Source organism: Pinus tabuliformis, chromosome 7 (genome assembly GCF_031772625.1).
Source record: "Pinus tabuliformis cultivar Carrire ecotype Pingquan chromosome 7, CPIR1, whole genome shotgun sequence".
Lineage (NCBI taxonomy): Eukaryota > Viridiplantae > Streptophyta > Pinopsida > Pinales > Pinaceae > Pinus > Pinus tabuliformis.
In genome coordinates, this window is record NC_142293.1 from 1205992289 (window position 1) to 1206136467 (window position 144179).

Here is a 144179-nt window from a genome sequence, read left to right on the forward strand (position 1 = left end):
GGGTATTTAACAGATGTGTAAATCTAAAACTAGCTGAGAATTTTAAATAATAGTGTCAATTTTAATTTTTAAGTGTTTAGGTATGAAAAAAGTATAGCTAAACTTTAAAAAATTTGGAGTTGTCTTTAGTGCAACTTTTTGGACTTTCAGGCGGAATCTAGCTGAAAAAATTGAGGTGAAATCTTGATTTGTATTATTTAAACTGGTTCTTTTATTGTATATATGGATTCAGCACCATTAAAAAACCCTAGGGCTCTTGAATTGTGCAGTAGTTACCCATCAACCTACTATAAAGATAAATTCCTAGGGTTTCTTAATTAGATTTTCCAGCCTATAGAACTAGAGGGTTAGGAAGCTGGTCTCAAGGAGCTCAAGGCATACATCCACAAAGTTATAGAAACTTTTGGGTTAGGAAGCTGAACTAAGGGAGCTTAAGACAAATCCACAGAGGTATAGAAATTCTTGCATGTTTTCTATTTTGGTATTTTACAGATGTGTAAATCTAAAACTAGCTGAGAATTCTAAATAATAGTGTCATTTTTAATTTTTACATGTTTAGGTTTGAACAAAGTATAGCTAAACTTAAAAATTTTGGAGTTGTCCTTAGTGGACTTTTTGGACTTTCCTTCGAAATTTAGGAGAAAAAATTGAGGTGAAATCTTCATTTGTGTTATTTAAACTGGTTTTTTTATTGCACATATGGATTCATCACCATGAAAAACCCCTAGGGCACTTGGATTGTGCAGTAGTTACCCATCAACATTGTGCTTTTTGCCCCACGGGAAAAGCTTCCAAAAAGTGAAGACAAATCCACAGAGGTATAGAAATTCTTGCATGTTTTCTATTTTGGTATTTTACAGATGTGTAAATCTAAAACTAGCTGAGAATTCTAAATAATAGTGTCAATTTTAATTTTTACATGTTTAGGTTTAAACAAAGTATAGCTAAACTTAAAAAAACTTGGAGTTGTCTTTAGTGCCACTTTTTGGACTTTCCAGCTAAATCGAGCACAAAAAATTGAGGTGAAATCTTGATTTGTGTTATTTAAACTAGTTTTTTTATTGTATATATGGATTCAGCACCATGAAAAACCCCTAGGGCACTTGGATTGTGCAGTAGTTACCCATCAACCTTGTGCTTTTTGCCCCACCAGAAAAGCTTCCAAAAAGTAGCACTAAAGATGACTCGAAATTTATCTTATCAAACAGTAATACATTATTGAGTAATATTTTCATATTATTTGAATTAATTTCTTTGTTTCAGAATGGTTAATACATATTTGATTTTTTTGTTTTATTCATTGAGGCTTAAACCTCAAATCTCTAGGGACCAAAATCCTTCCTATCAAGGCGATCTCGCATGTTGGTTTCTTTGTTTTCTTTGTTGTATAATTTATTACAACTACTTTAGTTTTTTTTAGAAAGTGAAATTTTAGATTATATTATGCCTTGCCTCTAGAGTTTTGGTGTTTGAAGTCACAAAGCTCAAGACATAAATCCACACAGTTATAAAAATTCTTGTATGTTTCCAAAAAAACATCTTGCAAGGTTTTCAATTTTAGTAGTTTGTAGATGTGTAAATCTAAATTAGTTGAGAATTAAATGATGGTACGAATTTGAATTTTTGTGTGTTTAGTTTTGAAAATATATATAACTAAATATAAAGTATATCTTATCAAATAGTTGTAGTCATAAGGAATTAGAGTAGTAGAGGGATACATTATTGAGTGGTATTTCAATATTGTTTGAATTAATTTATTTGTTGTAGTGTTTTATTATCCTTGACAAAATGAAATTTTGAGTTAGATTATGCCTTGCTTAAATTTATACATTGATTATTGCCATTTTTACTGGGATTTTTTTAGTTAAATAGTTTTATTTATGTTAATAATTAATTAAAGCGAATCTTTAGAAAAGCAATTAAAAGTCAATGAAGAAAAAAATGTGGAATTTTGGATTATATTATGCCATGCTAAGATTTATGCATTGTTTAAATTATTGCTATTTTTATTAGGATTTTTTTTTAATTAAATAGTTTCATTGATCTCAGATTGGATGCTTCTATGATTTCAACAAAACTCTTCCTAGCGTCGAACCCTATTGAGGTTCATCATCAGGACAAAAACAGAGAGTGAGATCAACAGATCAAATACTTATAGTAGAGATGCAAATACTTATACTAGAGATGCAACCGTAAAATCCTAGATCAAAACTTATAGTAGAGATGCAACCATAAAATCCTAGATCAAATACTTATAGTAGAGATGCAACGGTAAAATCCTAATAGTCACTATTATATTAGAGATGCAATAGTAAAATCCTAATAGTCACTAAGATAAATAGTCTAAAAAATAATTAATCCAAGCAAAATAAATAAATATGAAATTGTATATTCATTGTTAATTTGGTCTCATACCTAAAATGTTTACTCTATTACATCCACATTACAAAGTGGCTATGTATGCAAGTTATAATGATATAGAGTGATTTATTTATAATTTAGTATAGAGTGATTTCTTTAATTTTTGAATTATTTTTGTTTTATATATATATAGCTAATAACCAAGAAATTAAAGCTCAAGTCACTAAGATGAAGAGATAAATCCATAAAGATACAGAACTTCCAATTTCCAAATTTGGTATATTGTAAATGAGTAAATCTAAACTTAGCTGAGAACTCTAAATCATATTATGGTCTGATGTCTATGTTAAAGTTTGAAAAAAAAATTATCTTATCAAATATTTATAGCTATATGCTATTAGGATACCATGAGCATACATTATTAAGTACTATTTCCATTTTGTTTAGATTGATTGATTTATTATAATTTTTTTATAACAATAAAAAAATTAGATTATATTATAATTTGTTTAGATTTATATATTGGATAAATTATTGTTATATTTTCTAGATTTGTTTATCAAATAACTCTATTGGTGTTAATAATAACCTAAACGGAACATTTGAAATTCAAATTATGCATTTATTGTTACTTTAGTTTTGTAACCAAACATGTTTGAAACTCATATTTGAGAGCTCGATTCCATAATTATATGAATTCCAAACTAATAAAGCAATGCGTTTGAGTAAAAGGGTTTTTGGGTGAAGTGTAAAACACCTAGAATATGCATAAACTCGTGGACTTTGATAAATTATTTAGTTAAAGCATTTGGTGGGTCTAAGGAATTATTCATGTTTTTTTGTGGCGTAAAGTGATTCGTATATACCCATGTTTCTAAACTTGGAAGGAGTTAAGAATTTAGTTGGAAGGAGTTAAGAATTTAGTTGAAGAAATATTTGTTTTGTGGAGATATTTGTGCACACGAGAATGAAAAGAACTTAGGATCCACTCACCCAATTATAGGTTGTCCTATGAATTCAAAATTTCTCTAAATTACACTTCATAATAATTTGATTTGAAATCCAACCCTTGATACTTTGTCATATTTTCAATGAAATGCATTTAAGAGTCTAGAGTATACCATTTCTCCATAACATTGGTAGAGTTCTCCACTTATGCTGAAAATTAGTACATATTGACATCAAATTATATGTGTGATGAAATCATACTACCATGTGGCAAGGTCTTATGGGTTTGTGCACAAGGGCTTTTTTTGTTAGTGCTCTTGTTACTTTTTACATGTAAACCTTTATCTTTTCCTTTGGATTTCACTAGGTCTTAAAGTTATTTAATTTGGGGTCATTTTGGTAGAATAATTTGCACAAAATATAAAACAAAATGAACCCCATCTATTTAAGATCCTCAACTAAAAGAGACTTCAAAAAATTTTAAACTCAAGGTGAGTCTATACAATTATTTATGTGATTTATATATGGCCTAGATTTGAAGATCCAAAAAAGTTCTCAAACTCAATCAAGTAAAGGTCAAGTCCATGGGAAAAGTTCTATGCCATAAAATTCAAACATACATGGTAACTTATTGGGGTATATTGCACTCATGAGTTCATCAATACCTCACTTAGGCCATTATTTGGCCCTTTTCCACACATCATTAGAGGCACATATGACCACTTTTCATTCACTACAATAACTTCCCAACCATTTGGGATCATATATTTTTAGTAATTCTATTTTTAGCAAGGAGTCAAACCTAGGATGAAATTTGGTAGTGATTGGGCACTGATTGGGAAAGACATGACTTTTTCCTCTCCATTATTGTAAATTTCCTTGTCCCTAAGGTCGAATATGAATCCCCTCTCTTGTTTATGGAGATAACATACCTAACCACCTTATCCACTCACCTACCTACCTTATATGTTGACTTTCAATCTTATTTTTGGAGTTTGCATGGGTAATTATGGCATGTGAGGGTTATTACATTAGTTATAACTAGTTTTTAACTGCACTTACTTTTAGTTAACCCTATCATCAAATATTTTTCTAATTTAGGGTCTCCCACTCTATTTTTAACATATTAACTATTATAAGAATGATAACTAGTTAATTAAGTGCATGCATAAGGGAACACCGACCCTGTTAGAATTGCTTTTCTCTCTTGGAGAGGTTATTTATTATATCATGTTCAACAACAATACTAGATCAAAGTTTCATGAATAATTTGAAATGTCTATTTAGTTAGTTGATTTTCTCAACACTTTTATTCTCTTTTCTCTCTTGTTTTGTAGTACAAGTATAACATATTTTCTCACTTAGATCATGTGCTTGTGCTTAAAATCCAATGAACTCAATGTCAATTTTGTAAAATATGTTGTGTTATTTATATAAAATGGAGTTCCTATATGGCCTAGATTTGAAGATCCAAAAATTATTCTCAAATTTAATTAAGTAAAAGTTAGTTCATGGGAAAAGTTCTTTGCACAAAATGAAAACATTCAAGGTACCCCCGATTTCAAGGATCTTAAAGGCTATATAAATATGATTTAAGGCTCTATTGTGTCCATAAATATGTTTGACACATGAGACTTGATGACTAAATAAAATGCATTCAAGTATCTTTTCAACCTATATTTATTGTTAGTTTTTTTGAAACTTAGAACCTAAACATTGAATATCTAAAGCAAAGTAATTGAAACTAAAAAATTATCTTAGATTCAATGTTATGTTGAGTTTCTTAACTTGCATGCACAATGGAAAAACTTGCATGCTACACATCATTTTGTCGCATTGGGCAAATGACCATCGGTTTGGATCTTTCGCTACCCATAAATGTGTTCCAAAGAATCCCCTTGCAAGGCTAGAACCCAAACTATCCCAAAGAGAATGAAATTCCTGGATCCCATGGTTCAAAACCTTATTTTTGGTTTCCTGCGTAGTTCACTAGTCAATTTCTGCACATACACAGAAAAGTCCATTAGAAACTGTGCATAAGTGCGTACTATCTTACAATGTGGCTTGTGCACTATCTTTCCCAACTAACAAGCTTTGAATGGATGCCTATTCAACCCTGATCCCTCCCATCATGGAGCTACTCCCTCTCTTTGTGGAACCCTTATCCCACCATTAATGGATCTCATCCCTTCGGAAATGGATCCCAAACTTCCCCTCCTTGGCATATAAAGCTAACACAAGCCTGAGGATTGAGAAGGATTGTTGGAAGTAGGCTTATGCTGCATAAATAAGGTTGGAAGGCTATTCATTCAAGGAGAGGGTTGGAGATTGTGGGAAGGGACTTGCAACATCAAGGCTTCAAGGTTGTAAGTCTATTCTCCATTTTATTAATATAAAAGCAATTGTTCTTTCTCAATTATGTCTTTGTTGATACAATTTGTAGGATTCCTTGATCACCTACATAGATTATGATTGCATATTGATCAATTTTGATATATGAATGAGTTAATTAGTTCAATTATCTCTTATGCTATATACTAGATGCTTTGATCTTGTGTATGTTTCTGTCTATGCGGATCTCCTCCAAGACATCATGGAGAAGTTGTGGGAAGCGATGGAAAGATCTCTAAAGCATCGAGGAGAAGTGGATGGTCGAAATCTCAAAGGGGACTTCATCGGGCTTTTCAATTAAATATTAAGTGACCTCTATCGTAGAGTTTGTTTTAGTCAAACGTAGTCTAAGGAAAGGTAACATTTCCTTGTTTTTTGTTACTAGAATTCTATGAGGTCTAAGGAGATCACTCTTGTCTGTAAGAGGGATAAGTCCACATAACAATTAAGTGCACGCACAAGGGAATCCCATCCCTGTTAGAATTTATTTTCTCTCTTGGATAGGTTATTTATTATATCATGTTCAACAAGAATACTAGATCAAAGTTTCATGAATAATTTGAATTGTCCCTTTAGTTATTTGATTTTCTCAACAATTTTATTCTCTTTTCTCTCTTGTTTTGTAGTAGCAAGTATAATATATTTTCTCACTTAGATCATGTTCTTGTCCTTAAAATCCAATGACCTCAAGGTCACTTTTTTAAAATATGTTGTGTTATTTATATAACATGGAGTGCCTATATGGCCTATATTTGAAGATTCAAAAATGCTTCTCAAATTTAATTAAGTAAACGTTAGTCCATGTGAGAAGTTCTTTGCCACAAAATACAAACATCCAAGGTACCCCCCATTTCAAGGATCTTAAAGGTTATATAAATATGATTTAAGGCCCTGTTGTGTCCATAGTTGAGAGTTGTGCAAGCTTGGACATATGTTTGAGAAATGAGACTTGATGACTAAATAAAATGCATTCAAAGATCTTTTCAACTGATATTTATTGTTAGTTTTCTTGAAACATAGAACCTAAACACTAAATATCTAAAGCAAAGTAATTGAAACTGAAAAATTATCTTAAATTCAATGTTATGTTGAGTTTCCTAACTTGCATGCACAACGGAAAAATTGAAGACAAACACACCATAAAAAATAATACACCAAAATTTTTCCCAAGAAACCCCAACTCCCAAGGAAAACATGCAAACCTGTGTTCTTATTATGCTTCAACGATTTACAATATTCATAAAATGATTACAAAGAGGAGGGACTACTTCCCTTCATTTTGTATATCTCTTAACACAAGTTGATTTGTGCTTTGCTCCCTCTTGACCTCATTATTTTCACATTGTATAGAAATCATACAAGTTTGTACGGTCTAAGTACAAACCCTCTGCAAAGTTGAAATCGGCTTAGCTGAAGGATGAATATTGGTTGGAAGATACTAATGTGATTTGACCTGTCTTTCTTTCCCTAGATGAACTCAACTAAAAACCCTAGACATTGAATTGAACACCCTTTTTCTACTAAGTTGAACACAAAGTAGTCTAGTGCATAACGATCCAAGTTTGCACTCATTTTTCTCCTTTGAAGTTGACTTAGGCCCACCATCTCCATGACTGGTTGAGATTAGATCTCAATGTATGGTTGAGATCACTTCAATTTTTTACTACAGGAAAATTAAAATTTTCTTAAGTCAAAATAATGAGATAAAGTGTAAACTACGTCTTTGGCCCACCTATGGGTCCCCCTAATAAATTTACTACACCTGTAAATTTAGCTAAAACCATCCTCCTCTAAATCCATTCAACACCCCCTCTTCAAGAGGAGGGTGTTATGTACTACACCCAGTTTATCTTTGAAGTAGACAAATCTTCCCCTTGCCAATGTCTTGGTTAGAATATCTATTGTTTGCTCCTCTGTATCCACGTACTGGACTCTAACTTTACCCCTCTGAACACAATCTTTGATATGGTGGTATTTGATCTCGATGTGCTTGGAGCTATCATGAAACACTATATTTTTAGAGAGCTTAATGAAACTCTAATTTTCATAATGTATGAATGTGGGCTCCAACTTCTGACTGAACTACCCAACAATTAATTCTTCAACCATATGGCCTCAGAAGCTACTAGGATGGAAGCCATGTACTCGGCCTTAACTGAGCTCAGTGCCACTGTTCTTTGCTTCCTTCTGAACTAGGCAACAATTGTTGACCCAACATTGAAAGTACAACCTGAAGTGCTCTTCCTGAATACTGAACCCCCTGCACAATCTGCATCTGTGAAGCCCTAAAGGATCACACCACCAACCTGCCTGTATAAACACCCACAATTGTTTGTGCCCTTGAGATACTTCAACACATGCTTGGTAGCAACCCAATCCACTCTGGTTGGCTCAACCATGAACTGGGTCAACTGGTTAATTGTGAAGCAAATGTCAAGTCGTGTGTTCACCAGATATGTCAATGACCCAATAAGATACCTATAAAGAGTGGAATCAACACGCTCTACTCTGGTAGCATCTACCTTCCTCCAGTTTGTGACTAAAGGCATGGTCATGGGTCTAATCCTACATGTGGAACCTCTTGAGTATCTCCTACATGTACTTACCCTGTCCCAATAAAATCTCCCCATCACCATGCCATACCTCCAGCCCAAGGAAATAGTGCATCAACCCTGAGTCCTTCATATTAAACTCCCTTGTAAGATCCTTCTTATAATACTAGATAAGACTATCTACTCATGTCAGTATCAAGTCATCCACGTACAACACTAGAATGAGTATAGTAGACAAGTTAGGATCTGCCTCACTCTTAGTGAAGCCCAATCCTAGAAGGTAGTTGTCTATTAGCGTATACCATTCCCTCAGTGCCTGTTTGAGCCAGTAAAGAGCTATCTTCAACCTGCAAACATGCATGTATCTGTTGAAGGTCTCAAACCCCTCAAGTTGCTCAACATATATCTCTTCCTCAACAAATTTGTTAAGGAAGTAGTCTTCACATCCATTTGGTGGATCTCCCACCCCATCTGCACTGCAATCAGCAATATGGCCCCAATGGACAAGTATTGGGTCACAGGTGCAAATGACTCATCACAGTCTATCTGCTCGACTCAAGAGAACCCTTTGGCCACAAATCTATCTTTGCACTTCTTCACACTCCCATCAACCCCGTGCTTGATATTGCACACCCAATCTGAACCAACCATTGATTTTTTAACCAGTCTTAACACTATCTTGTATACATCATTCATCATGAAGAAGGAATATTCCTCCACCATGGCATGTCACCATACATACTGAGAGGTTGCCTCCTTGTAACAAGAAGGCTCTAAGTAAGTTTATCAACTCAATCATTAATGTCATGTACCACATATATCTTTGTGGTTGTTTACTTTGTCTGAATGTGTATTTGGGGGATGCAACTCTCTCCTAAGCCTCCCTGATCAACTGATCTTCCCACTTGGCTTGTCCTCTCCTTATGCAGGAGTCACTGGCTGAGTGGGCTCCTCTCGCTCTATTCTCTCTTCCTATTCCTACATTGTATTTTCATCTTTTTGTTGCTTAGTCTACTCAATTGATGAAGTCTAAGGAGTTTATTAATCCTCCTTCTTAGGAGCCTACTTCTCCTCCTCCTGTGCTACACCCTACACATGCTCCAATGCCTTCCTTAGAGCCCTTTCCTCCTCAAAATTCATATCACACCTGATCACTATCTTTCTGAGTGTTGGGACATACACCCTATACACCTTATACATCTCATTATAGCCTATGAAAATTCCCTTCTCTGTTGTGGGATCTAGCTTCCAATCACGCCTGATCACTATATTTCTGAGTTCTAGGGAATACACCCTATACACCTTAGACGCCTTGTTGTAGCCTATGAAAAATACATTCTCTATTGTGGTCTCTAGCTTCTTTTGGTTAGCAGAAGGCACATGGCAGTAAACTAGACTGCCAAAAATTTGGAAGTGAGACACATTGGGCTTCTTGGCTGTGAAAACCTCCTTTCGTGTGACTCTTCCTAGCACCTTGTGTGGGCTCTTATTTGCAAAAATATTGTGGTGTTGTATGCCTCTACCCAAAGAAAGATTGGCAGCCCCTGGTTATGCAATATGGCCTTAGCCACTCCAACAATTCTCTGGTTCTTGAACTCAACCATTCCATTCTATTGAGGATTATAAGGCTTGGTGAGCTCTGTCTTAATGCCTTCCTTGGCACACAATTCCTTGAAGGTGTTGGAGATGTACTCCCCACCATTGTCTAACCTCAACACCTTGATATTCTTACTGATCTAGTTCTCCACCAAGGATTTGAACTCCACGAACTTCAAGAGGACTTCATCTTTCTTCATCATGAAGAAGATCCAAGTCTTTCTCGAGTGGTCATCAATGAAGGTGACATAATATTTGTAACCCATAAGGGATGGAGATGAAAATGGTCCACAAACATCCAAATGAACAAGCTCCAAGATGCTCTTGGCCTTGTTGTCTCTATTAGGGAAGGATGACTTGGCATACTTGTTAATTGTGTAACCCTTTCTCACGTCATGTTGGTCTACACTACACTGTGTAAGCCCTGTGGAAATCTCTTTGAGAATACTCAGTGCACCATATTATAAGTGATCCATACGCCTATGCCAAATATCCCCAAGGTCATGGCTCTTCTCACTAACTCCTCTGTTGCTCAAGGTTAGGAATGTCTCTAACTGAAACCTATAGAGGTTCTTCACCCTAACTCCAATATATTTAGTTGCTTCGAAGTTGAAATGCTTGATAAAGGAATTTCCTTTGCTGAAAATAACCTCATAACCCTTGTTCTCCAAGGTTGAGACTGGAACAAGGTTTTTCTCCAATCCAGAGACATAGAGGACATCTTTGAGGTAGAGAGGATTCCCAAACTCCCTTTTCAAAATTGATAGTACCCATGCCCTTGTCTAGGTATGTGCCACCATCTCCTAACTTTATGTGAAACTACATGTCCTTTTTGGTCAACTGGCTGAAATACCCCTTGTTCCCAGTTATGTGACAAGATGCTCCAATGTCAACATGCCACACATTGCTAGCCACTAAGCTTTCCATGTAAGTTGAGTGAGAACTCCCTATCAAAGTGGGAAGTGAACTCCTCCACCTCTGATGATGCTATCACTTGGTCCTTTTTTGACACTTGGTAGAGTAGTGCCCAAACTAATGGCAATAGAAGCACTTTATCTTGTTGAGATATTTCTTCTTCTTCTTGCCTCTGGATCTAGACTCGGACCCTCATGTGGCTTTCTTTCCCTTGACCTTGCCCCCTTTTCCAACTAGGCAAAAAATATCTTTTTCCTTAGTCTTTACGTGAGACCCAACTTTGGCCTACATCTATATATCCTCTTGGACATAGCCACTCCACAACCTCTCCCATCCTAGCAGGTTTTCTCTACCACTAATAGAATTAGTAAGGTTTTCCCATGACTTGGGAAAACCGAAAAATACAAAAGTAACAAGGCATTTTTCTGAGACTATCTCCCCATCTTCAACTAGCTCATCCCTCACTTGGGTGAACTTGGTGAGATATAAGACCACAGAATTAGAGTTTTCCATCCTCATGTTTTAGATTTTGTCTCTGAGTACCAACTTCCTGGTCTCACTCAAACCTTGGTACAACCCTATGATGGTTTTCCACATAGCCTTAGTTGTCTTCTTGTTGGATAGGTGAGGTATGATGTCATCCTTGACTCCTTCAAGGATAATTCTTCTGGCCTTTCCATCTTTCTTTTTGTTTTGATCCAGTTGCCAAGAGTTTGTTGGTTAGGCTAATGGAATGTCCACAAAATCCAAAACTCCTTTCTCCTCCAACACTACACCAATCCTCTCCCTTTAAGGACAAAATTTTGTCGCCCCGTCAAGGCGGTCCTCAAATATCAACCCCAAATATTCCATACTGCAGTTTGATCTGCTTATAAACCCTAGGTCACACTACTAGAAACCCCAGCACAACCCCTTTAACCTGCTCCTGAGATCATAACAATGATGTTGGTCTTCAATTAGAGGCAACGCTTGGATACCATGTTAGTTTTCTTGAAACCTAGAACCTAAACACTGAATATCTAAAGAAAAGTAACTAAAACTGAAACTTTAACTTAAATTCAATGGTATGTTGATTTTCCTAACTTGCACGCATAGTGGAAAAACTGAAGACAAACATACCATAAAAGATAATACACCAAAAATTTAACTAGGAAACCCCAACTCTAGGGAAAACTTGCAAACTTGTGTTTCCTTATTATGCTTCAACGATTTACAATATTCAGAAAATGATCACAAATAAGAGGGAAGACTTCCCTTCACTCTGTAGATCTCTCAACATAAGCTGATATGCACTATGCTCCCTCTCGGCCTCATTATCTGTGCACTGTATGGAAATTGTACAAGTTTGTATGACATGAGTGTGACCCCTTTGCATAGCTAAAATCAACCTGACTGAAGAAGAACATTGGTTGGAATATTATGAGGTTGTACGAGCTCTCTCTCTTGCCCTAAACTGAAAACCCTGGGCGCTGAACTTAACGCCATTTTTCTATTGAGCTAAACACACAAGTTTTCTAGTGCATAATGAGCCAAGTCTGTGCCCTTTTTTCTCCTTTGAAATCGACCTGGGCCCACCATCTCCATGAATGGTTGAGATTAGATCTCAATGGATGGTTGAGATCACTTCAATTTTTTACTATAAGAAAATTAATTTTTTCCTAACTCGAAATAATGAGATAAAGTGTAAACTGCACCTTTGGCCCCACCTATGGGCCCCCTTTGCTAAATTTATTGCACCTTTAAATTTAGTTGAACTCTTCTTCCTCTAAATCCATTCAAAATTTATAACACATAAACCTATATGGAATGAGACTACAAGAATTTTTTTGAAAACTACAACCTATCATAGAACTCCATGTTCCATCCATATCAAAACTAAATGTGCATGAGTCAATGCAATTGAGCACCTTATGTGATAATCAATTGTTCCATATGAATTCATAAAATATAGTTTTGAATATGGTTGCCATGTTTTGGCCTTAAATTGTCATGAATCATGGATTTTGATCACTTTCAGATCATTGAAAAAGTTATTGTGAATTTATAGTATCTTTTAGGTTTGTGAAAAAAAAACTTATGAGTCCAAGAAAACTTGAGCTCTAAAATCTACCCCAAGTTAATGAACCTTGGGAAAATATCAAACATGATTAACCCAATTTTGCTTCCATAGGAAAACTTGTTCTAGGGAAGGAAACATGAAGTCCAAATATTTCTCAAGCTCGTGGAACCAAGGGCTTTCATTAATTACACACAATTGATGCTTCAAGTATGGCCTTGATACTTGGACAAGTTTTGAAAGAAAAACATTCAACTACCCAAGATATGCTAGTCCATATGACACATTTAAAGGCATCCATGTGTCATGGTGACTCACTTATTAATGTCATCTTGACTCATGGAATTATCCAAATGGTTAGGACCTGTCTTCACTATCATTAATGATGTCATCATGAATGACTTGGGGGAAAGCTCAAACTTTGTGTTTCTTGAACAACATAGGATTCTAAATGGACCCAACCTTTATTACTTTATAGCACAATGATGTCCACTTCCCTAGGAAAATACAACTCCTTATGTTTCATAATGTGAGGATCCTCTCAAAGACTCAACACATACTTTAATGAAGTTTAGTAATTTTTTAGGTCCAAGCCTTTATTAGCCCTTATGCGTAGAAATCAAGCTTCAAATCATTTAAGCACTATTTGATAATCCACTGGTTCCACACTTGGAACATATTAAGAGTTCTTTGAGTTTTATTTTACTTGCACACGACTCTCTCTAGAACAAACATATTATTTTGATTATTCTATATCTTTTTAAGAGCCAAAGGTCAAGATAGTTCATAGCTTCGTGTACATAAGTTTCTTAATAGACCTAACAACTAGATTCATCCATGGATGCTCTTATAATGTATACCAATCATATGGCTCCATGTGTGAATATATCCATGCCATGCCATTTGTAATGAGAACACCAATGCCTAAAAATAATCTTTCTCTCGAGTTTCCAATGAAATTAAATATACACAAGGTGGAATGGCATAGCGTACTTGTTTGGAAAATCAATGCAAATGAAGGAAATAAAATTTCATAAAGGTGATAGAAAATGATTAGGAAATAATGTTTGGAAATAAACACCCTCCCTCTATTTTTGTTGATCATTGTATTATTGCAAAATACAACGGATTACCTCCAAATCTTCTGTGAAGCCTTGAAATCCAACATTCAGTGAGCCAAAACCCAATATTACAAGCAAATCCAGTGAGAAATCTAGGTTTGGCTATCTACTCAAGGTTGGTCTTGGCTGCAACCTACCCAAGTTTTTAAATTTTTGGAATTCCCTTATCTTTTAAAGCCTCTCCTGAAAGAGCGCTGCGAACGATTTTCAAAAGGATTGATATGAAAATTGATAATTGGATTACAAATCTTGTGACCTTGGATTCCAAATTCTAATTCTACATTAAAATGTTGGTTACTACACATGTATGCTAATACTCTAGTTGAGTCCTATTTGTTAATGCTTCATAAAGGCTAGAAAAAGTTATTGATCCTTTTCATTGGGTCAATTCTAATGGGATGGGGATTTCCATTGAGTTAACTAAAATCAATAATTTCTACTGAGAGAACAGAAAGGGATGTGAATCATTCACAAAAATTGCATGCACCCAAACCTAGGCACTTTGCACAAAGTGGATCATCCAAGCAATTAATGGAAAAGAAACATGGAATGTACTGCTTATAAATCACATAACCTCTATATCCCCTTAGGGTGAAGATGCCTAGAAAGACCTATATCTTCAAACTATAATCACTATCCTAGAACATGTAGAGATTATTGAAATTTTTGTTGCAAAGGGTATTTAGAAAGCATGGGAGTGTTTCTTAAGATTAAGCCCACATTTTAAAGGATCTCTTGCTTATAACATGACTCTCCTTCAATGAACATTTCATTTGGTAGTCACCTATTATGCTAGATAAAGGAAAAGCCCTAGTAGAAACCAGATGGTTCTCTTCCAAGCCTCTGCTTTGGAAGGAAAACAATTTTGATGCTCAGGATTTGGAGTGGAAGGTTTGGTCCCTGACTCTATTTAAAAACATAATTTCCTTCATTCTGGAATGGGTCAAAATCCTTATCACAAATAATCTGTTCATCAAACTTAGTTTGCTAGCTTCAATATATTGGTGAAGGGACTGGAGATGGAATTATGTAAAGGTCTCAAGCAATATGTGCTAGCTGATGCATATCGATAATTGTGAGTATAAATCCTCTCTTGGATGCCAATATTCACAAATCCCCTTCCTTTTTTCTCTTATTTGTTTGGTAGAATTTATAGATTCCCTTTTCCCTTTTTGTTGGCTTCAAAATTTTCTATAATAATATTATAGAATTATCTCTTTTTTTCATTTAGCTTGTTTCAATTAGTTTGTAGAATCTTTGGTGTAACCATTAATTTTTAATTACTAGATAGATAATATAAGATATTATTTGGCAGTTTTATTTTAGACTAACATTGTTGGTTGATATTTTATTTATTTTCCTTGAATAATATTTTTTTAATAACCAAGTGAAGTTTCTACCTCTCTCATCATTCATTCAATCTTGAATATTGAATCGAATGAGGTTTGTAACATCAAAAGAAAGAAGATACAATGCAATTATACATAAAAATATTTATAAAAAAATTGTGGAGATTTCAATCAAAACAAAAAATCTTGGCTCTATAAGCTCAAATCTATTTGCAAGCTCCTTATTTGGAGCCAACAAAGGCATTCTTCACTTGGACATTGGCCCCTTGCAACCTAGCTCCAAGCTAACATTTCCAGCACTTGAGATGACATAGCTAATGTGCCTATTGTGTGTAAAGAAGGAAACCGTAAAGCATTTGTCTTAATTTTGTGACTCTATCATATTAGCTCAAGAATGGATTTCTAAGTTCTACGGTCAACTTCTCCCTTCCCAATATCCTTGAAAATGATTTTTTTAGAAGGTGAAATTCCTTAGTTTGTTGAATTCAATGGAATATAGCAAATGATTAGAATGTAAACTCTCTTCTTCATTTGGAAAAGGAAGGAATGAATGTTTGTTTAAAGGAATTAAACATGGTAAAATATTTACCTAACACGATGGCTTTGTGATACGTGCAATGTCCATTTTCATATTATAGTGAAGGTTCAAAACCTGCGTCAATTGATCAAGTTTTGGGGTGGTGCACCATACACAGATCATAGAGAACCCTATGCTAACTCCCCTACCCACTTGGTTAAATCTTATAGGTATAAAGCCCGGCCTTGACACTGTGTTGGTTGTTATATTTGTGAGCCACAAAGGAGACACCATACTTGGTCTCCTCAAACGAGAAGTTCCCACAAGTAGCCTTGGCCATTTTTGAGGTTAAGAAGCCTTTTGAATCTAAACAGGTAACAATGGGTGGGAACCCATCATCACTGATCCTAAGTTGACTATTGACGGATGGGGGCCAATCCCCAAAGACAAAGATGACAATTCACCCAATATGGACATGATCCCTACTATTACAAGACATTGTGTAGGCTAGTTGATCCTAATAACTTAATTATGTGGTATTCAGACTTAATTTGATGTATTCGTTATTTAATATGTATGAAAAAACTGTTTATGTTTCCAAATAAAATCAACACATTATTTAAAAGAATTAAACCTCTATGAGAAGGATACCAATAATTCTTCTCAATTATCCAACAATAAACACAACCGAAGAAAAAAAATTCATCGATGGGCTGCACACAAACCTTATACATTATTCAATTAATAGAAGAGCAATGTAGCACATAATGAAACCATACATGCCCACATTCGGCAGTTATCAACAAGTCCTCTGAGTCATTTCTACTGGTCTTTGAGACAACAATAATATTCTCTGGATTACAATCCAATATGCAACATTCATCATTCACCAAGCCAATGTTATCGACGATCTTTGCTCTCTTTCCGGCCAAATGAAGAAAGTCAGGAAGTTTCTTTATAATTTCCACCTCACAATCATCATGAACAACGACAACAAAATCCCTGGAAGAATCTAAAGGCTTGTTTAGGGACTTCCCAGATTCAGATTTTGTTGCCTCTTGACAACAACAACAAAATCCCTGGAAGAATCTAAAGGCTTGTTTAGGGACTTCCCATATTCATATTTTGTTGCCTCTTGTCCTCCCTCCTCCTCTAAACTGATTTCAAGAAAAATGGTCCCTGAACTCATCCCTTATTCGGTGCCTTAGCTCCGGTGTTGTTAAAATGAGGTATCAAGAATTAGCTTTACTATCTGAATTATTTAGTAGAGCCTACCCAAAACCTAGCTACAAGCTTTCGAGTGCTCAAAATTAAGGTAAAACTACACATAACATGTGAATAATATGGTCCCAAACATCCATAACAAGAAGTCCTTCTAGCTTCTAAACCATGAATTACAGTAGGCCTGTAGAAAATATTATTGTTTAAGGGTGCATACAATGTATGCTTCATAATGGATCAACTGGGTCCCCTATTGATATATGATATTTGGAGATGCAGTTTTACAATGCAAACTTGATAGCACTTGAGGGCACACCTTACATACAAATAAACATGGGTATGGCACTGCATGGAAGATCAATGGGTTAAAGAGTGTGAGCACTAACATCAAATCCAACTAGCATCGACTTCAATTTCCTACGAATCTTCAACTCAATTGGAACCCAAATTCAAAACCACCCAACACCCAAATGGATTTTCTCATTCTTGAACTGAATTCCTTCCTTCTTTACATTAATCCTTCTTGAAACTCTCGTATGGTTTCAAGATTGAGATTAAAAATGGGATGAATTCTCATGTCTCGCAATTCTTCATTTACAAACCCAATGAACATCCTCTGAACCTTCAATTCAATTGGAACCCAAATTCAAACCCAACAAGCATCCTATGAACCTTCAATTCTATTGGAACCCAAATTCAAAACCACCCAAACGGATTTTCTCATTCTTGATTTCCTTTTTTTTCTAACTGTAATCCTTTTTGAAATACGATTTGGTTTGAGGATTGATATTAGAAATGAGATGAATTTTTCAAGTTTTGAATTTCATAGTTTTTCAAGCTTTCTTGGCTGACCACTTCTAGGCATTTAATTAACAGACAATTACTTTGTATTTTGCATGGTAGGAGAGTTGAGTCTATCAAGCCTCGACCAATGTTTTTTCAAAAATAGATGCCCAAAGTTATGCCTTTGTGACTATGAGCATAGCCTTACTTTGTATTTTGCATGAGAGGTAGGAGAGTTGAGTCTATCAAGCCTCGGCCAATGGTTTTTCAAAAATCGATGCCCAGAGCTACACCTTTGTGACCATGACCACAGCCTTTCAAGAACATGCTCTGCACCTTTTTGAAATGGGTTGGTCAACGATGACTTAATCAGATGTTTGGGTGTGTCAGGGATTCCATCACCTTAGTAATGCCACGTGGAGTTTTCACCCTTCATTTTCCCATATATAATTTTTTCTAACTCTTCGCATAACCTATGTATATATGTTATGAGTCAATATGGGATATCTACTCAAGAAGATATTTGCCACCAGTAAGTTATCTTTGGGGTGTGTGGGTTCCATGACCTTAATAATGCCACGTGGAATTTTCACCTTTTATTTTCCCATAGGGAATTTTTCATTTTTTTTTTAACTATTCCTAGCATAACATATGAGTCTTGTTGTTTTTCATGGAATGTTCCTATGAGTCAATATGGGATATCCCCTAAAGAAGATATGTGCCACAATTCTAAAGTTTTTTTTTATCACAATGTTGTACTTTCACGCTCATCACATGAAGTGATGATTTTTCTTTGGATATGTTCTTATTGGGTATCTGGTGTTTCTGGACAAATGTTTTCAGCAAAAGTATATAAACTCACTTAAACTTGGTTCCAGTTTAGTTATATATATAAAATTTCCATTTTAAATTTAAATTTCACTTATAATTTATATTGCATTTTAGCCTATTAAATAACTATTTATAAATAAAAATATTAATACTTATTTTTTTAGTTAATATTATATTTTAGTATATAGCTTTAATCATAGTAACACTATTTATGGAGGTCTCTATTGTGGATATGTAGATAGGGTGGAGCAAAAGCCTCCAAAAAAAATAGCATTACTAATATTACAATGGAGTTGATGAGAATTAGTCTTGAACTGAGCAATAAGAATTTTCATAAACGTACATACTTAATTTTACTTTGGATTTAATTTTATGATCTTTTAGAAAGAAACACATGACATAATAATATTTTTAAAATTAACTTTATTATGCAAAGTGACTTACTTTTTCCTTGATTCCTCAATAGTTTAGTCAATACATGATATTTTTATACCAATCTTACATATATCTTAAGTAATTTTGATTAGAGTTAAAAAAATCCAAGGAACTTCTTATCTACCATTTAATATCTATTTAATTTGAGTGATGACAAAGTATTTAGTTGGCATAAGTGAAAGGTATATAATGGAGCAACCTTTAACTTGCGTCATCCAGATTTTTTGTCATGAACTTGTATACTTATGTTCAAGGAGAATGAACTTTCAGCCAAGAAAACACAGTTTTATAACATTTGTTTTATTGAATATCACCATCTTAAATTTAAAAATAGTAAACACACTAGTTATTCTAAAGTATGATTTTCCTTAATAATAAATCAACATTAAAAATTTACTAAATATAATAATTAATATAATTTATAAAATATTATTATTATTTTTTATATCTTTAATAAAATATTTATTAAAAATATAAAATGAAAATTTATATTATTAAATGTTATTATTATTTATTTTTATTAAGATATAAATTTAAGTTCAGAAATATTTACTATTGTTAATTGTTTTATCTATTGCTTCATATTTAGAGTTATGGACTACTTTTATTGACCACTTCATATTTAGAGTTATGGACTATTTTTGAGTGGATTCATGAAATGTAATAATGGTTGACATACAATTTTTTTTATTTTTTTATTTTTCACTTCTGGTTCACGGATACCATGGTCAGTGGTCCGCTACGTCCGCTACGTCCAGGATCGAAAGTCTCTAGGGTGGACCCCACCTGAAGGGGGTCACACCCCTCGGCCATCACAGACCTAACCCCAAGAGCTTTCGGGTTTCGACCCGGTGACCTCCCATTGCGAGGCCCCGGCTTGACCCATTGAGCTAACCCTTGGGGCTTAACAACAGGCCAGTGTACTCAATGAGCTTTGAACTATGGTCTCCAGGCTTAGCCCAAGTAGACTTACCGTCAAACCACACATCACTGTCAATGGTTGACATACAATTATTAATATATTCCCTGGATTTAAGAAATGTAATAATGGTTGAAATGTAGTTATTTGAATACTTGGAACTAAATATAAATTTTAAGTAATTTTGCAGAAATATCTCTCTCATTTATTTGGAAGCAAGCAAAATTTTTAAGTGAACTTAAATACTCTGATGACGACATCTGTTAAAATACACCAGCCGTTACCACAGGTACCAAATAACAAGATGTCCCATGAAGAATAGTCATGTCATGTAATTAGTGTGAAAGTAATAGAATTGTGGTACATATTTTCCTTTGTTGGGATGTATCCATTGATAGCAATGTTTATCAAACACATCTAGACGAATTGGAAATGTAATTGCTCGTGCCGTAAGCTGAGAACTCCCCGTGGCATTGTTAAGGATTTTGACGGAATCTCTGACATACCCCAAGATAAAAACATCTGATTAGGCCATCGCTGACCACCCTATTTCAAACGAACGTGCCCAACCGCGTAGCTCTATGCTTCGATTTCTAAAAAGCATTGACCGACGATTGACAGTGTCTCATGCAAAACACAACGTAACCGTGAGGATTAATTGCGTGGTAGAGATCAGCCTGGAAGGCTTGGAAAGGAAGAAATGGGATACATGAAAATTCATCTCATTTTTAATCTCAATACTGAAACCAAATCACACTTCAAGGAGGATTAAAGTAAAGAAAGAAGGAATTCAATTCAGAGGAAGAGGGAGGACCAGATGCAACAGACTCTGAATCTGGGAAGTCCCTAAACATGCCTTTAGATTCTTCCAAGACTTCTACTGCCGCTGTTCACAATGATTGCGAGGTGGCAATTATAGAGACACCTCCTGACTTTCTTCAGCCGACCAGAAAGAGAGCAAAGACTGCCGGCTCGGTGAATGATGAATGCTGCATCTTGGATTGTAATCCAGACGAGATTGTTGCTGTGTCAGAGACCACTGGCAATGACTCAGAGGACTTGTCGATAACTGCCGAACGCGGGCATGTATGGTTTCATTCTTGTGCTCCATTGCTCTACTGTTAATTGAAGAATGTATAAGGTTTGTGTGTAGCCTATCCATACATAAAATGAGTTAATATAAAATGTATATTGTTGCTTTATTTGTTCATGTTTGTAGCATGCCAAATGGCTGACATTTCAAATTGTTGCGTTTGTGCCACTGTACCGTGCAGATTTTGGAAACATTTTGACCATTTCAGGTTTTTTCCCCTGTATTTAATGAAGAAAATGCTTCCTTCCACGATTGATCATTTCAAGTTTTGCCCCTCTTTTATCAATGGAATGCTTCTTTTAACTATTACATTGATCAAAATTTGCATACAGTTTATAGAAAAAAGATGGACTGCAACAAACAGCCTCTATGAGCTAATAACACAGCCAGTTAATAAGATTTAAGAGCATAACCGAAATCGTCAGACATGCAAAATAATGAGTATATCAAAAATAAGTTTGAGTACCACAGAAGTAAGATAAGAACCAACTGGCCTGCACGATGTCACGCGGCAGCAGGGATCAAGCCTGGGCCTGTATTGACCCCCATCCGTCAATAGTCTACTTAGGAACAATGATGATGGGCTCCCACTCATTGTTGCCCTGTTTGGGTTCAGAAGGTTTCTTAACCTCAGAGATGGCCAAGGGTAGTTGTGGAAACTTGCTTTTCTGAGGGGCAGGCAGTGAGGCCAACTATGGTGCCTCTCTTGTGGCTCACAGACAGAATGACCAGCAGAGTGTCAGGGTTGGCCTTCAGACCCGTGAGACTGAATTGAGTGAGCAGGGGAGTTACCACAAGGTTCTCTGTAAATGGTTCAAGGTGCAATGCTCAAAAACTTGAGCAATTGGCGCAGGTTCTGAACCTTTGCTGTAATCTGCAAATGGAGATTTGCACATATCACTTAGCCGTCATATTAGGTGAAGTCTTTACTATGCCGGATTCTTTTAAAACAAAAAATCCTTTTCCAATGAAGAAGAAAATTTCTCTTCTGATCATCCGCTACTTTGCATTGAAGTCAACAACCCAAGGAATTTCACCTCCTAAAAGGTTGGTTTTTGAGGATATGGGAAGAGAGAAGCTGACTGTAGAACTTAGAAAACTATGCTTTGGCTGATATGACAAAATCACAAAACTAGAACAAATTCTCTATAGTTTCCTTCTTGACACACAATGGGCATCTTAGCTAGGCTACCTCAAAGTGTTGAGTGCTGGCTTGGAGCTAGGTTGCCAAGGGCCAACGGCCAAGTGAACAATGCCTTTTTTGGCTCCAGAAAAGGCTTCCAAATAGATCTGAGCCTACAGAGCTAAGTTTACTATTTTGATTTAAGTCTCCATAACTTTTGATAGAGATTTTCAGGCATAGCTGCATTATATCTTGTTTCAATTGATGCGTCAAACTTTTTGGCTCCAGAAAAGGCTTCCAAATAGATCTGAGCCTGCAGAGCTCAGTTTGCTATTTTGATTTTAGTCTCCATAATTTTTTATAGAGATTTTCAGGAATAGCTGCTTTATATTTTGTTTCAATTGATGTTTCGAACGTCACTTGGGTTGATCTTCAGGATTGTATGTACTATGAATGATAAGAAAGATAGCAACGTGGCTTGCTTATACATACAAACTATTCAAGAAAAGAAAATCTATAAAATAATTTTAACAAACAAATACGAGAAAAAGGAAGGAGATTTATTAATATTGGCATCCAAGAGAGCCGGTGTACTCACCACCATCTATATGCATCAATTGGCATGTATTGCTTGAAGGCCTTAGCATAATTCCTTCTCAAGTCCCTTCACCAAGCTATCAAAGCTGGTAACCTGAGCTTGATGAACAAATTATTCGTGATAAGGGTTTTGACCCATTCCAAAATTAAGAAAATTCTTCTTTTAAATCTGGTTAGGGCTGAAGCCTTCCACTCCCATGCTTGAGCATCAAAATGGTTCGTGACTGTTTTGATGCCTCACCAAAACAGATGCTTGGCTGAGAGCCAGTGGTTTCTACTAGAGCTTTGCCTTTATAAGCAGGACATGTGACCACCAAATGGAGTGTTATTGGAGGAGAGTCATGTTTTGAGGATGCGACCTTTACAATAGGGCTTAGTCTTGAGAACGTCTCATGCGTTCTAATACTCTTTGCAACAAACATCCCTGTAATCTCTACATTGGCTAGAGTGTTGACAAGAGTTTGAAGATTTATATTTTTCCAGGTATTTTTACTCCAAGGGGATCTAGAGGCTATTTGGTTTTTGAGCAGTACATTCCATGCTTCTTTTCCATCAATTACTTGGATGATCCATTTTGCACAAATTACCTAGGCCTGAGTGCATGCGCATTGTGTGAATGATTCCCTTTCCTCCCCATTTTCTCCGTAGACAACGCAGGTTCCAATTAACTCAATGGCAGCCTTTGTCCAATTGGAATTAGCCCGATGAAAAGTCATGAGAGTTTTTCTAACCAGCCGATCAATCTACAACTATCTAGATAATGGCAATGATCAGACAACTTCCACAACTACAAGGGCTCATCGAACAATGCAAATACATATAATATAGATTTCACACTATCCGGAACAAAGCCAACTCTCTTCATATACATATTTTCTCTTTAATCTATCACAAAAACGAACTGTAGTAAGCAACAACGAATTCAATACAAATAGTGTGCATTTTGATGCACCCACACTATCATATTATATTATATATGATCATGAGAAGTGGTAATTGACAAAACCCAATAGGAGTATTATCATGCATGTGTAACAACTAGGATTTTGGCGTAGATCTGGAATTTAATATCCAAGTTCATTGGTGTATAATACATTTATCAATTTTCTTATCAATCCTTTGAATAGTTGTATCATAGAGCTCTTTGTGTAAGTCTTGAAATGCTAAGGGAATCCCCCAAAATTAAAAAACTCTGCCAGGTTGCAGCCAAGACCAAACTTGAGTAGACAACCAGGCATGGATTTCTCACTGGTTTTGCCTATAATGTTGGGTTTTGGCCTGTTACCACAAAATTTAGTAGCCTAGTGCAAAGCAGGTCACTGGGCACTCCAAGTTAAGGGAAACATTGCGATCAACCACCACTGTCACCTTAATTGTGTTCCCTTGCTGTTCTATGGATGGATTTATCCCAAGGAGGCTCCCCCAACAGGTCTTAGAGATTAAGTAACCTAAGGACACCTAGCTAAATATCCTCTAAGGAATCTATTAATTAATTATTAGACACCAAGAAATATGTTCAATAAGGCAGGTCTCTGGGTTAAATGAGGTAGTGAGTTCAAAGAACCTATGGCTAAGTCTAGAGGGCTTAGATAAATCCTGAAGATGCTCAAATATATTCCAAACACATGGTACCTTAATTAAGTGATTGTTATTATATATTAGGGTTTAAAATAAAGTCAATTTACAACATATGAAATTCAGAACAATAATAAAAATAGCCCACAAGCGATGATAAACACTATACTATTAAAAGGAAAACAAGGAAAAGGTCAAAGCAACTTTTCAATGGCTGAAAATGCACAAAACAGCTATGAAACCTTAGAAGTCAGATCTATAATTATTGCTGAAAAATGCATAAAAATGATATTTTCCTTATTCAATTTAAGAGATGCAAGACCTAACCCTAGGACTATAACATTTAAGGTATTTTATGCTATTTAATATAGATTTTGCTATAATCTAACCCTAGTTTAGCAGAAAAAAATAAGAAAAAGGTAAAAATATTAAAAGATTGACACACAAAGGCTAGTGCCTTATCAATCTTGGGTATATGGATTCAAGAAAGGGCAAGGTCAAAGGTGGAAGACCTTGGTTGGAGTGAGCAAGAGGAGGAAGCCTCTCAGTCAAACCCTAGCGATTTTCAATTAATCGGAGATTTAAGGTCAAGGAATGCTATTTTATATTTTCTTGATGGATACTCGGTGACAAATCTTGCAAATTAGGGTTTCTATGAAGTTTCTCAAAGTGGTCAACAACTTAGTTGTTGTGTCCTAAAGTGTCATTAAGAGCGGTTGGACATCCTTTTTAAGGTGTTGGAGAATTCTCAATCGGTCCCTCAAGGAATAAAAAATGTACCTAGGAGAAGACATCTAAAACATATCCTAAAAAATCAAGTGAGATCATCATCATAGGTAAAGAAACCATAAAAGTATCACAATGTACCATATTTAATGCAAAAGGCACAAGAGTACTTCACATAGGCATCATCTTCAAATGTCTTCCTAGCTTAGGGTTTGTAAACAAATCACCATGCTTAGGTATGGGAGGGTTATCTAGAGGTCCTATTAGGTGCTTCCAACCTCAAGGGGATGAACAATTCCTAGAATGACCCATTAATCAGTAGGTGTAAGTGAACAACTGTATGGTGGGGGTTTTACTTCATAGAAGCTGCCACCATCTTTGTACTAGTTATGTAATACTATAATTCTTGAGCATTATAATGTGAAGAGGGAGAAATCTTGGAACTTGAGTTACCCCTATCCTCGACCTACCACATGCCATTATGTGCCTTTTTCCTTAATGATTTTCTTTTTCCTACATAACTTGGACTACAAGCTTTTTATTTATGCATCATTGCCCTTAAAGATGAAGTGGTTTATTGCTCATTAGGTTTGGGATATCGATGTTCCTTTTATTTTAATTTCCTCATGCATTACCCAAGAACTGGGTGAGGCCTAATGATGGGGGTAGTGCTTACACTAGGATTTTGTCCATGCACTTCATATTATCCTAGCCAACATTTTTCATTTTATCATCTTGGATCATGCTTTTTCCTTTCTTTATGCTACATCAACCTCTTAAGGCAAAAATTTTGGGCCCCTACTCATGAATGTGGAAGTCAGGGAAACAATTTTGGTAATAGATAACAATCAAACTGAAGATTGAGAAATAAGACTAGGGGAAGATGGAAAGTAATAAGTATGGCTTACCATGGCACACAACACCAATTGGTGCCCCTCTTAGACAATGGTCTAGGAATAGGGAAACATCCATCAAGAAGGTGCAAGGCCAATCTAGGGGTGTCATGTGGTCTTTGGGGTATGTCATCTTTCTTTGTAACATCCTATCTTCATTGAGCAATGTTTCAGGCTCTAGAGGGCGAGGAGGTTGTCATCATCAATGTTGAATCAATCCCAAGGTCAAGGCTCTTCTCAAAGTGGTCAACATCTTAGTTGTAGTGTCCTAAAGAGTCATTAAGTGTGGTTGGACATCCTCTTTAAGGTGTTGGAGAATTCTTAATTGGTCCCTCAAGGAATAACAATTGTACCTAGGAGAAGACATCTAAAACATATTTTCAAATCAAGTGAGATCATCATCATAGATAAAGAAACCATAAAAGTATCACAATGTACCATATTTAATGCAAAAGGCACAAGAGTACTTCACATAGGCATCATCTTCAAATGTCTTCCTAGCTTAGGGTTTGTAAACAAGTCACCATGCTTAGGTATGTGAGGGTTATCTAGAGGTCCTATTAGGTGCTTCCAACCTCAAGGGGAGGAACAATTCCTAGGATGACCCATTAATCAGTAGGTGTAATTGAACAATGGTATGGTGGGGGTTTTACTTCATAGAAGATGCCACCATCTATGTACTAGTTATATACTATCATTCTTGAGCATTATAATGTGAAGAGGGAGCAATCGTGGAACCTGAGTTACCCCTTTCCTTGACCCACCACACTGCATTGTGTGCCTTTTTCCTTAATGATTTTCTTTTTACTACATAGCTTGGAGTACAAGATTTTATTTATGCATCATTTCCCCTTAAAGATGAAGTGGTTTATTGCTCATTAGGTTTGGGATATCAATGTTGCTTTTATTTTAATTTGCTCATGCATTACCCAAGAACTGGGTGAGGCCTAATGAGGGGAGTAGAGCTTACACTAGGCTTTTATCCATGCACTTCATATTATCCTAGCCAATATTTTGCATTTTATCATTATGGATGTAATGATCCTAAATAGGAAATACAAATGATAACAACAAATACTCTACGCAACAAAATACAAAAACGAAATGTTCAACAGACACCCATATAAAAACTATAAATGGAGAACTTTTGAGCCATTATATTAATTTTATGCAAGACGAATATAATAGATGATGGAACGGTGCACTTGGGCTTGTCTCAATGGACAAGAAGGACCAAACCCAGGTAGGAAAAGGGCTGAGCTAAAGGCTGCCCACTCTGCACTACGCCGCCCAGAAAATTGTTGCTCTACTGAAGTTCGAATGGCTAGAATGGGTACTAAAACCACCCAGGAAATTATATCATTTTAACCCCAAACTCCTTGGCCAAAACCCAGAAGGAATTTTAGCTGGTTTTGCCTTTGGTTTTCCGACCCCCTTGGAGCCTCACCCCAACTATGGTTGCCAAATTCAACCTGCTGGAAACTGACTGCAAATCCACTTGCAAACTCCTCCAAAATGCTGGGTTTACCCTTGCTATCCAACTCCTAACTCCCCGAATGAACTCTTGGCCCGACCCAGCTGCTCTCCAAGCACCACGAAATTCTGCTGTGTGGCCTCTGTGCTGTCTCTCAGCCCAAAAATGCGAATTGCTGGAATGTTGGCTCAGCTGGCTGAAAGCTCTAGTGAAAATGCTTGTCCAACACTGCTACCTCAGCTCCCTCACCTCTTGGCAAGCTGTGTGATCCTTGCTGGTCTCAAACTCCCTCTACGTGATTCCTGGCTGCCCAGAAATACACACTCCCTTCCTCTGCGTTGTTGTTGATGTGTGTCACTACCCCGAAACTCCTGAAAACTCTTGTAGAACAGCCTCCCTAGGGCGGGCACGGATGGTCCCTCGAAGTAGAGGTTGAATCTCCCGCATGAGAGACTTGTGGCTAAACAATCGGTAGACTCGCTAAACAACAAAGTGAACAAATGTGTGTTTGTTTGCAAATGTCAAAGATGAAAACAAAATGAGAGTTGATCTCTCTTTATAACTCCTTGGGCCCCCTTAGCCTCATGTGGGCCCCTCCATCCACCCATTCGATTTTCCCTCCAAGCATATCGAATGGCTAATTCGAACTCCTATGTGGGTGGCCCCCACATTCCACTGGAAGCTAAATAAAGTCGATTTGGCCCCTAAGTCCCTAAGTTGAAAGTGTGGGGCCCTCTTCCTTAGTCAAAAATGTGCAAAATTGTGTGGCAATGCCCTATTACTAATGCGTTTGAGAAGGGACACGACAGTCCTACCCTCCCAAATGTTGCTTGCCCTCAAGCAACCTTAAAACTGGGTGCTCCAAAATATGCTCACCCTCCCAGGTGGCATCCTCATCTAGCAAGTTCTTCCAATGCACCAAAAGTTGCTTGTCCTCAAGAAATGCCTGAACAAACACCCTCTCTGATTGTGGACCTCCACTATCATTGCAAACTTCACCAAGGTCCCAAATGTGCCATTGGATCGTCCCTGATTATTGTACTATCCTATAGTGAAGGAGTCCCTCGATACCAGGATCCCAAGCCAACCTGATCAACATGAAGCCCCCCTTGCTCCACTCACTATCCTTCCAAATATGGGCATTAGAACCCCTGTGTCTATCACCAATAAGTAGAGCATCCTGACGATGTAAAACTCTGCCAAAATCCTCATGAAGCTGCTCTACCGAATAGTCCACCCCATGCACTCTGATTGCAGGCCCTTGAAGATACAACTCAATCGCTATGCGAATGGAGCCTCTCTTGTAAGAGCTCCTCCTGGAATCCTCTTGCTGGCCATCATGCCATGTTGATGAAGTCTCCCACTCCCTTAGTGAATCACTGAAACTCGATAGAGAATCTTGATGACCCTCCCCTATAGAAACCAGCTCACCCCTATGGGTATATGAACTACTAAGTACTATGATGCTAAGGTACCATGCCCAACGCAGCAAGAAATTGTCCTGCTGACCTCGCGACACCCTTGTCATCAATAGCTGTCTAACATACTCGTACTAGAGTCTCCTCTCAGATAGGTCTCAGCCACAATCTATGTGATGATGGAGGTTAGGCCCAACCTGCCAAAGCAACCCAATAGTGTCAATGCCTATCCCTCCATGGCTGGCCCCAATCTTTAGCAACAATCTACCTCGCCCTATGGTGAGGGCTTCGGTGATTCCCCATGTGTTTGTCTGTGAATGAATCAATTCGCATGTTATCCTGCCCATGCTCACTGAGGAGTGGAGTATCCCACCAAACCACTGGATCCCTGGATCCCATAACCATACTAGAGGTCCACAACCCCCAATCCTCTTTGCCTGTCGTTGTGATATGTTGCTAGATGTTGGGACTCCTTTATGCCCCGTCTTTGACTCCTGTAGGTATCAAATAGGTAGGCACCGAGCATCAAGAAACCGTGTGGTGAATAACCAACTGCTCCGCACCTGCCAAATCACACAGCAAGATCTACTATTTCAACTCTTGATGAGGTACCCTGGTCCTGCTGGAAGCCTAGGCATCATCCTTCCAACAAGGGCTACCATCCCTCGCACCTCATGCTCACCTAATGTCTCAAGTTGTCAAGCTGGAAAAACACCATACAACTCCCTCTTGGTCACCTCCCCAAGTGTGAGCCTAGGGGTGGAACATATACTACCTCGATAATCAAACATGCTATCCCTAAGCATGTATCTGACAACTCATGCACCTACCAAGTGTCTTAACTAGAGAGTCTCCTCCCAACCTATGACATGCAGTGTCTCATCCAACTGCCTAGGGTGAGCCTCCCATGCCCGACTGCCTAAATGGAGAGTGTCAAGGGGCAACAACCAAACACTATGTGACTGTAAGCAACACCGGAGGAGGATGGGTGGGTATGTCCCGAAGGGTATGATCAAGAGTTTGCCAAAACGCTGAAGAGTAATCCTACGAATGTTCCTATCTCTGCCTTGGATCTGTTGACAACCCCCTCAAGGCCCTTTCTCCGCTAAACATGGTGTCACCAGATGCTCAACCATGTCCTCATCGATCCTAGGTGAGATGCGTCCAATGGTACACCTACTGCCCCTGTCCATCAGTCTCCTTGGAGGTAACGCTCCAAGTGCCCGCTGCACTGCATCATCTATCACTGCATACCACCCAGTATCACTGCACTTATCAACATGCCACTGTATACTGCAACCTATCACTGTACACCATGGAATACCCCCGGATACAGCCATACCATCCTGTATGTCCTGTGTCCTGCTTGTGTCACTGCACCTGTCACTCCTGTACAGGCCACTGCTCCTTAGTGCATAGCCTTGCACACCACTAGGTGCTATGGCCTAGAATTGGGTCTGTATGCATTAGGCCACATCCCTCTATATAAAACTGGACACTACGACCTAACTCTGTGCAGTCTTGTGTACCGCTACCTACTATCATACCACCCTGTAACATATGGTATCCCACATGTGCCAAAGTGTCCGCCACTTTGATAATGACCCCGCGCATCATGTCCCCTCATCCATCTTGGTAGACCTGAGCACCCTAACTCCACTCTTGCTTGGGGGGATATCTCTGCTGTGCCGATCCTCTGTGACCCTTGAGTCCTAAACCTCAATGGGATAACATCGTCTCCATACAATATTCGTTCTGGTGGCATACCCATGCCACCTCCTCCAACCAGCTCCTGCTAGAGAATGCTAATCATCCTGTGCCCCCATGTGCAACCAACATGCCAAAACAACCAATGGAGTCTACTCACAAACCACTTGGCCACTAGCATCAACTAGAACTCCCCTAAGGAATGCATGCGCTCAAGCATGGGGTTGACTACCTCATCAATTCCATAGCCATCCCTCATTTTTGAGATCGAATAGGAAGCCCCACCTAGATCCCAATGCCAACCTGAGCCTCCAACACCCTCAATGTCTGAGAGCTCCCACTGAGCTTTACTCCGAACTACGACAGTCTACATGAGTCTAGCCCACTCCACAGGGTACCAACTCAGAATCTCTCGCCAACCAAACCCTAAGAGAGGGATCGAATGCACAAACTCTAGCACATAGAACAAGCCCTCCATCCTGCGAGTGTTGTACCCTACGCAACTCATGTCGCCTCAACTCACCATCCTGGTCAACGCATAAAATTTGTCGGGGAGTCTCTGCATCTCTCTCTTCGTGATGCAAAGGTAGTTTAGCAATGTTGCAAGCCCCATCTATATAAGCCTAGAGAGATCTATTATATGGAAGTACTACAACTTTGTTGACGGTTTGTGCATCTAATAGCTCTAAGTCAGTGGTAGGACCCAAAGAATATTGCCCGTCCTACTCCACCATGGGCTCAACATGAGTCACGAACTGACCCTCCATGACTAGCTCACACCCCTCTATGTGCTCTCCATGTTGTTGTAGGTGGTTGTCATCCCGCAACTCTATTGTAGATCTGGGTGCCTCTGTACCTATTGGCTCCTCATCAAGGGTGGTGATGTCTCTTGGCACCACATCATCCTGTCGTGCACTGCTTTAACTTGAAAACTCGGTCACGACCTCAGATATCTCAACAACGAATGCCACCTTCTCAACCGTGGACATGTCTGTGTCTCCTGTCACCTCATCAATGGATGATCCTATGGGTGTATGCTCTACTTTCTCCCCCAAGGTGTCAACTGGTGCTATCAAAGAGGCCTCCAACAATGGTGACTCTTATGCCACACTAGGTATACCAATGTGATCCTCACATTCCCGTGTGTCCTCTGCCTCATGTTCAATCTCCTCCTTAGGCCCCTGATGTCTAAAACCAGGTCTCCACTAGAAAAATCATCTCCTTGACTCATCCTCTAACTGTCTTTGGCCTACCTGCTCTTTTTCAGGAGATTTTGTGCCTTGATTCCGTCGGCTTTCCCCACATAGTGTAGGTCGTTCTATTCCCACAGCTTGTTCACCTCTAGTGTCTATGTTGTAAGAACAAGGATGGATTTGGTCTGACACCTTCCTCAACTGAGCCAACCTCTCATCGCTCCAGCTGATTCCACCCCATAATTCCTGCATACTATATTTCCCTTGAGCCATGGGTAGTGTATGGAGTAACTCGTCACTGTGCATACATGCCCAAATCTCCCATGATCTTACTGGTTACCCACAGCTGGGCCAAGATCATGCTCTGATACCACTGTAATGATCCTAAATAGGAAATACAAGTGATAACAACAAATATTCTACGCAGCAAAATACAAAAGCGAAATGTTCAGCACGCACCCATATAAAAACTATAAATGGAGAACTTCTGAGCCATTTTATTAATTTTCTGCAAGCCAAATACAATAGATGATGGAATGGTGCACTTGGGCTTGTCTCAATGGAAAAGCAGGACCAAACCAAGGTAGGAAAAGGGCTGAGCTAACGGCTGCCCACTCTGCACTGCGCCACCCAGAAAATTGTTTCTCTACTGAAGTTCGAATGGCTGGAATGAATACTAAAACAGCCCAAAAAATTATATCCTTTTAAACCTTGACTCCTTGGCTAAAACCTAGAAAAAACCCAGAGGGGATTTTAGCTGGTTTTGACTTTGGTTTTTCTACCCCCTTGGAGCCTCACCCTAGCTATGGCTACCAAATTCGACCTGCTGGAAACTGGCTGCAAATCCACCTGCAAACTCCTCCAAAATGCTGGGTTTACCCTTTCTATCCAACTCCTAACTCCTCGAATGAACTCTTGGCCCGACCCAGCTGCTCTCCAAACACTGCGAAATTTTGTTGTGTGGCCTCTGTGCTGTCTCTCAGCCCAGAAATGCAAATTTATGGAATGTTGGCTCAGCTGGATGAAAGCTCCAGTGAAAATCCTTGTCCAACACTGCTACCTCATCTCCCTCACCTCTCGGCAAGCTGTGTGATCCCTGCGGGTCTCAAACTCCCTCTGCGTGATTGCTGGCTGCCCAGAAATACACACTTCCTTCCTCTGTGTTGTTGCTGATGTGTGTCATTGCTCCGGAACTCCTGAAAACTTCTGTAGAACAACATCCCTAGGGCGGGCACAGATGCTCCCCCGAAGTAGAGGTTGAATTTCCCGCGTGAGAGACTCGTGGTTAAACAGCCAATAGACTCATTAAACAACAAAGTGAACAAATGTGTGTTTGTTTGCAAATGTCAAAGATGAAAACAAAATGAGAGTTGATCTCTCTTTATAACTCCTTGGGCCCCCTTAGCCTCATGTGGGCTCCTCCATCCACCCATTTTCGATTTTCCCTCCAAGCATATCGAATGGCTAATTCGAACTCCTATGTGGGTGGCCCCCACATTCCACTAACTGCTAAATAAAGTCGATTTGGCCCCTAAGACCCTAAGTCGAAAGTGTGGGGCCCTCTTCCTTAGTCAAAAATGTGCAAAATTGTGTAGCAACACCCTGTTACTAATGTGTTTGAGAAGGGACATGACAATGGATCATGCTTTTTCCTTTTTTTTATGCTACATCAACCTCTTAAGGAAAAAAATTTGGGCCCTTACTCATGAATGTGGAAGTTAGGGAAACAATTTTGGTAATAGAAAATAATCAACCTGAAGATTGAGAAATGAGACTAGGGGAAGATGAAAAGTGATAAGTATGGCTTACCATGGCATGCAACACCAATCGGTGCCTTCTATTTGTGCCCCTTTTGGACATTGGAGAGAAAGACCTCAAAGAAGGTCAGACTGGACTAGGGGTTGGGGATAATCACCAAGGTGAAGCATGGAAATAAGAATACAACCGAAAGAGGTCAATCACCCAACTCAACCCGTGATTCTTACTAATATGCTCCTAAGCATCAAATGAAAGCGCTTGATTACAAACATGATTAATGTACCTTAGGATGGATGACCCACCTTCATCCGATAAATTCATTCCAAATGTTACAAAGCACTGACCGGAGCATAGATGGAGGGCCTTTGAGGATAGCTATCTATAGATCGCATAGGGATGTTGGCTGGCAAGCTGAATAGAATGGGAGAAAGTTTTCTATTGGGGTTCACACACTTTGGTGGGTAACATGGCTCACTGGAAATCTTGGATTCCAAGGCTTCATAGAAGCTTTGGAGGCAATCCATTGTGTTTTCCAATAATACAAGGATGAATGGCAATAGAGGAACGGTGTTTATTTCTGAGCATCCTTTCCGAATTATTGTTTGTTACCCTTACGAAATTTTATTGCCTCTGTTTCTGCTATTCTTCCAAACAAGTATGCTATGCCACTCCAACTTGTGTACATTTAATTTCACTAGCAACCTGAGAACAAGATTTTATTTAGTTTGAAGTTTGGTTTTTACTATTGCATAGATAATATTTACAACTAACAAAACCATGCAAAGATGTTATGGCATTATGCTATAGATAATTGTGTGTGAAACATTTATAGGACAGATGAGAGGATAACCTTTATTTAAGACAATATGATCTTGTCAGTTATCTTTGCAATGTTCTATGAATCATGGGAATTAGATAACTAATGCGAATAGTAGTTTTCATTTAGAATCTAAAGAAACTGATGGAAGCTCAAGGTAAGGGAGTCTTCATATACAGTTGCTTTATAAATTACTGATCTATTTTGTTTTTTGCATGTTGGATTTACTTTTTCAAAATGCTTCTTCTGAAAATGCTGAACACCATTCTTTAAGAGGCAAAGCTATGAAGAATGAATGGTTTTGGCAAATTCACATCCTAGAAGGGAGATGTGTTATTGTTGAATAACAGATTCCATATGCATTAGTAAGAAGGAATTATTTCCTCTCCTATTTAGAGAGAAAAAACAGGTGATATTGTTGAAAAACAGATTCCATATGTATTAGTAAGAAGGCATTGTTTCCTCTCCTATTGCTGATCTATTTTGTTTTTTGCTTCTTCTGAAGATGCTGAACAACATTCTTTAAGAGGTGAAGCCATGAATAATGAATGTCTTTGGCAAATTCACATGCTAGAATTGAGATGTGATATTGTTGAAAAACATATTCCACATGTATTAGTAAGAAAGCATTGTTTCCTCTCCTATTTAGTTTTAGTTGAAATTGTCAAACACGTGTGCATTGTTAGAGGAAAAGTTATTGTAGTGCCTAGCTAAGGCCTAATTGTACCAAATTTTGCACCCTCCAAACTCAGTTTCAACTCTCCATCGTTATATGTTTTTCAAGTTCCATAACTAAGTTGCTGAAGGTGACTTCATGAATGCACCTTTCAGATGTTGACCTTTATGCCACCCTCTTGAAAGCATAATTTCCAAACTCGAATTTGAATTAGGCATCACACAAAAAATTCAGATGAAAGAGAATCAATATGGAAATCATTCAATACTATACATTTGAAATAGTGTTTTGCTTGAGAAAAATATGTAATTTTGTGGTAGAGCAAGATTAGGACATTCCAACAGGTGTGTGAGTTTCAGGGTGAGAGTGTCGGCAGAAGGAAAGAGAAGCTTGCATGAGTTTTAGGATGAGAGTATTGGTAAGAACAGCTTGTGCAACCACACAACTTATACCAACTTCACCACTTCCAATGGCACATGCCTCTATAAATAATATGACCAGGATATAACCTTCTGTATAGAGATCCGTGTGAATTTAGAGCAAGAGCTTTTTACTAGCTGATTTTTCCTTGATCATTGTAAAGTTGAAGTCATATGGAATTTAGGCATTTTCGGACTGAATAATTGAGCTGAATGATTAAATTTTCAAATTCTTGAATTCTTGGGGCTGATTCAACTTAATTTGGTAACTTCTTTTCCAAGGAAAACCTTGCAGGAAAACATTGGGCACTTCCCTGCATTCATGGATGGTACCTGGTGCAAAATTATTGACTTTGGTTAAGACCCCTGACTTGATAGGGACATCAATCGAGGCACGCAACAAAGGCAGCCAACTTGGGGAATTGACATTGAGACTTGCATGAAGCTCAAAGCACTCAATCTCTCAAACTAGTTGACCAAGGAATTTAAATTTCGTAACTATGCTTGAAAGCATCTATCACTTTGTGCCATGTCTATATTAAGTCTATAATATATATATGTTATAGTAGAATGTAAGAGGAGGTCATATTCACATGGAAAATCATGTAGAGGAAATTGTATGATGAGCTTGCTAATCATATACTTTGAGAGGAAGAAAACAGATGAGAGCAATTTGAGTATTTATTGTAAAGGATAAAGTATCCTATTAATTCCCACTCAAACCCAAGCCTGCTTGGATGCAGGAGTGGGAGTGAAAGTGACAATTCTCAGAAGCTTTTGAGTTAGGAGCATTTTTGGGAGCATTTTTTATATAATATATATTTTTATATATTTTGATGCATATATGTCAACAAAAGCACGTAGAATGATGGATTAGTTATAAAAAGAATAAAAACGTGGATTAGATCAGTGTTGAAAATATCGGTATCGGCAAAATATCGGCGAGGGTCCAGAAAATATCTTATCGGCAATATCGGCAAAAATATCGGCAAAATATTGGCAAATATCGGCAAGCATAAAAAATAATTTTTTCAAATTTTTAAATATAGCCGATATTTTGCCGATATTTTCCGATATTTACCGATATTTTGAAAATATCGCGATATTTTCAAAACAGAAAATATCGCGATATTTTCTCGGCGATATATCGTTTTGCCGAAAATATCGCGATATTTCCGAATATCGCCGATATTATCAACAATGGATTAGATCATCAAACCATATAACATCAATCATCTAGTAGTTATAATCTTCATCAACCTCAGGTCCACAACATCTCGATTCTTATCAACCTTAAAGTTTCATAGTTTCAAAATTCAATATATAACATTTGTCATCACTAAAATTGTACTTGTAACCATTACCAAACTATAAAACATGAAATGAAATGTTTCACGAAGCATCATATTCATAATTCATTACCAATGAGTTATAATTTCCAACTTCAAAATTCAAACTTAAATTGTCATATATTGTTTACAAAAAATACCATAATAACTATGAAAGAGTCAATAGTTATAAAAAGTACTAGAAACTAGAAAAGACAAGTGAATCTACTATCTACCAAAATTTCTTCTTGCTGCGAGAAACTCCTAATTTATTTTCTCATGATCTATGAATAATGGGAGTCTCCTCCCACATAGTTTGACTTTGCAATGGTTGTGAACCAAGTCCAGAATCCAAAGGCACATGACCTCCATGCAATGTTGAAAATGGATGTGGCAGAAGAGCTAGTGCAACTTGAGCCCTGCTAGTGGATGGGGGTGGCATTGTTGATGATGTTATTGTTTGATGACTGTCATCCTCATTGTCCAAAAGTTCTACTTCAAACTATTCTAAATGTAAGGATCCATCCTCCAAATTATTTGCCTCTGGGTCACTATCCCAAGTGATATATTCTCTATCAAATCGAGCCCGTTCACAATAATGTGTCAACAACCTCAAGTTTACGTAAACCAAGCTTTCTACTTGGTTTGAGTGAGGCAGTTTCTTTTGACATTGTGGATGAAGCTATGGATGATCCAACACCTCTCTGTAGAAGAAGTATTAACCACCTGTGAAAGCACTTTAACTACCAATTTCGCCAAAGGTCCCCCAGAGCCATACATGTTCCACCATTCAATAGGATCTTATCCATCTCTGTCATCGATTGCATGAAAAGTACCAAACATTCTAGTTTGATTGAACTATTTTCTTAATTATCCACATAATGTAGCAGATTCCTCCCTGTTCGGGACCAACTTGTCTAATGCTACCATGTACCCATTTTGTACCTCTGGATCTATATGGGGTTTTCTCCTAACCCCACCCCAAGTGCAGGTTTGGCCAACCAAGATGGAGAGTAGTATTTTTGCATAAGGGCATATTCGAAGGTATGGAGTGGAACATTAATATTATCCCACATTTTAACCACATGTTTGTGAATATGATCATACAAGATGGCGCCTTTCAGCTAAACAATATCCTTGATTTGCCCTAGCATGCTATCCATTTGCTCATACACCTCCCTAATCATCGACACATATGTATCCGCAAAATGAATCATATTATAATTGGGCTTGGTGAACTACAAAACATACTTCAAACTCGCCCAAAACTGACCATCAAGAATAGTGTCCTCCACCTCTTGAAAATATTCCCAGTTAGATGTGGTTGCAACCTTGTCTTTTAATACTTTCCATACTTCACTTGATACCATGCTAGCCAATGCCTCTTTTAACTTCAAATGGTTCTTGTAGGTGAGGTAATAGCTATCAAATCTAGTATTTGCAATCTTCAATAGCTCCGACCTTGATTGACTGCAGAAAGACCATGGGCATTGCTATGAATGGTAATAAATCTTATCATGTACTTGCATATCTTGTACAATGAACTAATCCATTTGTATCCAGATATCCAAACCATATACCCATCATGTTTGTTGAAGCTTAAGATTCTTGCCTGCAATAAAATGAGGGAGGAATGGGATAGAGTAGGAGAAGAGGGCATCTAGATTCTAGTAACTAGTTTCCACTTTTAGATTTGATAGATTCATTCAACATATAAAAAACACAAATGTTACATGGAGAAAAAAACAAGAATGGGATTGGACCCTACCTCTTTGTCTCTCCAATAGTGGTGGAAGCGTTCAATCTCCCAAGCTCTCACAAATGGTGGCCTTCAATCTCCTTACAAGCTCCCATAATCTCATCTTCTCAATCCTCTCAAATCTTCTCTTCAAGGCTCAAACCTTCTCAATATCTTTCATCAACTCATAAAATGATGTTAAGTGGGAGGGGAGGAGGCCTTTTATTCCGCTTGGCCCTCCCATTTCCCTCCAAAAACCAATAGAATCCCAATCTAGGTCGTGTGCGGGCTAAAGGATCAGGAGTTTTTTTTTTATTGCTAGGGAGCATGCTCTTGGAGCGCTCTTGGGAGTGTTTTGGATGCTGAGGGAGCGATGCTCCCTGAGCACTCTTAGAACCTTGAGGAGGCATTTTTTAGGCCGCAGGATCGCACTCTCAAAAAATGCTCCCGAATGGGAGCATTTAGGGAGCATGTTCCTTGAGCATTCCTGTTCAGAGCACGTTGTGGGAGTGGGTGTGCTGGGGGGCGGTGCGCTTCCTCACAACCCTGCTCAAACCAATTTTGCTTGTTGGACATGTTTTATGTCCCTTTGGCGATGGAGGAAAACCAACTCTGATAGGTCACACACCTTCCCTTACACAAAGAGACAGAAGGGGCTCTACACTTTCCAAGGTTTGATCTTGGGATGTTACATGGCTGCACCCCATCTCAAGAGAGATTTTGACATATAGATAGAATTCCATTTATGAACCATGTTATTTCTTTCGTGGTTGTTTCATATTTGATGAATTGTTATTTGTACTTCTGATTCTACTGTTCGTCACATGGAAACACCATGTCCCAACCATTAAGCCACAAGAAAGCTTTTTGATATATATATAGAATTTCATAATGAAATATGTTATTCTTTTTCTTCATTGTGTCATATTTGATGAGTTGTTAACTATATACTTTTGATTCCATTATACACCTACTAGGATTTGAACTTGGGCTATTATATAGCAACACCTTGCCCCAACCACTAATCCATAATAGAGCTTTTTGACATATAGATAGAATTCCATGAAAGAATTGTGTTATGCTCTTTCTTGGTCATGTCATATTTGATGAAATGTTAGTTGCATACTTCTAATTCCATTGGTTGTTGACCCTAATGTCCTTATTTTGGAGTTCTATTTGATAGAAATCTCAGAGATAGATCTAGAAAGTGACACATCATCTTGGAGCATAAAAAATCCTAAATTGGTACATGAGGAGATTTTGCTATCAGAAATTGTGTGAAAAAGATACACTTCAACATTAAAAATATCCATATTATTTTGGAAAGGGGCATGTTACCAATCAAACTAGTAGTGTTGCTAAGGTCCCAACAACTCGCTAGATGGGTGCAGACAACACAGGGACCCAATCACTTTGGCCCAAGCCCCTGCTATTTAGGTCTTGTTACTGCTCAAACTAGTAGGGGACCTAAAGGGGATGCCTAAAGGGAAAATGCTAGACCAAGGGAAACAAATGGAGACTTAGCCCATTTTCACCTCAGCTAATTCTCCCTACTATTTACAGATTTTCACCAATGGGAGGAGACTCGGTATATTATGGAGTCAACAATGAAGGATAAATTGATAAGTGGATGTGGAGTGGCCCAAATAATCCTTTTCAAGAAGAGGTTGAAGAATAAAGCTTGTTTGCTTTCTAAGCAAGGTTCAATGTCTTCTAGGAGAAGGATTGGAGGACTTGAGGGTTAGATTTAGGGAATGTGACTTGTGAAGGGGTTTCCTAATCCCTAAAATCCTTGTTGAAATTGGCACCTCAAATGGTTCCTTGAAGAATTATCTTTTCAAAGGAATGGGACCACACGGGACCAAGCGGAACCAACCTAGGTTAGGAGGTAAGATTTTAGCAACCAATGATGTTCTTAACCCAGAAAAGGAGGGGGAAAGGACCAAAGGAAGAATTTGCATTTAAAGGTGTTGACTTGATCCTATGAGGCACTAGCCTTCAGGATATTATGGAAAAGTTTGATCTTGGAGCTAGGGCTTGGCTTTTCTCACAACTCCACCATCAGAATGGCTTCAAAATTGGAGGAGGACTTGAGGAGACATTAGCGTAAGAGAGGCTAGGAGATCGAACTTTTTGGAGGGCTATTTTGTTGGGAAAATGATGCCCTAGGTGACCCAACTTGGCTAGACCTAGGAAAAGGTGAAAAAGAGTTGATTTTAAGTGACCATCTCTTGGCAGATAAGTGCCTTAGTCTTGAAAAAATGGAGTCTATGATAAATATGAATGAGGACCTTGGTTCTTACTCAAGGAGGCCTCAAGACTACCTCACTAGCCTTCTAGGACAAAGAGAAGCAATCTTGCAGCTTTTATACTTCGATGTGCAAAAGGTGATGGCTTATCAAGATGAATTCGTTGATAGAATTATCCCTAGGAGATTTCATTCAAATTACATGGCCCATACATTGAGAGATGTTATATAGAGACAAAATTCCACAATTTAAGCAGTAAATGCATGCAACAATTAGCCCTAAAAATAACGAAAATCCCAATCCAATGTATATGACAAAGTAAAACAAGAATAGCATTAAAAACATGTACTTACATGTAATAGAACATATCCAACCATCCACAATTTGACAATAGAGAAGCTCTAAGATAAGATAAACCAAATCAACACATCAAAATTCATCCATAAAGCTCCAATTCATCCTCCAAGAAAAAGTGCGAAATTCTCAAGAGAGAGAAGAGATCCAATCCAAAGTGATGATGAGCAAATGAACTCATATCACTTGTATTTATACACTAATAAAGAGTTCGAATTAGTCTCCTTGGCCTAAATAAGCCCCAAAAATAAAATAATGTGTTAATAATGTAACTTTTGGTGACAAGCCCACCAAACTAGCTCACATGTGAAATAATAAGCCTCTTAAGAGGTAACATGATGAATAATACATCTCGTAGGGCCCTCCAAGAGGTCTGATGAGGTCCATGGGTGCCATAATGACGAGTAGGACCCTCAAAAGTGATGGAAAAGGGGTTGGCCCCTTGTTCTCCAAACAATAGACCTGTGGTGCTCCCAATGGGTGTGGGGCACAATAATAACCTCATGGGATCTCCAAATGAGTCAAAGATGCCTGTAGATTGTCTAGAAGGGGTATGATGATGGTGTAGGGGATGGAACATCATCTTACAGGTCCTGGGTCAGCTGCCAAGTGCATGGGACATTTGTGGGGTTGGCTGGGCAAAGGTGAACTATGTGCATCTTCCTCGTCCAATAACAGTATCTTGGGAAATTCTGACCAACCTTGGGGATCCATGGAGTGTTGTCTACTGCTCTGGAGGCCCTACATGTGCCAATGTAGCCCTCTAGAGGGTTAGGATCTCGTACAGGGAGACCAAACTCAAGATGGAGACCATCTGCAATCCTACATAAGAGCCAATGCATCCCCTAGCCTTCGAGTACAACAAGTCATTAGAGAAATCGAGTAAATGAGCTTACCAACCATGAACCACAAGTAGGGACTTTATAATGGCCTGCCCTTCCATAATGGGCTTTGGGATGTGCCAATGTCTCCTAAGCTCCAAATGGGGTTAACCAAGTATCCTATTAGGTGGTTTCTACTTCTAAATGGGATAGTATGTTCAAGGTTCATCCTTTAAAAGGTGGTGGCATGTGACAGATAGGTGAATGAAGTAGGGGATGAGAAGGGGTAGCACTGGGCCACATGCTGCCGTACGAGGGTAGCTAATAAAAGGAAAGCTCTCACTTGGGTTTATAACATATAGGAGGGAGTAATCGCGGTACATGAAGTGCCCCGGTCTTGGTTTTTCCACCCTTCTTTATATGTCTTTTGCATTTTTACGATTTTCTTTGATTAACTGCTTAGGGCTCAAGGGGTAAGAGCATGATGCATAAGATATAGCAGTGCATACCCCCTTTTAAGGTAAGGTGGTTCATTGCCCACTAGGGCATGGGACAATTGTGGGTTCCTATATGATGAAGGAGGCTCATAGAACTTGTAGGAACCAAGGCAATGGCAATGATGATGGGGTAGAGCTCATGTATTGGATATTGCCCACCTGCTAAATATATTTGCCCTGACCATCTTTTTCATTTTGTGGTACATTTTCTTGTTGAATGTGGCCAAATATGCTTTTGTCTTTCTTTTTAGCTGCATCAACCTCTGGGCATCATTCCAGGCCTGACCCATGGTGCGGACAAGGGGTAGGGGCGAGCTAACCCTATGTGGACCTAGTGGAGGAATGTGGACCCAGGTGAGAGAAATGATGAATGGGGTAATAATGAGTGGAAAGGGGGTAACATAAGAGGATAAGGGAGCGGGACTACGCAAACAAAATTGGAGTTTCCCATAAAATACCATCCCTAAAGCTAAATTGTCAGTAGAAGAGATCCCATAGGAGTAGAATCCAAGGTTAATATCCAAAAGGGGTCTAGGGGACATGAGCATAGACCTAGCCCATTCTTTCTACCGAATCCCACCATTAATCCATGCCCAGAAGTTTCCATGATAAGCAAACTACAATACTCAATTACCAAATGACAAGGCATACCTTTAGGTTCGGGAGGCCCACCTTCAAACATATGATCGTGGCAGATGGGTGAGAGACCACATGGTTGGCTCAGGTAGTGGAGAAATGGAACAATGAGCTCGTTGGTGGCTACAAGGGGTTGCTGGCTTTTAGCTGAGGACCATCTTGGAGAAAAAATAATTCTTAGGGATATCACCCACAAAATGGTGGGTAATAGGTCCAATACCCCCTAAACAACCAAGGGAGAAGTCCCTAAATTTACCCCTAATAACTCTGGTGCAAGACCAATTTTGTATATGGAGTCACTTACAGAGGAGATGTTCACTTATACCTGTTTCCAAGTTGTAAAAATGTCACTGTAATAGCAGAAATATAAACAAAAAATATTAATAGCCAAATCTCACTGCAAATATGGCATGTAACCTATGGATTTTGGTTTACACTTAAAATTATAACTAGAAATATAATTATCTTTTAGTTTGGGTCACTAGTTAAGGAGGTATGGCTTAAAATAACTTCTTGTCTTGTGTAGCAAACTGAAAAATATGCATAAAACATAGGGTCAACAAACTAATTTGGGGTTTACAACCACCCTGTTACCACTCAAATTAGCAAGGGGCATGAAAGGGACTACTAAGGGGCAAATGCTAGATGAAAGGGCAACAATGGTGGCTGAGCCCACTATCACCTCAACTAAGACTCCCTACTATTTACGGACTTTCACCGATGGGAGGAGACCCAGTATATAGAAAGTCACTTGTGAAGGATGAATCAACGAATTGATGTGAAGTGACCCTTATAATCCTTTTCCATTAAGGGATTTAAGATTAGAGCATTCTTGCTTGTTAACCAAGGTGCAAAGATTTCTAGGATAAGGAGGTGAGGATTTGAGGGTTAGGTTAGAGGAATATGCCTTGTGAAGGAGTTTCACAATCCTAAAATCCTTATTGGACTTGACTTCCCGAATGGTTCTTGAATATTTGACTTTTCAAAGGTGTGGTACCACACGGGACCAAGTGGACCCAACCTAGGTTAAGAGGCACAAATTCAGTAACCAATGATGTTCTTTAACCCAAAAAAGGAGGCGGAAAGGATCAAAGCAAGAATTTTCACTTAAAGGTGCCAAATTGATCCTATGCGGCATTAGCCTTGGGGATACCAGGGCAAAGTTTGATCTCGGAGCTTGGGCTTGGGTTATCTCACAACTCCACCGTCGGAATGGATTCAAAATTGGAGGAGGCCTTGAGGACACACCAGTGCAGGAGAGGCTAGGAGATCAAACATTTTGGAGGGCTACTTTGTTGAGAAAATGATGCTCTAGGTGACCCTACTTGGCTAGACCTGCAAGAAGTTGAAAATGAGTTAATTTTTCAGTGACCACCTCTTGGTAGATCAGTGACTTAGTCTTGGGAGAATGGAGTCTAGGATAAATATGAATGAGGACCTTGTTTCTTAGTCAAGGAGGCCTTAAGACTACCTCACTTTCTTTCTAGGGCAAAAGGAAGCAACCTTACAGCTTTATACTTCTGCTTGCAAAATGTGATGGCTTATCAAGATGAATTGATTGATAGAATTATCCCTAGGAGTTTTCATTCAAAATTACATGGCCCATACATTGAGAGATGTTATATAGAGACAAAATTCCACAATTTAAGCAGTAAATGCATGCAACAATTAGCCCTAAAAATAGCGAAATTCCCAATCCAATGTATATGACAAAGTAAAACAAGAATAGCATTAAAAGTGTGTACTTACATGTAATAGAACATATCCAACCATCCACAATTTGACAATAGAGAAGCTCCAAGATAAGATAGTTGCATGAAAAGGGGAAACGGGAATCGATATGAAACACGACCTCCCCAAATTTTGGAAACAGGGAAATGCGAATATATATATATATATATATATATATATATATATATATATATATATATATATATATATTAGGACATTTAAGAAATATGTGCAATCATAAAGCATATATGATACATTCTAATTTCTAATTTATTACATTATGATAAAATTGTCAATTGTCAATGCATAAACTATAAGTCTCTAAATTTACATCACATTTACTCATGAATGATCGCATAATGAAATAGAAATATCCAAAATCAGCCACAAGAAATTTCTAATTCCTTGTCTCGTGCTTGATTGGGAGTCTTCTCCTACATAGTCGAACGACCTTAGTGCTCTTGATTAAATACAAGTTTCATACCCTAGTACCCTACATGCTCTTGATTATTGGGAGTCTCCCTTGCATAGAGGGCTTGGTTCTCTTGATTAAATACAAGTTCCATACCTTAGTACATGATAAAATCCAATGGAAACATTGCAATCCCCCCAATCCTGAAATCCTGAAAACAGATAAGTCTGCTGGATTTTGAGTGAGATCTAAAATTCTACTTTCTCCATATGAAATCCAATGAGGGCAAAACGACTCTCAAACATTCTGAGTCATTTCATGGTAATGTTAAAAATTTAAGTAAAAGGATGAAAATGAAAAATAAAAGAGCATATCACTTTTACTTTAAGAATTTAACATTACCATGAATTGCATATGCCTCAAACTTCCTGATGAACTGCATATCAACACTAGGGCAAAAGTTCACTTTTATAACTTTAGACAGGCAATTAGAAGCAACTAGAAGTCACTAGGATAACCTAAAAATAAATTAGAAAACAAATTAAAAAAAAAACATAAGTAAAACGCTGAAACGTGAGTCGTCCGGCCCTGAAACGCGTTTCAGGCTGTATTGGCCACGTTTCAGTTTCGTGAAACATGGCAGTACGGCCTGGAACACGTTTTAGGGCCATACCACACGTGTTTCAGCGTTTCGTACTCATTTCCATACAGAAACACCCCCTTGCCCGACGTTTCCTGCAACTTAGATAAACCAATTCCAAACATCAAAATTCATCCATAAAGCTCTAATTCATCCTCGAAGAAGAAGTGTGAAATTCTCAAGAGGGAGAAGAGATCCAATCCAAAGTCATGATGAGCAAATGAACTCATCTCACTTGTATTTATACACTAATGAGGAGTTTGAATTAGTCTCCTAAGCCTACATAAGCCCCAAAAATAAAATAATGTGCTAATAACCTAACCTTTGGTGACAAGCTCACCAAACTAGCTCACAAATGAAATAATAAGCCTTTTAAGAGGTAAAATGATAAATAATACATGTCGCAGGGCCCTCCAAGAGGCCAGGTGAGGTCCATAGGTGCCATAATGAAAATAGGACTCTCAAAAGTGATGGACAAGGGGTTAGACCTTTGTTCTCCAAAAAATAAACCTGTGGTGCTCCCAATGGGTGTGGGGGCAGAATAATAACCTTATGGGTCTCCAAATGAGTCGAAGATGCATGTAGATTATCTGTAAGGGCTCTAATGATGGTGTAGGTGATGCCACATCACCCTAGAAGTCTTGGGTGAGCTGCCGAGTGCATGGTACATCTGTGGGGTTGGCAGGGAAAAGATGAATCAGGTGCATCTTCCTCTTCCAATAGGTTAATATCGAGCAACCTATGAACATCCTCGGGGATCCATGGAGTGTTGTCTATTGCTGTCGAGGTCCATGGCTCTAAATACGCACACTACATGTGCCAATGTAGCCCTCTAGAGGTTTAGGACCCCGTATAGGGAGACCAAACCCAAGATGGAGACCACCTGCAATTTTTCATAAGATCCAATGCGTTCCCTAGCCTTCTAGTACAACAAGTCATTAGAGAAATTGAGTAAAAGAGCTTACCAACCATGGACCACAGGTGTGGACTTCATAATGGCCCGCCCTTCCATAATGGGCTTTGGCATGTGCTAATGTCTTCAAGCGCCAAATGGGGTTAACCAAGTATCATATTAGGTGGTTTCTACTTCTAAAGGAGACAATAGGTTCAAGGTACATCCTTTAAAGGTGGTGGTATGTGATAGAGAGGTGAATGAAGTAGGGGATGAGACAGGGCAACCCTAGGCCACATGCTGGGGTACAAGGGTAGATAATAAAAGAGAAGTCCATACTTGGGTATGTAATTTATAAGAGGGAGAAATTGTTGTACATGAGGTTCCCGTACCTTGATTTTTCCACCATTCTTTATATGTCTTTTTCCTTTTCATGATTTTTTAATAATTAACTGATCGGGGCTCAAGGGGTAAGAGCATGGCATGTGAGATGTAGCAATGGATACCCCCTTTTAAGGTAGGGCAGTTCATTGCCCACCAGGGGTTGGGACAATCATGGGTTCCTATATGATGAAATAGGCTCATAGCACCTATAGGAACCAAGGTGATGGCCATGATGATGGGGTAGAGCTCATGTATTGGCTTTTACCCACATGCTAACTGTGTTTGTCCCAACCATCTTTTGCATTTTGTGGTACATTTTCTTGTTGAATGTGGCTAATTATGCTTTTACTTTTCTTTTTAGCTGCATCAACCTCTAGGGCATCATTCCAATCCTGACCTAAGGTGTGGGCAAGGGGAAAGGGAGAACTAGCCCTATGTGGGCCTAGTGGAGGAATGTTGACCCATGTGGGAGAAATGATGAATGGGGTAGTAATGAGTGGAAAGGGGGTAATATATGCAGATGAGGGAGCGGGACCATGCAACCAAAATCAGTGTTTCCAGTGAAATACCATCCCTAAAGCCAAATGGTCAGTAAAAGAGATCCCACGGGACTCGAATCCTAGGTTAATATCCAAAATGGGTTTAGGGGACAACAACACAGATCTAGCCCATTCTTTCCATGGAATCACCCCATTAATCCATGCCTAGAAGTGTCCATGATAAGTAAACTACAATACTCAATTACCAAATGACAAGGCATACCTTTAGGTTCGTGAAGCCCACCTTCAAACATATGATCATGGCAGATGGGTGAGGGACCACATGGCTGGTTCAGGTGGCGGAGAAACGACACAATGAGCTAGTTGGTGGTTGCAAGGGTCTGCTCGCTGAGGACCATCTTGGAGAAAAAATTTCTCCTAGGGTTATCACCCACAAAATGGTGGGTAACACACCTTACAAGTGCCTTTGCACCTCTACATGGTTAGTCCAACAACCTAGAAATTACTTTTTAGATTTATGGGTGAAAAATTTATATGTTTACACCCAGAAATTTTCATATTTGGATTTGAAAATTAATTATGGCTAGAAATTAATGAAATTTACCCTAAATACTAAAAATTATACTTTTTAAACAACCTAGAGTGAAATGGAAATGTTCTAGGGTTGGTTTTACTTCCCTGAAATGTTGTAGACCTTGGTGTAATTTGCAGATCTCGCTTAATAAATCCTTGAAAAAGCTTAGGTCAGTAATGCCAATGGCTAGATACAAGTGTCATAATAACATACAATGAAATTTGTAACCTATCTTGGTATAGATCTATCAGTTAAATCAATTATCCCCAATATTTTAGCTTACTAAAAAGATGAAAACATGAAAAGCCGACAAGTTGATATCCTAATCTAACTATAGAAAAATAAAATAAATTTTTGGAGTTTTAAGAATAGGTGGTTGTTATGATATACTTGTACCCCTCTGGGTCCCTCCTTTTTGCTAGAATGTGAAGTCAATGCCCCTCTAAGTCGATATAGATGACTTGTTTCAAGGGAGTGAGATTGGCCCAAACTGGAAATCGCCCTCTCTGTTTCTTAACCCTCTTGGTGACTTTTGAACCTTCCTAGGAGCAACCTCTCCTTGAAGTGGTATCTCCAACCTTCTATCTATGTGTGTAGTAAAATATAAAATTCTGAAGACAAATTGAAGCTCCCTCATGAGTTCAAATGCTCGAAGAGACCTACCTACAAAAACAAGAAAAATCAAGTGGGGTTGCCCCCTAATTGATTCTATCCACGTGACTAAGTAGCCCCTCAATGGCCAAAATCATTAGTATTGGAATATTTTATTTTCTAGTGAATAAACATTCCATTGATAAACTAGAGCTCAAAGTACATCATAGTCCCTTCCTACCAATGTCTACCACTGGGGAAACCAGAAAAATGATATAATAATTTTTTTCGAGCCAAAATAGACCACGTAACAGAAAATACAAGTTGCAAAAGTATATTTAGCTAAACTGGCTTGGAAAGCCAAGTGCGTCCAAAACCAAAACCGGGTTGATTGATAGACATCTAATCTAAATAAACTTGCTGAGACATGCCCCAAAAAAGAGATGTAAGACAGACCATACCTGGTGGTGGGCTCCAGTATTGTAGCAATAATGCTACAACTCCTAGAACTCCCTTCTTTAATTTTATCAACCCGGTAGTTCGTAACAAACTTGGAAGCGACGGTGTTGTATGCACAAGTACTAGCTCTTGCCGCAGCTATCACTTGGTCAGCTGGCACAAGTCCACTAGGAGCTTAAGCCAACTTCTATGAGCTCTTAGAAGAAGCTTTTTAATTGATGGATGAAAGCTAACTCGAAGGAAGCTAATCTAATTGCAAAAAGAAACTGAAAGCCAAAAAGAAACGCAAACCCTAGTAAACACTAATTCTACCAGGTAGTCCTACTGACGCAAAGGAGAGCATGCAAACTACTGAAAGAGATGCCATTACTTCTATGAAGGTAAAATGCAAATGTCTAAGCTATCACTATCTGAAGAAAACATCTTTTTGTATTTTTGTTTAAGTTGTTGGAATTATCATGCATGTGCTTCTAACTATTTTTGACTGTGCAGAGGTGGATCAAGGAGGAGAAATGCTTGGGAAAGGTTGGGAAGGTTCAGAGAGGGTCTAAGGGGTCCCTAACACCCTTCCAGAGAGTCTCACAAAGTTTGGCCGCCAAGAAACCGTGGTTATGAGCTTCTACAGGAAGTCTGCAGGGGTCCTACAGGATGTTCAGAGATTTCTACAGGATGTTCTGAAAAGAGGGTTTTGGAGAATGGATGGAGGGAAAAAGGTGGAGGAACGAGTATGTAGGTGAAATAGGGGTGTAGGGGAGTTCAAGACTTGGAGGATGGAGTTGAGGAGAAGGTGTAGATGGCTGGACTTGTTCCAAGAAGGCTAGAATAATGTTGCACACAAGGTAGGGTTATGAGGGTAGTATGGCAACGTGAGGCAAGAAACCAAGTTAGGAGATGGAGAATATGGGTTTGAGGGAGTCTGGGTAGACAAAGAAGTGGTACAGGTGCTCTGCAATTTGTGTTTCCAACTGAACCAACAAAGACATGCAAGAAAACAAAGATCTAGTTATGCTACCCTAATATGATCTAGCTAACAGTAACAAGAATGGACAACAGCTTTATTTGCAAGGAAACCATGTATATTAACTATGCAATGAAGCATTCAAAGATCTGAACATGTAACCAAATTCTGAAAATGAAAACCAAACACTAATGATTGCATGGCAAAGCAAAGTCAGTGTTTTTGTGGGCAGCAAAGTCATCCTAGTCACAGCTCCTGATCCCACTGAGGGAGAGGTGAAACCACAGATGTTTGTTGGCCCTTTTCTTGAAGCTTTTTCTGTTAACAACCTATCAACTAAATCTGAGCATGAAAAGCTATTTTACTCATAAAAAAAAACAAACTAAATAACAAAACAAAATAGCAGATTTTATTCTAAGAATGCAGCAAAAACACATAAAGATAATCAAAGGAGGTACTGGGCGCTTGAGATGGGCCCAACCCCAAGAGCTACAGCCTCCTAAGAGAGATTTAGAGCTGGTGCAAAGCTGGATTCATCTTTATTGATCAAGAAATGAAGAGTTACATCAAAACTGTCCACAAGGAGAACTTGAAAATGAGCTGACAGCAAAACTAATCTATTGCCCAAAAATCGAACTACAAAATGACTACAACAAGACTATGCAATGACTAACTACCAGCTACAAAATGACTAACCACTAGCTAACCAAAATGAGGCCCTAAGCCTTCTTATTTATACAAATTGAGGACCCCAACAGTCCTCCTAAAATTTAGGGACTCGGCTGCCCAAGACTTGTTGTTAACAACAATCCTACTTGACTTGCTTGGCTGCCCTTGTGTTGATTGATTTGGTGGCCCTTGAACTCCGAGCTGATGGTGGAGAATTCGAGGTAAGGGCCCATAAATGAAGGGGACACCTTCCTACAAATCCTCTCCCTTGTTCTCCCACGAATTTGGCTGCCAAGTGCTCATTAAGACCTTCAATTTTGTCTCCAAATTGACCAAAAAGGTTACACAAAGCACCCATTAGACTTGTTGGCATAATGACTAACCAAATTCACTCTATTAGCATAAATATAATAAAAAACATGCAATAAACTAATGAGAATGGTGGATTAAGTCAAATTAGGAGGTTGAATGAGCCCAAATAATTGTCCATTTTTGGGGCTCATCATCACTCATATGCACATCCCCATGAAACAGGTTTTGAAACGGATGCACGGATATGGAGAAAATGCAAAAATGGCTGATGGAGATGGAGGCTAATTTCTTGGAAACCGTGCACCGGAATTGGCTGAAACTGCTCGAGCATGTTGCCATCATCCCTATACAACTCTCTGTAAAACGGTTTTTCAAATGGATGGATGGTTTTCAAGTTATGGCAAAAACAAATTTTGTTCTATGGATTTTCTCTTCAAAGCATTTTGCAAGTTTTTGCATGGAAAGAAAAACTGAGCTTGGGTTGTGATGCAGGTATGGAGATGATGGAAGAGGAGTTTGAAGATTGCAGGAGGACTTCTGAACCCTTGAGGAAGCTACCATGTTCGCCAAACCACCTTTTTGACATCCATTTCTAGCTTCCTACAATTTCTACAGGAACTTCCTGTAGAAGCACAATGAAGAAGCACAATGAGGTGGAAAAATTGATGGAGAAAGGAAGGGATGGCCACACAAGTGCTTGCAGGTCTAATCAATAGATTCCCACCATCAGATTCCATTTTGAATTTGAATTTGGTTCGTCCAAAGGTTCTACAGGATGTTTCCTGTAGAAATACAGAGCTTCCTGTAGAAGGCACAAAAAATTTCGTTGACCTTGATTTGAGTGCTCCTCCTGTCATGAAACGTCCTTCTTGCAACCTGCAATTAGCCAATGGAAATTAGTTTTATTTTTATTTTTCTTTCTCTTTTTTTTTTGAAAAACAACTAGGGCGCCTCATGGAGGTTTTCACCCTAATTGCTTGCCCTGGGTGCCTCCAAGGGAGGTTCTCACCGAGAGATCTTATTCTCTTTTCTCTTTTTCCCAACCCATTGACCGCCTCATGGAGGTTTTCAATCAATGAGCCAATCTAAGGCGCCTCCGAGGAGGTTTTCACCTTAGATTTTTATTTTTTCTTCTTATTTTCATTTTTTCTCTTTTTTCTTTTTTTTTTCTCTACCCTACCCTACTTGAAAAACAAAATCATTTTCAAGTATAAGAATACTTCCAATGGAGCCATGTGCACATCGAGATTAGAGACAAGATGATGTGAAGGCTTGAAATGCATGCTTTGACAGGTATCCGGATTTCAGAGACCAAATGATTTGACTTTGAAGGGATCAAACATAGCTGAAGAAGAGAGTACCGCTGCAACTTAGTGACCGTCTGAAACCATATCTCAATATAGCTCTGATATCCTTGGTTCTTTTGCTGATCTTGATCATGCTTCATGTCACCTTCTAACATGACTTCCTCATCTTCCTCTTTTTGCTGATCTTTCTCTTGAATACATGGAAGATTTGATGGTTACCATGAAGGATCTTTCTTTATCTCTGCTTCTGATGTCTTCTCTTCATCAATTAAAGCCCATGGTTCTTTGATTTCCTCTTCTGAATCTTCTTTTGCCTGATGTGGTCCTTCAATGCTTTCAATATAGTCTCTTTCTTGCAATACTCTTCCTGAGCTATGGTGAAGATCATTGAGCTCAAGAGCAGTTGTTTGGACATGTTGTGCCTCAGCTTTGCAATTGGGTTGAGCTGCTCCATGGTATGGTTTTGGAAATGGTGGTACGGGTAGTTGAGTGGAGGTGTGTATTTGAGATGGATGCGGATGGGGTTGTGGTTGGGTAGGCATTTGGGGTTGCCTTGGTGGAGCAGGAGGCGATGGTTGTGGACGAGCAGGTGGTGGAGGAAAAGAAGCGGGAGGAGTGTTGTATTGGGGCCTCCACCCCTGATGAGGTGCATTCCACTGAGGCTGTGGCTGAGCATAAGAGTGAAACGAATGAGCAGCTGGTTGGGCATAATATGGATCTATGAAGGAACAAGGAGGAGGTGTGAACCAGGAAGGATGAGCAGGGGGACCCCAAGAAGGCATGAAAGTGGCTTGATAGGGGTCATAATAGGTCTCGGATGTCCCTTGCAGTTCCTGCTGGTAAGATCTAGGTCCATGTGGCCTCCTTTGGTTCATATAATAGAGTGATTCAGTGGCTCCCTTGGCTCTCTGATATGCAGCTTTGATTCTGGGTAAGGAAGGGCACTGATCTGTAGGATGGTATTCTTCACATACAAAACACACTTCTATGGAGTACAATGGACATTCGTTCCTAGGATGCTTTCTAGTGCACCTAGGAAAAAAAATGGCCAAAGCCCTCGTGGCTTCTTTTTGCTTCTTTTGGATCCGCAAGGTATCTAGTTGCATGGCAAGAAATTGCCTCATATCACTCTTGAAATCTTCGATCTGATTTTCGAATTCGTCTTTGGACAAGGTGCTGCTCCCAACATTTCTTCTTGTAGCCATTTGCTCCAAAGGAATGGTTTCTTCTTCTTCTCCCCTAGAGGTTCTTCAGATATGTCTTGATGTCCACCCAGGGGTTCTTCTTAGTCACAGCCATCGAAGAAGAGAGAAGGTTGGCTGTGTGAAGCAAAGGGGGGTGTTGTGCAATCATTTTTCTAACTTATCTCTACTCCTACAAGGCATGAAATGAAATCTTTTTGGTTGATTTTTTCTTTTTTCTACTTCTACTTGCAAAACTGAAATAGATTGAACTGCAACTAACTATCTTGCTAAAATGAAAATGCGGAATTGAAATGAAAGCAGGAAAGGACTAATCTATTTTGCTCAAATGAAATTGCAGGAATGAAATGCTAGTCTACGCTTGCGGAATTGAAATGCTAATCTACGCTTGCAGAAATGAAATTGCGGAATTGAAATGCTAATCTATGAAAGCGGGAAATGCTAATCTACTTTTGCATAAACGAAATTGCATAATGGAAATGAAATAAACTACTTAGCAGAAGATTGTAGTGGAAAATAGAAGAAAAGCGACAATCACCAATACTCTGACGCTTCCCGGCAACGGCGCCAAAAAGATGGTGGGCTCCAGTATTGTAGCAATAATGCTACAACTCCTAGAACTCCCTTCTTTAATTTTATCAACCCGGTAGTTCGTAACAAACTTGGAAGCGACGGTGCTGTATGCACAAGTACTAGCTCTTGCCGCAGCTATCACTTGGTCAGCTGGCACAAGTCCACTAGGAGCTTAAGCCAACTTCTATGAGCTCTTAGAAGAAGCTTTTTAATTGATGGATGAAAGCTAACTCGAAGGAAGCTAATCTAATTGCAAAAAGAAACTGAAATCCAAAAAGAAACGCAAACCCTAGTAAACCCTAATTCTACCAGGTAGTCCTACTGACGCAAAGGAGAGCATGAAAACTACTGAAAGAGATGCCATTACTTGTATGAAGGTAAAATGCAAATGTCTAAGCTATCACTATTTGAAGAAAACATCTTTTTGTATTTTTGTTTAAGTTGTTGGAATTATCATGCATGTGCTTCTAACTATTTTTGACTGTGCAGAGGTGGATCAAGGAGGAGAAATGCTTGGGAAAGGTTGGGAAGGTTCAGAGAGGGTCTAAGGGGTCCCTAACACCCTTCCAGAGAGTCTCACAAAGTTTGGCCGCCAAGAAACCGTGGTTATGAGCTTCTACAGGAAGTCTGCAGGGGTTCTACAGGATGTTCAGAGATTTCTACAGGATGTTCTGAAAAGAGGGTTTTGGAGAATGGATGGAGGGAAAAAGGTGGAGGAACGAGTATGGAGGTGAAATAGGGGTGTAGGGGAGTTCAAAACTTGGAGGATGGAGTTGAGGAGAAGGTGTAGATGGCTGGACTTGTTCCAAGAAGGCTAGAATAATGTTGCACAAAAGGTAGGGTTATGAGGGCAGTATGGCAACGTGAGGCAAGAAACCAAGTTAGGAGATGGAGAATATGGGTTTGAGGGAGTCTGGGTAGACAAAGAAGTGGTACAGGTGCTCTGCAATTTGTGTTTCCAACTGAACCAACAAAGACATGCAAGAAAACAAAGATCTAGTTATGCTACCCTAATATGATCTAGCTAACAGTAACAAGAATGGACAGCAGCTTTATTTGCAAGGAAACCATGTATATTAACTATGCAATGAAGCATTCAAAGATCTGAACATGTAACCAAATTCTGCAAATGAAAACCAAACACTAATGATTGCATGGCAAAGAAAAGTCAGTGTTTTTGTGGGCAGCAAAGTCATCCTAGTCACAGCTCCTGATCCCACTGAGGGAGAGGTGAAACCACAGATGTTTGTTGGCCCTTGTCTTGAAGCTTTTTTCTGTTAACAACCTATCAACTAAATCTGAGCATGAAAAGCTATTTTACTCATAAAAAAAACAAACTAAATAACAAAACAAAATAGCAGATTTTATTCTAAGAATGCAACAAAAACACATAAAGATAATCAAAGGAGGTACTGGGCGCTTGAGATGGGCCCAACCCCAAGAGCTACAGCCTCCTAAGAGAGATTTAGAGCTGGTGCAAAGCTGGATTCATCTTTATTGAGCAAGAAACGAAGAGTTACATCAAAACTGTCCACAAGGAGAACTTGAAAATGAGCTGACAGCAAAACTAATCTGTTGCCCAAAAATCGAACTACAAAATGACTACAACAAGACTATGCAATGACTAACTACCAGCTACAAAATGACTAACCACTAGCTAACCAAAATGAGGCCCTAAGCCTTCTTATTTATACAAATTGAGGACCCCAACAGTCCTCCTAAAATTTAGGGACTCGGCTGCCCAAGACTTGTAGTTAACAACAGTCCTACTTGACTTGCTTGGCTGCCCTTGTGTTGATTGATTTGGTGGCCCTTGAACTCCGAGCTGATGGTGGAGAATTCGAGGTAAGGGCCCATAAATGAAGGGGACACCTTCCTACAAATCCTCTCCCTTGTTCTCCCACGAATTTGGCTGCCAAGTGCTCATTAAGACCATCAATTTTGTCTCCAAATTGACCAAAAAGGCTACACAAAGCACCCATTAGACTTGTTGGCATAATGACTAACCAAATTCACTCTATTAGCATAAATATAATCAAAAACATGCAATAAACTAATGAGAATGGTGGATTAAGTCAAATTAGGAGGTTGAATGAGCCCAAATAATTGTCCATTTTTGGGGCTCATCACCTGGTTAACCGAAATTTGAGACATTAATCGAAGCTAAGGGGTCTCCTGGAGAGACTTGACCTTGATTTTATGAAGGAGATTCTCAATCCTGGATAGTTTATTGACCATTTGATGGTTCTCCACACGAATGCCAATAGGACCAGGAACCTCCCCATGAGAGGTGAGGGAAGCCACCTTTGCAATGGTGAAAAGTCTGGCAAAAGCTAGGTTCAATTTGGCATGTAGACAAAATAGTTAAGGCAAAAACAAGCTAGTAGAAAAGCTCAAGAATGAATTTAATATTTGGAGACAAGGCCATGCTCCCCGCCTTGGAATGGGAAAGTATCATCATGAGGGTGGAATTAAATGTGATAATGTTGATCCAGGTGGCATGGATTGGCCTCCTGCCCTCCCTTGTGTGACCAAGGTGGTGGAGGGTCCATACCCCCGTCCTTTCGCCAATGTTTTCTTGCGCCCACACCCTGATTGGGGGATAGTATTGAAATATTTTTATTAATTACGAGAATAAGTTAGAATAATTATGCACGAATCATATATCACGAAGAAGAATAAAAACAAGAACCAGTCCACCATTGTACAAAATAATTACATAAGGGTTTGCAAAATGTGAGCTCTTTATTATGCTCAGTGTTGAAAATATTGGCCATATTTCGCGAAATATCGCGAACATCGCACAATTTTCAGGTAAACGATATTTCGGCAGGTAAATATTGCGATATTTTCAGATTTGAAAATATCGCGACATTTTGAAAGTCTCAGATAAATATTGTGATATTTTGAAAATATCAACTAAATATCACCATATTTTGAAAATCTCGGCTAAATATCATTATTGCTTTATATGTTTAAAAATATGAAAAAAAAATGGTTTTTTATGTTTGTTGACATTTCACTGATATTTTCGTCGATGTTGCCAAAAAGATGTTTTCAGGACCCTCGCAGATATTATTCCGAGAACGATATTATCAACACTGATTATGCTAGCACTTGTCTAAAATTCACAACAACGACATTACAATGAGGAGAGGCTAGCCTTTATGGAAAAAAACTATAAATTCTAGTTAATAGTTAACTAGCAACTAGTTGGATTGTCTCTCAATAAAATATTTCATTGGTCATCCACATGTCGATGACTTAGTAAACTAATTCATAAGATATTACAAAATAATTTTTAATTTCCCAAAAGGGGATCAACTTGGACAAATTTCCACAATTTAGCTCAAGATTCCCTTTGCTTATGGTTCATTATGGTCAATAGTCAAAATAATAAACAATAGTAGCTCAATGTTCCACTTGGTCACCCTTGAAAAATTCGACTTGGTCCCTTGGAGGAGAAATTCATCTTCTAACGACTACTTTCTTGGTCCATTTCTCACCTAATTGGTCCACCAAGTTTTCAACAGCTAGTTAGATGTTCTAATGGCTAGTTGACTTTAACAACGACTATTTTTTACTTGAATTTTTCCTTTTGTAATTCGCCTCAGCCACATGGAATTTGGATCTCCAATGCCCTTGACTTTGTGACAATGTTGGCAGCTGGGTATGTTGAAACCAACCTAGATTTGACCTGGGTATCTCTCAGAATCTTCATATGATGCCTAATGCTGCCTCATTATCACCAGCTTGCCACGTCATCATGTCTAGTATTGGATCTCTAAAACTATTGGGAATTTGGAGAAATTGAGAAATAGGTTTTGTTCCTCTCATTCTAAAGATCAATTTGGATATACTAGATGTCAAATTTTGTTAAGATTTGCCCCTGTTATGCTCCCTGGAAATTTGTCCTACCCAATGTTGCACAAAACACACCCCCCAAGGATCTAAACTAGGATCCGCATCTCATATGGATCCACCGTTGAATATGCGGTTTGGAAATTTAGAACCATAGATCGGGCCGACAAACATGATTCCTGGATAATCGGAACCGTGTCAGACCGATCTATGGTTCCAGGTTTCCAAACCACAGATCCAACGACGGATCTGCGACGGATCGGGCATGGATCTTGAGCGGCTCTGATGCCCGATGGGCAGTTCTGCAACGGCCAACCCAAAAAAATTATTTTATTTTATTTTTATTTTCTCTAACTTGAATTGGGGGTGGGTTTAGGTTGAGTTAGGGAAATAATAGATGGGGATAAAGCTCATTTCCTCACTCTTGTAATTTTGGGGAGCTTGGAGAAGAGAGGAGAAAGGGAGGAGAAGACAGGCTTGAGGAGAGCTTGGAGTGAAGGAGGAGGAGCTTGGAGGGGTAAAGAAGGGCTTCCATCTACAAGAGCTAAAGAGGTAAGTGCAAACCCTAAACTCCCTCATTTTTTTGTCATTGTTGTTTGTATTTTTTCTTCTCCCTCTCCTACTCTTTCCCATTCTTTCTTCTTTCTCATTTCATTGCAGGTTGTCCATCTATATTCATATTCCAAAATGGTGTTCTTTTGGCTTCTATGTATCATTCCACTTTTGGTTTTCATGAAGGCAAGGGGGAGTAGGAATAGAAGGGAAGAATAATAAGAGGATAGTGGTCCCCGTATGAGTGACCCAATGCATGATGAGGAGGAAGGGTTTGCGGAGGAAGGGGTTGAATAGGACATTGAAATGCTAGAGGGGAAAGCTACATTGACACCCTTGTGGAATTTTGTGACCAAACTTGAAGGGGGGAAAGTTGGTGGAAGCTACAAGTTTTTGTGCCCTCATGGTTGTCATGGAGGAAAACCATATGGTGGTTCAAGCTTCATATACCCACGTGAGGAGGCATCTTTGTAGGGTGTTGGACAGTGATGAAAAAAGGGTGTTGTGGGGATAGCAATTTTCCCAAAGGTTTCAACTGAATAAAGAAGAAAATACATACAAATAGAGGATGCTACACAATAGAAAAAAAAAGAAATAAAAAACTCATTTTGAATCAAGTGCAACCTCTAGATTTGGTAGCTCATCTCCTCATGGTAATTCTGCAACCTCTGGAAGTAGAAGAACAATTGGGGATTTCCTTGATGTTGCGGGGAGGAATGATGTGGATGGAAAGATAGTTTGGTTTCCTTTTTCTTGCGGTGTACCATTCAATGTGCTTCGCTCTCCCTACTAGCATGATATGGTTAAGGAAATCAATGAAGCCCCAAAAGGATACAAGAGCCCCAACTATGAGAAAGCTAGAACAATGTTATTAGCAAGAGAAAAAGCAAAGGTTCAAATAGATTTGACATGTTTTACAAATGAGTGGGTGGATTGTGGGGTATCCATTGTATCAGATGGGTGGACAAACATTAGAAACCAACATTTGATAAATTATCTTGGTGTTTCTACTAGTGGTGTAGTGTTTATTGCATGTCATGACTCCTCCTCAATCGATGCAACTTCCCAAAACATTGTAGATCTCCTATTGCAATCAATCAAAGATGTTGGTCCTAATAATGTGGTTCAAGTGATCATTGATAATGACATAATTGTTACATCCATATTAAGATCGGCTATGTAGTTACCCTTTATATCGGCTAAGTAGTTACCCGTTATAGTATTTCACTTCACTTTTGTATCTACTTTATGATATATTTGTTCACATGTTCCACATTGAATGACCACACATGGATGATTTATTACTTATGCACACATCCAATTGGAACCTTATGGAGATCATTGGAGCAAATGTCAAATTCAGTTGGCTACTTTGACGAGTTGGTTACATTCTTGGCTATTTTTGGAAGTGCTTCCTAGCAAACTAATTATTTTATTATTACTGGAATTTCTCATAAAGTTAGTTAGATGAAAGCAAGTAATTGTTTGTTGTAAAAGGATATGAGATAAAACATAAACTAGCCTAGATCCATCTTAACTCCAGATCTACCAAGCGCCAAAAGGGATCAAATCTCTTTTCGCTCTAAAAGAAGTTTGCATCTCAAGAGATTTGATTGCTCTTGGCGCTTGGTAGATCTATATTTAAGATGGATCTAGGCTAATTTAATTATTAATTATAATTATAATTATAATTATTAATCTTATGTTTTTTTATTTCATTTTTTTTGTGTAACTTTGACCGACTCAAAATGTTTAACATGACATTACACTACAACATCTTTATGATACTGGGTTGGAGAGCACATCTCGACGCTCTCTTTCTCTCCCTCACACACATACACTTGACATGGTGGGGAATTTGGGTATAGAGAAGCTCTTCCCTTATACATTGTCAATCATTTTGGTGAGCTTGATGGAAGGTTGAAGGTGTCATTCTATCATAGGTGAGGCTTAGTCTTTTGCATTAATGTTGTTGAGTAATTGTAGGAATCTCTTGCAAAGATTGTGTTGTGAAGGCCTTGTAATGGAGCATCTACCATTTGGATAGGAGTAATTTATGGAGATTCTCCTTCTTAATTCCCTTTTCTGTTATAATTCTGCATATATTAATTCTTCACTCTCAAACAAAGTTGTTGTAGTAATTAATAGATCATTCTAGGGCAGCACCTTCATCAACTTGTTCAAGAGTAGTACTAATAGGACTCTCCAAGATTCATTTCTACAGTTATTTCCAACACTATCAAGGAGTATTGTGGCATGTTATTTGCAGCCCTATAATCATTCATAAAACAGCCCTCTTTAGAGTGATCTTCCTTGACTCCATTTGCCCAAGATTCGGTAGGCACTATTCATGGTGTTTCTACCTTCATATTCCTTTCTCGCGCCACTCAATATTCCATTATATTGCTAGCATGGATTTGTTTCAGGCTTACTCTCAAAAAATCACCTTGTACCTTCACTCAATAGCCTTAACAATCTTATCTTTATGGAGGCTCCCCTCGATTTGGAAAAGAACCAACTAGATGTGTGAGGAAGAATTATTGTTGTAGCGGTGGGTAGCCTTCTTGATTATATAAAACTAGCCTCTTGATGCTTAGAATTTTCATATAGGGGTGCTAAATATTGTTGTAACAAGACCTTAACAAAATAAAACCTTAAAATAACCATTTCTATGGTTCACCACATTGGTAAAAAAAACCCACCCTAAAGCAAGAGGAAGAGTTGTTGTGGTGACAATGGGAAACTTTCGTAAGCGCCCCTAGAGTTTCAGTTTGTTAAATGAGTTTGTAACATTTGAAGCGCAAATTTGGGAGATAACAATTAGCATTAAAGAAACTTGCCCGACTTTTCTTGTTTGAGGTTATGCCTAATGCTCCACCACATTGTAGGTTGGAAATTGGTTGGCTTCATCATTGGTCACTTGATAACTCAACAACAATGTTTTATTTAGTCCAACTAATTGTACTTGTGGACTTGAATATAAACTTGGCCATTCACTTCTTAAGAAGTCAATCATATCATGGTGCTCGAAAGGTTCTCATTCTTATTCAACAAGTTTGGATTACATAGGCTGAGTTAGCTCCAAGTCCTACACTTTGTTACTCACTTGCAAAGTCCATCATTAGCTTGGCAACTAAAGTTCAAAAATATGAAGGTATGATTGCTTCTATTGCACTTTGTCATTTGGATTGTTAAGTGAACTTTGAGTTTTCATATATGTTCATTGTTGTCCTATTACCCTGCATGTTGGCAAGGGTACATATACTTATCAGTGTAGCGTTCACCACCATTATAAGCCCAAGGTCACAAGTCAAAATCCATGTAAAAACCATGTGAGGCCTTGTATTAAGCATCCTAGACCTATGTCTTTTTCATTGAGTCTGTATTAAGTTGTTTGGCCAAACCATGGCTAGTCCATTGAAGTCTCACTCAAGGTCACTCTTGTCTTGTACAAGATTGGAGGACCTTAGGCAAACTCTCTTATGGACTCATAGTTTTATGAGAAGTTGCATTTGCAGGGGCGATCACCAGTGTATGGGCCAATCTAGCCTATGTCAAGGTGCACCTATGTCACTCCACATGGTTAGATCGTTAGAGTTTATCGAGTTTGTAGGTGACCTTAGATTTCGTGCAATGTTCCTCACGAAAACTCTCAAAGCATTATAGTCTCTCTTGACAACATTTCACATTTATCGAGGCAGTTCATGGTTCCCAATACAAAGTGGTCCCGATGGACAAAAGGTCAACTTGGTCTCAGGATGTACAACTTGAAGAGAGGAATCCAACTCCATGTCACATTCAATTTTTCCAATCAAAGAAGGAAGTGGCTAGCTATAGCTTCGTCAAACTTGGTCAGCAAGTCAAAAATAGGTTTCCAAGTAATAGAATAGGGGAAATTTTGGGATATCTATGACATGCATTCCAACAAAAGTTGTCTACTCAATGAGAGGAACAAAACCCATGTTTTATATTCTGCAAATCGTCAAGGGTGTTAAAGATCATCCACTTGGGTGTAATGGTGAGGTAGGACCAATGTTGCACGAAGTGGGGACGCGGAAGTGTCATTTCCAAAAAATCTAGTAAGTGAAGCATCCTCTCTCTCTCTCTCTCTATATATATATATAGTTTATATTTTTTTTTGCATTTATATTAAAACATCCCAAATACCAAATTAGTTGTAGAAGATATGAAAAAATGCATATTTTTACGTTACTCAAGATAAATATGGCATCCACGATTCCATTGTACATCAATGATTAATTATTTGAGCATCAACCATCTATATTCTAGCAATTACTAACATACATCAATTTTTTAAGTATGTCATAAAACATAAAATATTTAGAAGATAAAATCATCAAACGTTCAAGTAACTTATCTACCAAGTGAGCAACTATCAACATGAGTCATGTCCAAAATTCAAATAATAATGTTTACAAAATAAGCCACTTGGCTACCACCAAGACTGAAGTACACACTGAACTAGGAAGAGTAAGACAAAAAAGTTCAAATTCAAAACAAGGCTACAAGTCTAATCTATGACAAAAGTAGTAAATTGTGAATAGATCTAGTAATCTCTCCTCCTTCCACAATGAACAAGATGTGAGCCTCCACGTGGTGGAAATGAAGAAGATGGCTCTAGAAGTTGTGGCAGTGGAACTGATGAAGATGAAGCCCCTGTTGTTGGTGTTGAAGCATGGAACTTGGGAACCAATGGACCGGATGGGGATGGAATCTCAACTCGATCATCATCATCCTGGATAAGAGCATCCTCCAATTGCTCTAATCACAACATTCCATCCTCCAAATTGGGGTCCTCTAGATTTTTTGTCCCAAACCTTAAGGTCGTTATTAGTCTTTGCATCATCATAGTAATGGAACAACAATCCCAAGTTGTAGTGAACATACACCAAGCTCTCTTCTTGTTCTAAACTCAACCTGTTCCTTTTAACATTGTGGATGAAAGAATAAGAGCTCCAACACCTCTCTGCAAAAGAAGTGTTTACCACCTGTGATAGCACCCGCAATGCCAAAGTTTGTAGAAGTGGAGTAGCACCTCCATGCATGTTCCACCACTCAAGAGAAGATAAATTCTCTCGATCTCTAATTGCATGCATGCTCCCAAATGGACTAGTGCTAAGCATATAGTTGCTCAAATGTTTCCGTAGCATGGCAGACTCCTCCTCATCAGGGACTAATTTATCCAATGCTTTCATATAACCAGATAGAACCTCTGGATCTAGGTGTGGTTTTCTCTTGCTCCCCCCTCAGGTGTTGGTGTTGAAAGCCATGATGGATGATAGTATTTAGGTGTTAGAACATATGTTAAGTAAAGCAATGGAATGTTTAGCATATCCCATCATTTTTCCACCTCTGCATGAATGTAATTGTACAAGGTGATATCTCTATGCTCAACAATGTCTTTAATCTGCCCTAACATGTTGTCCATTTGCTCATACACCTCCCCAATTATTGGTCGATCTGAATTTGCAAACTTGATTATGTAAAAAGTTGGTTTGGTGAATTTCAAAACATATTTAATATGTGACCAAAAGTAACTATCAAGAATAATGTCCTTGGCTACATTAGCACCATCTCTATCAGTGTTAATGTCCTTCCATGATTCAGAGGTCACCATATTAGTTAAATCTTGTCTCACCTATACTAGCTGCCTAAAGGTGAGGTAATAACTTGAAAATATTGTTTTTGCAAGTTTAAGCAATTGCAACTTGGAGTAAGTTCCATAAAAGTAGTTTACCCTTATACACCCTGTGACAAATTTAATGAGTTGCTTCCCTCTCTTGTAAAGCTCTTTAATCCATCCACATTCTTTATGCTTCACAATATCATGCATCAAAAGGTTCAATGTGTGCACCAAGCACCTAGACCGAAAGATATGTGGATGAGTATGCTCAAAAAAATTTCCTGCTGCATTATCAGTGATCACTTGAACCACATTATTAGGACCAACATCTTTGATTCATTGTAATAGGATATCTACAATATTTTGGGAAGTTGAAGTGATGGAAGAGGAGTCACGAAAAGCAATAAACACTGCACCACTAACAGAAACACCAACAACATTTATCAAATATTGGTTTCTAACATTTGTTCACCCATTTGATACAAAGGATACTCCACAATTCATCCACTCATTTGTAAAACGTGTCAAAGCTCTTTGAACCTTTGCTTTTTCTCCTTCTAATAACATTGTTCTAACTTTCTCATAATTGGGGCTCTTATATCCTTTCGGGGCTTCAATAATGGCCTTAACCATATCATGCCAATAGGGAGAGCGAAGCACATTAAATGATACACAACAAGCACAAAGAAACCAAACTATCTTTCCATCCACATCATCCTCCCAACAACATTCAGGAAATCCCCTATTGTTTTTCTACTTCCAAAGGTTGCAAAACTACCATGAGGAGATGAGCTACCAAATCTAGACGGTTGCACTTGATTCATAATGCGTTTTTTTTTTTTACCCTGTTGCACATGTTTTGTCATAGTTCCAAGGAAGCAATTGTACCATTTTTTTTTTCAAAGTTCAGAATCATCAACTAGCAGATATTATGTCATTGTAAACCCATTCTGCAAATTTGTAATGTAAATGATGCTGGTATGATCGTTAATTATGTAATAACCTAGATAAACCTATGATTTTGGTGACAAATTTCATCATAGGAGGTTTTTCGTCTCACTGATTATCTATGTTTCTAAACACAGATGATCGGTAGAGTTTTTCCTTCTAGCGTCATCCCAAAGCTAGGGTGGGATTTATTATTGAAGTTTTAGGTGAGTCCTAGTGTTCTAGTTGAGTCTATTGTAAAAGTGATTTGAGAATAATTTAAGCTAATTGGATAAATTATTTTATTACAAATCACTTGGTCTACTAGTGTGTCACAGAATTGGGTAATTATTTGAGGCTCTATAACGAACGGGTATTCCCCCTTTGAGGGTTGAATTTGTAAAATCTTATGTAAAAAATATTTAAGTGCATGGCCCCTCATACTTAGACACCATGGTTAAAATATTTGAGGGTGGAAAAAAATTAATCCCTTCATGAGTCAATTAATTAATTTTTCTGGCAAAAATAAAATTAAATCCTAAGCCAGAAAATTAATTAATTTAGAGTCAAAATTAAAATGTTAGAGAAATTAATTTCTCCAAGTGGAAAAATTCGTGGGTCTAAAAGAAGTTAATTTTTGGAGGTCCCCCACCAAGGAAATATTGGAAATTTCAAGAAAATTTGGACCCTTGGACCTTGGTGCTTAAGTCAAAGTCAAAGTTTTGAATAAATTAGTTCAAATAATTATTTTTGAACTGATAAAAAGTGGATTTAATGAGAAATTCGAAAATTCCTCAAAAATAAATATTTTCGATGACAGAGATTAAAAGTTGATAAAGTATTTATCAATGGTCGAGATTATTTTGATGGGGATCAAGCCAACTATCCGTTATTTTCTACTTGGAGGAATTTCTCTATAAATAGAAGACATTTTGCTTTTATTGGGAAGATGATTGATCTTTGGTTTGATGTAATTTTGTAAACACTGGTGTGAAGCCACTGTTCTGCTGGAAATGTTTGAATCTCATAATAAAAGACTTTGGGATACAGTTCATGGTGTCTTTGTCTCATTGATCTGTGGTATGTGTTGGGTATGTGCTTTCCGATACTGTGCTTCAATATATATAAATTGTTATTTCATTTGTAGATGATAGGAACATTTTATTGGTAAGCTTTGGGCTTATCTTAGGTGATCCGATTCATTGTATGATCTGGCAATTCTTCTAGAGTCTGCAGGTTCCCCGACCTTTGGGCTCTAAGTTCACAGACTGTGGGCATAGACTGACCTTGTTTGGACTTTGAATACTTTATGTGATTTTCTTACTTCGCTAAGGTTGTGGCTAATATCTATCTTTCGAAATACATCTAGCCATTGTCAATAATTTTATAAAAATTATTCAAAAAATCTTTCAAGCATTGTATATTTGTATATAATTTGTAAATTATTTTTGGAAGATAATTTTTTGCAAATAATTTTTTCTAACCCTTGTTTTGCAGCAATTGGGTTTTGGAGTTTTATTCTATTTTTGTATATATTGGGTTCTTTTTGGGATTTTTTTTTTTATTTGTACAGGTGAAATCTCTCAAGGATCAAAAAAAGGAGTAAATTTTTTAAGTTTCCAACCCTTAAAAGCCCTAGACGTCTAAGGTTTTTAGCCCATTTTTGCAGGTTATTTATTTTCAAAGTGGGGAAGAAACCCATTTTTTGAAGGCCCTAGCCCTTACCCAACCTGAAAGGCTAGTGTTTGGGATCTATTTTGCAAGAATTAAGAAGGTCGTAAGCCGTACAAGGGCTATATCTCATTGCAAAGAAAAGTTTCTTCAAAGGATTGACATTTTATCTCTAAAAATTTGTGATTGTAGCAGTCATAAGGTTTGATCTTTGAGTTTTGAGCTAACATTTTGTGAGTGCGGGTGTTGACGAGTGATTTCTCTCACATATCCAAACTTGGCATAGGCCATTGGGCCTTGGCCCTTGGGGTTTGCTTCTATTGCCTTCATCTCTCATTTTAATTGACTGCATAATTTATATCAGATCTGATATATTGATATAACAGTGGCATAATCATCATAATACAAGCTTAAAGAACCCACACATTAAGCTAATAACTCATACAAGACATCAAAATAAATTACAAGGGTTTGATCTATCAATTTTATTGTTTTATGTTAACTGTCATATAATTTTCAAGGTCTGATTTGAAATTGCAGAGGTCTGATTTGAAAGTTTTAGGTCTGATATAATTGTTACAACAGTGTATTCAGGGCATAAACACACATAAAATAAGCCTAAATTCATTAACAAGTCACTTAAGGCATTGAACATTAATCTTGTAGTTAAATTGATTGCATATAAGTTATTTTAAGGGTTGTTGGGCAATTTCCAGATTTGATATATTTGCTACAACCATTTATGTAGTCATATAAACTAAATAAGAATCATCGAAATTGACTGCTGAAATAAAATTTGCAAACCTCTGAATATAAGGTTGTAGTGATAATAAATCACATATAAATCTCTAAAATTGGGTAAGGAAATTTTACAATTCATAATCATTCATGGTTGAAGTGGTTTGGGCTTAATTTTAGTCATTGGCATCTTGTATTGGAAATCATTGGCTAATTAGATAAGTGCTCTAAGTTTCCTAAATTTCTATCATTGTTATCACTTGTTGGTCAATGTCTTTGTGGAATTATTGTAAGAATATCTCTTGTTGGTGTTGACACTTGTATAATTGAGCACTTTGTCTTGTTTAGGATTGTCTTTCAATATATTGTTAAGTACTCTTGTTATAAGATAATCAACATCAAGTACTTGAATCACATAAACAATCTTAACTCAAGACTCACTCATAATCCTTGCATATCATTCTAGGAATATTCTTGCACCTAATAATTTACCTCCAAGCATAACCCTGGTTGGTAGACATTTAGGACAACCTTTTTCACCTAGCTTGAGGAGCCTAACAGCTCTTTAGTGGTTAGCACGTTGACCTTGCAATTGTCAGAGTCACATTCTTTGCAGCGCTGGAGGCATCGGGTGGTTAGAACATAGAGAGAGGTATCATTAATCAAGCTTTTGCTTGCTTCCCATTGGCTTCTATCCCACAACCTACTCTAGAAGCTAGTTCCAAAATAGTAAAGAGAAAGGAACCATCTAGAACAGACATATAATTAAAAGTAACCAAGATTCTTGCATTTCACCTAAGTCTTAGGATTTGCATAGCATATAGGTTAGTTAAGCATTCAAGCAGTGGTTTTTCATCCGGTCATTTGGTCCTTAATTGATATAAAACAAGTAAGTTGACTCCATAAGGAACTGGTCTCATTCATAATTAAATCTAATCTCTAAAAGCTTGCTAAACCAACCAAGTGGCTAGGCCATTCAATAGTGTCTCCCGAACTTGTTGGTTTCCAACTTGTCTTTCATTTCTATCTTCCATAGGGACTAACCCCCATAGTTTGTTGTTGGGAGACAACTAGAATTTAGTGGGCATGGATCAGAGTGATAACCCCCGCCCTAAGTCATTGTCGCATCGTGCCTATATAATCTGAGTGACAACACACCCTCCTCTATTTGGATGTATTTTCTTCTTTGTTCGACTGAAACCTTCGAAAAATTGCGATCTCCACGATACCCTTTTTGTCATCATTATACAACACCCCACAAAGATGCCTTCTCACACGAGTATATGAACCACTATATGGTTTTCCTCCATGACAACCATGAGGGCACAAAACCTTGTAGCTTCCACCACCTTTTCCACCTTCAAGTTTGGTCACAAAATTCCACAAGGGTGTCAATGCAAATTTCCCCTCTAGCATGTGAGTGTCCCCTTCATCCCCTTCCTCTTCAAACCCTTCCTCCTCATCATACATTGTGTCACTCATATGGGGACCACTATCTTCTTCTTCTTCTTCCCTTCTATTCCTACTCCCCCTTGCCATCATGAAAACCAAAAGTGGAATGATACATAGAAGCCAAAAGAACACCATTTTGGAATATGAATATAGATGGACAATCTGCAATGAAATGAGCAAGAAGAAAGAATGGGAAAGAGTAGGAGAGGGAGGAGAAAAAATACAAACAACAATGACAGAAAAATGAGTTTGAGGTTTGCACTTACCTCTTTAGCTCTTGTACATGGAAGTCCTTCTTCACTCCTCCAAGCTCCTCCTTCACTTCTCCTATCTCATCCTCCTTCATTCCTCTAAGCTCTCCTCAACCCTCTCTTCTCCTCTCTTTCTCCTCTCTTTTCCAAGCTCTACAGAAATACAGGAGTGAGGAAATGAGACGGGAAAATGAGCTTTATCCCCATCTATTATTTTTCTAACTCAACCTAAACCCACCCTAAACTCAAGTTAGAGAAAATAAAAATTAAAAAATAAGTTTTTTCGGTTGGCCGCCATGGAACCGCCCGTCAAGCATCGAATCCGCTCGGGATCCGTACGGATCTATGCCTGATCCGCCACGGATCCGAGGTGGATCTGTAGTTCAGGAATCTGGAACCACAGATCAGGCCTCCACGGTTCTGAATTTCCAAGAACCGTGTTTTCCAGCCCGATCTGCAGTTTTGGATTTCTGAACTGCGGATCCTGATTTGGATCCTTAGGGGGGAGGGGAGGGCATTTCATGCAACATTGGTCTAACCTATGAAAGACTAGTCGTCCAAGTGATCTACAGAGGCCCTGCATCACCCTACGCTGCCTACCAAATGCGCTGCCTCAATTGACTACCAATCTAGTCGTTTTGCCTGCTACTGACTGGGAAACTGACTCTGCAGCCCTCTGGAAAACTTTCGCAGCCTCTGGATCTGAAAATGAGCTCCTCTTCAGCTGGATTGAATTGCCTTCTTGGGTCTTTGCAATGCCTCTATGTAGCCTCTTGGAGAAAATCTCGGCCTCCTCTTTCTAACACTCTGAAACTGGAAAAAAGTCCCTCTGGACTGACTATCTTTTCCTCGCTATGCTTCCCTTCTTTGGCTGCCCTCTAGAAAACTTTCCTGGCCTCTGGATCTGAAAATGAGCTCCTCTTCAGCTGGATCGAATTGCCTTCTTGGGGCTTTGCACTGCCTCTACGTATCCGCCTGGAGAAAATCTCGGCCTCCTCTTTCTAACTCTCTGGAACTGGAAAAAATCCCTCTGGACACACTATCTCTGCCGCACTTTGCTTCCCTTCTCTGGCTCAAACTATTCTAGCAACTGTTGTTGCTCTCTGGAAAATTGAACTGCCCAAGGAAATCGATCTCAAGTGTGCATGTTCTCCATCGACCTCCTCTTATAATCTCTAGTTGGGATTCCAACGACCAAGATTAAAACATAATTGATGGATGAGATTATTTCTGGATCGATCCGTGTGAGTTTCTAGATTATTCACACCTTTCTCAATTAATATTGATTAAATAACGAAATTTCCTAAGTTTAGACTTAACAAATATTAAAAAATTGGTTAATAATCTAATTGTGACCCTTCTAGGTGGAATTTCCATAAACGATTTATGGGTTATGGAGAACTCTTGTGTTTTAGCCTCTCCAATAAATCTTGAGACTAAAACACTTTCGATGCTACAAAAAATAACATTCCCTCTTAGCGAGGAAGGTGTTCTAGTGCTGAAATACTGCTACAACACCCTGTCTTTGTACCACCCTCTGTATGCTACTGATGTCTGACCATTGTGATTCCCTGCCACTGTCCACCAACCACTACGCAATTCTGATTCTACATCTTTGTTGCTACTGACATGGCTATACTATTGCCAACTTTGCATCTGCACCGCAACTCCCTCTCATTTGTTGCTACTGTTATGGCAACTATTGCAACTGAGAAGCATCCAAAATATTGAATCTTTTTTGTCTTTGTGTTGCATTTGTCTCATGAGCATCTGACTGCTACTAGCCTCTGCACTATCCACTAAGGAATCTGCATTGTTGTTGACTCTGCTACTAAGCCTCTTGTTGTGCTGTCAACATTGCATTGTGCTCCTCAGTACCTGATTGCTACTAGTCTGCAATCGTCACTCTGGAATCTAACTGCATCAACTGATACTGATCCATCCTAATACTTAATATTGTGGGCCCTTGTAGCAAGGTAATGATACATGAGGAGGACACCTCAATGGACCCTGCCAATGCTCTGCAACTCTGGGACTATAGCTCCATATCACCCCACCTCACTCCTGGAGGTATAGCTGCAAAGATGGCGAAGTCTTCCTCAAGTATGGAGGAAAACTTGTCTATCTCTGCGGACACTGCTGCCCAATCTTGCTTTTCCTTCTTCTTGAGAGGACATTGAATATTGTAGTGGCCAAACTCGCCACACCTGAAGCACTTGACCAGATAGGTCCTTCTTCTTCTTCTTCTTCTCATGTCCCTGACTGGAACCCTTTGATGCAAGATCCACATTCTCCTTTTCCTTCTCACCCTACGAGCCCTTGTTGTTGTTTCCGTTAATGGTGCTCTTCACGAGTGCTCGCCTCATCTCCTCCTATTGTAAGTCAGACCACATCTTATCCCATCTAGGCAATTGGTCTTGTCCCAAGATACTTTCGACAAATACTTGCCACTCCTGTGAGACAATGTTTAGTACCAAATGCACAAGCTCTGTCCATTGAGGCACTTCCCCAACGACTGGAAGCTGATCACGGACTTCCTGAATCTTGGTAAGGAAGGGATCTATGCCTTTACCCTTTTGCATCTTGATGTTTCTCAGTTTCTCCTGCAAGAACATCTTTTGTTGCTTAGAAGTATTCTAATATAGCTGGTCGAGAGTGTCCCACATCTCCTTGGTAGTATTCTTGCCAGACATATGTGAGACTATATGGTCCCGGACTCCATCTAGGATCATCCACTTCACCTTCGCCATCTAACTCTCGAAGCTGAAATCGTTTCTGGAAATTCCACCTAGAAGTGTCTCAATTAGATTATTAACCAATTTTTTAATTTTTCCTGAGTAAACTTAGAAAATCTGGTTAATTAATCAATATTAATTGAGAAAGGTGTGCATCATCTAGAAACTCACACAGATCGATTCAGAAATAATCTTGGCCATCGATTATGTTTTAATCTTGGTCGTTGCAGTCCCAACTAGAGATTATAAGAGGAGGTTGATGGGTAGATGGAGAACAAACACCCTTGAGATTGATTTCCTTGGGTAGTTTGATTTTTCAGAGAGCAACAACAGCTGCCGGAAGAGTTTGAGACAGAGAAGGGAAGTGAATAGGGGCAAAGACAGTGAGTCTGGAGGAATCTTTTTCCAGTTCTAGAGAGTCAGAAAGAGGAGGCTGATATTTTCTTTGGGAGGTCGCGTAGAGTCATTGCGGAGCTTCAAGAGGGCAATTCAATCCATCTTAAGAGGAGCTCATTTTTAGTTCCAGAGGCTGGGAAAGTTTTCCAAAGGGCCGAAGAGACAGTTTCCTAGTCAGCAACAGGTAAGATGGCTAGATTGGTAGTTGATTCAGGCAGTGCGTTTGGTAGGAAACTCTAGGGTGATGCAGGGCCTGCGTAGATCACTTAGATGGCTAGCCTTTTAGAGGATAGACAGTGCCGAGATTGCTCGGAGAGAGGGTACTTTCCCTCAGAGAATTTTTGTCAGTATTCCTCTTGGATAGATTCGCCAATTTAGCAATATTTATTGCACCGTCACTGCTGCTTAATAACAAAAACCCTTAGTTGTTCCATCGGCTTTCCTAAGTTGGGTTTTTCCGGGGACTTTTGTCCAAAAATAACAGTGTTATATTTTTGTGTGTGTGAGCCAGTGTTTTCTCAGTTTCCAGTTTATCTTCTGCGATATTTTTATTTGTGAAGTTTGTAGTGTGATTAAGTCATTATGGAGAACTCTTGTGTTTTAGCCTCTCAACAAAGTCTCGAGACTAGAACAGCTCTGATGCTACAAAAACTAACATTCTAGGGTTTTTCTTAGAAAGTGTTTTGCTTACTTGAAGCCTTGAGCCATTATTGAGCCTCTCTCTTGAATGAGCTCTAGCTTGATCACTTTGTGCCTTATACCTAGCATTTATCTTTTAAGTGATCTCCCTTGTACCGAGACTCTTCCCATTGGTGAAAGTACATAAAGAGGAAGGGGGTTTTGGTTGAGGTGACATTGGGCTTCTACCCCATTGTTAGCACTTGGTCTAGCTACTTGTCTTGTAAGGTTTCCATCTCCGAGGCCTGCTAGAATTTGTGGTAACAGGTTGTACCCTGTCAATTAGTACATTTAATAGTCTTCAGTTGCACCTCATCAGAGGACCATTGGAAAGATAAAATAAACATCTGTTGAATATTGTTGTGTTTATGTTTTTCATTTTTGTATTGTTGGGTCCTAGATACTACTGTTTATTGAGAAATATTTGTATTCTCCAGTAAGCTCTGCAGTGAAACTCAAATTTAAAAAATGTTCACTTGAACCTGTATGATAATGTTAGTTTACCTCGATTTAGTTCACGCTGCAGAACCTGTTTGGTGCAACTCAGCAATTTATAATAATTGTGAAATATGTGCCATCCTCTCTCGCAAGGAATGCAACTACGGATTTTATGTTGCCTTGGTAAAATACGCTTGCCACTGAGAAAATAATTTTGAATAATGAAAAAAGTGTATGGTAAATATGATTTTTTGTTTTCTTTTTTTGTTTTTGAACAGAACAGTGTTTAAAATTCTTGTCGTATGAGTTAATAACATCATTGACATTTTAGACTTGAGTCTACAAGATGGATGTTAAGTGAACTCTTAAGATCTGAAGGTCGATTCTGTGCTGGGTAATGCCATGGATTAGTATTGCAGTTGGCTTCTGTGATGGACAATATTGTGCATTAGCATTTCAATTTGGCTTTTGTGATGGATAAGTTTATGACTTAAGATTACTTTGTCAAGTTTGATATCATAATGCTGATAATTGATCAGTCTTCAAAATGTTATCAGGTTGCATGTAGGGACTATCCTCATTCAAGGCATTGTTGCGTAAGTTTTCCTTTCAACAGCACACCTCACAAGAAACATTGTGCTCTGGTAAGCTTATTGAGGCACAGTCTATTTAAGTTCAAAGAGTTTGGAAGAATTGTTATTATTTGCTAAAGTTTGGTTTGAATTGTACATGTGATTTTGTGATGTATGTTGTATTTTTCTGTGCTTTCTATTTACATAGAGATTGCTTGTGATAATACTGTATTTAAAAAATACTTATCTAAGACATTGTTCCTCATGTAATTCAATTGTGCAGTGTCATTGCTATGTATGTGACAAGCCTGCTCCATGTTTGACTTGGGGCCAAGGAAATTCGATGAGCGATCACTGCCATGCCTCAGACAGAGAAGAGAAATGGAGGAAGCTAAGACATTCCTACAGGCTGAACAAAACACAGATGATATCACCACCAATTATTGATGATGTCATACCTCAAATATCTAGTGGGAGATCTACATTTATGTTTAGCGAAAGTAATCAAAAGGGTGTAGATGCAGTTACAGATATTCCCTCAAACATTTGCCAGAATGCAGCAAGTCAATTCATGCCTTCTTCATTGACAGACCCTGTCCTTTCACGAGCGACTTTTTCTTCTGCTGCTATATCCAGTCATTTGACTGGCCAGAATAGAAGCACTCTCGCAAACTCCATGAGTTCCATAGGTCCAGCTGGCAGAAGTAATAGCATTGGTAGAAGAGCAGTCACATCTGCTTTGTCAATTAGTAGCCATGGTGGTGTGCATCAATTCAGGTCTCCCTCATCCACAGAACATATGAATACTCACTTTCATAATGGAAGAACTGGCCATAGCAGCAGCATGCACGCAAGTTCCAGGAGTCCTGGCTTTTCTACAAGCAATCAGAACCCTTGCCCTGAGACAGGACCTGCATCTATATATGGTTTGTATGGTTGCATGCCTGGCCATTTTGCAAGAATAAGTCAGAGTGGAAACATACATACTAACTCTACGTGTCCCACAGTTCAGCCTGGCAGATACAATCCAGTGGGTAGAAAGGAAATTGCATCGGCTTCACTAGACATTAACCTTGATGCTGCAGTTCAATCTGGGTGTCTCTCATCTACAAACAATCTAAACCCTATTGTTGACACAAGCCACCAATCTACCTTTGGTTTCCATTGTTATTTACCTAACCATAATGCAAAGATTGGCCAGAGTGGAATCATGCATGGCATCTCCATGAGTTCTCCAGGTCAGGCTGGCAGGAGTAATCAAATGCGTATAAAACCAGTTACCTTTGTTCCATCAAATATTGGCCATGTTTCTGGGAAGCAATCCATGCCTTGCTCATCCAAAAACAATCTAAATCCCTCCTTGCAGCCAGGAATGGTCCCTACTTTTGATTTGCAAGCTAATTTCCCTGGACACAGTGAAAGGATTGGGCAAAATGGAAGGAAGCTTGCAAGCCCCATGAATTCCACAGGTCAGGCTGGTAGCAGTAAACAAGTTGGCTCCATCACATCTGTTCCAATGGACATCAGCCAAGGTTCTGCACATCAAATCAAATCACCTCCTTTTACAAAGAACCCTCCCTCTTGGACACAGACTCTCTCTACCTTTAATTTGTCTTCTCATTTACTTCTCCATAATGCAAGGATTGGACAGGATCAAAGCATGCTTGGAAACCCCATGATTTCCACTTGTCAGGATGGTAGAAGTGATCAAGTCGGTACAGGAACTGTTGCAGGTATTCCCTGGAATGTCGGCCATAGTTGTGCAGATCAGTTGAGGCCATCTTCATTTACAATTGATCTGAACCATCCATCTCAGACACAACCTACAAATCAATTAAGGTTGTCTTCATTTACTAACAATCTGAAATCAAATCCTCCTACACAACCTGCAAATCAATTCAGGAAATCTTTATTTACAGACAATCTGCAACCAAACCCTCGATCTCAGACAGAATCCCCCTCTACTCTTGGTTTGTCTTCTCATCTGCATGGGCAGCCTGATATTAGAATTGCAAGCTCCGCCAGTTCAATGAATATGGATGGCACAAGTCATGATGCCAGTACCAATGCAGCTGCAATGGTTCCATTGTATAATGGATGTATCTCTGTACATCCTGGGGGATCCATCCAAAAAGTGTCTTGTTCATCTACGACCAACCCATACTCTGCATCAACAAATCTTGAATCTTCTGTTAGCATGGTCACTCATCTCCCTGGTCAAATTGGAAGCATGTATGGAGGTTTCACACTAAGGGACATACAGAATCTTCATGGAACTGACCGCAGTATCATGGCTACAAGATTTCCTGGAAGCAAAATAAGTTCTTTGGAAAGCAACTCGATGGAGACAACAGAACCTCTGAACATGTCATCAAGCAATAATGAACAAAATATCTCGGAGACTTGTTCAGCAACTCAGAAAGTTAATCAATCTGCTAATGAGGGAGATTCTATTGACGTACTCTCAAAGAATGCTACTTCCATTCAGAATGCTACGGTTGAAGCAGAACTCAATAGCCTACGTGAATTTCTTCTTGGCAGTGATTTTGATGAAAATTTGTATATCCAGGATACTTTATTTACAGATACATTTCAGAACTGTCTTGACCAGTACAGCTATTCAGAAGTGCAGCCTATGATTCAACCTAGTTTTTCTGAACAGTTATTGTCTTTATGTGACTCGTCCACACATGCGCCACAAGCAGAATCAAATATTCATATTTCTAGGGGTGTTTCTACTCTTCCGATTATGAGCAATTCTGATCATTTCCCCGCTGTCGAGCAGATTCCGGCCCTTTCACCAGTTCGAAGTAGAGCTACAGACTAGTGTACATTTCCAAGCCTGTCAAAGTTCCAGTTTATTGCTTATTCGATTATGAAAGTAATCCAGGCGTTGATATTGATAATTGCAGGCATATGTTTGTTTTTAGGTAGAGAATCAAATTATCAGCATTGAATAGGTAATGCCATGCTTGCCCAACATATTTTTCCTAAACTCAAAAGCAACACACATGAAATATCTGCAAGACATTATAGATAGATTTATTTGCAAAATGCAAGTCGTATTCAAGTGACCAAGCACTAAAGTTGATAAGACTGACCGATATTTTACTGCAAAGCAGTTGTTAGTCTCACAAACATTGTTTGGCATACGAAATTTTGAAACTTTCAAGCCTCATTCCATCATTTATGCATGGTTTGATGGTCGATCAGAGTGGCATAGTAATCCAAGGTAAGATAATCTGCAAAAGGTTTCTAAACCTTGAAAGCGTCATTTTGGATTGTGGCATGTTTTAAATCTTTGTCATTGGTGCCATTATTTTGTTCTTGACATGCGTTGATGTAAGAAACAATTGGAAAACTTCACATCAGGCCAGGTCATCATTGCAACTCTGATCACAATTGTTTCATCATGTTTTCCTCTATTCATCCTCACCAAATCAGTTTTTGTCAGGAATCGTTGTCAAAATTGTTACATTTCAGCTATCTTGGAAAAAAAACATGGAGTCAGATTATGTAATGCCTTTTCAAAATTATTGGAAGATTAATGATTTTGGAAGCAGATCAAAATCTTTCGGGTGAAAATGAGATTGTCTACGGAACTATGGTCATGCCCTCTTGGGTAACATTTTATGGTTGAAATGCTTTGAATTGCCCTGGAAGTCAAATTTACCAATTGGCAAGTAAACATCTTTCCGTGGTTGGGGTAATTTATATGTGAGACACGTCTTCAAATTCGTTTTGGTTCAATTTCCTTCCCGAAAACTGTATTTCGAATGCATTTTACTTTGCTTACAATTTTATCCCGAGTTGTGGGATAGGGTGTTGGTGGCAAGTTCTAATGAGCATGAAAACCAGGCTTTGAATGTATGACTAATCTATAACCTCAGATAGATATTGTAGATATTGTTCATACATCTAGTATATGTGAATGAAAATAATTTGACAAATAACAAATGTTTAAATTAGTTGGTAATAATTAAGGAAATGTTAGTGAGAGTTCAGGCGGATTGTTGCAAACATTTTATCGAAATTCTGATTTTAAAAAGAAAAGAGATAAACTTCCAATTTACTTGATAGATCATGACAGCTTAGAAAGATTTGTGATAAAGATAGGAAAGATATATTTCCAACATAATTGATAGAATTTTTTTTCCACCTAAGAAAAAGCCAATAATTTTGTATTATAAAAAGTTGTTTACATCAGGCAATATACTTCAGTTTTTCAAACATGTATTTAACATAAAAGCTATTGGAAAGCTGTTAACATAATAACCCAATTTCCAGACTATATAGTTCATGGGACTGTATCTCCATAACAAAATTACAAAATCAGAATGTCATAACATATAACTACACAAAAAATAGATGCCTGTAGATCAGCTGCAAAGATAAAGGGACTTTCAAGTAAACTGGATCTTTCTATGTCTTTGTCATGCACCATTGCTGTATGCTTCAATGTTGATCTCCCCCAGAGTATATCCATGCCCTTTTTTTGAGAGTGTGTCAGCGGTTTTGTTCATTTTTCTATATATATGGATAAATGTCACCTATCTAAAGTGTCCAATCAGCTCTCAGCTCTCTTATTCTGCTCATCCAATTTGAAAGCATAAGGAGATTGAAAGCGGATCTTTCATTTATCCATTTAATTACTCCAAAAGCAGGGAAAATTTTAACGATGGAAATTTATCTTAAAGTTTAGAAACTTTGGCGAATCCCAATAGCCCATAATATGAAATCTATAAAATGTTTGGAGATATTTTTGTAAAAATATTCAAATTTATAATATCTTCATATAGTCTATATATAATTTTTTTGGCGATTTTTAGGGTAAAATAATTTCATTCTGTAAAATTTGGGCCAATCATTTTTACAAAAAAATCAAAATTAACGAATTTTTTTTTGGAAAAAGTATAGAAAATTAACCCCTAAAATTTCCCTTGCTCCAGAAACTCCCCAAAGTACTTATACATTATACTCGATAGATTATAAAAATGAGAAAATGATCTTGATGTAGAAATATCAAATGATATCCCTAAAAAATTAAATTTCCCTCCATTTATCATATTATAAAATATTTTCTTATAATCTCAAAAAAATAAGAATTGTTTATAAATTATTTTCCTAAAAGTAAATTGCCAAATATATCGGAATGACATTTTCAGAACCATGATAACATTTATAAATACCCATGCCATGAATTAGACCATATTTTGTGGGGATTTTTGAATAGAAGAGAATATATTTATAGTCTAAAGGAAAATGTTGAACTAGTATTTTGAAAGTGGATTAAAACTAATTGTACCAAGTGAAGCTACGTGTGTATATATGTGTTTGTGCTAGAGATGGGTATCACATGTAACATATCATAAAATTTCCATCTCTATATCAAAAGGAAAAGAAAATAGGAAGCTGGCCTACACAAAATAAAATAAATTTAAATAAATTAGTATAGGTTTATTTTAACTTTTGATTTTTTAATAAATTAGCGTAGGTCCATTTTAACTTTTGATTTTTTAAATAGTACTTTGGATTTTTAAAATGGGAAGAAGTTTGTGGTTGGTTTTTCAATATTTCTTGAAGCTTTATAAATCTAAAGTTAAAATTAATCTATGCTAGTTACAAGTATGAGCAAGGTACAATCCATAAATTAAAACAATAAAAGTAAAAATGAACCATCCCTCCTAGTTCTTTAACATGCTTCCATTATCTTCTACAAGATGGATGCTATATCATCTTCCTTATCATTGACAACGTATTTGCTCCTTGATGTTAATGCATTTCAAGGAAGTGATGTGTTTCTTCCTATGTAGATGTGTACAACGATTATTGTTAGCTGTCACCTTTGGGAACACAATCTATTCCATCTTTGCATGTAATTTCTTTGTCTAGTTGGTGAGAAGTTGATGAATGATGGGAGGCTTGATAATCATGACAAATTTACAAGAATGATTTGAAGAGCAACCTTTATCAATACTTTTGTAGACTCTATTCCTTACCTTGCAAAAATTGGTTGTTAGCTTCAAGTTTATTTTAATATTCTTGCGCTATAGAACTTTTGTGGCAACTTGAGTAACTTTGATGTTAAATAAATGGTGATCTGGTTAATTACCAAGCTCACGTGTGTCTATTTATATAGTGACTTTTCATTAAGATAATTTGTCACAACCTCTATTTCCTTTCATGTCTTTCCTAGAAATTTGCCTACCACAAATACTTTAGATGTACCTCTTATTTTAATTTGTGGATATTTGATGCATGACTTGTAAATAATATTTAATTCCCACAATTAAGACAATGAGAGTATTATGTTACAATGTAGTAAGAGAGTATTATGTTACAGTGTAGTAAGAAAATAAATTGATCAATACTTTAAAGTGTAAGTAGATTTTATTTTGTTGTGCTCACTTAGCGTTGATCGCAGTTTTTTGTTGACAAGATTTGTTTTGAATTATATTGAGAATGAAATGAAAGAAAAGTAGAGGGGACACAAGATGAAATATTGGAAGTATATTATGAAAGTTAAACCACATTTTATTAATGAATCAATAGTGCAAAACACTACAATGTACATAGTAATATATAATGGTTAGAATGGTGGTAGTTTATCTTTGAGAAGAAATTTGATAACTACACTTTAAAATAAAATAAAAAAATAACAAGAGGCTAAAACTTCATTTTATAATAATGTGAAAACCCTAATATGAAAGAACTCTAACCTATGTATCATGTTTAGTGTTGAGTGTGAACATCGAGCATGACAATTCTTAGTTACTTAGAAAAAAAAAAGGTAAATTTTTTTAAGATCATAACTTTTCTCTTGACATTCCACCTCTGGTCTTCTTTAGCTTGTTGGAAAGAAGATTAACAAATTGAGTTTGCCCTAATAGTGAGGCATAAAATCCTCAACAATTGCATAGGAAAGCCCCCAAAAATGTGATGGAAATTAAAGTCCCAAACACTACCAGTGTTACAATTGTTTTTGAGATGGCCTTGGATGGAAACTTTGATCAATGCTTCCCCATTGAGTAGAAATGTTCCCCATTATATTAAGTTCGTGTACAACACGTAGTCTTCCATCAAGATTTAGTTCATGGTGAACTACATGCCCTAATGAAGAATCTACTCTACTTTCACAACCCAACAAAATGATATGTTTTGTTTGTGGGTGCTTTTCAACTTGGTGCCCATGATCTTGTCCATTGTAGTTTGCTCATTGTAGTTAGTGTTTTTCTCTTTAGTGAGTAAGTGCTTTAGCACCTCCAAGGTGTTCAATTGAGGCAAAAAGTTTGGTTGAAGCAAATCCACAATAAATATAGGGCACGAGTTGATGAAAGATGGAAGGTTATGTTAGAACACACGAAAATGTAAGAGGATTAGATGAGCACGTGATGCAAATATTATTCATATGATACACATAAATACATAAATTCAAGACGCTTGGTTTCATCTTCTAAGAGGTATCTTGGACTCCTCATAACTATTCAAATTCACTTGTGGATTTTCACCTTCCACACAAGTGAATATTTGAAATTTACATAATCCTTGAGGATTACATTTTCAACATTCCCCCCAATGCGAAGGGGTATATGTGAGTCCAAGAAGAAAGCTAAGATGCAAAGGTCAATAGTAGCCAATGCCTAGATGTGCTTTTTGAATATGGTGGTTTAATTGGGACCACAAACCAAATGGTTAGTAGAAGCCAAAGTATTCTACTGATGGTGGTTTAAGGAACACAACCAACCAAAAGGGTAATAGAAGATGAAGTCTTCTATGGGGGTGGTTTAAGGTTGATTGCAACTTTGGAACTTGGCTCAAAGTTGTTCGTAGAACAATTTTGAATTTGGCTAGAAGATAATGTCTTGTGCTAAAAGGAAGTGCTCCATGATGATGGTGTAAAGATGACCACAAACTGTTAAAATATTGTTTTGAAAATGACCACATATTATTGTCTAGTAGAAGCAATAAGTCTTCTACCTAGTGGTGGTTTAAGGAGGCCCACAAACCAAATGATGCTCGTGAAACATGAGTCTATCTTTGGCTACAACTCTTACTTTGGATCTCAGTGACTCCGGCTCTAGGGTTTAGCTACTAGATTTGGTTCTGGCTATGGCTTAGACTTGCTTGATACAACTTCAAAACTAGTTGCAGACTATCAACCCCCCCCTTATCAAATACAAGGTGAGAGATGAAAATATTTGCACTACAAGATGTGCTAATACTTGAGAATGAATTCATCAATATTGTTAGGTTCCTATACTACTAGTGTAATCCCTTATTGTTATTAGTGCAACCCCCTTATTGTATTATTGTGCCCATATAGTCCCCATGGTGTTATTATTATGCCCCATAGAAGCCCACTATTGTTATTGTTGTGCCCCTACAATATTATTGTTATGTAGGCTCTAATTGTATTGGGAACCCTTAGACTCCTATATATAGAAAGGAGGTCTTGTCATTTGTATCATTAAAGAATTGTTCATTTGTGTAATGTAAAGGAGGTTGCCCCCTCGAAGAGGCTGATTTTGAAGTCGTTTATCTATCTTTTTGTGAGCTAGTTTCATAACATTTGGTATCAGAGCTTTGGATTCTAGGGTTTTGCTGCTCCAAATAGGTCATCGTGGAATCTTTGATATAACCTTTTTTGTACAAAGTTTGAGAAGCTAAAAAAAAACCCATTTGAGCCGAAATTGTTGTGAACCTCAGTTTTGAATTTCAGATCTTCTCTTGCTATATTTTTGGAGTTATGATCTGAGGAATTTAGGGTTTTTGCAAGCTCCATAATTCCATCGCAAACATGTCATCGTGGAATTTTGCTAGAATTTTGTTTCTACGAAGGTTCAGACTTTGAAATTAAGATTCGTTTGAGCTAGAATCTTGATGAAGCTCGGGCCTGGATTTCAGATTTTGTTTTGCTATATTTTATGAGATATGGTCCAAGAAATTTAGGGTTTTTGCAGGCTCATGAATTACATTCCAAACAGGCAACCTGGGGAAAATCGTCATAACTGTCTCTCTGAGCATCATATTGAAATTTCATAAAAAGTTATAGAAAGAGAACAACATGTAGTCTTCTGTGTATCGGTTTCAGGTCCTAAATTCAAGACAATGACACGTGGAACTTCGTACAAGTTCACTCTACTGAAGTAGTCTATAATCTGGTCATTATGGGAGATTTAGCATAACGCTTCCTTGGAGAATCCAATCTTGATCAGACCTGCGGGGTTGGAAAGAGGCCTCAAAGATCTACCGCAAGACACAATTTCAGACCTTGGAGATCCGAAATTACAGAAATACAACAAATTCAATATTGAGCTCCTACAAAGTGAAAAAATGTGTGTAGTTTTTTTTTTAAGTTTTGTATAAGTTTGGTTGAAAAATTAGTTTGAAGGAATTCAAAGGGAGAGGAAGCTAAGATGCATGGCATAGAAGAAAAATTTAAAGGCAACATGGAATATTTGAAGATAGATTTGACAAAGTTGCTACAAGAAATGCTTACTAATGGCGAAATGGTAGTAAAGAAAACTCATGATGAGAACAAAAGAAATGTTATTCATGATTTCATAAACCCTAACGTTAGATTGAAGACCTACCATTTTCCAAAGATCGATATGAGGAAGTTTGATGGCAAGGATCCCATAACATGGATACTATAGATGGAGTAATATTTTGATCTCCATAATGTGCAAAACACACAAAAGGTACGCATTGCAACTTTATATTTGGAACTAAATCAGTTTGTATGGTATTGATGACTTTTCTCTCGTAAAAAATTTATCACTTGGGAAATTTTTATGGAAGAAATGAGATCACATTATGAGGATACAAAAGGAAACACTTTCTTTAGCCAATTGATAAATCTCAAACAAAAGGGTTCAATGGCATAGCACATTGAGGACTTCCAAAAATTCAATATAAGGGTAAATGATATTCCAGAGAAGTAAAGGATTGATGTCTTCATAGGGACTTTAAAGGATAACATTCAAAATGAGGTTCATCTTTGAGAACCTGATTCATTGGAGAAGGCATTCAGGTTGGCAAGAAAAATTGAAAGAAAAATTATGGAAACAAGAAATCCTACCACTCACAATTATAAATATGGAAGTGTTGTTGCTCCTAGCCTTCCACAACCTATGAGGTTGACAACACAACCATTGGAACAAAAAGGAGAAAATGACCTTTGTTATAGTTGTGATGGAAAATACACTAAAGGTCATAAGTGTGTTGAGAAGAAATTATTTTACATTGATTGTGAAGAGGAGGAAGAAAAGGATCAAGAAATGTCAAAAGAAGAGGATATACACCAGGAACCAACTTGATAGAAAGAAGAAATGAATCTGACCATATCTTGTAATGCATTGGCAGAAATTACCACTCCTCAAGCTCTCAAGATAGAAGGACATATCAAGAAGAAAAATGATAAACTCAATTTCGCACAGAATCAAATGAAACAACAGGTAGATCAACATCGCAACGAAAGAAGTTTTGACATAGGCGATTGGGTATTTTTACGACTTCAACCATACAAACAAATGTCCCTCAAGCAAGCTAAGAAGATTAATAAATTATCACCAAAGTACTATGGTCCTTATAAAGTGCTGAAAAATATTGGTACTATGGCATACAAATTGGAGCTTCCTGCATCTTCTCGAGTGGTCCTAGTTTTCCATTTCATGTTTAAAGAAGGTTATAGGTGACAAGGTCCTAGTTCAAACAATATTGTTGAATTTAAGCTTCTATGATCCATATCAAATTTTTTGAGAAGATTTTTCAGCATAGATCACATTCAAATGCAATTGTTGATGAGGTTCGAGACAATATTGTCGGAACTTGACAAGGAAGGAAAAATCATATTTGAACATGAAGCAATCACGGAAATAAGAACCCGACAACTATGAAATCGATCAATTTTAGAGTATCTCATCAAGTGGAAGAACTTACCCATTGAAGATTCCACATGGGAGGACAAGAATTTTATACAAAAGCATCCAGAATTACTCAAGCATTGAGGACAACACTTTTTGAAGGAGAGGGGCATGTTAGGTCCCTATACTACTAGTGTAACCCCTTATTATTATTAGTGTAACCCCTTATTATTATAGTACAACCCCCTTATTGTATTATTATGCCCATATAATCTCCATGTTGTTATTATTATGCCCCATAGAAGCCCACTATTGTTATTGTTGTGCCCCTACAATATTATTTTTATGTAGGCTCTGATTGTATTGGGACCCCTTAGAATCCTATATATAGAAAGGAGGTCTTGTCATTTGTATCATCAAAGAATTGTTCATTTGTGTAATGTAAAGGAGTTTTACCCCTCGAAGAGGCTCATTTTGAAGTCGTTGATCTATCTTTTCTATCTTTTTGTGAGCTGGTTTCATAACATAGATGGATAATACATTTTTGTTGTTGATGATGACAATTGCCAAAAAGTAATCTACCCAAGGTGAATCTTTGCTCTTGCTAGGTTCTTAAGTCTATAACATTTGTTTGAATGATGAGTATGTTTTCTGCAATGTGTACAAGGACGCAGATCAAAACATTGACCTTTCATGTGGCCAACTCGAAGACCATGTTGATATTTGAGAATTTTGTGTGGATGTAGAGGAGGCAAAGATGAGCTTTCTTGAAAGAACTCAAATTGGTTGGATGTAGAGAAGATTAAGATGAACTTTCTTGAAAAAACTTGAATTGGTTTGGAATAGTTTGGAATGTGAAAGGTCATTATGTCTTCATATCCAAGATTAGTTATGTTCTTGTTATTGATAACCTCTTCCTAAGATTTGATGATAGACTTAGGAAGTGCAAAGAAAACTTCTTCATATTCATTTGAATTTTCTCATGAAGTGACATCATTGATCTAATCATGTGTTAATTGTTGATAAGAATCATTCTCAAAGTGAGAATTTTAGTTCAAAATGTTGATTCCTTTTATGTAGTTCATCTTGCTCGAGTTGTGACTCAAGTTGAAGAAAGTCGATTTTTGTCCAAATAATCTTGTAAACAAATTCAAAAATCCGTGAGAGTTTCTTTGCCAATTGTGACTTTATTGTGTATTAGAGAATTCAATAACTCTAGTAACTCATCAATTTGAGCCATTTTCCAAACAATTCAAGATCAGAAAATAAATGGTGTTGGTTTCAACCTAAATGTACCCATTTACAATGCAATTCAATTGCTTTTCAAAAATATATAAGTGAACTCACAAAAAAAACAATTTGAAAGTTACAATTGCTTCTAAATTTGAATGACCAAAAGAAGAATGCAAATGGAGGCACATATTTTATTAAACTATATGCACTTAGTAGGTTTGACTTCTCCATTCTAAATGTAACATGCCATTGAAAATCCTATTATGCCAATATTTCCAAATTTGATGTCAATTTAGTTACCTATGAGCTCATTCCCTGGTGAAATCACAATATTTGTGTACAATCAACAATATTCCCTTCTATACAAGTGTCTACTCAAATAATATTGAAGGAAGTTACAATGCGATGCATCATTGTCTTTTATCAAAAGGAACAAGTAACCAACAACTCCTGGTGATGTAAACACTGACATCCACAAAATTATAGAATGCTCAAACCACAAAGCTCCTATTGATGCAACCTCCTATTCAATCAAAACAACTACTTTTCATGCATTATGATAAGACTTGGAAAAGATAATAGATGTTGAATTACATGACTCCTTTTGAAGCTTCTACTTATGCATTACTTCTAGCCATCGATGCTTGTCTCAAAATTTACTCTGTTGAGAATGCTTCCTAAACAACAAACATATATAAATAGGAAAGCTACTAAACAAAAGAATAGAGACAAATTTAAACAAGAATTAAGAGCCTCAAGCTTAATAACAACCTCTTCAAGGAACATCCAACGTCACAAGTCAAAATCCCAGAAATAAACGGCTCTTTATCTTTAATGCTCTCAAGATATTTTGATAAAATTCAAGAATTTTGAAAAATAACACTGAAATATGTTTTGAACAGTACAAATTTGGCTATACTAACATAGTTTCGGATGCATCTTAGGCGGAAATGGGAACTCTTGAGCTCATAAGGTTGGCGGGGACAAATATTCATGGTCATCGAGTCTCAGACCGAGCGGAGTAAAAAAAACCGTGGGTTTGTTGTTGGATCAAAGAATGAGTGCAATCAAAAGGGTGTGGGCGCGTCTCCCACTATAGTTCCTACGTCCAAGATTTCCATAAGTATTATTATTATTTAATTTTAAGGTCACGATCAATATTTTAACCATTAGACCCATTTAAGGTGTATATGAAAATTTTGAAATTCTTTTTCTTATTTCAATGCATGATGTTGAAAATGGAAACAAGAAATGCTAAAAATAGAAGTGCTAAAAATAGTAGTTTGGGTACCAGTGCTGGATTGGGAAACAGGGAATGAAAAATGGAAGTGCTAAAAACAAGATTCTATTTTTAGCAGTTCAAGATGGATTCCTATTTTTAGTCAGTCCCTGGACTAAAAATAGGAAGTAAAATTCAAATTTGAACTTAACTGCTGTTTGAAAATAAATTAATTAATTCACCATGAGTTAATTAGTTGTGAAAAATCAAACATGAAGTCTACGTGAGGACATGCAAAAGTTTATCTATTAATTGAGGAATTTATCCATCAGTTAAAGAGATAAGGATGAGTTGTAATATTGAGTTGAAATTAGTTGGCTCAATTAACAGAGTCAAGTCCAGTTAAATTAATTTAACAGTTTGTCAAATTAATGAGAGTTTAGTTAGTTAATGCTTGCATGCATGTAACTACTGTATTTCAGATAAATGAGTATTCACTCATGGATAACTCATGCGTGTCAGTTCAGACAGAGACCCAGTTGAGATCAGAGAAGGGACAATGTACTATTAGTTGGATGAATATTTTTCCTATAAAGGAAGCTCATCCATGATGAGGATTTATCTCCTTCAGGACTGCGTAGTTGGATCAAAGGTTAGTGAGTGTGTGAAGAGGCCAATTCACACAAGTGGCTGCACTGGACCCCAATCAGAATTGCGTAAAGAGATAGGAGGCTTGGAGGGTAGACCAGAGGTTAGATAGAGGCCTTTGACTATCTATGAGCAACAGAGGTATTGCAGAGAGAGCAGGATAGCTTTTGAGTTGATTCTTTTTGTAATACTGCTTATATTTCCACTTGTATGATAATATAGAGTTTGGGTTTTAGGCTGAGGCTTTCCCCAAGTTATATCCTCTGAGTTATGTGTGATTGATTCCTTCTTATCAGTTATATGTGTTCTTATTGATGTTGCTCATGTTCGATTAAGCTTCCGCTAAATTGTTTGTAGAAGTAGATCAAGTGTTTTGCTTTAGTACATTGCATTACCAGGTGATATACAGTGGGAATTTCTACATGTTATTAGAGCTAGCTGATTTGTAGAAAAAATTCTACATGGTATTGGAACACAGGTGATCAAGGAAGAACAATATACAAGAAAGGAGAAGTTGAAGTTTGTGATTCCTGAATATAGAAATCGAGTTATTATCACATTTCTATTTCACCTATGGCGTTCTATGGTTTGAGACTCGAATATGCCCTTGATGGCAGTTCGAATTATATAGCCTGGAAGGATCACATGGAAGCAGTACTAGAGGATAACGGTCTAAAGGACTTCATTGATCAAGAAGTCCTCAAGCTGACTGGTGCACTTGAGTTGACTGAATGGAAGAAATGTGTGGCTAGAGTAAGGAGAATCCTTCTGGAGGTAGTTCAAGATCACATAGTCTCAAGTCTCCATGGGAAGGAGACACCATTTTCAATGTGGAAAACATCGAAAGATCTATATCAAAATAGAAGTGATCAGAGGAAGTTAGCAATAAAGGACAAACTTCAAAAGATCAAGTGTGAAAAGGGCGACATGATCTCTATGTATCTGAACAAGCTCACCACATGTAGGGATGAGCTTGGAAGTGTAGGGATCGTGATAAATGACGATGACATGGTGAGTCTTGCACTCCTCGGTCTTCCAAAGAGATGGCATAGCTACCAGGACTCAGTTAATGAAAAAGAGAAATTATCAGATTAGGAACGACTTGGGTCAGATTTGATGCAGAAGGAAATAAGAAGAAGCACCAGAGATGGTTCTTCATCCATGGAGCATGAAAAAAATTGTGCCTTAGTGAGTAAGGTGAAGAAGGGGAAGGAGAAGGTTTCTCTTTCCGAATCCAGTTCTTCCCATGGTGGGAAGATGTTTGAAAAATTGAAAGTGTGATGCTTTCGTTGTCATGAGGTGGGCCATTTTGCTACAAATTGTCCATAGAGGAAATCCAAGAAGGGATCTGGAGAAGGATCTGAAGGTGAGGCACTTGCTTCATAGTTAGAGTTGGATTTCACACTCTTCGCATGCATGGTTTCATCCATGGTGGGAAGTGGTTGGTTTGTTGACAGTGGAGCTTCTTTCCACATGACTAGTGACCAGAGTTTGTTCAGTACTTTGGAGGAGAAAGATCTCCAGATATTCATAGCGATGGGTAATGATGAAAAGTATAGTGCCTCAGGGGTAGGCATGGTTATTTTTTAGAGGGAGCGTGGAGCTCGCCTTACCTTGACCGATGTTAAGTATGTACCGGGATTGAAGAGAAACTTGGTGTTGATTGCGATGCTGGAAGACATAGGCTATGATGTAGTCTTCAGTAAGGGAAAGGTTTTCCGTAGACACATCATCACTAGACATGTGAAGTAGATCGGTTCACATGTCAAGAACTTGTATGATCTTGAGGTTCAAGATGCATGCAAAGCCTTGAATAGCAAGGAAACTGATGGAGACTTGGTGGTTGAGAGGGAGAGTATATTACCTCTCAACATGCAGTGCCAGAAGAAGTCTCAGACAATTGTGGAGGAGCCACAATTGGTGTAGCAGCTTCAGGAGGTTGTGGAGTAGCCACAACTGGGCAAACCGAGGGGGAAACTTCGAGCCAGGTGGGCAGAGGGATCACATGTAGCCATACCTCCAGGTAGGATGTGGGGCGATGTGGAGTGATCGTCCCAAGGAGGAGGGGCAAGATGCTTGAGGTACCCAACCTCTTTGATTTGACTTTGCTACAAGAACCCCGATGAGGAGTAGCATGACTGAATGATTGGGTAGATACATATGCACATGGGGTGGCAGAGAGAGCTATAGTGCAGGAATCCCAAGACAACGCAGAGCTAGCAAGCTGTAGCAATGCGAGAGGCACAAGTGTGTTGCACCAGTGTAGGATGGCACAAAGAGGTGTGAAACGGTGTGAGATGCATGGAGATGTTGCAGTAGCGTAGAGGTCAGAGAGGGAGCACTTATTAGTAGCAGGTAGAGCTTCAACATCAGAGTATGTTTCTAGCCCAACAAAGAGGTCATTTGGGAGTTTTTTTTGTTCTAAGAGTTGCCGGAGCAACCACACTTGGTAGAAGTGTTGCATGCAGAACATTCTGAAGGTACAGGATCGGGTTTGAGAGGAAGCCTTTCTTGTTGAGAGGGAGTGTTGAAAATGGCAACAAGAAATGCTAAAGATATCACTGCTAAAAATAGAAATTTGGGTACCAGTGCTGGATTGGGCAACAGGGAATGAAAAATGGAAGTGCTAAAAATAACATTCTATTTTTAACAGTTTGGGATGGATTCCTATTTTTAGTTAGTCCCTGGATTAAAAATAAGAAGTAAAATTCAAATTTGAACTTAAAAGCTGTTTGAAAATAAATTAATTAATTCACCATGAGTTAATTAGTTGTGAAAAATCAAACATGAAGTCTATGTGAGGACATGCAACAATTTATCTATTAATTGAGGAATTTATCCATCAGTTAAAGAGATAAGGATGAGTTGTAATATTGAGTTGAAATTAGTTGGTTTAGTTAACAGAGTCAAGTCCAGTTAGATTAATTTAATAGTTTGTTAAATTAATGAGAGTTCAGTTAGTTAATGCTTACATGCATGTAACTACTGTATTTCAGATAACTGAGTATTCACTCATGGATAACTCATGCATGTCAGTTCAGACATAGACCTAGTTGAGATCAGAGAAGGGACAGTGTAATATCATTTGGATGGATATTTTTCCTATAAAGGAAGCTCATCCATGTTGAGGATTTATCTCCTTCAGGACTACGTAGCTAGATCAGAGGTTAGTGAGTGTGTGAAGAGGCCAATTCACACAAGTGGTTGCACTGGACCCCAATCAGAATTGCGCAAAGAAATAGGAGGCTTGGAGGGCAGACTAGAGGTTAGATAGAGGCCTTTGATTGTCTATGAGCAATAGAGGTATTGCAGAGAGAGCATGATAGCTTTTGAGTTGATTCTTTTTGTAATACTGGTTATATTTCCACTTGTATGATAATACAGAGTTGGGGTTTTAGGCCGAGGCTTTCCCCGGGTTATATCTTCTGTGTTATGTGTGATTGATTCGTTCTTATCAGTTATATGTGTTCTTATTGATGTTGCTCATGTTCAATTAATCTTCCGCTAAATTGTTTGTAGAAGTAGATCAAGTGTTTTGCTTTAGTACATTTCATTACCAGGTGATCTACAGTAGGAATTTCTACACATGAGGAATAGTGCAAGCTCAATGTTGTTCTAGTGAGAGATTTCCTGCTTATTCCATTGATTAAACAAGGGTTATCTTTGCAACTATATCAATGTCACCCTTATTGGACCCGATGTTCAAGAAAAACTGGACTACTTTTGATGGAATTTTACAATTTGTTCCAAGTTTGCATAAATTGGAAAAGCATGTGGTTGTGTGGATCACTATTTCCTTTCTCATAATATTTGTTGCCATGTCTAAAGAGTGAAGTAAAGTTTTTAGATATTTTTGTTGTTGTGATAGGCTACCAAATGTCTATCTTGAGTGAATAGTGCACCAACAACATAATTTAAAGTGTGGATTGGCCCCTAGTAGAGGTGGTTCTCTTAGATCTTTAAAGACCTTTTATTATTCATCATCAAATTTAGTCATTGATCCACCCATAATCATCTCGTCTTGGAAGAAAGCAATATGGGAGAATCCCAACATGAACTCGTGTAAAAAGTTGGCTAGGCTTAGCATGCTATGAAACACTTTCAATGGCTTCAATATCTCCCTATAATCAATGATTTGGATCTTTGCTAGATCCAAATGCTCATTGTGCTCCTCCATAATGTATCCTAGATATTGAATTATTTGCATCTTGAATGAAAAATTCTTCAAGTTGGCATATGGCATGTGTTGTCATAATGTGTTGAGTACTTGTTAAATGTGCATCAATTTCTCTTCCAAATTTTTGTTGACTATTATGATGTTGTTTAGGCACAAGGCCAAAATATTTGGTGAATAGTTTTAGAATACCATCTATAATCCTCATGAATAGTGTTGGTACATTAGGATCAAGGACATGACTAAAAACTCAAAGAGATGTTCTTTATACTTGAACTCTCTCTTCCATACAACAGTTGGCTTGATTGGCACATAGTGATACACTAAATGAAGATTAATTTTGTTGAAAAATATTAGTGTCCTTGACTTGATCATTAATCAATGTAATTATGTATTAGTTCTTGATGGAGGTTTTATTCAAGGATCTGTAATCAATATAGATTATTATATATTTCCCTTCTTCTAAACTGACACTTAATACCTTTTTTCTCTTGAATATGGCATTTGATATTCTCATTCTCCATAAGAGAGTATGCATATAAAGCCATGGATAGAGGGAAAATTAGAGTCAAATTGATTGCATGATTTTCTTAATAGTGCAAATGTATTCTTAAAGGTGAGGCAAATATATATATTTGTATTATTCCATCTATTAATCTACCAATATCTATTTTGTAGAGTGACCTCTTGTAGATGCCTTAGTGGTCATTATTACCCATCAAAATGGGTAACCCCACAGGAGGAATTTTTTCTCCTACATTTGATAGCCAATCGGTCAATCAGACAACCAACAACCCCAATCAACCACTATTAGATGACTATATACAATGTGCTTCCACCACTTGCATCATCCATGTGCTTCTCGCCCATCCAACATTAGCACTTGCATGAATGTGGGTTGTCATTCAAAAGGTACTTTGATAATTTTCCAATTAGGTGCTTATATTTGTTTGTTTTTGAGCATTTAGTATGGATAATACAATTATTTTGAAGATTGATAGACCTTAACCACATTATTTTTCTCTCACCTTACCAGGGGGTTAATCTTTAACCCTAGTCTAGTGGGACCTCCCTTAAGGACCTTTGGGTTATAGGAGGGGTGCTACTTGGGAAGCCATGATTAAGATAGTGTGTTCCATCTTCCCTGTATCATACTTATCAATTTCCATCCCACATTATAGGCCCTATATCTCATCTCTATTCTTCGGGTACAACTTGTCATTATTTCTTGGGGATTTGGAACTCACGCGTTCACATACCTTGAGTAGGGCCTAGAAAATTTGCCTTGAGAGGTTGATCCAGCTAAAAGAAAGGAAAAGAGCATATCATGGCCACAACAAAACAAAGAAAGAAAAATCAAAATGCAAAATATGATGGGGGCATAAGAATTAGAGCATGTGCAAAATATTATCATGAGCTCTACCTACCTCATATGGTCATCACCTAGTTCCTGGGCACATGATGCTCCATTACATAAAAAAGGAACCCTTGCATGTCCCAGCCCCGATGAGTGTTAAACTGACTCATATTAAATTGGTAATAAAATTTCTACATCATACAAAACAAGCTCTAAACCTTGAGTTATATGTGGTAATATAAGGAATAATCAAGATGAAGTAAAAGGCGCACAAAAGGCATCGAAAAACAAAGGCTGAGCTAGTAACTCATCTATCCATGAGTGCTCTCTCCTCACATCTATACACTCAAGATGTCGACTCCCCCATCAGTTGGTCCCTTTGACCATGGCACTTGACCATGAAGTATTCTCCCCTCCATTACCAAATTATTATTCACTAACAACTATCAATTGAAGGGTGGACCAGGGAACTGTTGCTTCCTCTTAGGGGTTGGAAGCACCTAATAAGGTTTACCTTTAACCACCCCTACCTAGGGAGAAAACCTCTTTGTGAGATCTTGGTCCTAATTTTGGAAAGGGGTCCTTGTTTGAATATTTGATTTCCCTTAACATTTAAGTTTGGTTCATTTATATGAATTATTGATCGTAGTCCCTAGTGAATGGTTGCTTTCACTAGAATCCATGTTGTTCTTCTTAGGTGGTTCAACAACCCAAGCTTTGGGCATCCATTCCACAAGTACCCAAGCCATTTAGAGAAGTATATTGGCAAAAGCAGGTGTGATGTTGAGAGTCTGGAACCTCTTAGAAGCACTAACAGATGACACATGTCCCAGAGTACCTCAAAAACCCAAAATGTTTGTTAATTTTTACCCAAATTTTAGGGTTCTTCAAGATAACACCATTGGACCCAGCATGCCTGCAAATTTTCCTTGACATGCCTTGATGGGAAGGAGCAGATTCAAAGCCTAGATGAGTATGGTTTCACAATGAGAGACTAGGGAGGGCTCGTTGCACTAGAGGAAGCCCTAATGTTGGAGAGGAGGAGGCCTTGTTTGATAGATGGAGACCCATGGAAAGAACTTTATAGCACCATAACCGGATCTTGGGCCCCACAGGAGGTGTTGAGGGCCAACCCTCAAATCTTGGACCTTATAGGCATCTATACCTTCTTGGAAATCTTATCACCCTCGTAAATAGCATTTAGAGCATTTATGATGGATGGCGTGAACATTAAAGAGGTTAAAACTAACACGTGTGGGAAAGTTAGGCTTAATTTCATGTTAGCTAATGGCTTGGCTTATAACCCAAGGTCATTTAGTGATTTAACTTGTTTTTAGGGGCTTCATAGACATAATCATTGGTACTAATCCTCATATAAGTTACAGAGGTTAGGCACACTTCATTTGATCATCATCACTTGTGAAATTTTCGACCCTCTTAGGGGAACTCGTTCTATATGAATTGTGCTCTTGTATCTTGTGGAGATATGATGATCTATGGTAGATTTTTGGAAATGGAGCTATTTCTTGGCTTTGGAGATGTCATTTTGGAGAAATAAAGGACTTGTACATGCATTCTATTTTGTAAGAGTTCCTTGTATTTGATAAATCTTTATTATTTGTAGCTATTATATGGAATGGTTGATTATCTAAGGTTTCTATATGTAGATTTATTGTTGGAAATTATTCTCTGGATTCTAGATGATAGTATTGTTGAGAAATGTAACTAGTTTTGGTCTTCATAATTGTTGTACTCATTTCAATATGTATCCTATGTAACAAAAAAGAAAAAGAAAAAGAAAAAATATTATTATTAAAGCATGGGTTTCATGCTCATTAATGATGGCCTTTTAGGAAAAATCATGTTCTTCGTTCTTCTAGGGTTTGTTAGGTCTTAGAATTTATTTCCATTAGTCAAAGAAGTCAACATAATGTTTATAAGACCCTTCTAGGTAATTTGTAATCGTAAAAATATATATTTTTGAGTCTAGAAAGTCATAGAATCTCCAAGAGTACAAGTCAGCCATGGGATCCTCAAGTTAGCCTAAAGGAGGGGATTCGACCCTTGAGAAGGCTATATAAAGAGAAGTTCAACTTCGTTTGGAGACCCACTCACACACAAGCTCGATATCCTAAGAAATAGTTTGATATATAGCTGGGAAGCTGCAAGAAGGAGAGAAAAGGTCAAGAGGAAGGAAGGAGGACAAAATTTCTTGGTTTTTGGGCACTATCTATTTCACAAGTGTGAAATTCTATGTTTTTGGGTTGTAGAAAGAAGCTGAAGTTGCAGGTCTGAGTTGCAGTAGGACGAAGTGCAGAAACTTGTAGTTGGGAGGAAGGAAATGTTGTCTAGACCTCATTGACCTTAGGAAGAACTATATTGCTCTTGGAAGGTCCTAGAAGGAGGTTGTATTAGAGTTTCTTCAAGAGCTGCAAGGCTGAAGTTGTAGGTAGAGTAGTAGTACTGTAGTTGGCAAGTCGAGTTTGTAGTGTGTAGCAGTTTGGTGCAGATTTAAGAAGGACTTGAGGAAGGGATGAGTTGGTGCCGGGACAAGGACTTAGTCTAGGGATTGGGTCTTTGTATCTAATTTTAAGCAAATTATAAGAAGACAAGAGTTTTTGGGTCTTCCCCTTGGAGGGATTTTTCCCTAGCTGAGAGCCCACATTTGTGTCCTCTTTTGTTGTGACTGTTTCTTGATTTTGTTTGATGAAAATATCTAACTAAAGGAACGCAAGGAAAACAACTAAGATTCACAAGAAAGTATCAAGGTCAAAGAAAATAAGTTTAATAAGTTTCCATTTTACATTTTCTAACACGTATTGCATGCAATAACCACTTATAGCATGTGAATGACAATCCCATGGGTGAACCTTTAAACTATCTCTCCCCGTTGACTTTTCTCTCTCACAAAAGTGATAGTTAAGGTTCAAAACCTAGGATTTCATATACCCATATTCTTTTGCCAATTTTTAGCAATATTTGACATCCCCTAGACTCCATCACCCAAGTTCAAGGCATTGGCATTTTTTTTGCATGGTGTATCATCTTAAATTTCACTTCCCCCCCTTCTTAACCTCATTTTCAGCCTCTTAAGGAAAGCTGCTAGCTAGGGCTAGGGTATCTTTCTAAACTAGGATTGAAGGCATTGCTTGGTAGAGGGATTCAACATGTGGAGTTGAGGTATCTTCCTCAAAATCAATTCATTCTCGTGGCTAATTTCTATATTTTAGGAAAACCGTCCCTTGCCTACAATTGTATTTTAATCTAGAGTAAATAGTTGGTGGTTTATGGATGTACTATAAAGAAGAATATACTAAAAAATCTTTTCGTTTTTTTTTGGGTTTGAGTTTTGAGGGTAAAATATCTATGTTAATGTGTGTGTTTAACATTGCATCTTTTATATTTTCTTAAGGATATGTTTGCAACAATTAATTGAAAATGGTTAAAACCTACAGAAGAGACCAAATAACCATATCAACCACATTTATGGAAGTGAACAATCACATTAGCAAATATTTCTTCTTAGCCCAAGTTAAGTTCGATCAATTAAGAAGTGTCTATAGGACTATCTTCATCTGAATGAAGAATATATGATGAGATATATTAGGATAGGAGTTGTGGATCATGATGTACTCCAAAAGGCATATCTATATCCTATAATTTGCATGTCATATTCCATGATCTCTCATTCCTTTCACCTAGAGAGTTTGAATAACTTTTGTCATATTACCAATACATCCATATTTAATAAATGCACAATTTTTTCTCCCAAGATGCCAAGATGTTGCAAGAGGACTACACCCAACCCAAAGATTCTCTAGAGTAAACCGAAGAATAGGTTCAAGCTTCCCCATTTTGTTGAGTTGTGTATGGAGCAGTCTTCTGTTGTGCAATACCACACTTCTTACATATCTTTCAAACTCCTTCCCATTTAACTCTCCACCATTATCTATCCTCAACACCTTAATCCTCTTCTTTGTTTGATTTTCCATCAAATCCTTAAATTCTTTAAACATGTCCAAGAATTCAGATTTCTTCTTGAGGAAATATATCCACATATTCCTTAATAAGTCATCTATAAGTGAGATGTAGTTTATTGATTTACCTAGTGATGGAACCGACACAGGTCCAAACACATCATTGTGCACTAACTATAATATTCCTGCGGCCCTCTTATAAATAGACGAGAAACTCTCCCAATTTTGCTTCCCATATACATAGTTTTCACATAAAGTAAAATCCAGAGAGAAATTAAACATACTTTCTACTATAGAATTACCATATAGTATTCGAAGGCCCTCCTCTCCAATGTGTCCCAATATTTGATGCCATAGCATATTATTTCTCCATATACTACAAGATGTGCTTCATCTTCTGCTCCACTCTCAAGAACAACACAATTGTTGCACCCATCAACAAACAATACTAATCAACAACTTGTACAGAGTTTCAATCTGAATTTCCCTCATCAATACCAATGCTCCTCGAACCATCTTGCAAGTATATTTCTTAATCATTATTTTTACACCTGCATCATCCATCTTGCTTACATTGATTAGATTATTTGCCAATCATGGAATGTGAAGAACATCAAGGAGTGTTATGATCCTTCCACTTGTCGACCTTAACTTGAATTTTCCTTGTTCTATGATTATATTTTTCCTAACATTACCAAGGAAGACATATATGTCAGCATTATGGTGTGCATGGTTCCAACTAGCTGATGTTGGCATTGGTTCATGATTGTAGCTAGCTCATGTTGGCATTAATGTCAACCTTCATATACTAGATGATGTTTGGATGCCTTCATTATAGCATGGTTGCAACTAGTTGATTTGGCATTGAGATGATTGTGTTAGCATTGATTTCAACCTTATGATGTCAGCCTTATGATGTATTGATAGACATATGATAACATTGTTTATGATGAGTTGGCACACTAGTTGAGTTGGCAACTAGGTCCTCATCTAGGTCTTCATGCTTGTGCTCATGGAGATGACTTGTTGTACTGTGATGGCCTTATTTTTTATGATGGAGATGTGCTAAAGAGTATCAAAACTTTTGGAGATGATTGTTGGAGAGTGGAGGAATTGTTGGCACTCTTTCCAACCTTGTTTGTTGGCCTTTTAGGTCAATTTGGCAGTGACACTTGGGAGACATGTTTGATCCACTTGCAGATGTGTTAGAGGCTATGTCAAAGGTTTGGAGGCTTGTGCATATTTTAGATAAGAGGATCCAATAGGTGGCAGAGGTTCTGAGCTGAAGGCATAATTTTTTTCTTCATCCTTAGCCCTAGTCGCATGGAAACAAGCCTATGGGAGTGACTGAAAGGCTCTAGTTACTGGAAGACTACCCTATGGGAGTGAATGAAGGTTACAGTCAAGTTCAACCAGTGTTATGCATGCGACTGAGGATTTTCACAAGATTTTCTTCGCATTCCTTGCGCAAATCGGAAGAAAATTAGCAAGGAAATTCCTAGATGGTTCCAGAAAAAGTTGTAAAGTTAGGAAATGGTTTGAAAAGGTCCTCCAATGATGTAAACTCATTTAGTGCACAAGTAGTGGCCTTAGTGGATTGATTTGGTCCAATTTGTGCACCATTGATCCCAACCCCAAGCTCAATTTCTGCCTACATGTTTTATATATTCGATTTGTGAGCTTAGTGGCTGTAGATTGTGAGTGTAAGAAATTAATGTGTAGATTCAAAACTGCTCATGAAATTTATTAAATCACAAGACTTGAAGCTACTCTACTAATCTACAAAATTTAATTCACCGTCTAGAGCACAAATCGTAAACATGCAAAAGGAAACATCACACATGCACAAATATTTATCTAAGGGAAAGAAACTGCTAAAAACCCCTTACTATCTATATTGTATTAATTAGATAATATAGATGAAATACATATCCTTGCTCAAGCTTGAGCACACCCTGCAAGTGTATAGTCTATCCCTTTGTCTGACTAACTGACTCTGGCTAACACTTAGCCGATTTTGAAGCCCACCAAGCTCCTATTTCCTTGCGTCGTTCCTCTAGGAAATTGAACCCTATTATTTAGGAATTTACCACTATTGAATTGTGAAATTCATCTAGGTTCTTCCTTTAACTGCATGCACCACTTGTACACATTGGAATATGCTACAACTGATAGTACACCGCCTTGGAATCTCCATCTCAACTGTATGACTCGAATTCTTTGCATGCAACAATATTTATTTTGGGTCAATTGATGAGTTAATTGGTTGATCACTGAGTATGGTTGAAGTTCCACTTCCACAACTTGACCTCCACTAGTTCTTTTGACAGTTAGAACTAGTTTAAATGACAATAACTCAAATTAACTAAAATATATTGCTACAAATTAGAAATAAAACACACTGAAATGAACTCAAGCTTCCCAAACTCGAATTAACTGAGTTGACTGAGTGACAAGTGCCATGTCACCTCAGTTAACTACCTCCAAGATTTATGCTGAAATAGAAATTTGAATTTTCTCTAGTTTGACCAAGGCGAAGTCAAATTGAGATTTTCTTGCTGCGTTTTCAACACTCCCTCTCAGTAAGAAAGGGATTATCAACCACACATATCTTTCACCTGTGAAACTTGAACTTACCTCTTGACAATGCCATTGTCAAAATACCAATATCTTGTTCCTTTTTTGGATTGTACTACAACAACATAATCTACCTCTGCACAGAATCTCATAGATAGTGATACCATATATCTATATGCTTGGATCAATCTTGAAAGACATGATTTTCAGAGAGTTTGAATTAACTCTGATTATCATAGTAAATCACAGTAGGATCCATCATCTGACCAAACAAGCCAACAAGTGTCTTTCTCATCCAGATTGCCTCACATGTTGCTTGACTTACAACCATGTATTTTACTTCTACTAGGATGAGTGCCACAAATATTTGATTCCTGCTATACCAAGAAACCATTGTCGACCCAACACTGAAAATTCCACTTGGTGTACTCTTCCGGTCTGATGGAATCCTTGCTGAATCTGCATCGGTTAAGCCACATAACTTCACTCCCTTTGTCTGTTTCTACCAAAGTACAAGTTGGGTAGTGCCTCTGAGGTACTGTAGAATATGCTTAGCTTCCCTCCAAAATATTTTAGTTGGCCTAACCATAACTTGGATCATCTGGTTGAATTCAAAGCACATATCTGGTCGTGTGTTCACAAGATACATGTGTGAACCCACCAACTTCTAGTAAACATTCGCATCCACTTCCTCACCTGAAGTGGAATTATCTTTCCTCTAGTTGGTCACTAGAGGAGTCTCCATGGGTTTGCACATGTCCATGTGAAACCTATGAAGTATCTCATTGGCATACTTTCCCTGAGAGATAAACAATTCCCCATCACCTTGGCATACTTACAATCTGAGGAAGTAGTGCATGAGACCCATGTCCTTGATATCAAACTATCTTGCAAGGTCTTCCTTGCAAGATTGGATCAATTGCTCATCACTAGTAAAAATAAAGTTATCAAAATATAAAACAATAATCAACAGTTTACCTTCCACCAAAATATGATAGAGGTTTGCATCCACTTCAATTTTTGTGAAACCCAAACTGGTGAGATAACTATCGATCTTAGTGTACCATGCACAGGGTGATTTCTTGAGACCATACAACACTCACTTGAGTCTGCACACATGAGACTCTCGATCAAAAATCTCAAATCCTTCTAGTTGCTCGATATACACCTCCTCGTCAATAAATCCATTGAGGAATGTTGTTTTCTCATCCATATGGTGGATCTTCCACCCCATCTATGTAGTCAGAGCAAGGATTGATCTAATGGATGAGTTCCTTGTTACAGGAGGAAAGGTCTCCTCATAGTCAATCCCCTTAACCCGAGAGTACCCCTTGGAAACAAATCTGGCCTCATAATTTTCTATGCTTCCATTTTCTTCTTGCTTCACCTTGAAGATCCATCTCAAAACCACAACTGATTTGTCTGCTAGTCTTGGGAGCACTTCCCAAACATTTTTATTTACAATGGATTCATACTCCTCCACCATTGCATCAACCCATACTGGTTTCTCTACTACTTCCTCAACAGAGGATGGCTCGGCCTCTACTATCTCAGTCATTAGATACATGTAGCCAATGTACTGATCTAGTGATCTTCTCATCCTGCACTGATTTCAAGAACCACCCACATTCTCCCTCGCATTCTGCACAGTATTTAAGCTTCCTTGGTTCTCTTCCTGCCTGCTCTATATGGTTCTGCTTGAGTGGCCGTCTCAACTCTCTTCTCCTCAACTTGTGGTTACTCCACAACATCTCGAGGCTCCTCCTTTGGAGATGAAGGCTCCTCCTCTAGTGGGATTTGAAGCTCCCTCTCAAGAGTGCACCACATGGCTTTGTCTTTATCAAATTTTACATCCCTTTTCAAAATTGTCATTCTAAGGGATGGAAAATACATTCGGTAGTTGTGGGGAGTTTTTGTGCAACCCAAAAATAACCCCAACTTTGTTGTCATCTCTAGCTTCTTCCTTGATTCTTTGGATACATGGCAATAAATAGAGGCTCCAAAAATCATGAAGTGTAACTCATCTGGCTTCCTCCCCAATAAATCCTCCTTCGACGTGATCATGCCAAGGATCTGATGAGGACTCATGTTCTATAAATAGACTGTTGTGTTGCATGCTTCAGTCGACAAGTGCATAGGTAAGATTTGGTCATGAAACATTGCCCATACTGCCCCACAATGCTACCATTCTTCTCTTAGCCACCCCATTTTGCTGTGGGTTGTAGGGTGTTGTTAAATATCAATGAATGCCTTATTTTGCATAGAAATTTATAAACTCATTTGACACGTACTCACCTCCATTATCACTCTCAAGAGCCTTTACCTTCTTGCCCATTTTTTTCTCCACCAATGCCTTAAACTCTAAGAACTTGGAGAAAGTATCATCCTTCCTCTGCATGAAGAAGATCCAACACTTTCGCGAGAAGTCATCAATAAATATGAAAAAATACTTTTTCTTGGCAGTGGAGGCTTTTGAAAAGGTACATAGACATTAGAGTGGATCCTTTCAATGATTGCATGTGCTTTATTGTCCAAATCATCAAAGTGGCTTTTGTGTACTTCCCCAAGGTACACCCTTTGCATGTATCATGTTGATCTAGTGATCCTTTGGGGAGGCCTGTGGTAATATACGACATGATATTCAAAGCACCATGATGCAGATGGCCAAGTATTCTATGCCAAAATTCACCGACATCACGACTCTGCACCTTCCCAACATTTGTGCTCAATGAAACACAATCCTCCACATCTATCTTGTAGAGTTTATTCACTCAAACCTTGATCTTCTTCATCCTCCTTGTGGTTATGTATCTCAGGAATGCCTTTCCTTTGTTGAAGATCACATCATAACCATGGTCTTCCAAAACTGCAACGGAGACAAGATTCTTTTTTAGACCTCGAACAAACATCACATCCTTGACTTTGAGAGGGGAGCCTAAATCCCTCCGAAAGGTGATTGTACCAATCCTGGTCACATTGTAATTTCCATCATCTCCTATATCGATGTCCATATGGAGATATTTCTCCTTCAAATCACTGGAAAAATATCTATTCCCCATCATATGGAATGAGGCACCGATATCCAATTAACACACGCCTCCCATCATTGTGTTGGCCATGTATGTAATGAGAGTGAAGTAAAGCTTGAAATGTGAAGCCAAGGCTTAATCCATTGCTCCTCCTGAGGTCTTATTTCTTGTCTTATTATGTGGACACTTTGTGGCATAGTTCTTGAATTCATGATAGTGAAATCACTTGATTCTGGACAAGTCCTTCTTCTTTTCCCCTTGATTAGATTCTACTTTGGATTGGGATTTCTTCCCTTTCCTTTTATTTTCCTTTCCAGCCAAGAAATTGTTCTCCTCATCCTCTCCCTTGGATGAAGTCTTGTCTCTAGTATTCTGCCTTATTTCCTTCTATACCACGTTGAACCTTAAGCACCCCCAACTTGGTAGTTTCTCCCTACCATTTACGAAATCTTGATAGCTATGCAAACTCTTGGAAAGTCCCAAAAGGGCTAGAGCTACCAAGTCTTCTTCATGGACATTAACACTGACTCCACCAAGTTCATCATAACACTGTGTAAACTTTCTTAGATACTGTGGAATTGGTTCATTCCTTTGCATCTTAATACTTTGAAGCTTGTCCTTGAGTTCCAACTTCCTGTGGCCACTTCTATTCTCAAATGATTCTGTTAGTTATTTCCACATGGAGAATGAAGTCTCTTTTCCATGGAGATTTGAGACAGTATCATCCTATACTCCCTCCAATATGATTCTCCTCACCTTGGCCACATATTTCTTCCACTAAGCAAGATTCAAGGCATTAGATGCTTGGGGTTTTGCTACGTTTGTCTTAATGTATTATAGCAGCCCATTGTTATCCAATACTTCCTCCATGCGGTCCTTCCATGCAACAAAGTTTGAGGTTCCTTCCAAGGCATACTCTAGTACGAGTCCATTGAAAGCCATTTTCTGAGTCTTGAAGAAAACCTACAACACCGATCTTCAAATTCAAACCTCCTGCAATGACAACTTCGAAATATTTTGTCTACAATGATTCCATCTCAGATACCATGTAGAAATTAATGTGTAGATTCAAAACTGCTAATGAAATTTACTAAGTCACAATACTTGAAGCTACTCTACTGATATGCGGAAGTTAATTCATCATCTAGATCACAAATCATAAACATGCAAAAAGAAGCATCACACATGCACAAATATTTATCTAGGGGAGAGAAACTACTCAAAACCCATTACTATCTATATTTTGCATTATTTAGAGAATAGAGATGAAATGCATATGCTTCTCAAGCCTGAGCACACCCTATAAGTGTATAGTTTGTCCCTCTACCTGACTGACTAACTCTGGCCAACACTTAGCCAATTTTCAAGCCCTCCAAGCTCCTATTTCCTTGCATCATTCCTTTGGTAAATTGGCCCCTATTATTTAGGAATTTCCCACTATTGAATTGCACAATTCCTCTAGGTCCTTCCTCTGACTACATGCACCACCTGTACACATTGGAATATGTTGCAACTGATAGTAATCTACCTTGGAATCTCCATATCATCTGGGTAACTCAAATTATTTGCATGCAACAATTATTTTGGGTTGATCGATTAGTTAACTAGTTGATCGTTGAGTGTGGTTGAAGTTCCACTTCCACAACTTGACCTCCACTAGTTCTTCTGATAGTTAGAACTAGTTTAACTGACAATAACTCAAATTAACTAAAATAGATTGCTACAAATTAGCAATCAAACACACTGAATTGAACACAAGCTTCCCCTACTCGAATTAACTGAGTTAAATGATTGATAAGTGCCATGTCACCTCAGTTAAATACCTCCAATATTTCTACTGAAATAGAAATTTAAATTTTCTCTAGTTTGACCAAGGCAAAGATAAATTGAGATTTTCTTGCTACATTTTCAACAAAGGCTAGAAAGAGTGATTATGATTCAAACCTATTGGAGAACATATATGCTTCAGTGTATGAGTGTTAAAGGCTACATAGTGAGAAGATATGAAGCATGGTATATTTGATGCTAGTGGAGTAGACATTGTTTGGAGAGCTTTCGTATGTTGTTGAATAGTGTTTTTGTTGGTGACTCTCATAGTTGTTTTTACAGGAGTTGCTGATGCATTTGACACATAGCCATAGTGTCTTATGATGTTAACTGTATTATGCAACATCCTATTGGTGTGAGGGTTCGATAGTATTCATATTTGAAGTGGCCAATATTTTTCTAGAGTTGAGAGCACATATTTGTGGTATTATTTTTTATTGATATGACGATGTCTTGCTGTTAGAGGTCGTATTGTAGAGATGAATAAAAGTGAGCATAAAGTCTTAGTATCCAGTTTTAAAATAGATGAAAGGAGGTCCATATAAAGTAGAGGAGAAATGACTTCATGGATGTGGAGCAGTGATTTCGAAGTTTCAATGAAAGGAACATTTCCTCAATCCAATGGTAGTTGGATAGTCCAATCGAATTTGGGTGAGGATCGATTGATCATTGTGGCTTTCAACAGATGGTAGCTTATAGATCTGTGGAAAACATAGTTTTCCGAGATGATCAGTAGAATCGAGTCTTCAGGATGATCAGGGTTAGTTGGTTGTATATGAGTTTGAGTCTACATGCTGGTGGGAGTTGACAAATCTATGTAAAAGAAATATTTTTCTTAATAGAAGATTCATAGAAATGCAACAACAACAAGGGTGGTTTTTTCCTCGGAGAAGGGTTTTCCACCGAATATCTTGTGTCTCATATATTGATGCTTTCTTATGTACTTGTTCATGGTTATGTTTCTAATATGTTTTATTTGTTACTTATGATTTATGCATAGATATGCAAATTTTTAATGAGTTGCTGGTAATTAGTGCGCGTGATTCAGTAAAGCAAATAAAAGGAAAAATTTGGTCATAAGACACACTACTGATTCAACCCCCCTCCTAGTAGTGCTCAAAGGTTTCCAAAAATTGGTATTAGAATGGGGTTCTTGGTTTCATTGATCGCTGGAGAGTAGATCTAGGGTTTGTTGGCAGAAAATTTGAATAATTTTTTTTAGAATGGTTGTCGTCAGTACTGCAAATTACAAGATATGGCACAAAAATGTAAACTCTCAATTATTTTCTTGTGGATCTAACATTTGGAGAGTAGTACGTGAAGTTTGTGGCAAGGAGCCAATTACAGATGAAGTTTTGTAGTAGGATGCATAATCTTCAAGTAGTGAAGAGCATTCCCTCCTACAAGTGATTAATTCTTGCATACTCATAGAGGACTACAAATTTCATTTGAGGTGCATAACCTCAAGGAGAGTGTATGGTAGACGTTTGGCAGTTTGATGAGTACAAGATTATTGCAGCAACATTTGATGAGTTCTTTTGAGCCTCATGCAAATTTAGGTCCATAGGATCAATCTGTATATTAGAGGTATATTGAGCTTAGGGGGAGCTATGCATGGTATGGAATTTACATGTGATATTTATAATTTTCTTCATTACTTTTCACTCAGTCATTTGCGGAATATTTATATGTGTTTTCATGAGTGAAAAAGAATACATTTTTCAACCATATATATGCTTTTGGATTCACTTACAAGTTGGTTGAAACATTGTACAACCATGTATGCAAGAAGTTCATTGGAATATGATGTATTGAAATGACTTGAGACATGGACCAACCATGTATGAGTTATTATATGATGATTTTTGCGGCCATGTATTCATGATTGGTTCATCATTTTATGTTAGTTGAGGGTCCAGTCATTTGTAGATTGAGTCATCATGGTGTTAGGCATGTTATGGTGGAGTCTTTTTGCAGCCATATGTATGGGCCAATGATGATGTAATAGTAATGATGTATCATGTTTTTGAGTCATTGATCCATAGGAGAGGATCGTAGAAGCAATGTAATTCATTGAAAATCTATGTAATATGCTCATGGAGCCATGTACTTATGTTGTATTATCATTGGGTTATTTATTCATGAGTCATGAGGTCATAATATGGTCATAAGAGTTTACGTATGAGGTTTTGTATCGTTGCTACAACCATGTATTTATCATTGTATATGTCATATGGTCATGGTCATGTGGAGCCTCGGTCCATATGATGCTTCTATTTTTCAAAGGAAGCACTGTTCGCAGTAGAAGCAATCACTATAGCTTGGAGATGGTATGTGTTCAGGGGGAGCATTTACTTGCTCTTATTCATTTTATCCATACATTATTGGCATTATGATCCACTTGGAGGTGTCATGGTGTACCTCATGATATGATATGAAAGTTGGGGTTCTTGGCCTCATATTATGTTTAAATATGTTTGGTAGTTGCTGCTATGTAGTTTCTATGGAGAGTGATGGATTGATCCTCATGTGCATATTTTTGCATACACTTGATACTGCTCATGGTTGCATATTATGATGATGTTGCATATGATTGTTGTATGGTTTCCTTATGTTGGCATATTGTTGCATGCTACTAGAGGTTGTTGGTTGGTATGCTACTCTAGATGATGATTGGTATATTTTCTACTTTCTACTACTGATATGGGAGCCATGGATGTAGAGAGCAATTGCTTCAGTTCTTGTTGCATTTTGATCTCAGAATTTTGTGATCCATAATGATTTTTGAGGCAAACTTTCAAATTAATCACATAAGATGTTTTTCTAGTCGACATTTCGAACCTACTAATGAAGTTCATCTTCAGGAGCAAGGTGAAAAAATAGATCAATCTAAGGGATTAAATAGTGATGAGATGCATCATGTTTCAGAATTATCCATTAAGAAAATAATATTAAAAAACTAGTAGTTACGACTAGTTTGAAGTCAAGGGGGAAATTTTTTAACTAGAAAATTCATATTAATAATAATTTAATAACATTGAAAAACTAATTTGGTCTAAACACATTATTAAAATGGAATTAATTTCAAAAATTATTAAATGATTATTATTAAACATAAATTGATTAAAAATTATTCTATTATTATTATTAGAATGGTATATATATATATATATAAAACGAAATATAAAATACATAGAGAAAAATAAATGATTTTTATTAATAAGGTTATTTAAAGAATAATCATACTAATGTTGTTGGAAAATAACAATGATATATATTTGTACAGATATAAAGTAAATAAAAGATAAGAATAAGAAATCACAAAGAAAGGGATGGAACCCAACTCTTACTCAATTTCCAACCATTGTATCTATTGAGATTATTGGCCTATTTCTCGATTTAAATAGCCTCTCTCAACTTCCTATGGTGGAAATGATCAATCTTTGCAATGACCTTGGAATATTTAATGCAGACATGGTGCTTAGTTTTCTCCACATGTTCAATAGTAATTGACGGTCGAAAACGATTATGCCTGGTGTCTACTGCATGCTCACGAATTCTCAGATTAAGGGAATGACTAGTCTCTCCAATATAGGGAATCCCACAGGAGTATGGGACCGAGTAAAACCATTTCATGTCTTTAGGGTCAACATGGTCCTTAACCTATCTGAGGGAGCTCTTAATAGTATTAAGGGGCTTGAAGGTCGTAGAGATATCATTCCTCTTAAGAACATGAGAAACCTTGTCTATGGTTCCTTGGATGAAAGGAAGAAGAACATTTGAAGAGTGCTCATCATGAAATTTTGTAATCGAAGAGACTTTATTGGATTTTTGAAAAGAAAGAAGACCCTAATGTCTAATATAGCCATTATTCTCAAAGACATCTAGAAGGTGGGATTTCTCATCTTCCAGGTGGTTTTCATCAGAGACCCTTAGCGCCCAAGTGGCGAGGGTGTTAAGAACACCAAATTTTTACGTTAGGAAATGGTGGCAGTTGGCATGCATATATTGCTCGGTGTGTGTCTTCTTATGAAACACTTGGTGGGATAAGGAACCATCTTCCAATCTGGGGAGGAGAACATTAAGGAAAGGAATATTTCCATCTACTTCAACCTCCATCGTAAATTTAATGGAGTCAGATTGACAATTTAGGTGAGAAAGGCAAAAATCCAACTTTTTACAACCATGGGGCCACATGACACATGTATCATCTGCAAATATTTTCTAGGGCTTGGGCTGAAATTGAGCAGAGGCTAAAGATTTAGATTCAAAATCCTCCATGAATAAGTTAGCAGCAACAAGAAAGAGTGGAGACCCCATGGAAACACCACATGTTTGCTCATATAATTCACCCTGGAAACTAAAAAAGGTGCAAAGGCAAAATAAATTGGTAGTATCATCATTAGAAATACGATTGATGACTTGGATTGCCTCATTAAGGGGGATTTTTGTGTAAAGGGAAATCACATCAAATCTAACAAGTAAATCCATAGGGTCAAACCTGATACCTTTGAGTTGATTAAAAAAGGATGCAGAGTCCTTAAGAAAGGAGCTAGTGTGTCCAACCAAAGGCTTGAGCTTTTGAGCAGAACTTGGAAAGAAGATAGGTAGGCCCACCTATTGTGTTGATAATAGGTCCAAGGGGGGCCCCATATTTATGGACCTTGGGAAGACCATAAATTCTAGGGGTGAGAGGGTTTATCCCAATAAGATTCTTGTTGAGGGGGTTGAGAGCAAGGTTAGATTTAACAACATTAACGACCTCCACAGAAATTTTTTTAACAGGATTATGCGAGAGTTTCTTACGACTCCCACTATTATAAAGGTGGTCAAACATCTTGTTCACATAGTCCACTTTATCCATAATAACGACAACCCCTCCCTTGTCGGCCTTAAGAATGACAATGTCAGGGTTACCTCCTAAGGACTTAAGAGAAAGAAACTCACATATGCTAATGCTTCTCTTCAAAGGTATTTATTTTCTAAGAATAATGGCACAATCTTGTCTAATCACTTCCTTAATATTATTAGGAAGGTTCCTAATCCCATATTCGAATTTGCAAGTTATGTCCTCGATGGGAATCTTCCTAGGAGGTAGGGCAAAATTTAACCCTTTATTCAAGAGGTGAAAAACATGAGGATCAAAATCAAATAACATTATTAAAAGAGGGTTGAGGAGAATTATTATTATTAATATTATTAGATGTCATATTAATAATATTATTATTGATATTATCTTTATTTTTAATTTTATTGGTCTTAATATTTTTAATATTTTTATGTCGAAAGGGTTTAGATGATGTCAAATTATTGTGATTATAATTAATGTTATTATTTTTGTATAAATTATTATTATTATTATCATAATTACAATTACGTATTTCATTATTTTCTATATCAAAAAATTCATTTTTATTTTTTTTGTCAGGCCATGAGGTAACTCCATAATGTGAATCGTGTCTTTGCATTAAGATTGCTTATGGATATATACATGGAGGTAGAGACTCTCGGGCTTCACCTCCCAGTGTCTCTTCATATTCCTATTCTCCTTAGTTACTATTTACATATATTCACCCAATCCCAATGATTAGGTGTCAACATTCCGCCCCAATCTGAAGGGATGTTGGTGATTCCAAGCATTGTTTTGAATCTTTCAAACTTTTCTCTTCCCAGATCTTTGGTGAATACATCTGCAATATTCTGATTAGTGGAACAATGGTGTAGGTGTATTGTCTTGGCCTCAACATGATGTCGAATCAGATGATATTTTGTATTGATGTGCTTCGTTCGATCATGGAACTTTGGGTCCTTTGCCAACTTTATTACAGAGGTGTTGTCAATCATGAGTGGAGTTGAATGCACTTGTTTCACCTACAAATCTTCTAGAATTTTCCTGAGCCACACAATTTCCTTTGTTGCTTCAACTGCTGCCATATATTCTACCTCTATTATGGAATCCATTGGAACTTATTGTTTGCGTGATCTCCATGGGACAACTCTTGATCCAAGACTCATAGCATAACCTGAAGTAGATATACCTGTTTATTTTTCTCCATCGAAGTCTGAATTAGTGTATCCAATCAAGATGAAGTTTCCCACCTGTTTATACATGAGTCCAAAGTCTTGAGTTCCATTCAATTACTTTACAACTTTTTTTGCAGCAGACCAAAGTCCCTCACAAGGCTTTTGCATAAACCTAGAGAGGATTCCTACAACAAATGAAATGTCTGGTCTAGTAATAGTCAGGTAGTTGAGACTTCCTACAAGATGTCTATATGTTATTGCATCCTCAAATTCTTTTCCTTCAATGGATGTGAACTTCAAGTTTTGTTCCATTGGACTAGTCAAAGGACTTCACTTAGCCATGCCAAACCTGTTCAGTATATCTCCAATGTACTTCTTCTGAGAGAGGAATATAAACTTCAGATGTTGAGTTACTTCAATACCATGATAGTAGTGAACATAGCCCAAGTCAGTCATTTCAAAACCATTCCTCAATTCCTTCTTTAGGGATGAAATGTAGCTCTCATTGTTCCCTGTCATCAAAAGATCATCTACATACACCATAAGATATACAACTATTTTTCCAACTTTCTTGACAAACAAAGTTGCATCATCAAGATCATAATGTTTGAAGTTGAGTTTCAGAATATTTTTAGTTAACTTTTCATACCAGGCTCACGGTGCTTGTTTAAGGCCACACAAGGATTTCACAAGCTTGTATACTTTGTGTTCTTGGCCCTTCACAACAAATCCTTTTGGCTGGGACATAAAAACATTCTCTTTTAGATATCCATTCAAGAAAGCAGTTTTTACATCCATTTCATGGACTTTCCAACCATTCTGAGCTGCCAAGGAAAAGAAGTCCATATGGTAGCCCATTTTGCTATGGGGAAAAAAGTCTCCTCATAATCGTTCCCTTCCTTTTGTGAAAAACCTTTTGCCTCAAGCATAGCTTTGTTCTTATCATGTGAGCCATTAAATTTATACTTGTTCTTGTAGACCTACTTGCATCCAATTGGTTTGGTTCCCAATGGAGGATCAACTAGCTTCCAAGTTCCATTCTTTATGACATCATCATACTCCTTTTGCATTGCTTCTTTCCATTCATCATGAGAAGTGACTTCTTTGAAGGAAGTTGGTTCAAAATATAGAGACAAATTTAGTTCATAATCATAAGAAAAATCCATATCAGTAGGTGAATTAGAATCATTTACATCGCCTCCATTTTTCCTGGTTGAATTATTTGTTCCTGTCTTTCCAACCTCATCAGGATGAGCACTTTCAAGTGTCTTCGTCAGCCATTTTGGAGGACCGTTTTGAGATGGACCATGTTGTTCAGTTGATGGAGTTGGGGCTGAGTCAATATTGAGTCTCCCAATTATGTCAATCACATCTCATAAAGTATCATTAGTGGTTGGAGCTTCATGTGGAGGAGATATTTCTTCAGAAGAAGATTCCACAGATTGATCCAGTGTATGAATCCCCCTTCAAGATGTGGAATTTGATTATCAAATTTTTGAAATGAATTTTCATGTCTGAGTCTATCCAAGTGATCAAGATGCTGATGTGCCTCTAAATTAGACATAAATTAAGGCTCATACCTCTAAATTAAAAAAATAAAAATTTAAGGCCTATGACCATCCTTCAACACATTAAACCTCTCTTTCTGCATTAGATGATTTATTTTTAACTTTAATATATTCATTAGGAATGTTTATGAATAATTGGATATTTGTGCCTAATATTATTTATTTTTGTGGAATATTATAAGCATATTGGGCAAACTATGAAGATTTGGAGGAGGAGATAATTTAGGGACTTGTTCCCTACTATAGGACAATAATAAATAATAAATCAACAAAATATTGTGGTATTATGGCACAAATTGTGGAACTCCAATGATTGAGGAAATCTAGGAATGTGTTCCACTAATCAAGGGACTAGATCCACTCATCAAGGGACCATATCCACTAATCAAGGGATTTTGGTGGGGAAAGTTTCCTTCATTCATGGGGAATGATTCCTAATCATTTTGTATAAATACCAAGTCAAATTTACCTCTAGGGATAGATTTTCATTAGTGTTATTATGGAGAGAACTCGTATTTCAGCAACTCCATTTTATTTTCTTGCAGGGATGTAAATCTATTGATGAAAATAATGAATATTGGTGTCATGTTCAGCTTCTAAATCTTGTTCTCCTCCATAGGTCTCTAATTTCCCTTGGGCTTGGCCGTCCGAGGAACCTCAGAGCCCTTTTGTATCATTTTCATTCCTTCTTTTCACTGCTTATTCCCATGCATCTCTAGTTTTTATTTCTTTCTATTTCTGCATTTAAGATTATTGATTTCTTGTTGTAGGATTGAGTGAAATAGTTGATGTAAGTTATTTTGCAGGATCACAAGCACTATTTCATCCATGGAAAGTCTTTGGAAGTTCATAGTAATCATTAAGCTGCTTGGATTGGTCTTCTTATTCCCAAATGTAGATTGCTGGACCTCCTTTTTAGCAAAGAACAATAAATTTATGCTATTTTTTAGAGCATGTTAACAAGCTTCAATTGAGTTGGTTCCACTTGCATTAGATAAAAAAAAATTCTAGTTCATAAAAAAATTACCCCATTTCATTTGCACTTGATTTGTTTAGGAATTTTTTAGATTTACTAGCTCACTAATTCTCAAATTTCTAGATTTTCGACTAGTAATGTTTTTATTTTTATTTTTTTTGCATGGGTTAACAAAGGTCTTTTTGAGTGATTCCACTTGGAATAGAGACCTAAGAAATCCAATTTAGATTTGATTTGCTTGGTCATTAAACCCTCACCAATTTCATCATTTCACAAGGAAACTTCTCCAAGCTTTTTGAGCAAATCCATCGATCTCCCAAATTTGGTTTTGAGTTCTGAAGTGGTCCTAGGCACTCCGTTACCTCATTCCATCCACCAAATACCTTCCCTAAGCTTTCCATCACCTTCAAAATCCATCCTTCTTCTCTTAGCTGTATCCTGTAGGTTTTTAGGGGATCCTGTAGGTTTTCCTGTAGTTGCCTGTTTTGAGGCCGAATTGAGGGAAAACCTCCAGGAAGCCACACAAGGTCACCTAAGGGTCTCCCAAACCTTCTAGCCATCCTCCAACATCCCTAAGCCACTTTCCACATCACCAAAAGATATTAGCTTTCACACTTGTTTTTCCATAAAAGGAATAAAAAGAAAAAAACAGATTTATTTCACTCCTTTACATGCACAGTAGTGATGTTGGATGTTTTGAATCTACATGCTCAGGACAGTAGGATTGCATACATGTTAACTTAGAATTATTTTGAAGCAAAGCCTCTTAGCAGTTAGTTAGAAAATGGTGTGTTTTAGCATTTGATTTCAGTCTCTTTCCTTGTACTTTCTTTTTTGCACTAGGTTAAGGTTCCATTTCAAACATTTTATTCTCTAAAACTAGTTTAGGCTTTGGCATTAGTACATGCACTCCATTAGATCATGAAAGAAAAGGAAGGACACATTGTATGCCACACATATAGTGCCGATATCTCTTAAGTTTATACGAACCCCGGGTTGATAATTAAAGTTGGTAGCCCTGGGAGTTGCAGCGTTCTTGTTGCAATAACGAAGCTCATCACTTTTTGGCGCCATTGCCGGGGAGGTGTCAAAGTAGGCATTGTTTTCTTCCCTAGTTGATTCATTTCTTTTTACTTTTGAAAAAACGAAAAAATATTTGCATTAGGCATATTTAATTTCAAAAGTATAAAATTGCATTGCATTATAGTTTTCATTCAATCATAAAAACAAAAACAAAAAAATTCTCCAACACCAACCCACCCCCCATTTGATCATGTGGTGCAGTAAGAGCCACATCACCATTCAATTTTGCAGGTAGAAGAAGAATATGGAAAAGAATGTAGAAGAAATGGATAGAGATGATGACAATGAGGAAGATCCTCTCAGATTTCCCATTCAAGATACTGATATCAATGTGCACATGAAGAACATCCCTCCATCTTTCCTTCCAAAATTTCATGGTTTAAGGCTAGAGGATCTAGAAACCTTTCTCTTTGAATTTGAAATTGTTTGTAGATATTATGGTTACTTATTAAAAACTCAAAAATTGAGATTGTTTCCAACAAAATTGAAGGATAGAGCTCTTAAATGGTTCATGAGTTTAGGGACTAATTCAATAAGATCATGGAATGATATGAAAAATATATTTCTAGACAAATATAAACATCATGATCTCAAAGAAGGAATCATTAGAATGAATCAAGGAGAAGATAAGAGTTTTGAGGATCTAATATAGAGGTTCATGTATAATGTTAAGAGGGAAACATACATCATTTAGGATTCGACGCACTATAAACCATCTTACTTAGAACAATTAGGGATGAGTGGATTGGTTTCCTTAATCTCATGAGTAGAGGTGATGTATACCAATTATCATTTGATGAAATTTGTGAAAAATGCAAACACATATCAAGATGAAAAGCAAGAGTAGATAAATCAACATCAAGATCGGTAAGTCAAGCTAAACTTGGAAATTTGTTTGATGATTTTGAAACAAAAATTCTTAGCAATCTAATGAAACAAGTAGAAATGTTAAGAATGCAAGATGAAGGAAAAGAAATGCAGATATTTGTGTTGCAGAATCACAGGATATTAAACATTGTCCATCACTAACAAGGTTGAAGGAAGTTTACCAAAAGGACAATGGAGAAAGTCAATCACCAATGCAGCTATGTTATGTAGCTACAAGAGGACCATGGTAGCCTATTCAACCTCATATGATGCAAGATCCTAATTCAAAATTTCAAGCTTATACACATCCACCTCAAAGTAATTGGAACACACCCTTTCCTTGGCAATATTGGCCATCTAAACCCCAAAACCAACCTTCACAACAAGGTTGGAAAGGAAATTATGGGAGCCATCTAGAATATCCTCAATATCCTCCATACCCAACTCCATGTTATCCCTACTATTCACCTCCACCACAACCACAACCCCATCCACATCCATCTCAAATATACACTCCCACTCAACTACCTGTACCACCATTTCCAAACCCACACATTGAAGTAGCTCATCCCATTTACAATGCTTAGGTACAACACTTCCAATCATCTCCTCTTGAGATCAATGGTATTCACCATAGCTCAGGAAGAGTATTACAAAAAAGAGATTATCTTGATATCATTGAAGGACCACATCTAGAAGAAGAAGACTCAAATAAGAAGACCACAAAATCTTGGGCTGCACTTGATGAAGAGCAGACATCAAAATCGGAGATCGAGAGAGCTCCCTCATGTATTCAAGAGAAAAATCAGCAAAAAGAAGAAGATTTGAAGGTCATGGTAGAAGAAGACATGAAGAATGATCGAGATAAGCGAGAAAACCAAGGAAATCAAAGTTATATTGAGGTTTGGTTCCAGAAAATAAACAAGATGGAGCATCACTATCTTCTTCAACTATGCTCGATCCTTTCAAAGTAAAATCATTTGGTTTCTGAAATCCAGGTACATGTCAAAGCATACATTTCAAGCCTACACATCATTTTGTCTGTCATCTTGATGTGCACATGGCTCCATTGGAAGTATTCTTATACTTGAAAGTGATTTTGTTTTTCAAGTAGGGTAGGGTAAAAAAAATAAAATAAAAAAATTTGAAAAATAAAAAGAAAAAAAAATCTCAGGTGAAAACCTCCTTGGATGCGCCTCAAATTGGCTCATTGATTGAAAACCTCCATGAGGTAGTCAATGGGTTGGAAAAAAGAAAAAAAAGAAGAAAAAAGAAAATATCCTAGGTGAAAACCTCCTTTGAGGCGCCTACGCAGACCTACTAGTTGAAAACCTCATTGAGGTGCCTACGCAGACCTACTAGTTGAAAACCTCATTGAGGCGGCTAGTAGGCCTAGAAGAAAAAAAGAAAAAGAGAGAGAGAAAAAAAACAAATCCTTGCTTCATGCATCTCTTTGATGAATGAATGTACTCTCCAACATCTACAACCAACAAGAACAAGTTGGTACCAAAAGAAATATTGGTCAAGCCTAGTCAAAATAATTCAAATTTTCACTTTCTCCTCCTTTTCTCAAATGCACCAACAAGACCAAGGCTATGCCAATCCATCACCCTCATCTATTTTCACCATTCATCCATCATTCTCAAGCTTCTACCATTCACTTTGCTTGCTGTCCTAAAAAACTACAGGATGCTCTATTTTACTACAGGATATAAAAATACATAGAGCAGAAATTTGTTTTTGCCATAAATTGAAAACCATACATCCATTTGCCAAGTTATTTCAGGGGGGAGGTGCATATGGATGATGGTAACATGCTTAAGAAATTTCAGAAAATTCCATTGCACATTTTTCGAGAAATCGGCCTCCATCACCTACAACCATTTTTGTTTTTTCTTGATATCCGTGCATTCATTTAAAAATATGTTTCATGGGGAGATTCATATGGATGATGGTAACATGCTAATGAGCCTCAGAAATGGGTAATTATATGGGCTCATTTTACCTCCTAACCTAGTCAAATCAACCATTCTCTTAGCTTATTGTATGATTTTCTAATTATATTTATGCTTATAGAGTGAGTTGAGTTAGTTATGATGCCATGTGGTCTAATATGTGTTTAATGCAAATTATTGATGATTTTTTTAGTCAAAGTCAAGGATCTAGTGGAAAAATGGCAGTAATAACTCAAAGTGGACAAAGGAGAGGAGTTGTAGGAGGGAACCCCCCTTATTTATTACTCCTCACTTCGAATTCCCCTTCATTCAACTCAGAGTACAAGTAGCCAAGTCATGCATTAGCAAGCAGCTAATCAAGTAGAGGATAACTGATGACTATCTCAAGTTTTTGGAGCCAAGCCTCCTTGATTTTAAGGAAGCTATTGGTAGCCTCATTTGTATAAGTAGAGAGGCATAGGGCCTCACTAGGGTTGATTTTTGGTCAGATTTTTGTTGGATTTTTGCTTATGTAAACTTTTCTCAACTTCGAGCTTATTATTTTGTGACAATTTCATGTAGTCATGCTATTGTTTTGAAAATAAAGATGGAATCCTTTTTGAGTTAGCATTGAGTTACCTCAGAGGGCTAAAGCTCTTGGGTTAGGGCCTAATCCAAGCAGCCAATCTCCTCTTTACTTGTATTTGTATGTTTTATTTCAGTTGTAGATTAGGTTGTTGTTAGATGTATTTCTTTTATGGTTAAGAATATGTTTCTTTTGATGATTTAGTAGTTTGCTTCCATTTGTGCTTTCTATAGCAGGTTAAGCAGTGATAAAGGAAAGATTTAATAGGCTAGAAATAGTGCCTTGGCCTCTCTTCCTCCCTTTGGAACCATGATTTGAGGCAAAGACCATCTTGCTGCTCCGAAAACACAGATTTTCATCATTCATAGGACTTCAAGTGTTCACAGCTCTTTAGTTGGTTAATAGTCTAGTTTGCTTTTCTTTAGAACTTCTCCATCATGTTCACTTCTTTATTTACAATAGTATTCTTTCATGATTTCCTTTATTGCGGTAGTTATCAGCATTCCTTTCATAGATCACAATTTATATTAGTTTGATGCAAAACTCTATTTTTCTAGATGCAATTATTTCATTGCTTGCTCAATCTCATTGGTTGACTGTCAGTTGTTTATGCAATAGAGATCTTCTAGCAGCAGGCCAGCCTATCAGCCATCCCATACTCCATCTGATCCATGCCCTATAGGTCGCCCAAGTCTCCTCTCAATTCTGCCTTAGTTTCCTGCATTTTCCATAGAATTTCTTCCTCTCTCCTTAAGCAAATCCAATCATTTTTCTCTCTCCCAATGATTCTTGGTTAACCCTAGGTGCCCTAACACTTCGTTCCAACTTTCATTCACCTTTTCCACCCACTCTCACACCCTCAAAACAACCAAAACTGCTCTCGGCCTCCTCCTGTAGGCCTCCTGTAGAACGTTGTTTTTCCTCTTGTAGATTTCCTGTGTCCTCCTGTAGATTTTCCTGTAGGCTTTCTTTTGAAGGCCGAGTGTGGGAAAATCCTCCAAAAGGCCACCTGAGACCTCCTAGGACCCAACCACACCATCCGACATCCTCTCAAGTCCAAAAACCACCCTTCAACACCACCTATTCACTGCCACCTTTACAAACAATAAATCACATGCATGTCAGATTCACATAAAAATACATAAAAATCCAAAAACATGTTTTTTTCTCATTTACTTCTAGAAATAGCTTAGTTAGATGTTGATTACTTCCTTGAGTAGGTAATGGAATTCTTTTCATGGTTTCCATAGGGTTTTTTGCAAGAGTAGGATTACTTGGTTAATTAGGATTTACTTGGTTTGCTTTACATTTCAGTCTTTCTCCTTTATGCAGTTAGAGTAGTATCTGTAGAGTAGTATTTCTCTACTTTCATCAAATATAGAGCTTTTTATAGAATCCATAGAATTTGGCTTGAGCTCCTAGTGATCTTGCACCGGCTAACCAAGTGACAACCTGCAGTAAGAACTAATACTTGTGCATACAACACCGTCGCTTCCCAATTTGTTACGAACTACCAGGTTGATAAGAGTAAAGTAGGTAGCCCAGGAGTTGTAGCATTATTGCTGTAATACTAACACTCACCACATGCCCAAGAAAATTCAACAAATTCCAGTGCACGGTTTCCAAGAAATTGACCTCCATCACCTTCAGCCATTTTTATTTTTTTCTCAGTATTCATGCTTCCGTTGACCAAAATTGTTTTATGGGGAGGTGCATAATGATGATGGAAACATGCTCATAAAGTTTCAAGTCAATCCATTCTATTGTTTGGGAGATGTGGACAAAACAAGTCGCTATCCTAAAAACCTACAAGATTCCCTGAGATCCTACACGATACAGAAGAACATCTACCATATTGGCAATGAGCAGTTTTAAAAGGGAGAAATAGAGGTTGGCTTCATCGAGCAGTGTTAAGGAGGTAGGCTCTACATTTCCCCACAATTTTCCAAGTGAAAGGAACATAAAAAACCCTTCTAGTTTGTTGAAAGTGATTGCAGCATAAGGGAATTATATACACATAATTTTTAAATTTGGTATCAGACCTATATAAACCTCCATCCATCAGAGAAAAATGACAGAGGGAACCCATCAACACAATGAGGATTCATCAACACCCTCCTATACTAGACATATTCACAAGGCACAATTGGATGGGTTTATTTGAAAAAATTGAGGGGATATGATGATGAAGTAGCCATGGATTTGCAGTCAGCTTCAGTATGGAGATCCAGAGGTTAAAGAAGCTCCTCCAAAGCTTAGTAGCAGCATCAGGATCATCAACATCACCATCCAACACCTGCACATCAACATCAACTCAACAACAACATGCAGGTCTCTCCAACAACCATCAAGTAGGTACAGGTATGCAATATTATTGACCTCTTCTCTTGAGCATATTATAGTTAGAAATTTTTTGTCAATGCATGAGAGATGAGGTTATATAAGCTAAGGATGGGTCAGCAGTCTTAGCCACCTTCAACTAGTTAATTGCAGCTCACTCCTTCAGTCATGCAATGTTGAAAAGTCAAATTAGGAAGGGTGATGATTTCAAGAAATGAGGATAGCAGTTAAAAGAACAAATTTTTGCAAAGGCCAAGTCATCACAACACTCCAAGCCCTCAATCCACTTCATATTCACTATCTATTCATCATTCATCCATCCCATTTCATTCTTGAAAAAAAAAAACAAACAGAGCATCCTTTCCATTTTCAATCCAAGAGGACTCTAATCTCTTTTTAGCTTTTGTCTAAGGCCTAAAAATGGGAAAAAGGCATGGGAGTGAAGTTTAGGGCTTGCCCTAACCTCATACTATCATTTATGCTCAAAACTGGTATCATGTAGTTTTAACAGGGTTTCTTGTAGTTTTGACAGGAATTACTACAGGATGTCCTAGTTCTCATCTAAAGGAAGTTTGAAGGTTTTATAGGTGTCCAAATGGTGGAACAACATAGCAGAGGGTTGATAAGGATATGGAAAACCTTGCTAGAATAAAAAATATTCAAGAACTCATCCTGAATAAGGGCAAGGAAGGAAGCTAATGGTCTCAAGAAACAATGATTTTTCTTTGCAAAAATATGTTTTTGGGCTTGTCCTTGCAAAAATTATGCCAAGATTCTTAATGCACAAGGGAGAGGCCACCGAGGCCATGGATGAGGCACAATGAGGTCACTAAGTTTCTCAGAGGATGAGAAACACTTTCAGCAGGGAGGTATGATGGGCCTCTAAATTAGACATAAATTAAGGCTCATACCTCTAAATTAAAAGTAATAATTTAAGTCCTGTGACCATCTTTCAGCACATTAAACCTCTCTTTCTACATTAGATAATTTATTTTTAAATTTAATATATTTATTAGGAAGGTTTATGAATAATTGGATATTTGTGCCTAATATTATTTATTTTTGTGGAATATTATGAGAATATTGGGCAAATTATGAATATTTGGAGGAGGAGATAATCTAAGGACTTGTTCCCTACTACAGGAAGATCAATAATAAATAATAAAGCAACATGATATTATGGAATTATGGCACAGATTGTGGAACTCCAATGATTGAGAAAATCTAGGAATGTGTTCCACTAATCAAGGGACCAGATTCATTGATCAAGGGACCAGATCCACTAATCAAGGGATTTTGGTGGGAAAAGTTTCCTCCATTCATGGGGAATTATTCCTAATCATTTTGTATAAATACCAAGTCGAATTTTCCTCTAGGGATATATTTTCATTAGTGTTATTATGGAGAGAACTCGTATTTCAACAACTCCATTGTATTTTCTTGCAGGGATGTAATTCTATTGATCAAAATAATGAAGATTGGTGTCATGTTTAGCTTCTAAATCTTGTTCTCCTCCATAGGTCTCTGAGATTCCTTGGTCTTGGCCATCCCAGGAACCTCAAAGCCCTTTTGTATCATTTTCTTTCCTTCTTTTTGCTGCTTATTCACATGCATCTCTAGTTTTTATTTATTTCTATTTCTGCGTTTAGTATTAATGATATATTGTTGTATGATTGAGTTAAATGGTTGATGTAAGTTCTTTTGTAGGTCACAAGCACTATTTAATCCTTGGAAAAGCTTTGGAAGTTCATAGTAATCATTGAGTTGCTTGGATTAGTCTTCTTATTCACAAATCTAGATTGCTGGACCTCCTTTTTAGTAAAGAATAGTAAATTTCTGCTATTTTTTAGAGCATGCTTACAAGCTTCACTCGATTTGGTTCCACTTGCATTAGATAAAAAAAAACATTCTAGTTCATAAAAAAAAATATCCCATCGCATTTTCACTTGATTTGGTTAAACATTTTTTAGATTTGCTAGCTCACTAGTTCTCAAATTTCTAGATTTTCGACTAGTAATGTTTTTTTTGTTTTTTTTGCATGGGTTAACAGAGGTATTTTTCAGTGATTCTATTTGGAATAGGGACCTAAGACATTCTAGTTAATAAAAAAAAATTCCTATCCAATTTGGATTTTTTTTGCTTGGTCATTAAACCCTCACCAATTTCATCATTTCACAAGGAAACTTCTCCAAGCTTTTTGAACAAATCCATCCATCTCCCAAATTTGGTTTTCAATTCTGAAGTGGTCCTAGGAACTCCCTTGCCTCATTCCATCCACCAACCACCTTCCCTAAGATTTCCATCACCTTCAACATCCATCCTTTTTCTCTCGGCTGTATCCTGTACGTTTTCAAGGGATCTTGTAGGTTTTTAGTACATCCTGTAGGTTTTCTTGTAGTGGTCTATTTTGAGGTTGAATTGAGGGAAAACCTCCAAGAAGCCACACAAGGTCACCTAAGGGCCTCCAAAACCTTCCAACCATACTCCAACATCCCTAAGCCACTTGCCACATCACCAAAAGAGATTAGCTTTCACACTTGTTTTTCCACAAAAATAATAAAAAGAAAAAAACAGATTTATTTCAGTCCTTTCCATGCACAATAATGATGTTTGATGTTTTGAATCTGCATGCTTAGGACAATAGGATTACATACATGTTAACTTAGCATTCTTTTGAAGCAAAGCCTCTTAGCAGTTAGTTATAAAATGGTGTGTTTTAGCATTTGATTCAGTCTCTTTCCTTGTACTTTCTTTCTTGCACTAGGTTAAGGTTCCATTTCGAACATTTCATTCTCTGCAATTAGTTTAGGATTTGGCTTCAGTACATGCATTCCATTACATCATGATAGCAAAGGAAGGACACATTGTATTCCGCACATATAGTGTCGATACCTCTTAGATTTGTATGAACCCTAGGTTGATAATCAAAGTCGACAACCTTAGGAGTTGCAACATTCTTGTTGCAATACCTAGGCTCATCAGCTACCTCTCAAAAACATTGTCAACTTTGGAAGATTAAAGAAATATCACATCTCTAGATACAACAAACTTCTTATTAACTTCATCATAGAGATAGTATGCTTTGGAGGTATTTGAATACCCTAAGAAGATACACTTACATCTCCTTGCTCCAAGTTTGTTTCTTTGTTCCTTTGGTATCACTGCATAACAGGTGGAACCAAAGACCCTGAGATGCTTTACCGAAGGAATGTGGCCATACCACATTTCATAAGGAGTCTTATTTCTAATTGCATTAGATGTACGTCTATTCTTTACATACACAACACATAGAAATGCATCAACCTGAAATATCAATTTTACATTCTGTTGATGGTGCCAGATCTGCCAACATTAAGGGGATCACCCTGTTATGAAGTCCCAACTAGACCTTACACCAATTGGTGTGGGAGTCCCATCCAGTATGATGGCTCGATTGCCATTATATTAAAAATTTGCCTCAACTCTTACTTGTCAGCATATTAGAGTGGTCTGATTTGTCTTTCGAGAAGTGAGATTCACGTTCTTAGTGATTGTAAGTGTCACTTGTGTTAATGGTTCTTTCACTGTAGAGGGAGAGGGTGGGAGTGATTCTCAAGTCAGTTGGGAGTAGTCCCAGCTCTGATAGGAACACACAAGACAATAAGACATGCACAACTTTCGATGGAACAGTCCACACGGATGCGACAGTCACAACATACAATGTAAGATAACACGTATAACACTCAGTGGATTAGTCCGCGCGAGTGCAACGATTGTTATAAATTTTTTTCTATGAAAGGTGTGTCTGATGTCTAGGAGAGTAGTCAATACGGGTGAGACAATGTTAATAGAATATACAATACATTTTCATTAACATATATGTATTACAACAAGTGAATTAGTTCAAGTGTTAAACACAGGTTAAAGCAACATGCATTACAAGTGTTTAAGATTAGTCTTACAACAGTTACAATACATGTGTGAAAACGTGCTGGCTTGATAGCACGCTTCTGAATTAAGAGAAATTACCAAGACACATCGTTACACCATACATCACTAAACCCGTGAGTGGGGCGTTGGAGCCACTACTTACTCCTCAAAGAAAAGATTATAGACTCTCAAGGCTATGTGGGAGGAGCTGAGGTGAAAAGTCCTTTGCATGTATAAATGAGGGGGTATTTATAGCCAAGGGTGAAATTGGCTCTTGCAGTTGTTCAAATACCCTCATGACTATTTGACTTCCATGAAGTTTTGACTTTACATGACTCTTCATACAATAAGTGGGCCTCTTGGACTTCCATGTTACATTACATTGATTGACATCATGGCCCACAATAGAGATGTGGATGACATGACTCGACATGATAGTGCTAGTACATTCGTCCTACTGCTGGTGTGCATGTGGAGTAGTAGTGCCGTTGGGTGATGGATGTCCTCATGGTGTGTCACAACTTCACCTCCGCATGGCAAAGTGCATGGAGTCTTCGATGGTCATTGGTTCTCTTGATGTTGCATTCACACATTGCTCCTTGCTTGTATGTTGGTAAGCTTGACAGGTTCATCCATTGGTGAAAGGTGCATGTTCATCCATTCGTTCATTCTTTCGTGAACACATCTTGCATGTTTGCTCGTTTGTCCATCTATAAACACATCTTTGCATGATCATCCGTTCGTGAGCACATATCTTTGCATGCATTGTTTGTTCATCCGTTGGTGAATTTGTCCTTCTACATGTGCTCCCTTTGTTCATCCCATCCGTCGTTGTGCCATGTTTATTTGTGTACCTATGTATGTAGTCACTCATGACAGATGACATCAAATCCATAAACCTCCTAGTCTACCATGATGCATGATCATTTTGGATGTAGGTGACCGAGAGAGGTGACAAGGTTGCGAGGCGGGATGGAGGCTTTGAGAACTGTTGATGAAAACTACGCAAGAGTCATTGGGTGATGAAGATGGGTAATCTAGATTGATAGTGACTGTCCATGGGGTTTGGCTCAGCTGGAGGACAAAAATACGCAATTTTTTAGAGGAATAATTCAGGCTATGGAAAGGCTGGGTAAGAAAAATCTGCGCAATTTCCAGAACGAGTGGGTAGAGGGAGCTTGGAAGCAAAAACTACACAATTCTTGAGGGTAACTGGCAGTCAGTTGTTGGGCCATTGGCAGCAAAAACTGGTCAATTCCTGAGGGGAACCAGCTATCATCTGTCGGGAGCTTGGAAGTAAAAACTACGCAATTCCTAGAGGGAATTGGAAAACAACTTCTAGAACTTGGCAGCAAAAACTGCATAATTCTTGGAGGGAACTATCAGTCGGGTGCCAAGAGCTGCTAGCGGGAAAAATTGTGCTGATACCGAGAGGCTGGCCTACTGGTCACCTTTGCATAGTTTCCGAGTTGAGCGGACTGCTGGGTAGCATAGGAATTGCTCATGAAAACAGTGCAATTTTTAGGGTGAGCAGTGGGTCGGCTGTCGGGAGGGATGGAAGGAAAAACTGCACAATTTTCTAGGGGAGATAGGGACAGGCACTGGGCGTCTGTCTTGACTGTCTGTAAAATTTTCTCGGTCAGCAGAGCAAGCAAGGTCTGCAGCCTCTAGACGATTTTTGAGGGCATTCAGTCTCAGGGTGGCTGTCGGGTCAAACTCTCCGGTTTACCAACATGAAGGTTGATTGATTTGCTTGTGGACAACGCATCTTAGAATGGCTTGCTTGGTGCTTCTGCACTATTTTGGGTGACATTCAATTGAGTCAATGGTGGGGTTATGGCTCGAATGTTAGAGGGGAATCCGGTCGTCAGGACCTCAACAAAGTGACTAGGTGTGTGAACGAGTGAAATATGCATACGTGATCTTGCAAACACACACTTACATGACTTGATGACGAGATGAATCAAACCATCTAGACACACATGATCAACATTACTGATTGACAGTGTAAGTGACAAGCATGACACTTGTGATTGATCATTGGTCGACTGTGACGATGCTTGTGCGATAGTGAATGTGACTCCATGTGTGAGTACGACAAATGTTTTCATAGAGAACACAACAAGTACACACAAAGCAAAGACTTTAAGTATAACTAGAACATAGTCGCAAGCATAACTTTGACATCAACATGCAAAAACTTGGATGAAATGATAAACCAAGTTGAGTGCGAAGACTCATATGAGCTCATGGAGTGAACCTGAGTGTGTGCAGTCATCAAGTGAAATTCTCAAGGGAGGCTCTGAAATTGGGTGCAGGCCAAAATTTTGGAGGGTGGTTTTAGCCGCTACAACACATTCTTGAAACACATCATGGAACATACCATATTTAAGATTGTCCTATTCATTCTTTTAGCTACTTCATCCTGTTGGGGATTATAAGACACAATTTTTTGATTGATCCCATGTTGGTGAAGATAGTTTTAAAATTCATTTGAAGTGTATTATTTTCCATTATCAGTGTGAATAGAGCCAATATGAGATTGTGCATCATTTTCAATCCATGTATGAAATTTCTTGAATTTTCGAAAAACATCAGAATTGTTCTTCAATAAATAAGCCGAACACATTCTGGTGTAGTCATCAATAAATGTCATCATATATTTACTTCCATTTGCTTAAGGAATAGACATTAGACCACATAAATCTGAATGAATGAGTTCAAGTTTTCTATATGCTCTGGAATGTGAATCATGAAAAGATTGTTTTCTATGCTTTCGTAGAAGACAAGCATCACATTGGTTAAGTTTCCTAGGAATTGTAGGCAAACCTGTAACACCATTTTTCTTCAACAGGCAAAGGTTTTCATAGTTCAAGTTTCCAAATATAGCATGCCATAAAATAATTGATGGAAATGTACCTTCATCATAATGAGAATTGTATGATAAGTTTTGTGCATGAACAAAGGTACCTTGCAGCTTGAGAAGTCTTCCTTCTTCTATCCCTGTCATGACAAGTGAGTGATCTGATGCTTTTCTAATGTCAACCTTGCCATAAAACATGTGAATGGAGTGTCTTTGCTGGTGGATGTGGACCAAGGAAAACAAGTTTCTCCTTAGCTCCGAGGGATATAAAACATCATGTAGAAGAAAGTCTATAAGACCAAGCAATTTGACCCTGAATGTGCCAAGCCCTGATGGCTTGAGTTTTGATTTGTTTGCAAAGTATACTACTCCATCAACATTGTCAGTAAATTCTTCAAAAAATATCTTCTAAAGGAAATGTGGAAATTTTATCCTGAATCAAGCAACCAATCATTTTTCCAAGAAGTAAGTGAAGCATTAAAAAATTCTTCAGTTACTCCAATATTACAATATGCCACAACATAGTGAGTGGATTAAGTTGCTTTACCTTTATCTTTGTCATTGGTTTTACCTTTGGCTTGATTTATTTCCTGCTCAATTTTGTCCCAAGGAAACTTACATGTAGATGCGTCATGTCCATCTCTATTGCAACGTATGCAATGAAGATCAAACTTTTCTCCTTGAGGATGCTTGCCCCCCTGTCTCTGAAATTTCTTCTTCCTCTTCCTCATCGACCACCTCTTCCTCTGGATGAAAATTAAGCACGATTCTTCAGAATATTGAGGAATTGTCTTCTTTCCAAAATCCTTCTCTCTCCTATATAACTTATTCTCAAGGGAGTCAAAGGTAATTTCCTTGAGGTTTCCACTTGCTTGCAATGACTCAAGATAATTTGAGTAAGTGGGATATAGTGCCTTGACAAAATATATGAGAGGAATGTCTATTTGAACACTAGTGGTTTTGATATCATGCATAATAGATCTTACTTATGATTATAAAGAAAGAGGATCATCATTTTTGAATTCAAGACTGAACAATTTAATCATCAATTGGACAACTTCAAGTTTAGAGTGTGAGTCATAGAGTTCCTTCAACTTCTGTAAGGCTTCAAAAGCAATTGAAAGTGGTGAAGTATGGTGACTCACGTCTTCATTTACAAATGCTCCAATTAAGACATAGGCCTTTCCATTCTTATTTTACCAAATGGTGATCTCCTTATCTGAGGTGGGTTTTGCAGGTTCATCATCTCCTTCTCCTACACAAACGCCTTTCTACAACTCATTGAAAATGAGAGTGTGTTTAATCTTTCTTATCCATTATCGATAGTTCTCTTTTCTAGAGAGGATTACTCCAACAATAGACATCAATGAATGCATCTTAAAGACTATGTATTGTGTAAAAAATATGCTCTACTGCCAATATATAAAATTTACTCTCCTAGTGGTAAAAATGCAGTCATGGTGTAAAATTTAGAAAAAGAAATTGACTATGATATGTAGGAAAAAGGTAATACTTTGGGGAGTTGTTACTTGTGGGAGGTGGTAGGTGGGGAGGTTATTATATGGGGAAGGGTTGAATGGGGAGGAGGGTCAATGTATGGTGGGAACTGAGCTATCTTCTTCCCTCGAATGGTGTGAGTGATATTATGAAATGTTGTGAGAAAATGGTGTGAGCAGTATTATGAAACAATATTAGTGGTAGCTGGACCGCAAATGGAGAGGCCGAGGGACTGAAGTTGAGGGAGAGGGACGAGGGTGTTGTGGGAGAGATTTTGTTACACAGTGGGGAGTCAACTGTGGTAAAATTACAATGGACGTAACATGATACGTAAAAAAAAATGGGAGTGGATTCACGTATGGACCGGGGCTTATGTGTGGACTATGGATTGGTATGGCAACTAGATGGGCAGTGTATGGGAGGTGCACCAATGTTTCTTTTAAAGCAACATTCCAGAAAAGATGTGGTATGGAGCATTTAATGGAGTTGAAAACCGAGAGTGGTGAGGGGTATGGAAGTGTTGTATGGAGGAGCGCGAGACATAATACATAGTGTAGAAAGTAGGAAGAGCATACAACACTGGGAGCAAATTATTAAAAAACGCAAAAGATCGGGTTGGTAATTGGAGGAAATAACAAGCAATATAATACTGAGGCAGGTTCAAACTGAAACCACAGTTTAAAAATTATTGTAGTGTGGTCATGGGTTTGGTCCTGCAATTAAAAATCTTATGCAATTAATATAATAGGAAACTGGTGATATAAACTATGCATACATGTAATGTCAGGCCAATGTTCATACACTATGCTTGTAAAATCAAGCCAGTGTGGTGAGAGGAGATTATACACAACGTTAAACACTCCATTCAACATTGCATTTCACAACACTTCAACACAACATAATATCATTCAACGTATGAGCAGTATTACAAGAAATACCAACTGCTATAACATACCAAATGGCGCGCACTTATGGTTTCAATGCACAACATTCAACAACGTTCAACTTCTAGCACAACACCTCAGACACACACAATTTGATGCACTTCAATGCTCTAGGCAGAAGGTGTCAGTTATGAAATGGCAGAGGTCTCAGTTCTGCAAAATAGGCAGAACATAGGCAGAAGGGAGTTACAAGTGCAGAGAAAATCCAAAAATGGAGCTCGCTTTGATACCATGTCAGGCTAGGAGGTAAGTCCACCATCCAAATTATTTCTTTGCATTAATATTTCTCATGGATATATACATGGAGGGAGATAATCTTGGGCTTCACCTCCAAGTGGCTCTTCATATTCCTATTCTCCTTATTTACTATTTAGACTATTTACATATATTCACCCAATCCCAATGATTAGGTGTCAACAATTATTATTAATTCTAAAACTTTTACTAAAAACCTTATTGTTATTTTCAATTCCCTTGAGTGAATAGTTATGAATGTTATTAATCACATTGGGAGAGCTTGGGAAAGAAGTGCTGAAAACAAAATTCTTCCAGGGAGGGAAGGAGGAGAGAACCAAGGGGGTAGAAAGGGATAGGGGAGAGGGATATCCAGTCACGACAGGAAATGAGGAGTAGACTGAGGGATTGGGAGAAGACTGGGAAGAGGAAAATTTTGCTAAGGAGGAGGTTGTGTGAGAACTAAGGAGGGTTATCTGAGAATTCGTGAGCATGCAACAAACATCAGACATAATCATTCCCGATCCTCAACTACTGCTGAACATGCAAAGAAAAATAAGCATCATGTATGCATCAAAGATTCCAAGGTGATTGCGAAGATTGATCATTTCAACCATAGGAAGTCGAGAGAGGTTATTGAAATTGAAAAACATGCCAATAATCTCAATAGAGACGATGGTTGGAAATTGAGTAAGAGTTGGGTTTCGACCCTGTCTTTGTGATTTTTTATTCTTCTCCTTTATTTATTTATTTTATATTTGTACAAATATATATCACTATTATTTTCCAACAACTATTGGTATTATTATTATTTAAATACAATTATTAATAAAAATAATTTGTTTTTCTCTATGTATTTTATATTCCGTTTTTTGATCTATAAATATCTATAATAATAATAACAATAATGATAATCATAGAATAATAATCACTAGGATCAAATTCGAATACCACCGAGGCAGGATAGGGGTTGCAGATAATCCATATCTTGTTGAGAGGGAGTCTTGAAATGCAACAAGATGATGGAGCTTAGTGGAAAGGAGTCGCCTTCACTAAGTGGGCCCGCAGACTATTTTTGGCACAAAGTCTATTTTTAGACTATGTCTATTTTTAGACATATGGATCATGGTCTATGAGTTGCAGGATGCTATTTGTGGATGATTGGTCATGTTGGTAAAAATATATGGACTTCTATTTTTAGACATATGGGCGGAGTCTATTTTTAGACTGATAGGCTAAAAATAGAACAGTCGAATATTATTAGCTCTTAATAATATTTGGATATAAACATTATCTTATCCTCTTGGAGCACTTCAGTTCAAGCTACAGATGTGGCACATGCAGATGTCAGAAGGAAATACACTTTTCTTATGGATCAGTTGAGCTATTGCATGGTGGAATTCAGTTAGAACTCAAGAGATTTAGTTTGGTGGAGTTGATTGAGGAGTTGATGGAGTTGTGTTCAGTTTGAATTGGTTAAACTAGTTGTATTTAGTCTAACTGCATAATACACTAGTGATGAGTGATGTGAATTAATTATTAATTAATTCACTAATTATTAACTCATAAAGCAACTAAAGAATACATCAGTTAACTCAGTGCATGGACAATTCAGTGGAGACAGGTGTTAGAGGTGAGTGAAAGGGCAAGACAGCTGTCAATTGTGACAATAGTTGTGCATGAGATTTGCACAATCAATGGATTGAGTATTGCCAATGAGGATTGCATGGTTCAGCCAAGGGAAATATGAGTTTGGATCAGCCATTCTCATCTGTTCTCATGCAGAATTGTGCAGTGGAGGCAGGCAAGCAGCGGAGGAGATTTGAACCTGTGATTGATTCAGATCTGAGCTAGTTTGTGTGTAGCAGGTGGAGATAGTACTGAGTACTTGTGAGGAGAATTGTACTATGTATTGTTACATGTTCTCAATAAATATAATACATAGATAGTTGGGGGTTTTCAGCTGTATGCTTTCCTTGGTTACATACTATGTTAATGTGCACATGTGATTGATGTTTCATTGTTTTTAATTACGCAAAATTGATGATCAACGTAGAGGAGGTTATGTATTATGCATGCATTCCGCAATAGTGTATAATCAGGATAATCTCTATGAATAAGTGTTATATTATTCAAAATTTCTACATGGTATTAGAGCAGAGTTGATCATCTGACCTATTATTCAGAAAGTGTTTACATTTTATTTCTTCAGGGAGAGTCTGTAATCGGGCCAGGTAGCCTCTAGATTCATCCTTCTTTTGGAAGGTGAGATATCCGGTGAATGACCATACAATAAATCTCTGTACGAGAAATATTTTTTTCTCACGAATTTTAGATCAGAAGCGGTTAAGTTTTGAGCTGGTGGAATTCGAATTTGTAGCAATGTTTTCTTGGTGTCAAAGTTGAAATGTCTTTCAACGGTTTGCGATTGGAGTATGTTCTTGAAGGAAACTCGAATTATATTGCATGGAAAGACAGGATGGAGGTTGTGTTAGATGACAATGGGCTGAAGGAGTTCATAGAGGCTGAGGTCCCAAAGCCTACTGATACTTCTCAAGTTGAGGCTTGGCAAAAGAAGACAACAAAGTGTTGAAGGATTCTGTTGGAGGGCGTGAAGGATCACATTGTGTCCAGCCTGCATGGAAAGGCTTCTCCATACTTGATGTGGAAAGTGTTGATAGATTTATTCCAAAGCAAGAGCGACTAGAGGAAGTTGGTGCTCAAGGAAAAACTCAGAAACAAGTGTGAGAAAGGAGACAGTATGCCCAAGTATCTCACGAAGTTCACCCAGTGCAGGGATGAGCTGGGAAGTGTGGGGGTGATTGTCGATGATGAGGACTTGGTGAGCTTGGCTCTACTTGGTCTTCCAAAGAGTTGGAATTCCTATAAGGACTCTGTCAATGGTCAGGAGAAATTACCAGGATGGGAGAGACTTTGGTCAAATTTGTGCAAGAGGAGATCAGGCGGAATACCAGGGACGGATCTTCATCAAAGGCACCTGATGAAGAAAATTGCACTTTGGCTGCCAAAGAAAAGAAGGGGAAGAACAAGAAAGCTTCTCATTCCGATGCGAAAGGCAAGAAGCAAGACATGTCCAAGGTGAAGTGCTTTCACTGTCACCAACACGGACATTATGCCATAAATTGTCCGCAAAAGAAGAAAAATAAGCAAGCTGCTGGATCTGCAGTGGGAGAGGCCTTAGCCTCGCAGTTTGAGCTGGATTTTTCCTTGATCGCATGCTTGGTATCAAGTGTGATGGTATCGGTATGGTTCTTGGACAGTGGTGCATCTTTTCACATGACAAGGGATCGAGATTTGTTTTCTGATCTAGAGGAGAAAGATCTTGGAGTGCACATCGAGATGGGCGATGATGGTAGATATAGTGCGACCGGTATCGGTACCATTTCCTTTGAGAGGGAGTCTAGAAAACCATTCGTATTGAAGGAAGTGATGCATGTTCCAGGATTGAAGAAGAATATTATCTCTGTGGCGATGTTAGAAGACAAGGGATATGATGTTGTTTTCAGCGAGGGAAAGGCTTTCCTGCGCAGCAAGACAACTGGAGAAACCCAGAAGATAGGGGTTCGAGTCAGGAACCTTTATCAGTTGCATGTAGATGGCTGCGCAACAATGGCATGAAAAGCAGAAGGATTGGTGAGCTGGGATGATGGTGAGCTGTGGCACAGGAGATTGGGCCACCTTCACCATGGAGCCTTGAAGATACTGCAGCAGATTACTACTGGGCTTCCTAAAGGCACTCTTACGCAGTCAGATCAGTGCAAGGTGTGTACTTTGGGAAAATTTGTGAAAACCACCTTTCACGAGAAGAATAGTCATGCCACGACGATCCTTTAGAGAATTCACACAGACGTGTGTGGACCTTTCTCAGTAGCTTCGACACCAAAGCACATGTACTATGTGATCTTTGTTGATTATTTCTCTTGGAAGTGATGGATCTTCTTCATGCAGAAGAAGAGCGAGACATACTCAAAGTTCTGTGAGTTCAAAGCACTGGTTGAGAAGGAATCAGGGAAGAAGGTGAAGGCTCTTAGGAGCAACAATAGTGGTTATTTCATCTCTGGCGAGTTCAAGGACTTCTACAGCGCAGAAGGGATTCGAAGAGAGCTCATAGCTCCCCATAATCCACAACAGAACGGGGTTGCTAAGCGGAAGAACAGAACGATCGTGGGTGCTGCACGGGCGATGTTGCATGATTAGGGCCTACCCCTTCACTTATGGGCGGAAGCATGCAATACTGCAGTATATGTGCAGAACCGTTGTCCTCACAAGATACTTGGCATGAGTACACCCAAGGAGGCTTATTCTGGTAAGAGGCCTGATATTTCCCATTTGAGGATTTTTGGTTCTAACATTTACATGCATGTGACGAAGGATGCCAGGAAGAAGCTAGAGCTGACCGCAGAGGTTGGGATATTTGTGGGGTACACTGATACACCCCATAACTATCGTGTGTATTTTCCAGACAGTCGCAAGACTGTTGTGCGACGGGATATCAAGTTTCAGGAGGAGAAAGCGATGAAGTGTTCGCTTGAGAGGGAGCCACACTTGCATGTAGATGAGGAGCTATTAGTTCCTAAGGATGAGATTCAGGACGTGGATCAGCACAGGACGAAGTTCATGGAGTGGAAGAGGCCACTCATGCAGAGCCAACCATTAGAGGGCGAAAACGAATTACAGAAGCTGAGCGACTAGCTCAAGATGCAGAGAAGGTTGTAGGACCACCTACAGCTCAATGCAGACATAGACAGTCTCCTTATTGGTACACTGGATACATGGCTCTTGTGAGCAAATGTGTTGTGACTGAGCCATCCTATTTCGAGGAAGCTGTGGAGGATCCCACATGGGTAGATGCCATGGTGGAAGAGTATGATTCGATTGTCAGAAATAGTGCATGGGAGATTGTCCCAAGATCGGAGGGGAAATCAGTGGTGGGTTCGAGATAGATCTACAATGTGAAGCAAGTAGCTGACGAGAGTGTGGAGAAGTACAAGGCAAGATTTGTTGCCCGAGACTTCTCACAGATAGAGGGGATCGATTATGAGGAGACCTTTGCACCTGTCGCAAGGTATTCTTCCATACGAAAGATTCTTGCTCTCTCAGCGTAGATGGGGTGGCACATTCATCAGATGGATGTGAAGACTGTGTTCCTAAATGGAGTCATTGAGGAGGAGGTGTACATAGAGCAGCCCGAAGGTTTCGATATCTTCAGCAGCGAGTCACATGTGTGTAGGCTCAATAGAGCGCTGTATGGGTTGAAACAAGCACCACGTGCTTGGTACACATGGATAGATAGTTATTTCACCGGACTTGGATTCTCCAAGAGTGAGGCGGATCCTAACCTATACTATATTGTGGTGGAGGGTAAGTTGCTTATCATTGTACTTTATGTAGATGATTTGATTTTGATAGGTGATGAGCTGTTGATACTTTCATGCAAGGATGATCTTGCTAGAGAGTTTGAGATGAAGTACTTGGGCCTCCTTCATTATTTCCTGGGATTGGAAATCTGGCAACGTAGTGATGGACTATTTGTTTCTCAGGGTAAGTATGCTCGGGAGATACTGGAGAAGTTCAACATGCATGGTTGCAAGCCTGTTGATACTCCTCTTCCTGGAGGTTGGAGGAAGGAGGATGCTACTTCAATGGAGGTAGTGGATGCCACTGTTTATCGACAGTTGGTGGGGTCGCTTATGTATTTCGTCAATATATGACCCAATATATGCTATGCTGTTAACCAGCTTTCAAAAGCTATGGTTAAGCCAACCAAGATCTTCTGGAAGGCAGGCAAGCATGTATTGCATTATCTTAGAGGCACATCGGGATATGGATTGTGGTACAGACAGGAGGATGAGGTGAAGCTATGTAGCTTCACGGACGTAGATTGGGCAGGGAGCCCAACAGACAAAAAGAGTGCATCTGGAGGGATTTTCAGTATCGGTTCGATAGCAGTTTCTTGGTACAGCAGGAAGCAGAGATCCGTGGCACTCAGTTCAGCAGAGGCTGAGTATATGGCAGCAAGTTTGGTTGCATGCGAGGCTATATGGATGAGGAAGATCCTAGTCGGGTTGTTCGGGTCACACTTGGAGAGTGATTTATTGTGATAACCAGAGTTGCATTAAACTCTCGGCTAATCCAATATTTCATGATAGATCCAAGCACATCAACATCAGGTACCATTACATCAGAGATTGTGTGCAACAGAGAATCAGGTTACTTTCATACATTCCAACAGAGGATCAGGATGCTGATATCTTGACGAAGGCGCTCACCAGGAGCAAATTCGAATACCACCGAGGCAAGATAGGGGTTGCATGTAATCCATATCTTGTTGAGAGGGAGTGTTGAAAATGCAACAAGATAATGGAGCTTAGTGGAAAGGAGTTGCCTTCACTAAGTGGGCCTGCAAGCTATTTTTGGCGCAAAGTCTATTTTTAGACATATGGATCATGGTCTATAAGTTGCAGGATGCTATTTGTGGATGATTGGTCATGTTGGTAAAAATAGATGGACTTCTATTTTTAGACATATGGGTGGAGTCTATTTTTAGACTATTAGGCTAAAAATAGAACAGTCGAATATTATTAGCTCTTAATAATATTTGGACTATAAACATTATCTTATCCTCTTGGAGCACTTCAGTTCGAGCTACGAATGTGGCACATGAAGCTGTCAGAAGGAAATACGCTTTTCTTATGGGTCAGTTGAGCTATTGCATGAAGGACTTCAGTTAGAACTCAAGAGATTGAGTTTGGTGGAGTTGATTGAGGAGTTGATGCAGTTGTGTTCAGTTTGACTTGGTTGAACTAGTTGTATTTATTCTAACTGCATAATACACTAGTGATGAGTGATGTGAATTAGTTATTAATTAATTCACTAATTATTAACTCATAAAGCAACTAAAGAATACATCAGTTAACGCAATGCATGGACAGTTCAGTGGAGACAGGTGTTAGAGGTGAGTGAAAGGGCAAGACAGCTGTCAGTTGTGACTATAGTTGTGCATGAGATTTGCACAATCAATGGATTGAGTATTTCCAATGAGGATTGCATGGTTCAGCCAAGGGAATACGAGTTTGGATCAGCCATTCTCATCTATTCTCATGCAGGATTGAGCTCTGGAGGCAGGAAAGCATCGGAGGAGATTTGAACCTATGATTGATTCAGATCTGAGCTAGTTGGTGTGTAGTAGGTGGAGATAGTACTGAGTACTTGTGAGGAGTATTGTACTATGTATTGTTACATGTTCTCAATCAATATAATATATAGATAGTTGGGGGTTTTCAGCAGTATGCTTTCCCCGGTTACATACCATGTTAATCTGCCCATGCAATTGATGTTTCATTGTTTTTAATTTCCCAAAATTGATGATCAACATAGAGGAGGTTATGTATTATGCATGCATTCCGCAATAGTGTATAATCAGGATAATCTCTGTGAATAAGTGTTATATTATTCAAAATTTTTACATTCTATGCCAAAGTTTATGGACACTGTGGCTCTTCACCTTCTTTGCCTTTGTGCTCAATGCAACATAATCCTCCACATCTAGCTTGTAGAGATTCTTCACACGAACCCCAATATTCTTCACATGTCCTATGGCTATGTGTATTAAGAATGCCTTTCCTTTTTTGAAAATCACATCATAACCACGATCTTCGAAAATTACAATGAAGGCAAGATTCTTCTTTAGACTTGGAAAAAACATCACATCCTTGACTCTGAGAGGGGAGCCTGGCTACGTCTAAAAGGTAACTGTACCAATCCTAGTAGTGTTGTACCTTCCATCATCTCCCATCTCTATGTTAATATGGAGATATTTATCCTCCAAATCACTGAAAAAATATCTATTCCCCATCATATGGAACAAGGCAGCGTTGTCCAGGTACCACATGCTTCCCATCACTATGTTAGCCATGCATGTAATAAGAGTGAAGTTAAGCTCGAAATGTGAAGCCAAGGATTCACCTACTGCTCCACGCGAGGTCTTCTTGTGTAGACATTTTGTGGCATAGTACTTGAATTCACAACAGTGAAAGCACTTGATTCTGGACAAGTCTTTCTTCTTGCCCCATTGACTAGATTCTACTTTGGATTAGGATTTCTTCCCTTTACATTTCTTTTCCTTTCTAGCCAAGGAAATGTTCTCCAAATGATCTCCCTTAGAAGACGTCCCATCTCTGGTATTCCACCTTATTTCCTCCTATACCAGGTTAGACCATAAGTGCTTCCAACTTGGTAGTTTATCCCTACCATTTACGAAATCTTGATAGCTATTGTAACTCTTGGGAAGGCCCAAAAGGGCTAGAACTACCAAGTATTCTTTAAGGACATTAGACCATAAGTGATCCCAACTTGGTAGTTTATCCCTACCATTTACGAAATCTTGATAGCTATGCTAACTCTTGGGAAGGCCCAAAAGGGCTAGAAATACCAAGTATTGTTTAAGGACATTAACACTAAACCTACAAAGTTCGTCATGACACTTTGTATACTAGCTTAGATACTGCGGAATTGTGTCATTCATCTCCATCTTAATACTTCGAATCTTGTCCTTGAGTGCCAGCTTCTTGTGGTCAATTCTATTCTCGAACAATTTTGTCAGTGCTTTCAGCATCACGAGAAAAGTCTCTTTTCCATGGAGGTTTGAGACAATATGATCCCGTAATCCCTCTAATATGATTCACCTCACCTTGGCCACATATTTATTCCATTGAGTAAGATTTTGGGCATCAGATTCTGGGGGTTTTGCTACATCTGTCTTGATGTGTTCTAGCAGCCCATTTTCATCCAATACTTTCTCCACGCGGTCCTTCCATGCAAAAAAGTTTGAGGTGCCTTCCAAGGCATACTCTAGCATGATTCCATTGAAATCCATAGTCTGAGTCCTAAATAAAACCTGCAACGTTGATCTTAAAATTCGAGCCTCCTGCAATTACATCTTCGAAATATTTGCTCTACAGTGATTCTAGCTATGATACCATGTAGAAATTAATGTGTCGATTTAAAATTCCTCCTGAAATTTACTAAATCACAAGACTTGAAGCTACTCTACTGCTATGTTGAATTTTTCACCATCTAGAGCACAAAGCATAGACATTCAAAAAGAAACATCACACATGCATAGAGATTTATCTAGGGGAAAGAAACTGCTCAAAACCCCATACCATATATATTGCATTAATAAGATAATAGAGATGAAATACATATACTTTGTCAATCTTGAGCACACCCTGCAAGTGTATAGTCTATCCCTCTGCCTGACTGAATGAATTTGGCCAACACTTAGCCAATTTTCCAGCACTCCAAGATTTTATTTCCTTGCATTGTTCTTCTGGGAAATCGGCCCTTATTATTTAGGAATTTCCCACTATTGAATTGTGAAATTCCTTTAGGTCCTTCCTCTGACAGCATGCAACACCTGAACACATTGAAATATGCTACGACTAATAGTACACTGCATTAGAATTTCCATCTCAACTGGGTAACTTTAATTCTTTGCATGCAATAATTATTTTGGGCTTATTGATCAGTTAACTAGTTTATCACTGAGTGTGGTTGAAGTTCCACTTCCACAGCTTGACCTCCACTAGTTCTTCTGATAGTTAGAAATCAAACACGCTAAACTAAAATCAAGCTTCCCCTACTCTAATTAACCGATTTAAATGAGTGACAAGTACCTGTTAGCGCTCAAATCTGCCTCAGGCTGAGGAAGGCAAAACTCAAGGCCACATCAAACCAAGCTCAGCCTCGTAGCTAGCCCTACGAGGACAAGAGAGGGCTCTCTCCAGTCAATCTCGATAAAATGAGCAATAGGGTGCGAGATGACTTAAAATAGGAACTAATTTTAGGCTAGTAAAGAGATAGGAAAGTTTGATTTAGATTTTTGGGTTTTTTGTTGGAGAAACGGGAAAACCAAATTTGGGTCTGGGGATAAGGCCAGATCTTTGCAGAATTCGAGTTGGGGAGAGGTAGGCAGTAGTCTTGATGCCTTTGATCAGGTGTATGGATGGATCAGAGTGACAAGGAGCTGAAGAGGGAAAAGGAGAACATGGATCCTCTCCAAACTGGCGAAAACATGTAAAACTAAACAAATTTAAAGGAAGAGCACTGTGAACAATGAATTCAACCTCATTTACTCATTCATATAGTTTCAAAAGCATAAGAAGGGAATGGAATACATTTAAACATGAATAAACTTACAATAAACTAAGAGATAAAACCATCAAGAACTGAAATCCACAAGAATCCCAACAGGTGCTGCAAAACCTCTGATCTTTCCTTAGCCAAAATATGAAAAATATGTACAATAGTGTGCCAAAATCTTCCCAAGAGTCCAACCCTTGCTATTAACCAAAAATTTACATCATATAGACCAAGCTAACCCATCCCCTAACCTCTAGGGGTCAAGCTCCTCCTTTTAGGAGAAGTTTGAACCAATTCTAAACAAGGAACTGAAATCTAGGTAGTCAAACAACTAACCCCTATATGCTAGGAAACTGATTCATTACATTAAATTTTTGCTATTTTGTTAATGAATCATTTAGAATAAGGTAGATAAGTGCCAAGTTACATCATACACATCAAATTATGTCAAGCTGGGTCAAAAATCCCATCAAGAAATGAAACTGGTGAAAACTGGCTGAATTCCTGAGCTGGAGGATGAAAATTTGACCAAAAACCTCTATGCGTAGCGCCCTGATCTCTATGCGTAGCGCACCTTTCAGCCTAGTTTTGGGGCACTTAATGACATCCGAATTGAGCTCACGATAGCTCGTTGGAAAGCCATGGATGTCTACTTTCCAAACTAAGTGAAATTTTTCAATTTGGAGCTCATTTTCCCTTCCAAAACTTCATTCTCCCAGAATTACTTCCTGCTGGTGCAAAAGGTGGCAGCAAGGTGGTTTTCATGGTGTTTTTAGGCCTTTTGATAATCCAGAACTTGATGAAATACTTCAGAAATACTTGAGCATGCATAAATTACCATGAAAAACCCAAAAATATAAATTTTTCCTCCAGCAAGTGTCCCAATCATAAGCGAGCGCGTCGACGCGCTACTCGTATAGCTGAAAAATCTGTTTTGGGACCAAAAAATTTCAAAATGACAAAAATTTCTCCGAATTTGCTCAAATTCGGAGCGAAGACCCTCCATCATGTATCATGCCCAGCCAGTGAAGCCTCGGCCAAAATCCAGAATGGATCAGGTGTTTCACGGCGCTTCAGTGTCCTCCTGGTGTATGCAGTTCAGTGGTGCAATCTCTGTCTTGGTTGTATGATGTGTTGTTGTCCGCCTCCATGATGTTGCAAAATCTGTGTTGGCTTAAATGAGATGAATAATGAGGATTTGGTGCTTTTTTTCAAACGCCAAATGTGGGAGGAACTGTGGGAAATAGGGCCGTGTGAATAATGGACTGCAAGAGAGTAGGTTTTGTGTTTTTCAACATTCATACTCTTACAACCGATCTTCAAACAAATCCAAGCACTGACCAAAGATAATAGAAAGATGATTTAAACTTACAGGAGGCAAAGGAGACTGAGAGAATTTGAATTTTGAAGAGCAGTGGCAAAAAATTTTGTGTTCTGGCCTAATGCGTAGAGCTCTTTGTATGCGTAGCGCCAATGTTATTTTACAAAGGCAGGGGAAGCTATATGCATAGCGCCATTTTTCAGGAGGCTTTTGGAGGCCTTCCCGGTGTCCAAATCAGGTGCAGGATAGCTCGTTGGAAAGGTATTTGAGTATAATTTCCAAAAAATTAGAATTTTTCAATTTGGAGTTCATTTTTCTTGTCAAAAATCAAATCTCCCAAGACTTGTCAAAATGTGCCAAATGAGGTTGCCTCAAGGCAGAGTGCTGTTGCAGTCAACTTTTGAATGCCTTCCTCAACTCCAAATTGAGCTCATGATAGCTCATTGGAAATATGGTTTTGTTTAATTATCCTTTGACTCATCAATAAATTTATTTGGCCAACCAAGCTAGGAGAAAACTTGATTTTCCCAAGGTCACTTCAGAGGTGCATCAATTCTCCCGAGGCGATTGTAGTTTTGACATTTCTCCAAAACCATTATACCTGTGTAAAAAGTGAAGGAGGTTTTTCTTCCTTGGCATGTTTTGAACAAAAGCTCTCTCATTTTTCCAAAATTCATCTTTTATTGCTCTGAAACATCATTTGAGTGAAACCTATCCCGATGTGTGAAACAAGGGATTTTGTCGAAATGAAGCGAAATGAAGGGGATAAGGGACTTCTAAATTCTTGGGGAAATTTTTGGAAGTAGGGAGGGATGTTAGGAAGTAGGGGAAATTGGAATATCATAGATCGAGTGAGGGGAAGGGGTCCAAAAGAGCAAAACACAGGCCTAGCCTAGAAAATTGCCAAGTTGTGGCAAGAAACTAGGGTTTGTGGAAAAATGAGGAATTTGGGGGATCTCAGTGATGGGAAGTGTTTAATAAGGTACATGAAGGATAGGGGAAGGTGTATGAACATCTGGATACAAGTTTTGCTAATAATTTGACCATTCAAGAGAAATTTCCTTCAAAACCCTAGGAGAGGGAAATGAACCTTGCCTAGGCGCAACTGAAGCATGAACAAGGTGTAACATGATCCAATGAAACCTGATATGATGATAAAAACCATATGATTGATGATAGACTTAGTTGAATAGTGACATAGACTGACATTTGGGCAAGTTTGAAAGGAGTGAAAGCAAACCCTAGACCTAATGCCTAGTGACCAAATTTTTCTTGAAGACTCTTTGAAATGACAAAATTGACCTTGACACTCTGAGACCACTTTGTAAGAGCATATTTGATCACTTTAGGGAGGCTAGAAAGACTGACACTAACATTGGCTCCAATGGGGATGGTAGCTCCTTGGAGGTGCCAAGAACAGCAGATCTTTGGGAGAGCAAACCAGTGCCTTCATCCATTGGGAAATGGAGTCAAAAACTCAAGTTGAAATGCATGACTAAAAACCGAGACAAACTAAGTTAACAACAAGACTGAAAATTGATTCACAAATGACTCATGACTCAACTAAAAACTGACGCGATACTGAAACACAACTGAGAAACTGAAAATGATGCTCAAAGGGGAGCTTATTCATCACAACCTACTCTAACAGTTTCATTCATCACCTGATCAAGTGAAATGAAACAACCAGTGCAACCAAGTAAGTATTCCATCTACTGTTTGAATTTTCCGCAAGTTCTCATTTGTGAACAAAAAGAGAGAACTACTGAAAGGCAACTCCCATGATAACTTAGAAACAGATCTGTTGAATGATATGAATTCTCTATCTGCCTCCAAAAACACTGCATAAGGATCTTGAAATTCAAGCACACTAGAACTTAGCTCAGCCAATGAATTACTTCTCTTTTCCTCATACCATGAATGCAAACTTTGATTTGAGCCTTGTGACGAGACCTCTGCTGAAAATGACAAAGAAATCGGCTGCAGGATCAAGTTTGTATCAATGCACGTTTCAAGCTCACATATAGTCAATGGAGAGAGACTTTGACTGCAAACGTCATCCAAAACATCAGCTATTGGATCATGAAAAACTTGACATTACTGCTACAACCCATTTTCTATTGGTTCCAATGTGATTACATGATTGCCTACATGCTGCTCATTCTTCACTGAAGATGTACTATGCAAATTTCCCTTCAAAAGTTGAAATGATTCAAAACAGAAAGGTAGGGAACCTTCTTGTATCATTTGATCATATGTGTCAGCTTTCATGCCTTCATCTACAACTTGACAATCAATGGCATTCCGGGGCTGCAAAGCTGAATATGAGAAGTCTTGAACAAGGTTTTTATTGCTCTCAAGATGGTCCAAATCAAAACTTGTTGACAGCTGATTTCTGATTGCATGGAAGTTGTCTCTGATGAACTAACATGAATCAAAACAAAAAGGCAAAGATTCTTCACTTACTTCAAAATTTGCTGCACTTTCCTCGTCACTGTCATAGATGATATGTGATGGTTGAACATTGTATTCAAGCTGCTGAAAATGAACTTCTTCCTCCCACAAACTAGCTGCTTGTTTGATTGCAAGATTAGCTTCTGTTTGGAGAACATAATCATCATCATACTGATCAAACTGAGGCAAATCATCGGTATAAAACATATCATCAAGCATGCAGGTCATATCAATAGTTCTTTCTTCACCAAGGTGATCTACAAAACAATCATTATCAGATCTATGACAACTAGGATAAGAAAT

At 38.0% G+C, this 144179-nt stretch overlaps 1 protein-coding gene across 1 annotated transcript; it reads left to right on the plus strand.

The window, feature by feature from the left end:
- The first annotated feature begins 20847 nt into the window (after window positions 1–20847).
- On the plus strand, window positions 20848–77492 carry LOC149251735 (uncharacterized). Its single transcript, XM_089453976.1, has 5 exons — window positions 20848–21081; window positions 21215–21296; window positions 21768–21907; window positions 74192–74278; window positions 74490–77492. The coding sequence occupies exons 1-5, from the start codon at window positions 20848–20850 to the stop codon at window positions 77031–77033; spliced, it is 3087 nt and encodes a 1028-aa protein (XP_089310102.1). The 3' UTR covers window positions 77034–77492.
- The last annotated feature ends 66687 nt before the right edge of the window (window positions 77493–144179 follow it).

Bases quoted from the DNA above. Each gene is read 5' to 3' on its own strand.
- LOC149251735 (XM_089453976.1), top strand. From the start codon at position 20,848: ATGCCTTTAGATTCTTCCAAGACTTCTACTGCCGCTGTTCACAATGAT. The intron at 21,082-21,214 runs GTATGGTTTCAT...TCATGTTTGTAG, and splicing joins TAACTGCCGAACGCGGGCAT to CATGCCAAATGGCTGACATT. The intron at 74,279-74,489 runs GTAAGCTTATTG...TCAATTGTGCAG, and splicing joins ACAAGAAACATTGTGCTCTG to TGTCATTGCTATGTATGTGA.